Here is a 117,979-nt window from a genome sequence, read left to right on the forward strand (position 1 = left end):
CACTTTCTGCCATAAGGGTGGTCATCTGAATATCCAAGGTTATTGATATTTCTCCCAGCAATCTTGGTTCCAGCTTGTGCTTCTTCCAGCCCAGAGTTTCTCATGATGTACTGTGCATATAAGTTAAATAAGCAGGGTGACAATATACAGCCTTGACATACTCCTTTTCCTATTTGGAACCAGTCTGTTGTTCCATGTCCAGTTCTAACTGTTGCTTCCTGACCTGCATACAGATTTCTCAAGAGGCAGGTCAGGTGGTCTGGTATTCCCATCTCTTTCAGATTTTTCCACAGTTTGTTGTGCTCCACACAAAGGCTTTGGCATAGTCAATAAAGCAGAAGTAGATGTTTTTCTGGAACTCTCTTGCTTTTTCCATGATCCAGCGGATGTTGGCAATTTGATCTCTGGTTCCTCTGCCTTTTCTAAATCCAGCTTGAATATCTGGAAGTTCACGGTTCATGCTTTGTTGAAGCCTGACTTGGAGAATTTTGAGCATTACTTTGCTAGTGTGTGAGATGAGTGCAATTGTGCAGTAGTTTGAACATTTTTTGGCATTGCCTGTCTTTGGGATTGGAATGGAAACTGACCTTTTCCAGTACTGTGGCCACTGCTGAGTTTTCCAGATTTGCTGGCATATTGAGTGCAGCACTTTCACAGCATCATCTTCCAAGATTTGAAATAGCTCAACTGGAATTCCATCACCTCCACTAGCTTTGTTCGTAGAAACACTTCCTAAGGCCCACTTGACTTCACATTCCAGGATCTCTGGCTCTAGGTGAGTGATCACACCACCATGGTTATCTGGGTCATGAAGATATTTTTTGTATAGTTCTTCTGTGTATTCTTGCCACTTCTTAATATCTTCTGCTTCTGTTAGGTCCATACAATTTCTGTCCTTTATTGAGCCCATCTTTGCATGAAATATTCCCTTGGTATCTCTAATTTTCTTGAAGAGATCTCTAGTTTTTCCCATCCTATTATTTTCCTCTGTTTCTTTGCATTGATCACTGAGGAAGGCTTTCTTATCTCTCCTTGCTATTCTTTGAAACTCTGCATTCAAATGGGTATATCTTTCCTTTTCTCCTTTGCCTTTAGCTTCTCTTCTTTTCTCAGCTATTTGTAAGGCCTTGTCAGACAACCATTTTGCCTTTTCGCATTTCTTTTCCTTGGGGATGGTCTTGATCACTGCCTCCTATATAATGTCATGAACCTCCGTCCTGGGAGGCTCTGAGTAAATAAAAGCTGGTCCCCACATGCCTAGGTTTCAGTGATGTACTCCATTGTGGAGGGGGGGAGGAGGATAAAGATGAAGAAGAAATCCACTACTCCCCCCCCTCCGACCCCACTCTCGTTATTCCACCACACACCGCCCCCCACATCCCCTGCCCTGGTCAATTAGAACTCCTGGTCCAGTTCTGAGTCTCACAGGAGGCACACAGCCCTGCCCTTTGGGTTTGAGGAGGAAGATAAAGCATCAGGTCTCCTGAATCCCTCTCAGGGACACTTCACGGTCCTTGACCCATAGGGAACTCTTTAACTTTCCAGGATGCTCCTTCCCTCTGGACAATTCTCCTGAAAAATTCTTCCTTGGGCTAAAGAGAAATCTGCTTAGGAAAAAGACCAACTATTTCCGGTGACCACAGAGAGATGGATAAGGATTTTCCATCTCCCTGTCTCTCAGCAGTTAGACCAGCTAAGATTCAAATCCAAGCTCCTTCTCTTGCTTGTTGTATCATTTTAGGCAAATCACTTTGATTTTGAGTTTTCATTTCCTTACATGTAAAATGGAAGAAAGAATCTTTTCTGAGCTGGTTGTGAGAATTAAGTGAGATAATATAGATACTGTGCAAAATGCTTTGTTTCAGTTTTTGTCACTATGAGAGTAACAGAAGACTTCTAATCAGAAATCATAACCAAAGTTTAAAATAAAAATAAAAAGATATTTGACAAATAAAAAGAGGACATTCTTTTCTCGCTACCCAAATATAACTAACATTTTGCAGTGTTCTTTCTACTCTTTATGCTGCTTGGGAGTGTATGTGGTGGTTTGTTTATTTGTTTTTAATTTTTGATTTACTATAAAGTTGCAAAAATAATAGAGATTTCCCATATATCCCTCAGCTAATTTCAAATTCCCCTGTTGGTAGCATCTCACGTTACCAGGGTGCATTTGTCAAAACTTAGAAACCAACATTGCTGCATTGCTGTAAACTGAACTACAGACTTTATTTGAATTTTATCTATTTTCTCACTGATGTCCTTTTTCTGGTCCAGGATCCCAACAAAGATTCCCTGTTGGATTTAGTCATAACGATTCCTGTCTGTGACACTTTCTCAGCGTTTCTCTGACCCTGTTTTTATAACCTTGATTGTCTTGAAGAGTACTCGTCAGATATTGTCCCTCAATTTGTTGTTATTGTTGTTGCTGTTTTCTGATGTCTTCCTATGGCTAGACTGGGGTTATGAATTTTAGGGGAGGTTACTTCCCAGGTGAGGTGCCCTTCTCATCACATCCTCTGGGGCGTACATGACATATCCACATGACTTCTCACTGTGATGCTAACCTTAACCGCTGGGGTGCAGCATCCAAATAAATTATTTGGAATTCTTCTATAAGAAAGATTTGTCTTGGGCTTCCCTGGTGGTCCAGTGGTTAAGGACCTGCCTGCGCCAATGCAGGGGACATGGGTTCGGTCCCTGGTCCGGGAAGATTCCACATGATGCAGAGCAACTAAGCCCACGTGCCACAACTACTAAGCCTGAGCTCTAGAGCCCCTGCTCTGCAACAAGAGAAGATACCGCAGTGAAAAGCCTGTGCACCGCAACTAGAGAAAACCCTGGCTCAGCAAGAGAGACCCAGGGCAGCCAAAAATAAATAAATAAATGAAGTTATTATTATTTTTAAAAATTGTCCCTCCCCCTCATTTAATTATTTATTTTATTTCATTTATTTTGGTTGTGCTGAGTCTTTGTTGCTGCACCAGGGCTTTCTCTAGTTGCAGTGGCTGGTGGCGACTCTGTTGCAGTGTGCGGGCTTCTCATTGCGGTGGCTTCTCTCGTTACAGAACACGGGCTCTAGAATGCGGGCTCAGTAGGTGTGGTGCGTGGGCTTAGGTGCTCCCTAGCATGTGGAGTCTTCCTAGATCAGGGATCAAACTTGTGTCATCTGCATTGCCAGGCAAATTCTTAACCACTGGACCACCAGGGAAGACCCTCCCCCATTTATTTATTCAATTATTTATGTCAGTATAGACTCTTGTATATTTATTTTATACTTTGACTATAATCTAATACTACATTATTTAGTTGCTCAAATTCTTCCAGCTTTGGGAGCTCCTCCAGTCTGCCTCCTGGGACCCTTTGCCATAGCCCCATTGTTCCTTTCTCTGAGCACTTCCTTACTGCCTGGTGCTATCAGACGCTCCCGGGTCATCTTGTCTTCTCCCTGCCCTCACCATACAATCAGCCATTTCTCCCAGAAGCCAGTATTTCCTTTTATCGGAGAATGGTGTTTAGAAACCACACTGTGGTTGCTGGGAGTCTCCTTGCTACTGCATTGCCTGTTTTTTTGTCTTTTATTTTTTTCCCCTTGCATTGACATTTACAGACACCACTTCCTGCCCTATGACCCAGCTGATGTCAGGTCCACCCCTAAGTTCCAAGAAGAAGCTCCTCTTGAGTCACAAGAAAGAAATACACAGTGTGGGGAATAGTCAACAATTATGTAATATCTTAGTATGGTGACAGATCATAACTAGAATCACCGTGGGGATCATCTTGAAATGTATAGAGATATTGAATCACTGTGCTGTGTGTCAGGAACTAACATAGTGTCATAGGTCCATTAAACCTCAAAAGGCAAACAAACTCATAGGAAAAGATATCAGACTTATGCTACTAGAAGTGGGGGTGGGGGAAGGGGAAATTGGATGAAGACAGGCAAAAGGTACAAAATTCCTTATAACTACGACTGAGCGACTTCACTTTCACTTTTCACTTTCATGCATTGGAGAAGGAAATGGCAACCCACTCCAGTATTCTTGCCTGGAGAATCCCAGGGACAGAGGAGCCTAGTGGGCTGCTGTCTATGGGGTTGCACAGAGTTGGACACGACTGAACCGACTTAGAAAAAAAAAGTATTAGGGATATAATGTAGAACATGATAAATGCTATTAACAATGCTATATGTTACATATGAAAGTGGTTAAGAGCAAATTGTAGAGTTCTCATCACAAGGAGAAACATTTTTTCTGTTCCTTTACTTTTGTATCTATATAAGCTGATGGATGTTCACTAATCTTCATGATGTGTGTAAGTCAAACCATTATGCTGGCACCTTAAATGTATACGGTGCTGTACATCAGTTATTAATATATGTCCATAAAACTAGAAGACAGTAAATAAGTAGATGAATAAATACAGCTGCTGAAGAAGGAGAAAAAGGAGGAGCAGAAGTTGTTCCTGAGTAATAATTCTCAACAGAAGTTTTCAAATCCTCCCTTTTCACTTGGTGTTTATCTTGTGAGCATTTTCCTGGATTCCTGGGCACAGAAGTGGGATTACCAAAACTGACCAGGCAAAGCGTACTGCTATTGACATATAGAAACCATCTCCTTGCCAGTACAACTTGCAGTTGTGTATTTATCTGTGTAATTATTGGGTTGGCCAAAACATTTGTCTAGTTTTTTCTGTAAGATGGCTCGAGTAGCACTGAGTTGCCTTTAACCTCATTCGAAGCACGTTGTTAGTTTGTATTGTGACAGCTGTCAGGTCAGTGTGTGTTTTTTAAAAAAAAAAATTGGTGAATTTTTGTGTAGTCATTTAAATATTGAAGATGGAAGAAAAAAAGCAACATTTTTAGCATATTATGTTTTATTATTTCAAAAAAGGTAAAAATGCAAAAAACAAACCCACAAAGATTTGTGCAGCGTATGGAGAAAGTGCTGTGACTAATCAAATGTGTCAAAAGTGGTTTGCAAAGTTTCGTGCTGGAGCTTTCTCTCTGGACCAGGCTCCAAGGTCAGGTAGACCGGTTGAAGTTATAGTGATCGAATCAAGACAGAAATTGAAAACAATCAGTGTTATACCATGCAGCAGATAGCCGACATACTCAAAATATTCCAATCAAGCATTGACAATCATTTACACTAGCTTGGTTACGTTAATCATTTTGAGGTTTGGGTTCCACAGAAGTTAAGTGAAAAAAAAACCCCTTGACCATATTTGTGTATGCCATCTCTACTTAAGTGTAACGAAAACGTTCCATTTTTAAAACAAATTGTGACAGGTGACGAAAAGTGGATGTGCTAAGTGACTTCAGTTGTGTCAGACTCTTTGCAACCCTATGGACTGCAGCCCGCCAGTCACCTCTTTCCATAGGATTCTTCAGGCAAGAATACTGGAGTGGGTTGCCTTTCCCTCTTCCAGGGGATCTCCCTGACCCAGAGACTGAACCATCATCTCTTGTGTCTCCTGCATTGGAAGACAGGTTCTTTATCACTAGCACCACCTGAGAAGCCCAACATGTTTACATACTGATAGTTTTTGCATAAAAAGGACTTAATTCTCACTACCTTCATGTTGAATTCCAGTACTATTAAATTGAAATAATGTGGAATGAAGACATCATGGGGCAATTGAAGTGAACCACCGCCAACCACACCAAAGGCCAGTCTTCATCCAAAGATGGTGATGTTATGTATATGGTGAGATTGGAAGGGAGTCCTCTATTTAGAGCTCCTTCCAGAAAACCAAACAATTAGCTTCAACAAGTACTGCTCCGGATTAGAACAATTGAAAACGGCACTCAGTGAAACACATCCAGAATTAGTCAACAGAAAACGTAATCTTCCATCAGGGTACTGCAAGACCACATATCTCTTTGAAGACCAGGCAAAAACTGTTAACAGTGTGACTAGAAAGTTCTAATTCATTCACCATCGCACCTTTGGATTTCTATTTATTTCAGTCTTTACAACATTCGCTTAATGGACCAAGTTTCAGTTCCCTGTGTATATGCTCAGTCGTCCAGGTGTGTCCGACTCTTTGTGACTCCATGGACTGTAGCCCACCAGGCTCCTCTCTCCATGGAAATTTCCAGGCAAGAATACTGGAGCGGGTTCCCAATTCCTCCTCCAGGGGATTTTCCCAACCCAGGGATCCAACCTGTGTCTCTGAAAGACTGTAAAATGTACCTGGAACAGTTCTTTGCTCAAAAAGATTCAAAATTTGGGGAAGATGGGATTATGAAGTTGCCCAAGAAATGGCAGAATGTAGTGGAATAAAATGGTGAATATTTTGTTGAATAAAGTTCTTAATGAAAATGAAAAATGTGTCTTTTGTTTTTACTTAGAAACTGAAGGAAATTTTTGGCCAACCCATTATTTACTTAATTGCTTTTAAGCAATTAGGTAGCTTCTGAGGGGGCAGAGACCACGGTACCAGTCTGTCTTATCCCCTCCCATTGTACCTCCAGCATATTGAACTGGGCCTGGCACACAGTAGGTGCTCAAGATCAGCATTGTTATTGATGGGTGGAAACTACTTTCTTAGGATAGATTCCTGAGGTGGAATTTCTGGGTCAAATGATGTGCTTGTTTTTACAGCCTCCAATGGTGTATTTTAGTCCTGGTGACAGGCTGCCATACCTCTGCTGGATGCAGTGAGGCAATGAAGGAGAGAGACATTTTCAAGAGCTGAGGCACCCAAGAGGGCTCCAGACCCAGGAGGAGGCTCTGCTAAGCAGAGGAGATGGGATGGAGGGGACATTTCCACGTGTTTCCAGAAACACCATCAAGGATGTTTGCTGAGCCCCTATTCCGGGCAGGCCCATACAACGGTTCACTCAGTTAATCCTCCCTATTCATAAACAAGACAAAACTAGTAAGCAAGACAAAACACAGTCCCACTTTACAGATGAGGAAGCTGAGGTTCAGAAAAGTGAAAGGACTGGCCTAAGACCGGGCAATGAAAAAGGGGAGATGCTTGGATTTTAGCCCAGCTCTGCTGCTCCTTCAGCAGGCCAGAGAAAATGGCAATTCTTTTTTTTTTTAATATATATTTTTACTTATTTTATTATTTATTTTTCTATTTGACAGCACTGGGTCTTAATTGCAGCATATGGGGTCTAGTTCCCTAACCAGGGATTGAACCTGGGTCCCCTGCATTTGGAGCACAGAGTCTCAGCTACTAAACCACCAGAGAAGTCCCTAAAACAGCAATTCATCTCTCTGCCGTTCGTTCAGGGGATCACATAACATAAGTCTGACAGATTTCTGCACAGCCCACTCTTGCCTAGTATTACAGGAGAGGTCAGTGAATAAAAAGATAGGCTTTGGAGATAGAGCTGGGCTTGAATCCTAGCTCCATCGCTTAGCTGTGTGATCTTGGGCAAGTTCCTAACCTCTCAGAGTCAGTCCCTTCTGTACAGTGGGGACTGGCAAGGGGAGTATTGGTGAAAATGAGGGTGGAACATAGGCAAATGGGCGCCTGCCAACTGCTTGCTGTTATCACTCTCGTTTCCCAAGGGCCTATTGTATCTGAGACATTTCTCAGAGACCTCAGCTCTCATTTCCTTCTCCCAACCTCCTGCTTTCTATTTTTGAAAATGAGATTCTGACTGGAAAACTGTTCTTTGCTGTTACACAATATGCAAATGGAGGATCTGGAATCTGAAGCCAGGCCTGTGGTTGCCATCATCTGAGCCCTTTCCAGATGGGAACACCCATCTGGACCTCCCCTGGTCCCTCAAGACCTGGGTGGGTTGTGGAGGGGGAAGCTCAGGCTCGCAGAGAGGCTGGGGAGGTGCTGTGGGAAGGAGCCCTCAAGGAGGGTGCCTGCCAGGACCCAGGGCTGGAGTTTTCTCCATGGCCTCTCTGTCAGGTTTTTGGAGTCCGAAAGTGACAGCCTGCTGTGGGCCGCCGCTGGTCAGAGTGATTTGGGGTGACCGGGGCCCTTGCTGCTGCGTTTGCACCGTCTACTCTGGCATGTGATGTCCTGTGGCCTGGGGTTATCGGGCCACATTCAAGGGGGTGGGGTGGTCCTTTCCAGGAAGGGAAGGGCATGCTGAGGCAGTGCTGGACATGGTGGGTCCAGGGTCTCGCTGTCTGCTTCAATGGCCGCCAGCGTGGCGAGTGGGCCCAAGGTGACGGAAAACACACCAGCCGTCAGGAGGGTCCAGGCCGGTGTGGACAGAGCAGGAGGATGCCTCTGCTCAAGGGTGAGCCAGCTGGCAGAGGCTGGAAGCCCTCCGCACACTGGTTGCTAGGTTAGAAGGCTAGGTTAGAAGGCTTCTGTCCTGCAGCCTGAAGGGCTCCTGTGGACTTCCTCCTCGAGCACCAGCCCTGACGGTCGTGAGAGGTGTGTGTCGAGGAGGAGCCATGTCTGGTGGTGACGTTTCGAAGGTCTGATTCTGCTGCTCCATCTTGTGTGCAGCTCCGAAAGTTAGCTGCAAGCCCTCTTCAAGTCCCAGGACCTTGGGGAAGGCATGGGGGATACTGGCCCTGGGGGTGGGGATAGTGGGGGTCCCAGGACCCAGATCAGTAGGGGCGGCAGCTGAGGAGGCCTGTTCAGGCCTCAGAACAAGTCAGGTTCCAAAAGGAGAAGCTGGGGTGGAGCAGAACGGGAACAGAGAAAGTAGAAGCAGGGGCCCTGGGCCTGGGGAAGTGGGTGTGAGCCCAAGAGTATTTCCCCCGCACGTCCTAGCTGGGAGGGGATAGAAGCCGAAACTCCCTGCTCTCTGTGGCATTTACTTCTGTCCCAGAAGGGACTGCAGTGCCTGCATGGCTAGCAAGCAGAGGGAAGGAAATGGGCTCAGTTCTGGGAGCAGGGGTCAGGCTTTGGGCTCCGAACACCACAAAAACCTCTGTGTAGTTTCTGGGTTTGGGGAAACAGCTGGGTCTGCAGTCTCCTCTCAGCAAAGATAAAACGAAGTTCTCTGTCTCAAAATACCAAAAATACAGTTATCATGTAATCCAGCAGTCGTACTTCTAGGTATAACCCAAAAGAACAGAAAGCAGAGACTCAGACAGAAATTCGTACACCCTCGTGTTTATAGTAGTGTTATTCACCATATCCAGAACGTCGAAGAATCCGTGTCCAGCAACCGACGAATAAACAAAACGTGGTGTGTATGTAAAATGGAATATTATTCAGTCTAAAAAGGAAGGATATCCTGACACGTGCTACAACATGGATGAACCTTGAGGATATTATACTCAGTGAGATAAGCCAGTGACAAAAGGACAAATACCCTGTGGTTCCGCTTACGTAAGCTTTCTAGGGGCTTCCCTCATAGATCAGTCAGCAAATCATCTGCCTGCAATGCAGGAGACTCGGGTTCAATTCCTGTGTCGGAAAAATCCCCTGGAGAAGGAAACGCCAACCCACTCCAGTATTCTTGTCTGGAGAATCCCATGGACAGAGGAGCCTGGCGGGCTACAGTCCACGGAGTCACAAGAGTCGGACACGACTTAGCAACTAAAACCAAACCAAGGTATCTAGAGTAGTCAAAACCATAGAGATGCAGAGTAGACCGGTGGTTGCCAGGGCCTGGAGAGAGGGAAAATTAAGAGTTATTACTTAGTAGGGATCAAGTTTCAGTTTCGTAAGATGAAAAATTTCTGGAGATAGGTATTACAACAATATGAACATACATTTAAAAAAATTAAATATTTCTCTTTAGCTGCACTGGGTCTTCATTGCTGCGCACGGGTTTTCTCTAGTTGCCAAGAGCAGGGCCTTGCAGGCTTTTCACTATGGTGGCGTCTCTTGTTGTGGAGCACAGGCTCTAGGGCATGCGGGCTTCAGTAGTCGCAGGGCAAGGGCTCAGTCGTTACAGCTCATGGGCTCACTCGTTGCGGCGCATGGGCTCAGTCGTTACAGCTCAAGGGCTCAGTAGTTGTGGCACATGGGCTTCGTTGCCCTGCAGCATGTGGAATTTTCACAACCCCAGGATCAAACCCATGTCCCCTGCATTGGCAGGCAGATTCCTAACCACTGGACCACCAGGGAAGTACAATGTGAATATACTTAACACTCCTGAACTATGCCCTTAATGGTACATTTTGTTATATGTGTTTTATTATGATCTTTTTTAAAAAGTTACTTCATAAAAAACAAAAAGTTATCTCAGACTGTTTCTAAGCCTAAATCTAATGTACAACGTTGTTTATTCTTCAGAAACAATCTGCCTGGCTTTGAGGTCCAGGTTGTATACAGTATTCCCTCAACCTTGGAACATGGCTCCATAGTCTTGGAGCAACATGTTTGCTGTTGGGAGTCCCGTGCCACTCTCATCTCAGACCCCTTGCATCTGAAGGTTGAGAGCCTTCTCTGTCCCTGGTGCTCTGATTTTTCATGTGCTCAACCCTCTGCAGGGCTTTCCTTCTTGCTTCTGGGCACTTGTGAATCTCGTTAATACAGAGACTCTCATTCTCAGTTCTAGAAACTTTCTTGTTTTGGTTTTTTGTTGTTGTCTGTTTTTTTCTTTTTCTCCCTTTTGGGAGTGACTTTTAGTCATATACTGTAGCTTCTGGACCAGTTCTCATCTCCTTGAGCTTCTTTCCTACTTTCCAGATTTCATAGACTTCATCTTCTAACTATTCCACCACTTTTTAAATTTTTCTGCTTTTATATATTTTTAATTTCCAGGAAGGACCTTATGGTGCCTTCTTGAGACAGAAAACACCCTACCCAAGTCCTCCACCTACCACTTGTTTGTGGAAAAGCTTTATCCTCCTAGGCCTTCCTCAAGTTCCAAAGGATAAATTTAATCAGAGAAGTGAAAAAATGGAGAAACAAAGGAGAATAGTCAAGCAAGACAAAATAGTAACAGTTTAACCATTAAGCAAACTCAAGGACATTTAGTTACTCCTCAAGGACTAGGGATAATATGCTGAGCCATATTCTTTGAGCTGCTTTTCAAATACTGAAACATTCATTATTGGAAAAAGTTAATTGTATGATGTCCACAAGCACATAGATCCCCAAAAGGCTGGAACCAGAATGTTGATGTTGACTCCTGATTTTCTCATCACCGTCCAGTCAAGAGAAAGTCCACATGCTAATCATATACCCCACAACCCCCCTCCCCTGTCTTTAAAACTTTTCCCCTGAAAGTCATCAGGAAGTTTGGGCTTTTTGAGCCCTAACCCCTTGGCCTCCTTGCTCGGTGCCCTGCAATAAACGTTGTGCTTTCCTTCCCCATAACCCAGCATCAGTAGATTGGCTTTATTGCACACAGCGCGTGAACCCAAGTTTGCTTTGGTAACACTTCTTTAAAATTCTGCTTTTAATTCATCCTGTTCTTATTTCATGGATATTACATATCACGAGGAAGAGAGGGAGATGTCAAAAAATTGTCTTCTGCTTTGACTCACTCTTCCAGAGAAAAAACCTTAGAAGTAATTAAGAGATGACTGTTGGAGGATGGAGGAAATGAAAAGTTCCCACCAAACTGAGGCAGTCTCTGGAGACTGAAAATCGAGGCAGGCAGCTCCATAAATAGATCAGTTTATTAGAGAGTAACTCACAGGGTGGGATCTGGTGGGCAATGATCCAGAAGCACGGAAGCTGCACTCTGCACCACTGAGGGGACACTGGGCAATTTAATAGTTAACCAAAGGGGTGGGGGTAGGTGCTTGTAAACAGGAAGTGCATTCCCAGATCAAGATTTATGAATGGGCAACTGGTCTGGTGGGCACTGGGAATACATCATGGACGGCCCTCATCAGTGTTTGGAGACTAATAGACCATAGAGGCTACCTGGTCATTAAACAGGATCTATAATGAGGCTAAGGATTGTTAAACAGTATCTATTACTACAAACCTCTTGATGACAGAGAAGTTATTTACTGCACCGTCCAGTCCTGAGTAGGGTCAGTGGAAAGACAGCAGGAGCTGAATGGGCACAAGATGGTGTCAGTTATGCCAGAAGCCATAGACTCCAATCCTGACATCTTGATAATGTCTTGATGGCCATCCAGCCTTATCCATCATTGTTCCACAGCAGCCACACTAGGGTCAGATCTTGGAAGGTGGCTTTCGTTTCTCATTGGCAGCAAGAACAAAGGATTCCTACTAAACATAAAAACATACTAAGGACATACGGTTCCCCATTTACTCAGGAGAGAAGTAAGCCAGTGAGTAAAAGCATCAGCAAAGGAAACTTTGATTAATGACTGTTTTCATATGAGAAATCAGTTATGTTGGATTCAGATGAAATTATATAAATGGACAGCATCCCTGCCCAGTAAAGGCACAAGCTCCTCCCTGCCCAGCTGTCAAACATGTCTAAAACTGTATAGTTTGCATCACCCCTTTTCTCTTTTGAACAGTTTCCTGGTTTAATAAACAGATGCTCTGGAGGGGGTTATTCAAAGCTGATGTGGGGAACTGTGCTTATGCCTGGATTACCAGAATGGCATTTACACCTGTGTATTGGGGAAGGAAAATAGATTTGGCCATTCCCAGCATGACACACTATGATGGACGTGCCACTTGGACTTCATAGTAGGAAATTATGGGGAACTTCCAGTAAGAACATGTGTATATACACATGGCCCGAGCGGGAAGGAAACCCCAAGGTGCATTACGTCATTCTCCCACAGGGCAGATAAGCCACAAATAGGCTCCACATATCCAGATCCCTTGTGTGGGTGTCATAAAGGGGCCCCCTGTAGGAAGCTGCTTCTTTTCCTATCTATTCAGTATTTCATGCCTATGGGTCACCTGGCAGACTTCCTTAGGAAGCCGCCTATAATATGTCTGTGATTTGTTTGGCATGGTTGGTCCTTTCTACGCACATGTGAAACTATTCACTTCTCACTAGGACTTGAGCCCATGTGCCAGGACTCAAACCCAGCCAAAACCCACAGTCTCCCAACTGAGATCATAGACCTGCTTTCAGGACCTAATGAAGCTCAGGTTCCTGGTGTCTCATTGCAGAAGAATTCAGTGAAAGAAAAAGTAATAGGTAAGAGGTGGATTTATTTAGAGAGAAACACACTCCACAGACAGAGTGCGGGCCAGCTCAGAGGGCAAGAGAGGGCTTGGGAGAAACATATTGCACAGAGTGTGGGCCATTGCAGAAGGCAAGTGTGGCCTCAAAATGTGGTGCAGCTAGCTTTTTGTTGTTGTTCGGTTGCTAAGTCGAGTCCGACTCTTTGCAACCCACCCCATGGACTGCAGCATGCCAGGCTTCCATGTCCTTCACCATCTCCCAGAGCTTACTCAAAGTCATGTCCATTGAGTCGGTGATGCCATCCAACCATCTCATCCTTTGTCTCCCTCTTCCCCTCCGGCCCTCAATCTTTCCCAGCATCAGGGTCTTTTCCAATGAATCGTTTCTTCACATCAGGTAGCTAAAGTATTGGAGCTTCAGCTTCAGGATCAGTCCTTCCAATGAACATTCAGGGTTGATTTCCTCTAGGATTGACTGGTTTGATCTCCTTGCTATCCAAGGGACTCAAAAGAGTCTTCTCCAGCACCAAAAATTCAAAAGATTTTTGGGCTGAGTAATTTCATAGGCTAATAAGTAGGAGGGTTATTCCAAGTATTTTGGGGAAGGGGTAGAAATTTCCAGAATTGGGCCACCTCCCACTTTTTGATCTTGATGGTTGGTCTTGGAACTGTCATGGTACCTCTGGGTGTGTGTGGCCAGTCGCTCAGTCATGTTCGATTCTTTGTGACCCCATGACTATAGGCTGCCAGGCTCTTCTGTCCTTGAAGTTTTTCAGGCAAGAATACTGGAGTGGGTTGCCATTTCCTTCTGCAGAGGATCTTGGACTGCAAGAAGATCAAACAAGTCAATCTAAAGGAATTCAATCCTGAATATTCATTGGAAGGACTGATGCTGAAGCTGAAGCTCCAATACTTTGGCCACCTGATGTGGAGAACTGACTCATTGGAAAAGACCCTGATGCTGGGAAAGATTGAAGGCAGGGGAAGGGGACAACAGAAGACGAGATGGTTGGATGGCATCACTGACTCAATGGACAGGACTTTGAGCAACCTCTGGGAGATGGTGATGGACAGGAAAGCCTGGTGTGCTGCAGTCCATGGGGTCGCAAAGAGTCAGACACGACTGAGCAACTGATCTACAATAGTGGATCTAAACAATATGTTAGTTTCCCTGGTGCAAAACTGGTCAAATGATTCTTAGATTCCCATAGCTTAGCATATGGGATGGTTTCGGGTAGTTGGGAGCTGAACATGGACTACTGAGGTCAGTAGCCCCCATCCGAAACAGGAGGAAAGGGGGCAGAGCACAGCCTTTGAAAGAATGACATAGCCTGAGGACACAATGTAAACTGATTAGAATTAAATGGGTCCAAGATGGCAGACAAGCCACCTTGGACTAGACCTGATCCTCAGTATATATGCTCAGCTGTAACAGTGCAAAAGCAAGACCTACAAGACCTTTTAGAACTAACACCCCAAAAAGATGTCCTTTTCATTATAGGGGACTGGAATGCAAAAGTAGGAAGTCAAGAAACACCTGGAGTAACAGGCAAATTTGGCCTTGGAGTACGGAATGAAGCAGGGCAAAGACTAATAGAGTTTTGCCAAGAAAATGCACTGGTCATAACAAACACCCTCTTCCAACAACACAAGAGAAGACACTATACATGGACATCACCAGATGGTCAACACCGAAGTCAGATTGATCATATTCTTTGCAGCCAAAGATGGAGAAGCTCTATACAGTCAGCAAAAACAAGACCAGAAGCTGACTGTGGCTCAGACCATGAACTCCTTATTGCCAAATTCAGACTTAAATTGAAGAAAGTAGGGAAAACCACTAGACCATTCAGGTATGACCTAAATCAAATTCCTTATGATTATACAGTGGAAGTGAGAAATAGATTTAAGGGCCTAGATCTGATAGATAGAGTGCCTGATGAACTATGGAATGAGATTGGTGACATTGTACAGGAGACAGGGATCAAGACCATCCCCATGGAAAAGAAATGCAAAAAAGCAAAATGGCTGTCTGGGGAGGCCTTACAAATAGCTGTGAAAAGAAGAGAAGTGAAAAGCAAAGGCGAAAAGGAAAGATATAAGCATCTGAATGCAGAGTTCCAAAGAATAGCAAGGAGAGATAAGAAAGCCTTCTTCAGTGATCAATGCAAAGAAATAGAGGGAAACAACAGAATGGAAAAGACTAGAGATCTCTTCAAGAAAATCAGAGATACCAAAGGAATATTTCATGCAAAGATGAGCTCGATAAAGGACAGAAATGTTATAGATCTAACACAAGCAGAAGATATTAAGAAGAGATGGCAAGAATACACAGAAGAACTGTACAAAAAAGATCTTCACGACCCAGATAATCACGATGGTGTGATCACTGACCTAGAGCCAGACATCCTGGAATGCGAAGTCAAGTGGACCTTAGAAAGCATCACTATGAACAAAGCTAGTGGAGGTAATGGAATTCCAGTTGAGCTATTCCAAATCCTGAAAGATGATGCTGTGAAAGTGCTGCACTCAATATGCCAGCAAAGTTGGAAAATTCAGCAGTGGCCACAGGACTGGAAAAGGTCCGTTTTCATTCCAATCCCAAAGAAAGGCAATGCCAAAGAATGCTCAAACTACCACACAATTGCACTCATCTCACACGCTAGTAAAGTAATGCTCAAAATTCTCCAAACCAGGCTTCAGCAATATGTGAACCGTGAACTTCCTGATGTTCAAGCTGGTTTTAGAAAAGGCAGAGGAACCGGAGATCAAATTGCCAACATCCGCTGAATCATGGAAAAAGCAAGAGAGTTCTAGAAAAACATCTATTTCTGCTTTATTGACTATGCCAAAGCCTTTGACTGTGTGGATCACAATAAACTGTAGAAAACTCTGAAAGAGATGGGAATACCAGACCACCTGATCTGCCTGTTGAGAAATTTGTATGCAGATCAGGAAGCAACAGTTAGAACTGGACATGGAACAACAGACTGGTTCCAAATAGGAAAAGGAGTACATCAAGGCTGTATATTGTCACCCTGCTTATTTAACTTCTATGCAGAGTACATCATGAGAAACGCTGGACTGGAAGAAACACAAGCTGGAATCAAGATTGCTGGGAGAAATATCAATAACCTCAGATATGCAGATGACACCACCCTTATGGCAGAAAGTGAAGAGGAACTCAAAAGCCTCTTGATGAAAGTGAAAGCGGAGAGTGAAAAAGTTGGCTTAAAGCTCAACATTCAGAAAACAAAGATCATGGCATCTGGTCCCATCACTTCCTGGGAAATAGATGGGGAAACAGTGAAAACAGTGTCAGACTTTATTTTTCTGGGCTCCAAAATCACTGCAGATGGTGACTGCAGCCATGAGATTAAAAGACGCTTACTCCTTGGAAGGAAAGTTATGACCTACCTAGATAGCATATTCAAAAGCAGAGACGTTACTTTGCCCACAAAGGTCCGTCTAGTCAAGGCTATGGTTTTTCCTGTGGTCATGTATGGATGTGAGAGTTGGACTGTGAAGAAGGCTGAGCACCTAAGAATTGATGCTTTTGAACTGTGGTGTTGGAGAAGACTCTTGAGAGGCCCTTGGACTGCAAGGAGATCCAACCAGTCCATTCTGAAGGAGATCAGCCCTGGGATTTCTTTGGAAGGAATGATGCTAAAGCTGAAACTTCAGTGCTTTGGCCACCTCATGCGATGAGTTGACTCATTGGAAAAACTCTGATGCTGGGAGGGATTGGGGCAGGAGAAGGGGACGACAGAGGATGAAATGGCTGGATAGCATCACTGACTCAATGGACGTGAGTCTGAGTGAACTCCGGGAGTTGGTGATGGACAGGGAGGCCTGGCAACATGACTGAGCGACTGATCTGATCTGATCTGATCTGATGATCAAACATAAAACTTTCATCAATAGGAATCAGATTACCAAGGGGATTTGGGGTCACCAACCCAAGTCATTATCCCCATTAGGTTCGGATGAACAGATGCTCTGTCCACCACTTCCTCTGGGCTCTGGAGAGCAACAGGTTGTGGACCCAGCAGACAAAACTACTGTGGACTTCGCATGTTTGGGGGGCCAGGGAAGGGAGACATTTCCTGTAGCTGGAGTCAGGAAGATCATGAGGCAAACACCAGGTGGTGAAGCAGATGCCATAAGGGAAGAAGATAAGGCAGATCCTCACTCACAAGTAACACTGTAGCCATTTGATCTCTGCTGGCTAAGACCACCCCTGGTTTCGGCATTTTTCGCCATGGTGCCATGATGCCACATGTTTTGTCCTTTAATGTCTTCAGTAGGTAAACTGAAATTACACAGGGGCCTCAGTGGGAACCCGCATGGCTAACCCCACTTCAACTCCTGGGCTATTTTTTCAGAAGAGATGATCTGGGTCTGTGTGGGACCCATTCCCGTATAAAATCTCAGAATGAAGGCAATACCAAGACAAGTCCCATCACCCAAGGGCTTAGGATAAAAGTCACTCACGAGGTGGGACCAATTTAAATACCAGTGAACTAAGTAACACCAGGTGGGAAGTCCAGGAACAGCTGCAAAGCAAACAAACAAAAACAAGACCTTCCTCCCAGTGGACAGGCAAAGACCTCCCTTTTTTCCTGCTTTCTCAGCGCCCTGGTTGTCCAAGCCGTTCACATGCAGATTGGGAGATCCAAGGGGATCAACCTTGCAATATGCTGTCGAAGATATGCCTGTTAAGGTGGCTTTTAACATCCAGTTAGGGGCAACCCACTCCAGTATTCTTGCCTGGGAAATCCCATGGACAGAGGAGCCTGGCGGGCTACAGTCCAGGGGGGTCACAAAGAGTCGGGCACGACTGAGCACAAGCAAGATAGGGACTTCCCTGCTGTTCCAGTGGCTAAGACTCTTCACTCGCGATGCAGGGGGCTGGGTTCCATCACTGGTCAGGGAACTAGATCCCACATGCAGCAGCTAGATCCCATATATCACAGCTAAGACTCAATGCAGCCAAATAAATAAATACTTAAAGAAAAATCCAATTAACCAGTCTAGGTGTAGTGGGATTGTAAAGAAAATGAAAAGTCCAAAAACTTCCTCAGGCTTCTGCCCACTCTTGTATTTCATGTCCACTGAAATGAGTTCCTTGATCACCATCAATATGGGCCAGTGTTCCTTATCTTAACTTCCCGATTGGCTCTTACTGGCAAAGGTCTCCACTGATCTAGTGGCTGTGTGGGTACAGATTTAAAGCACGGGGACACCCTTCCAACACCCACCAAAACCCTATGTAATCCACTCGCCATCTGGGAACCAGATGGTCAGAGCGTCTGATGTTACCTGCTGGGGTGTCTCGAGGGTCAGCACCTCAAATGATCTACAGCTTGGGAATCCATATATTTGAGGATAAACAGAGCCTTTTTTCTTTCAGTGGAGCCATTCTGCCACATCAGAGGGGGTCTATAATTCCTCCAGTAACAGGGCTCTTGATCTGGTTAATGCACCAGCTACATGACCGCCAGGTAGAGTGAAGGGTGAATGGGCTGAAATGAGCCACATGGGCACATTGACACCTGGTTGCCTGCAGGCAGTCCAAATACCAGCCCATAATTCAGTCCCTGAAGAGGTTTACTGGATGTTTTCCAGTTATCTCGATGCCACTGAGACATCCACATTGTCAAGCCTTTCCACACTGCCTAATTGCCCGTGGCAAGGTTGAGGGGCACTGGACTGGTGAGTGGTCACCACCTTGAGTTCTGCCCACCGACTGCCTTGTCTAGTCCCTTCCTGAACCAGATGACGTCAGAATCCAAACGAGTTGTCCAGTACGGAGGTGGGTTGCCCCTACAGCTGCCTTCCATGTGCCATGCACGAGCAGGGGGCGTTCCACACCTTCTCATACCTGTGCTTTACAGAGGGCGCCGCAGAGGAGAGGCAGAGCGGCTCTGGTGGCCACTGGGCCTAATGAAACCGGAACACCTGAGAGAGGGGATCGGTGTAAAAGGTGCTTCTCTGTTGAAGGTATGAATGCACTTGTGTAAAGTACTCAGCTGTGCACGGGCACACTTAGGTTTTGAAAGCAGGTCCTTAATCCATCGGCCCACAGGCAGAGGAGTCAGTAAGCTGAAGGGTAAGCTGGCAGTCAGATCCTCGATTTGTTGTAAAGCTAGGGAAACTGCTATGAATTGAAAATACCTCCTGCCATATCGGGGCTTCCCTGGTGGCTCAGTTGGTAAGGAATCCACCCGCAATGCAGGAGACCTGGGTTCGATCCCTGGGTTGGGAAGATCCCCTGGAGAAGGGAACGGCTACCCACTCCAGTATTCTGGCCTGGAGAATTCCACGGGCATAGGAGCCTGGCAGGCGACAATCCATGGGGTCACCATATCAGTAAGAAATGACACAGCCATCAGCAATTTCTGCCATCCAGCAGATGCTGCCACTCCCTACGGTGATGGCTGGGGAGCTGGGGGAATGCAAGAAGCAGCCATCTGCCATTCCTTTAGATGAACAAGGAAACAGGATTGGCCCCAGATAGCTGAGGTGCATATGAAGGAATGAGGAATGAATTCAGTGAGCCCAGAGACGTGCATCTTCCCATACATAGAATACCCAATTCTTTAACTTGATACCTGATATTTGTTGTTCAGACTGCCTGCTCCCTTTGTTGCAAACTTGTATATAGCCTGCCTCCTCACCCCCCAGCCCCCACCTCCTTGGAGCAGAGCTACTGAGATGCTGTCTCAGAGCTACTGAGCTACTGAGAGTTACCAAGATGCTGTCTCCCGGGTTCAGAGTCTTAAACATTCCCACCAGATAAAATGACTCTCCACTTTCAGTTTGTGACCATATCTTTTAGTTAACACTACTATGGATTGTTTTTCTATAGGACTAGACCAGTTCTCTGGGCATCACCGAGGCATCTCTGACGCAATGGACATGAGTTTGAGCAAGCTCTGGGAGTTGGCGATAGCACTTCTGGCGTGCTGCAGTTCATGGGGTCACAAAGAGTCAGATACGACTGAACGAGTGAACTGAGCTGAACTGAAACCAGTTCTCTGCCCCTTTCTGTAACTAAGACCAGAATCCCAGCAGAGCTCTTTTCCCATTTTGTTGCTGTCAAACAGTTCCCATTCAAACCCTTCCAGATGTACTGCTGTTGCTGCTGCTAAGTCGCTTTAGTCGTATCCAACTCTGTGCGACCCCATGACGGCAGCCCATCAGGCTCCGCCATCCCTGGGATTCTCCAGGCAAGAACACTGGAGTGGGTTGCCATTTCCTTCTCCAATGCATGAAAGTGAAAAGTGAAAGTGAAGTCGCTCAGTCGTGTCCGACTCTTAGCGACCCCATGGACTGGAGCCTATCAGGCTCCTCCGTCCATGGGATTCTCCAGGCAGGAGTACTGGAGTGGGGTGCCATTGCCTTCTCCTGATGTACACTTATGTCCAATTCACTCTTTGTGTTCAGCATTAACATGCCCTGTCCTTGGACATGTTTGACAACCCATTTGGTCTTTTAAAAAGGCTCTTGTTGTGGGATATTCCAGTCCCAGATTGTCACTTTTTTACTAAAGCATATAGGGTCTTAATATCTGGGCAAGTGGGGATGGAGAAAAAAAGGCCCCCTCAGCCCTATAAAGGCTGGTAACTCTTACATTACAGGATGTGGATACGCCTGTGTTTTTTTATCAAAGACAGTCTCAGGCATCCCGTTAGTCTCACCAAACCAGAGAACACCCAAGAACTTGACCAACTGTCCCGGTCTTTGCATTTACTTGTCAGCGTTTACTTCTCATCTTCAAGATTTTAAATGTTCCTGAAAAGATGCAGTGGCTTGGGAAAGACAGCAAGTCATCACAGGTTATCATGATATCACCAGTGTAATAACAGAGAACAAAAGAGGGAGAAAGTCCTGGGCCACCATCCCATATAGCAGGACTGTGCTGATAACCAGGAGTCAAGACAGTAAAAGCCCATTGTCTCCCTTCCCATGGGAAGGCACATTGGTCCCAGGACTCCCCGTCTAAGGGTAAGCTGAGAAAGGCATTAGAAGAATCCAAGACACAACATTATGTCTTGAGAGACAAGATCGTATCCAAGCCTCTGGCTGTGTTTGGAACTCTCACACAGATGTGGGGTGTTAGCTGTTAAAGTCTCTGTAGTCTCCGTCATGGACCAGGTGCTGTTTGGTTTTTCATCCAGCCACGTGGGGCTACTGAATGGGCTTTGTGCCAGTCTTATAAAGCCTGTGTGCAGGCGTGTTAGGGGAAGCACACTGACTGAAACATCCACCCTGGCCAGGCACCATAGCAACCATTTGCATGAGCTGTTTTATGACAGGAGGTCCTGGTAAGGAACACGGACCTAATAAGCCACCACCAACCGGAAGAGTTCAGGAAAGGTCAAGAGGAGACACCACCACCTCCCAGAATCCTTCTCGCTGGCATCCATCTTGGCTGAACAAGGTGTGCACCACCAGGAAGGACTCTGAGTCAGAATGATTGGCTAAAGACAACCTGGAAACTAATCCCATCACCATAAAACCTGAGACTGCAAGCCATGAGCCACGAGGCAGAGCTCTTCTCCTGGGTTCCCTTACCCTGCTGATCTCCACTTGGGCGCCCTTTCCCAATAAAATCTCTTACCTTGTCAGCACGTGTCTCCTCAGACAAGTCATTTCCGAGTGTTAGACAAGAGCCCAGTTTCGGGCCCTGGTAGAGGTCCCCCTTCCTGCAACAGGCGTGCTAAGTCGCTTCAGTCATGTCCGACTCTTTTGTGGCCCCATGGACTGTAGCCCTCCAGGCTCCTCTGTCCATGGGATTTCCCAGGCAAGAATGCTGGAACAGGTTGCCATTTCCTACTCCAGGGGATCTTCCCAACCCAAGGATCAAACTCGCATCTCTTACATCTCCTGCATTGGCAGATGGATTCTTTACCACTAGCACCACCTGGGAAGCCCCTTATAACCCCCACCTTCTCAAATTCCTTGATGGTAGCCTGTTCCTCCTGTCCCCCAGACAGGCGATATTATTTTATTGTCACCACTCTCCAAAGGACAGGCAGTGTTACAGGGTCCCCTTTAGCTTGATCGTTGGCATCTGTAAACGGAACTCACCCATGGTGGTTGCAAGGCCCAGGCCCTGTAGGTCACCCACATGCACCTTATTGGGTATGGACGAAGTAGAAACCAGAAAGGGACAGGGAGGCAGCCTTCTGCTCTGTAAATACGAGTGCATTTGTTTCACTGTTTGGCCTTCATGTCCGTCAGTGGTTCGTATTTCCCTTTGGAACTTGGATGGATTCCCATGAATAAGGGTACATTCAACACCAGTATCAGCTAAAGCCAGAAGAATCTGTTTATTGATGTGGGATAAAGAAATAGTTCAACAGGTGGCCTCCACTTGCCTCCTGTAGCTGGCACCAAGGACCAAGCTTGACCCCACACCGATGTCTAGAAATCGGGGTACCCACCCCTGTTCTTCATGTTCCCACAGCAATGGGACACAGGGGTGTGCTTCTTCCCCTTTTACTCATGCTATTAGGGGAGTAAACTAGTTTTGTTTGGGTAATGCTTCTCATAGGGTGAAAAGGACTGAATTAGGGTGTTTATCCATATTCTCCTTAGAGGGTCCCAGCTAATACAGTTACTGAACCACACTTGGGTCCACTTGCCCAAGGGCAGTAAAGCCAGTCTTCTGACACCAGGATGTGGTAAAGGCAAGTGCAGTGTTTACAGCGGGGTGCCAAGCAAGAAATCCAGGGCAGCTGATGCTCAAGAGACCCAAACTCCCCAACGGCTATTAAGGAAAGATTTTTAAAGACCGGGTGAGGGAGAGGGTTGTGATCAGTGCATGGACATTCTTCTGACTGGTTGGTGGTAAGGTAATCAAGAGTTAACATCAGCTTTCTGGTTCCAACTGATCTGGGGTCTATGTGCTTATGGGCAACATACAGAACTTCTTCCACCCTGTGGGCTTTCAGTATCTGCAAAACAGCTCAAAAGATGGGGCTCAGTATATTATCTCTAGCCCTAGAGGATGAGCTAAAGGCCCTTGACTTTGTTTTATGGATAAACGATTATTGTTTTGTCTTGCTTGACTCTTTTCCTTTGTTTCTGCATTTTCTCAACTTTCCTGATTAAATTTATCCTTTGGAACTTGGGAAAGCGTAGGAGGCTAAAGTTTTTCTACAAACAAGAGGCAGGGGAAGTGCATGCTGGGGTTCTTCTGTCCTGGGAAGGCCCCATAGCGTCCTGCTCACTTACGATACTAAGTGTTGTCATAATTGTGTGCGAGAAATTCTAGTTGGGCCCCTCTCTCAGTTGCCTCACTTTTTGCTTTTTTCTCTTTGGCTTTATCTACCCACCTACTTCCCTTATGTCAGACCTTTTCAGATTCACTCAGATCAGCTGCCACAGCTGCTGCCATCTGAATGTGTTGATTAACCATGGGGCCAAAGCTGAAACCACGGTCCAGTACCAAGTTCCTGCAGCGGACTGCAGGATACGATCCTTCATGCTTGCTGTAGATAACTTGGAAATTAGGAGCATAGATGGCACATTTCACTTCCAACCCCCTCACTATTTCCTGTGTGTCTTCCATAGAGACCCATCTTAAAGGTGAAGGTTACACATCCCCCTCATGTGGCCAAGCCAGGTGTATACCTGCAGGTACCCCTTCAATCCAGTTGGCGAGGCAACCCTGGCTTTCTCTCAGCCCAGCTGCACACGAACGTTGCCAGAGGGCAGCCTGCACCGCTGTTGTTCAGTCGCTCAGTCATGTCCGACTCTCTGTGACCCAAGGGACTGCAGCACGCCGGGCTTGCCTGTCCTTCACTATCTTCTGGAGTTTGCTCAAACTCATGTCCATTGAGTCAGTAATGCCATCCAAACATTTCATCCTCAGTCGCCCCTTTCTCCTCCTGCCCTCAATCTTTCCCAGAATCAGGGTCTTTTCCAATGAGTCAGTTCTTCGCATCAGGTGGCCAAAGTATTGGAGCTTCAGCTTCAGGATCAGCCCTTCCAATGAATATTCAGGGCTGATTTCCTTTAGGATTGACTGGTTTGATCTCTTGCTGTCCAAAGGACTCTCAAGAGTCTTCTCCAGCACCACAGTTCGAAAGCATCAGTTCTTCAGTGCTCAGTCTTCTTGATGGCCCAGCTCTCACATCCATACATGACTACTGGAAAAACCACAGCTTTGACTAGATGGACCTTTGTAGGCAAAATGATGTCTCTGCTTTTAAATTCGCTCTCTAGGTTTGCCATAGCTTTCCTTCCAAGAAACAAGCATCTTTTAATTTCATGGCTGCAGTCACCATCTGCTATGATTTTGGAGTTCAGAAAAATAAAATCTGCCACTGTTTCCATTTTTCTCCCTTCTATTTGCCATGAAGTGGTCTTTATTTTTCAGCCACACGTCACAGCTTGTGGGGTCTCATTTCCCCAACCAAGGATTGAACTCAGTGAAAATGCTGAATCCTAAGCAGTAGACCATCAGGGAACTCCTGCTTGGGTTTTAGTTTGAATCAGAGGTCATTGTCAGGTCTCCTTCCTATATAATTATGTCCTCATCTTCTGATGAGTGTTTATCCCAAGAATCCCACCTCTTGGGGTTCCAGTTCTCTCTTTCACTTCTGTGTGCTTCCCTTGTTGTATTTTCTTTGGTAAAACATCTGAGGTGGGGAAACAGTGAGGTGTCTGGACGTCCCTCTCTAAAGCCTGCGCCTCTTTCATCGTCTCTCGTACCCTGCTGAGCTGCAGTGCCTCTTCTGTGCTAATCCTCAGGGCACACAGTAAAAGCCATGCAAAGCTGATAGCTAGCTCACTTTCCTTTTTCCACTTTTGCTTTCCCACCGCTTGGGTTAATACTCCTCGTAAGCCCTCTGGCATTTTCCTGGCACCCTGTGCTCACTCACTGGCCTGGAAGCATTCCACAAACCTCACCAGGTCACCCTGTGTGGGAGTAGCTTGCCAGCCTGGGATTCCCCCACCAACAACAGGCTCCCTCACCCCAGCACCCCTACACTACCCCTTTGCCCATTTCTGTGTCGTTTTCAGTCTCCTAGCTGGTTTGCCAATTGTTGGCTACAGGAGGTAACAAAAACCAAACTGAGAAGTATCTTTTTTTTTTTTTTGGCCCTGCCTCAAGGCTTGCAGAATCTTAGCTCCCCGACCAGGAGTCAAACCCAGGGCTATGGCATTGAAAGTGTCGAGTCCTAACCACTGGACCTCCAGGGAAGTCCCTGAGAATCAGGTATCCTGAGATCAAAAAAACAAGGCAGGCCGCTGCATATAATCGGTAGATCGGTTTATTCTAGGGTCTCTTCCTCACAGGGTGGGGACAGACAATGAAACAGAAACATTTGCAGCCGCAGTATTCACTGCTGAGGGCCCACTGGGGACAGCTTTCTGGTTAACCTAGGGTGTGGGGTAGATGCTTGGAAACAGGAACTTTTTCTAAAAGTTACCCATGTATAAACCCAAGTCAAGGTTTATAAGTGGGTAGCTAGTCTCATGGGTACCAGGAATAGTCAGCAAAGGTTTCATCACTGTTTGGAGACTAACAGAGCATAGAACCACACGAGCCTAACAATTATTAAACAGCATCTATTACTACAAAGCCTTTGATGACAGAGAAGTGATGCGCCACACAGTACATTCCTGGCTAGGGTCAGTGGAAGGAAGGACAGGAGAAGCTGAATGGGCCCAAGATGGTGTCAGTTATGCTAACAGTCATACAGTTATACCATGACAATTATCATGTTACCGAAAGAGTGCGGGATCTGGCTGCTCGCTGCTCAAAAGCCAATAAACAAGCCGAGTTGGCGGAAAGGAAAGTTTGTTTTATTTCAGATGCTGGCAACTGGGACCAGGGGTGAGAGGCGGAAGTCTATTCAAAGGCCGACTCCCACCACTGGCAGCCAGTGGCAAGAGGTTTATAGACAGAAGTATAAGTGAAGTCATTCAGTCGTGTCAGACTCTTTGCAACCCCATGGACTGTGGCCTACCAGGCTCCTCCATCTATGGGATTTTCCAGGCAAGAGTACTTTATAGACAGAAGGAAGGGGCTACCTGCAGAAACAGCACAGTCAGCTCTGACAGTCACCTTCATATCGGTCATCAGTGGTCTGACCAGTGAGGTCTTGATTGTTTTAGGGACAGTTAATCTTCAGTTCCAGGGTTGGTTTGTTTCCCTTTCTTTGAGGCCATTCTCGGAATTGTGGCCGCTCATGTGGTGGGTAAAGTGGTACATTCTGGTCATCATGTAGTTAACTTCTCCACCTGGGGTTTCAGTATCTATAAGACAGCTCACAGGATATGACTCAGAATATTACGTATAGCCACTGAGCAGGAACTAAAGATTCTTGACTATGCTTAATGACTACATTATTACTGTTTGGTCTCCTTTGTTTTTCACATGTTCTCATTTCTTTGATTGAATTTTTTCTTTTTTTTTTTCCCAAATCACCACCAATGCATTTATTTGAGGGAGAAAGGGTCAGATCTTATTAGGTACTTTAAACTGGATACGACTAGAGACATTGATCTGCCTAACATCTGAGTGTTCACGATTGCACAGGTAACCATATCCTGCACGTGAGGCATCACCATGGGACATCACCCAACCTTGGCCAGGATTGGGTGGGGGCGAGGGAGGGAATACATTCTGAGCAGTCATACAATTTCCCATTTAGAATGTGCTGTCTTCTCAGACAAGTAGTGTTGAGAAAAACAAAGATAGGCTCCTAGCCAAGGCCTAGACGTGATGGCCCTGGTGAAAGGGGATCACATCCTATTTACAAAGCAAGAGGGTGAAGCTCCCAGCTGAGCTGCACAATGAGAGCAGGGGGTGACTTGAAGGGTGTGAGTTGGGGCTGGGACCTGAACTCAGAGCCTCTGCCCATGCAACGTGGGCCTCCACAAGCCTGTCTCTGGCCCCCTGCACGAGGCAGACTCGGGAAATCTGCAGAGTAAGAGTAATGGGGGAAATCTGCCCCCATTCCCCAGCTCCACCCCACCTTCCCTGGGTCTAAGAGTGCCCAGTCCACTGGACACAGCCTCACCCCCACCCAGTCCCTGCTTCTGGACAGACGCATGGGAAATATGGAAACTGACGCCCAGCCGTGCTAGAGCACCTGTAGGTGATTCTGGGGTGGTCGTCTGACAGGTGCCCCAAGATGATCAGACCTCACCCGCGGTAGCCACGCTGAGACAGTGTGGTTTTGCTTTTTTAGGTGATTCAGCTTACTCCAGGGCAACCCACGCTCCTGATGACACCTGGAGGAAAAGCAGGCTGGAGCCTCGGAAGAGCTGGCCCAGCACACTCAGGTACTTCCAGAGGTGGATCCAAGATTTGAATACTGGGGACTAAGGAGGGAGCCCAGCCTGCAGCCCGCAGTCCTTCCTGGCCAAGAAATCACCAACCAGCAGGAAGGAGGAGGTCAGCAGGCTCACTGCAATCCCCATCACAAATTTGGTGTCAGCCCAGATGGCCAGCGCCTGGCTGAACTGGGAACCTAGATTCTGGTTGTTCCCCAGCCCCCCGCCCCCCCAGGGTGTCACTCACGCTGTCATCCACTAGGTAGGCACTGATAAAGTGGGCCAGCAGGTTACAGCCCCACAAGAAAATCTCCCAGGAGGTGGGGGTTTAAGCACATAAAGAATCCCAGCAGGCCCTCTTCTTTAAAAATCTTCCCAGTGGAGGTCAGCACACCACTGGACTTGGCCTCCCATCCCACAAACTGGACTATGCAGCGCGCCGAGACGACTTGCAGGGGGAGGGCCAGCATGCGCAACCACCCATGGCATCATCATAGCGTAGGAGGTCTCCTTCACCACCTTCTTCAGAGACATCTTCATGTCATCCTTGTTGGAAACCTGCTGGATCTCATCTGGTACCTTCTTCCTGCTGCCCTGGGTCACTGTGGAGAGGGCATTGGACGTCAGCCTGGGGGTTCAGGCTAGGAGCAGCCCTGTCTTTCCATCCACTCACACAATGTGCTTGGCGTGCGAGGTAGACGACCTTCCTCCCCAGCACATTGGTACCAGTGGTGGGGGGCCTTGTCTCATGACCCACCTGGATGAGCAGCAGTCACGCCCAATGGTGACTGAGCGCCATCACTTCTGCACCCAGCACCATGAAAAGAGCCCCAGTGGGCAGGGCGTTGTCCCCAGAGCCCAAGTCCCCAGATGCGCCGTCCATCCTGTGGGTGGAGGGCTGCGCTGCAGGCTGAGGTGGGCACAGAGGTGCAGGCTGTGGATCCCTGAGCCCAGGCCTCGGCTCCCGCCGCCCCATGGCGAGCTCGGGCTCCAGCTCTGGCTCTTGCCGTCCCCGCGGCACCGCCGGGAGCCTAAACTTATTCTTTGAACAAGTTGTCCACAGACAAAAGGCAGGCAGAGGACCTGGGGGGTAAGGACCATAGCACCCTATTCCCTTTCAGTGATTCAGTCCAGTTCAGTTCAGTTCAGTTGCTCAGTCGTGTCTGACTCTTTGCGACCCCATGAATTGCAGCACGCCAGGCCTCCCTATCCATCACCAACTCCCGGAGTTCACTCAAGCTCACATCCATCAAGTCGGTGATGCCATCCAGCCATCTCATCCTCTGTCATCCCCTTCTCCTCCTGCCCCCAATCCCTCCCAGCATCAGGGTCTTTTCCAATGAGTCAACTCTTTGCATCAGGTGGCCAAAGTATTGGAGTTTCAGCTTCAGCATCAGTCCTTCCAATGAACACCCAGGACTGATCTCCTTTAGAATGGACTTGTTGGATCTCCTTGCAGTCCAAGGGACTCTCAAGAGTCTTCTCCAACACCACAGTTCAAAAGCATCAATTCTTTGGCGCTCAGCTTTCTTCCCAGTCCAACTCTCACATCCATACATGACCACTGGAAAAACATAGCCTTGACTAGATGGACCTTTGTTGGCAAAGTAATGTCTCTGCTTTTTAATATGCTATCTAGGTTGGTCATAACTTTCCTTCCAAGGAGTAAGCATCTTTTAATTTCATGGCTGCAATCACCATCTGCAGTGATTTTGGAGCCCAAGAAATAAAGTCTGACACTGTTTCTACTGTTTCCCCATCTATTTCCCATGAAGTGATGGGACCAGATGCCATGATCTTAGACTTTCAGTGATCATCCCAGCTCAAATGATCAGTTAAAGTAGCCAGTTGCCATCCCAATCTTAAGTCTGAAATTTAAAACTTACTTGAATACAGTGTTGAACAATCTGAAGCCTGGCTGTCTCTCAAGACTGTGAGAAGAACCCTTCCCAGGATTGATGTGCATTAACAGAGCTAACTCATTTCTCATGCATAGCCCCACAGTCTCTACAGTTCAGTTCAGTCGCTCAGTTGTGTCCGAATCTTTGCGACCCCATGGACCACAGCACGCCAGGCTTCCCTGTCCATCACCAACTTCCAGAGCTTGCTCAAACTTATGTCCATCGAGTCAGTGATGCCATCCAAGCATCTCATCCTCTGTCCTCCCCTTCTCCTCCTGCCTTCAATCCTTCTAAGACATTGGACAGGAAAACAAGTTGGACATGCTCATGAAATTTCTTGCTCTCACCTCTATCATGTCTGATCCTTAAATTCATTTTTATGATGGAGTATAGTAAGTATTTCTGTTTCTACAGCTTCAGGGGAGAAAAGACAGGTCCTCCCCATCTTTCTGAGGCTTGTTTTTATAGAAGTTGAGATTTTCATTCTTAGGGCCAGGCACTGGAATTTTGTTAGTTAATGCAGTGAGAAAGAGAAGGGTTGAGGAGGCCAAGTTCTAGAGCAAGAGAAGAAAAAAAAATTGTCTAATTACCATCATTTAACCGTACTGGAATCTAGAGTATTGGTTGTTTTCTACAATATTTTAGTTTGAGGTCAGAAATATCTTCTTAGAAAATGGAGTTCTTATTTCTTGCTCTCCTCAGTGTGCGTGCGTGCGTGTGTATGTGTGTGTGTGAGCGTGTGTGTGTGTGTGTGTGTGTGTGTGTGTGTGTGACGGGGCAGGGTGATTTTCAAGAAGAAAAGAGGAAGAAGATGCCTTCAACCCACTGTCTTGAAAAGACAAACTTGGAGTACTTCCTCCCACCACAGGACTTTGCATATGCATTCCCTCTGCCTGGAATACACTCCACCCTCATGCCTGGGTAACCATGTCAGGAAAACCCCTATCTTCCCAGGGAATTTCCTCCATGCCAAGTAATTCTCTGTGATACCAACTAGAATTATGCCCTAGAATTCAACTGCATTCTGACACTATCACCCCAGAGATATATTCTACAGGCTAAAGGCTCAGTCCCATAAGACTGCCACTCTCCACACACTTCAGAGGCTAGTCTGACCAGCCGTCTACACATCAACAGTTCCAATGACCCCCTCCTAGGGTTCGATCCATTTGTTAGAGTGGCTCACAGAACTCAGGGAAGCACTTACTTACCTTTAGCAGTTTATTAAAGGTTATGACAAAGGATACAGATGAACAGCCGGATGAAGAGACACATAGTATGAGGTCTGGAAAGGTCTCCAGCACGGGAGCCTCTGCCCTGTGGCACTGGGGAGTGCCACCCTCCCACAACATGGATGTGTTGGCTCATCTAGAAGCCCCCCAAAACCCATGCTCTGGGGATCTTTATGTGGACATAATCAATTACTAACCTCCATCTCAAGCCCTCTCCCCTGGAGAAGTTGGCATGGGGTGTGTGTGTGTGTGTGTGTGTGTGAAAATTCCAAGCTTATAATCATGGTTGGTCTTCCTGGTGACCAGCCCCCAGCCAGGATCCCAGCCCCCCACCCCCACAAGTGACTACAATAAAATGAAAGATGCTCCTAGTGTTCAGTCAGGAAACTACAAGCTTATATAGGAACTCTGTGCCAGGAGCCAGGGGTGGATATCAATATCGATATATAATTATTATCTCACAATGACCTTTTTCATCCTGAGTTTCAACTTAAGCATCACATCCTCAAAAGACCTTCCTGATCCCACAGATGGAGCATCCTCTCTAGCTACCCCCCTGCACAGTTCCATGAACCCCTTCTCCACAGCCCCCTTTACAGTCATATTCTAATATTTACTTGTGATTTCTTAGCATCTCTTCCTTAGTTGGCTATATGCTCCCTGAGAGCTGGCTGTGTCTCTTTTTCTCCTATTTTCACAGAACGTGGTGTTTGTTGAGCAGATGATGGGAAGATGCTAGAAGGTGGGATCTACCCTCACTCCCTGACCTCCTTGGGGTAGAGAGAAGGGTCCCAGGGAGTTGGCAGCCCTGAGTCCCTGGCTTGTCACAATCTTTCTTGTGACCTTTGCTTTATTTGTTTATTTTGGGCCATGCTGGGTCTTTGTTGCTGCTCTGGGCTTTCTCTAGTGCCAGTGAGCCGGCTGTGGTGTGCGGGCTTCGTTGTGGTGTGCGGGCTTCGTTGTGGTGTGCGGGCTTCTCATTGCGGTGGCTTCTCTTTGCGAGCACAGGCTCTGGGGTACATGGGCTTCAGCAGGTGTGGACAAATGGGCTTAGTTGCTCTGCAGCATGTGGAATCTTTGTGGATCAGGGATCAAACCCGTGTCTCCTACATTAGCAGATGGATCCTTAGCCTTCCTTGTGATCTTGAGCTAAATAATTGTCTGTGTCTAAAGCATGTGCCCTCAAAGCCTACATTCTGTTTGGTAGGTTCAGGAGAACTGCAGTACCAACCTTGGCTCCAGGCAACATTCCGACAGCAACTCCTGCCACCTCTCAGCCTCAGTTTCCCCAGATGCAATGACAAGGTGTTGAAGGAGGCCACAGGTCCCCCCGCTTCCTCCTGTTAGGACTTTCTGGTCTTCCTTAGCCCCGGGGCCCTCTCCCACAGCCCCTAGTCAGCACATCTACCCTGATGTCCTCTGTCCCCTCTGCTGGGTCTGGCCCAGCCATCCTCAGCCAGGATGTGGCACACACTTGAATTTTCACATGCAGGAAGGTGATGGGAAGGCCTGGGAAGAACTTGGCTTCCCACGCACCAGGCGCTGGCTCTTGGTGCATGGCTTCGCTCAGCTCACCATACCCGAGATGGGGTTATCTGGTGCTTTCTGTTTTGCAGGGGAAAGGTAAAGAGTGTGCCCAAGGTCTGCTGCTAGGAAGGGACGGAACCAGGGTCCCAGGATCCAGCAGCCCCTCTGCTGCTCACTGTCCGAGGCAGGACACCCCGGGCAAGTTCCCTTTCTCAGGGGCCCTCTGGAGCTCTCCCACAGAAACTCTCGATCTATCTCATTACCCTTACTTCCCCTAAGGGGACTGGGAACTTGGATGAAACGCGACTTCAGTTGCTGGTGTCTCCTCCCAACACCCTGCCAGGTCACAAGGTTCCGGGCCAAGACCCTCCAGGTGGCATTGGAGGGGTGGCAGTGTCTGGAATCAGCTGCCGCTTGTTGCTGGGATGGAGGGTAACACCACCTGCTGACCCGATCTAGTGGGGAAGGACCCAAGGATCTCAGGAGGGGAGAAAGTGAAAGCGCTTCATGATACATTTCAGTTCAATGCCATCCCTATTGGCTGGCCCACTGTGGGTTTACTGGGAAACTGTGGTCAACACCACAGACCCAGACTTTGCCTTCCAGAAACCCTGGTAGAAAAAACCCAGTGAGGTTTATTCAAGCTGACCTTCCTCCAGCAACCTGGGGACCAAGGAAGGTCATTCAGAGGAAGTGATGTGAGCCAAGGGTGAGTGGGAAACGAAGTGGGAGGGCACGAAGGAGGATGCACACTGAGGAACTGACAATAAAAAAAAAAAAGTGTCGAGTGGCAGCCTGGGAGGCCCCAGGAGAGTTTGGCTTCTGATCCAAAAGCTTTGGGGACAAGTCCCTGCTTGAGGGACAATGGAATGAGGAGTGATGCGCTGTGAACTGTATTTTAAGATCACAGAGGAGGTGTGGGACATGGCTTGGTAGGCAGGGAGGGACACTCAGGGGGCTGCAGATGCTGGTGCTCCAAGGAGGCAGGAGGGAAGCCCTGCCCTGCTGGTCGGCAGATGGCAGGGGGAGGCAGAAGGAAGCGGGACGGAGCCCAGGGAGCCTGGGTTAAGCCTTCCCATCTGAACAGGGTTGCCTTCAGCTCTAGTCAGTCTCAGGGGCAGGGGGCTGGGGCCGTTGGGGTGGGAAGGGAGTGTGCCAGCCTGTGCCAGACTTGCCTCCCAGCCCTGCTGTCTGGGAGCTGCTGATGGTGCCGTTGTGCCCAGACTGCCTCTGGTTGACCCCTGATGTGGCCCCACTTCTGAACTTTCCAGAATAATGAGGGCTTGAGTCCCAGGGCGGTCCGGGCTGCCATCTCTGCCCCCAGGTGGGGCTTTGGTTCCAGAGCATGTGTGCTGTGTGCAACACAGAGCCTCTTCCACTTCCTTCTGAACAAGCCAGGGGCGGTGAATTATTAGGAGAGAGGATTCTTCTGTCCTAGCACGTGATTCCAGGCATGGGGGCCAGGGGGCTCCAGAGAGCAAAGTGAGACCTAGAGACCCCAGAGAGAGTGGAAAAGGGGTGGTGGGTCTCCTTCCATCTTTCCTGACACCCTGCCTGCCCTGAGCTCCCGGGGCTGTGGCTCCTCAGGCAGAAGTCTTCAGAAATCTCCGCCAAGGCTTCATTCCCACTGCGGCTGTCTTCTGAGCCTGAATCTCCAGTCTGACCTTGAGCTCCAGGTATATGTACAGCCCACCTGACATCTCCCCTGATGTTCCCCTGAAGGTCCTCACACTCAGCGCCTTCCCGAAACCCGTTCCTCCATGCCCCTCCCCCTCCGCAGTGAATGGCACCTCTGAACGGCGGGGTGCCCAGGCCAGGGGTCTTCCTTCTCCCAGGACTCCGCCCCCTCTCTGCAGCTGCCACTTCGACCCAGGTGCCTTCAGTCTTGCCGCTGCCTCCAGCCTCACCTCTTCCTCAGCACTGTCCTGCCATCTGCCCTTTAAATGCTACCTTCTGGACTTCTTTGGTGGTCCAGAGTAAGAATCCACTTGCCAATTCAGGGGACATGGGTTTGATCCCTGGTTCAGGAAGATTCCACCTGCTGCAGAGCAACTATCCTCATGGCCCTTTGGGTGAAGTCTGAACTCCCAATGACCCAGCTCTTCTGGGCCCTGACAACTCTGCAACCTCATCTCTTGCCCTCCCTTTCCAGAACTCCCCCTTCAGCCACTTCGAAGCGCTTGCACTCCATCAATCCTGAAATACCCCCTAGCTTCCCCAGGCCTTTTGCACCTGCTGGGAAAGCTCCTCCCCATGTTCACGCAGGATCACCTCTATTCCCCCATCAGATCCCAGCCTTCACACTCCATTTCTAGGGAGGCCTTCCTGATGACCAAGTTGGTTAGGAGTGCCTGTCCTAGCAACGGTTCTTTCATTCAGCAAAGATTTACTGCTTGTTTAGATGAGCTAATCCCTGTCCCAGTCGTTTTGAATACATCCAGAAACAATCCCAACCACCATCCATGCCTTTAGTAGAGCTCACATTCAAATGGGGTTGGGGATGGGTGAGACAGACCATAAACAATACAAAGTGAATAAGCAATTGATCCAGTGTGGGTGAAGGCAATGGGTGCCATGAAGAAAATGGAGTAAGGGAAGCGGGAGGTAGAAGGGAGGTGGGGTGACTGCAGTCCTCACTGGAGATGGTAACCTTTGAGTGAAGACTTTGTCAACAACCTCCAGCCAAAGACCACCAGGAAGACAGGAAAATTATCACCTTGGGTTTCTGACTCGTAGTGAGGGACAGCACCCTCCATGGGGAGCATGGGGACCATGGGGCCACTCACAGAGTGTTAGAAAGGCCTTACTCTAGGATTTGGACTTCAGTTAGATGATTTAGGAGGGCTCCAGGAAGCAGGACTTTCCTATGGATTGGATGCTGTCAAGAGCGGGGGCAATTCTATGACTGGGGATCTTATGAACCTTAATGAGGAGGGAAGACCAGCCCCAGGATACTGCTATCATTAGCATGACACAGTTTTCCTTATGAACTGTAGGGGGATGGCCGTAACAGATTACCACAAACTTGGTGGCTTAACAGAAATTTACTCTCACAGTTCCAGAGGCCAGAAGTTTGCTATCAAGATGTTGGCAGGGTTGGTTCTTCTGGAGGCTCTGTTTCATGCCTCACTCCTTACTTCTGGTGGCTGATGGCAGCCCTTGGTGTTCCTGGGCTTCCAGATGCATCATTCCAGTCTCTGCCTTCTTCTTCACAAGTTTCCCCTCTGTGTCTCAATGTCTTTCCCTGTCTTTTACAAGGACATTTACCATTGGACCTAGGCCCACTCTTATCTAAGATGATTGCATATCAAGATGCTTACCGTAATTACATCTGCAAAGACTCTTATTCCAAATAAGGTCACATTCTGAGTTCCAAGTGGACGTACCTTTTGGGATCACGAGTCAACCCACTACAGGGATGGCTGGTCCTTTTAGTGGTTTGGATGTAATGTCCTGAAAATACCAATTAAGTCTAACCGTTCCATTGTATCATTTAGGATCTCTATTGCCTTATTTTCTGTCCAGAAGATCTGTCCATTGATGTGAGGTGTTAAAGTCTCCTCCTATCACTGTTTTCCCATCAGTTTCAACCTTTATGTCTTAGTATTTTAGATATTTGGGTGCTTCTGTATTAGGTACCTATATGTTGAGTGTAAAATCCTTTTCTTGTATTGATCCTTTTACCATTATGCACTGTCCTTCCTTATCTTTCCTTAGCAGCCTTTGCTTTAAAGTCTGTTTTGTCTGACTTGAGTATTGCAACCCCAGCTTTCATTTGTTTGCATGGAATATCCTTTTCCATCCCTTCACTTTCAGTCTGTGTGGGCCCTAAGGTGGGTCTCCTGTAGGTAGCATTATTCCTAGGCTCCTGTTTTTTCATCCTGTCTGCCACTCTGTCCTTTGATTGGAGCATTCAGTCCACTGACATTTAAGGTAATTATTCCTTTTTGTAGTTTGGATAACGTTCAGGTTTTGTGTGTTCAGACATGATGGTCTTGACCCATCATGGTCACAGAGTGGTCTTGTCTGGACACTGATGTTCCATGAACTGTTTATGTGCAGGAGGAGAATACCAAGGCCCAGCTCTGGGAGCCAGGTCAGCCACTGGAGGCCAGGGCCTGCTGTCCTCTTGTTCAACTTGAAGGCAATGAAGGAGGGAGCCATCTGGGGGCAGAGTTCCAGACACAAGGGCAGGATGGGAGTGTGCCTTGAAGGGCCAGTCAGTCCCTGGGGTGGCTGCGGCAGAGGGAGCACGGGGGAGAAACGTAGGGGGACAGAGAGGCAACGGGAGGGGCTGCAGAGCAGTGTGCACAGTGGCTCTTAACACTGCAGGAAATAAGGGGCCTCGGGAATGCTCTGAGCAGTGATGGAGTCCAGTCAACACCAGGACTGGAGTCATCAGCAGGCATGGTTTTGATGGAGCGTTAGGACAAAAGCCTGACTGAAGTGGATTTGAGTGCGAGTGGAGGAGAGTGAAGACACAAGACAAGACAATTCTTTCCAGAAGTTGTACTGAAAAGTGGAGTAGAGAAACAGGAAGTCGCTGGTGAGAAAGTGGAATCAAGAGGTTTTTTGCTTTGTTTCTCTTTAAGAGCAGTGACGGTGCATTTGAACGCTGCTGGGAAAAGTCTGGCGGAGACACCGTCTTGACGGTGTCAGTTGGAGAGGGCATAACCGGAGGGGAGGGAAGACGGGCTCCAAGTGCAGGCAGTGGCCTGGCTGTGGAGGAAGACCACGGTAACGAGGAGAGGGCTGGGCTGCGGTGGCTGAGGCCGGCCGGCCGGCTGGGAGACTTCATCAGCAGAGGCTCTCTGTGGAAAGCCTCCCTCCACATGTCAGCGGCACTTCCTGTCAGTAACCTTGCCCCCAGGCCACGAGTGCAGTAACAGTGTCTGCAGGGGCCTTTAGACACCCCGCCTGGCCCAGGCGTGGAGACAGCACTTGAAGCTCCACAGACCCCAAAGGGGACAAGAGATGGAGACATAAGGGTAGGAAATTGACAAAGAGAAAAACCAGAAAGGGATCAAAATTCAACCCAGTCTCCCACAGACTTTAGGCACAGGCAGGGGCCGCAACCTGAGTCAGGAGCTACCCTGTGCTGTTCACAGCCCGAAGCATCAGGGCCAGGTCTGAACTGCTAAGAAATTCACTTGTCAAGCTGAGCACTCTCTGCGAGCCTCAAGTTCCCAGCTATAAAGGGGGGAACACCACCAACCTCCTCTTGGGTCTTCTGGGAGAATTTAGGGGTTATAAAACACATAAGAGTACCATTAGGGTGCCCGACAAGGAGCCAGATTTGTTTTCCTTCTCCCCGCTCACCTCCCACCCTGAGGGACCATCCTACATCTTCACACCGGTTCCTACAGGAGCTCCGAGAATGGGAGCAGGGCCCCGCCTGCTGGCTGACTCTGGAACTGCTCCTCTGCCCCGGTTCAGAGGTAGAAGACTGCACATCCAATTCTTCCAGCAATCTCTTTCCATGGCAGCAGACACCATGCAAATTCGGTAGGTGAGCACTCAGGCCTTCTTACCACCTCCACCATCACGGGGCAGGGGCTTTAATCCACCCTGACCCCCTTTATTCCTGCAGCTGCCCCTGCCTGGAGTGCCCCCACCTCCATCTGGAAATGTCAGAGGTCCGAAGATTTCTACGACCCTCACCTCTTAGCGCCCCCTCACTCTCACAGAGAGAACTACTGGGGAACTTTCCCCACATTCTCTCAACATTTGGACTTAACCTCTAGATTGGCTCAACTGTGTGGACAGAACTGAAACACCTGTCTCCCCTGCTTTGAGACTCACCTGAGGGCAGGAACTGCCTCATTCATCTGTTATTTTCTAACACCACAATCCCATCAATCACTGCCCTTCCTGAAACCTCCCCAAGGAAGTCTCCCCACTCTGGGTGGGGAGGGTGTGTGTCTGTGATATCTCTAGATTTTTCCCGTATTTATGTCTTCACACATTTTTTTTCTTACGGGAAAAAAAGTCCTTCACTGGCTTCCTTACACCTTCAAATTCCCCAGCAAAGCTCACAGCATGCGACCTGGCCTCTGTCTTCCTGATTCCTCCCTCCTGCTGAGTAGTCATCCCCTCATCCATCTTCCATGCATCTCTCACTGGTTCCTCTCCCTGGAGAACCACAGCTCACACTCCTCCATGCAGCAAATCCCTACTTATCATCAATGCTCAGCGCAAATGTCATCTCCCGAGAGGCCTCCCTGACACCCCAGTCTCGCTCATCTCTGCTGTCCTCACCCCGTCTATCCCTCAGTTGAAGCTCTCAGCACCTGAGCAGCAGCACCGTAAGTGTGCCTGTTTCCCTCTAGAAGGCAGGCCTCTAGCAGGCAGGGGTAGTGCCCTGCCGTATGCCCAACTCACACGTGTTCAATCCATGTTAGCTGAAGTCTCCACTGCCATCGTTTGCTCACAAGCAAAATGAGGGATCCAGCCAGGATCTCACAAACCCTTCTGACTAAAAATTCTGAGTTGATAACGACAAGCATATCTTAGGCATGCAGTTACCAAGCAGTTGCTCTTGAGCTGTGATCAACCTGTTGTTTTCTGCCAAAAGGTCCTTCTCCATGGGGTTCACCACCCTCTCCCATCCTGGGGAGGTAAACAGGAGTCATCCCCTCCCTTCTCAGCAGAGGGCCCATTAGGGGCATAGGACGCTGGGGAACCAACAGTCAGTCGCTTCTCATCTCTGCATCCCTCACCAGCGCAGTGCTCACCCAAGCAATTGAGACCATCTGCCGATCCTGGTGGTGAACAGGAGATTTACCCCCCCAGTCATCGGCTAGAGCTGTTAGGGGCGAGAGGCAGCTAAGCCCCTTCCTGCAGTATTCCCCTTAGAGGGGCACTAAAACAGGATTGGAATAATCAGAAATCTGGGTGCCAGGGAAGCCAGGTTTCCATACCATGCTTCTATTTGCTGTGTAACCACCAAATTCAGCCATTCCTGCTTCCACTAAAGTCAAACGGACCTTGGAAAAGAAAGACAGAGCTTCACAGGCTTGGATATTCTCTACTGAGCCTTCTTTGAGACACAAATTGAAGTTTTACTCTGCAACTCAAATTCTGAAACCAAATAACACATGGCATAATCTCTTACCAGAAGGATTTTATTACCTAAAATACATCTAAATCCTTCATTATACCTTCTAGTAAGTTGTCCAGTTTGGGAAAAACTTTTCAATTTCCAAACATCTGCTGCTGCTGCTGTTAAGTCACTTCAGTCGTGTCCAACTCTGTGCGACCCCATAGACGGCAGCCCACCAGGCTCCCCCGTTCCTGGGGTTCTCCAGGCAAGAACACTGGAGTGGGTTGCCATTTCCTTCTCCAATGCGTGAAAGTGAAAAGTGAAGTCGCCCAGTCGTCTAGCTCCAGTCTATAGAGCCCGGTGGCAAGCTGACTATGGCTCGTATACCCTTCCCCTTACCTCATCCCAGAGGCCGTGTTAACCTGTGCTCAGGCTCTGGAGTCAGAATCCAGTTCCAATCCTGACTTCACTACATGAAATCAGAAGGAAGTTTATCTCTGAGCCTGTTTTCTCATCTGTAAAACAGGGATAAAAACAGTATTCCTTAGGGCTATTAAAATTAAATAAATGCTGCAGATGGTTGCTTAACAGTAGGCAGGTGCTCAACAACTGATTTTTAACCAGCACTAATAGTAACCTTTGCTATGATGACAGGAAGGTGTCCTCATAAGATGAGGACAGTCATCGTTACGGAAGCCGGCAGAGAAGTTAAACTTCTGCCTAGCTGTGATTTTATAGATCTCTGTTCCTTTTACCAGGCTGCTCCTGCTGTTGAGTTCACACTCTCAACCTAAGGGATTTGGAACCTCGTTGGCATTTTCATCACAAAGTCACATACGTTGTCTCACCATACACAAAGTCCACTTCCTGCACAGTGTTCTAGTATGCAAGACACATCCATCCAGTTCAAACTCCAGGTGAAATCCCCTCTAAACATCCTCAACTTCGCTTGCTTTCACTCCTGTGCTTCCTGAGCTGTAGCACAAATGCACGCAGCTGCAGAGGGTGCTGGTTACACTGGCACAAGGGCGCCCGTCTCTGTCTTAACCCACTTTGCCCAGTGAGGCTTCATCAGGGGACTGGAATCTCTAATTAGAATTTCCAGCTCATCAGGGGGCACCTTTATTTGTGGTAATAAAATGGGGACACAGCGTCACCTCCCAAGCCTGACAGCTGTACCTCTGACAAATACTCCCTCATGGCAGTGGAAGTAGGTGATGGCAACTGAATCACAAACTGCACCAGAATGACAAAAGTTACATTTAATTTACAATGTAATAAAGGTTACAGGTAAAAAGCTACACATAAAGCGTGAAAAGGCCTATTACACAAATGTACAAATCTCTGTACAAAGCTCTTATCAATGTGTCCTACCTTCGTCTCCTATGTTTGTTAGCCAGGTCTTCTAGTCTTGGAGCTCTGGGTCGAGTGGGGGAAAGAGCCTCCGAACCATCATCTAAAAATGTCCTCTTAGAGACATCCATTACTTCAAAGTAAAAATCTTTTCCTTTTTAATTAGAATTGCTCTAACTGGTCATATCCTTTAAAAATTGCCTTCATAACACACTCAAAAAGGAAAGTAATACCTCAGAGAGTAGAGGACAGTACCCTGAAATCAAGTGAGAAACTTCCGCAAGTACTCAGATTTGACAAGAAAAACAGGTAAAGTTCAAACAATACTGTAAGTTTAAAACTATCAACCTGTGTCTATGGCACTGGTCAGATGAAAAATCAAAATGTTCTCATTCGAACAGAAAGGACAAAAGAGAAAGAAAAGCCTAACTGCTGGACCTCAAAACCACTGACCCAGGAAAACACTTTTGAGTTTAAATCTTAGCTTAACTGGAGAATTTTAAACCCTCTTGTTAAGCAACCTGGAATCCGTGGCAACCCTTCTGCTACCTGGACTTGCAGGGATAGTAGGTATAAATTAGGCTACTGGACCCACAAGGCTGGCGGGGCTTCTGTCACCCCCACAGCTCTGGATTCAACCTGAGGGCCTAGAGTCTCTCCCTGGGGTACGTGACCTTAAAGAAAAATGACCCTAGAAAGAGGGAGAAAAGAAAAAAGGAGAAAAGGAAAGCCTGGGGAAAAGCCAGGGCAATCTATTTAAAAGGATATATGAAACATTTCTCTGCAATGAAAGTGTTTGAAGACAGGTCTTTCTGGGATATTTCAACCTCACCCCCCGTTTTAATATTACATGGTTAGGACCCCAGGAGACATTCTGAAAGACGATACTGCACACATGAAAAGTTTTTCTCCCTAGTTCATTAGCTCCCCCCATCACCCTTCCACCCCATTCCCACCCAATCCCACCCTCCTCCATGACCAAAAATATCAAATCAGTAAGGAAGGTGTGGGCTTCTTGCCCGGCCACGCCTCTTTTGCGTATTTCTTCTTCTTGGGTTCGTTGACAGCTTCGGGGTTATAGACGGCAGGGTTTGGTGCAGGGTTCATGTTCACTGCTGATGGCACAACAGGGGTCAAGTCCACATCAGGAGCGAGGTTCGGGTATGGCATGGGCAAGCCACCAATGAGTGCTGTCCCATGGATGCCGTGCGGCTGGGAGCCAGCTTCACTGTGCGTGGGGGGCAGGCCCCCGTAGAGTCCTCCACTGAAGGCAAAGTTCTGCATGCGCCTGCTCCCGGATTCCTCCAGGCCCAGGGAGCCAGGGCCCTCCACCCGCTTCTTCTGTGGTTTACAGAGGAGACAGAGGTGAGACAGAAGAGTGCTGTTAGGTTCTTCTACTGCAGTCCTAGATAAACTGGGACAGGCCCCTGAACCTCTAACTCGGTTGTTTCCCAAACAACCCTTCTCACTGTCCTCAAAATCTCAGGGCCTGAGGAGACCTTACAGTGGTCATCTAACATGTGGCTCCCAAACACTGCTCCACACAAAGTGTTCACCATCCTATGTCAAACCAAGAAAAATGAGGCCAGTGTGTGAACTTTTCATAAAGTAAGACTTATCCAGTTTAAGTGACTATTCTTTACCCTAAGGTCATGCCTCTCTCTCTGTCTGTTTTTGATGTTAAAATGCCCTTTTAAGAAACAAAGGTGATTAACAGATGGTTGCAAGTATTCTAATTTTTATTTTCTGGGGGGAAATAGACAGCAGAAAATTCCAAAGGAAGAAGAAAGAAGAGAAAGGTGCTCAAGGGGAAATGTGGCACAAATTCTATGGAGTTGTATGAAAAAATTTCATCTTGGAGTTTTTCACATTGGACTAAATTTCAACACAAGATCTTCCTGAAACAAAGACTAACCAGAAACTTGACTCATTTCTTGATCTAATATATTCTGAAGATTAGAAAAAAACCAACTCTCTCTAGCAGCTCTGACCAGCATCTTCCAATCACCATTTGAACACCTCTGCCAACAGGGATCTGCTTCCAGGGGCCACTTGTTCCCTTTTGGAGCCCTCGCTGTCAGGTAGTTCTCCATGCGTTGAGCACTCAGAACATCTCTGTAGCTTCCACTTCTTGGTTCTTCAATAGAGCTATCTTTAAACCTAACCCAACATGAGCTGGCTTTCCTATCTGTGTCCTTCTTGTTCACAAAATAAAGCCATGGCAAAAGCCAGAGGTGCCATGCAGAAGGCAACTATGCCTCCTCTTTGCCTAACAGCGTACTCTGAGTTAAGAAGGGAAGGCTAAAGAAAGGTGGGTCTCTCTGCACCCTACCCCACTGAGAGGTAAATTTACAGACTTGCATCACATCATAATTTACATGCAGCATTAAGCTGGCTCGTCACCTGTAGTTTCTCTATGGCACTCCAGGATCCCGACACACAGATGGGGTAAAAGTATTCCCACAGTATGAAAAATAAGAAAGGAGCAAAGAATGTGTTTTAAAATTAAGCCTACACATGGAAGAGTGGGTTTTTAACCCAGACGATAAAACATTTCAAACATGCTTCCTACCTTGACTGGGACCACTGCAGTCTGCACCATGTTCCGAAAGCGACCAACCGAGGGATCCACATCCTCTGCAAAAAGACATGAGGGCAGGTTAACTCAGTAATCAACCGGGAGGATTAACGTCACACGGCTCAGTGTGAACCGTCATCACAATAACTCATATTAAAACAGTAAAATACAGCCAACACTTCAAGTGTTTGCTGGGTATGTGTTCAATCCTCACAACAACCCTTTGAGCTAAGTACCACTAGAGTGAGCATGTTACAGATGAGAAAACAATCTCAGGCTTGGAGGAGGAAAATGACAGGCCCAGTCACCTCACCGGAGAGGAGCCAGGATATAAATCTCAGCAGCCAGAAACAGGCCTGTGCTCCAGACCACTTTCCCATTCCACATACTTCCCTCTTTTGAGGGGAGATTAAAAAAAAAGCAGACATCATCAATCTCATGTTAGTAATAAAAGAGGGACACCTCAAGAGGTCACACACCACATACTTTGCTAACACCTGCTCATAAGCGAAAAACAAAATCAGGATTCACACCCAGGGCTTCCAGCTTAACTTTGTCTTGCAAGCTGAACACCTGTACACAGGCATACCTCGCTTCACTGTGTTTCACTTTACTGTGCTTTGCAGATATTGCAGGGTTTTTTTTTTAAATTGAAGGTTGGTGGCAACCCTGCATTGTCAGATGATAGTTTGCATTTTTTAGCAATAAAGTATTTAAAGCATTGTAAAGAAACAAAGACATGGGGGTTTTTTTTAGATATAATGTTACTTTTTAGACATAATGCTATTGTACACTTGTAAATGTAACTTATATATGCACTGGCAAACCAAACAAATCTGCGTGACTTGCTTTGACATTTGCTTTTTTGAAGTGGTCTGGAACGGAACCCATAATATCTCCAATGCATGTCTGTACAAGGAAGACTCACTAAAAGATCTGAAGCCCCTGCCCAGGCAGGGTGGGAGAGCTTTTCACGGCTTACACACACACTCCTGCACCCTACAAAGCTTCTAGCTTCATTCATTCACTCTGCCAGAAGAAAGCACTGAGATCAAGTAACATGCTTGCAATCAGTCTCTCATTTATTGGACAGAAGGCATGGAGATAAAGAGCAAGACACGGTCCTGCCTTTAAGGAGCTCACAGCTGTAAAGCCAGATAGGTCACAATACAATGGAGGTGCTTCAAGAGAAGTATGAAAGTAGTGATCTTGGAGCACAGACGGGAGACTGGGTTGGATGACCTAGAATGAACAGCTTCCTCACTGAAGACGAAGTGTGGGGAAACAGGCAAGCACAGACTTACTATCATTACTAGAAAAAACAACTCCCTGGCCCTTTTATCTTAATACAGTGGTAGGAAAGGAGTTGTTTCCCTAGCAGACATTGTACACCTTATTTTAATGCATTGAAGGTGTTTGCTATTTAAAGAAACACTCCTGTGAGTCCCTTTGGGATATAAAGTATTCCTTGTTTAACTGAAGAGCCCCTGGTTTATTTAAGTTTGGCTTTTCACATATTAGGATGCCTCTAAAGAATATATCCTGGAATTACATACACAAACAATTGTTGTTCAATGAACAAATGAATGAACAGCTTCTATACGGAAAAAGAAAGAGGAAAAGGTACCCAGGCTCATCAGGAAGGAGACAAGGTCTCTAAAAAAAAGGCACTCTTATTTTCTCTCATTACCATAGGAGCCCTGTTCCAATCAGCCCTTCAGGAAAGTTAAACGAAATGCAAGAGCAACTGGAGCCCAAGAGGCATGGCTAACAGGGTATGTGCCCCACGAACACAACAGGCCTGTGGAAGTGAGGACGAGGCCATCGAGGAGACCCTGTCCTGTGCTGGCTGAACAGTGTTCGGTCCTCTCACCCTTTCCTCATTCTCGAGCCATGCAACTCCTGAAGAGGGAGTCTATCCACTGCAGGAAATCTCTGCTCCTGGAAGATCTACCAAGAAGTTCCTTGCCAGGTCTACTTCTGGTATAGGAAAGTCTGCACAGGTAAATGCAAAAGGGCTGGCAGATGATGACTGGGATAATGGCTAACATTTATCAAGACCTACTGAGTGCCTGGATGAAGCACAAGCTGGAATCAAGATTGCTGGGAGAAATATCAATAACCTCAGATGTGCAGATGACACGACCTTATGGCAGAAAGCAAAGAGGAACAGCCTCTTGATGAAAGTGAGAGTGAAAAAGCTGGATTTAAAACTCTACATTCAAAAAAGGAAGATCATGGCATCCAGTCCCATCACTTTATGGCAAATAGACGGGGAAACAATGGAAACAGTGACAGACTTTATTTTCTTGGGCTCCAAAAATCACTGCAGATGGTGACTGCAGCCATGAAATTAAAAGACACTTGCTCCTTGGAAGAAAAGCTATGACAAACCTAGAGAGCATATTAAAATGCAGAGACATTTACTTTACCAACAAATCAAAGCTATGGTTTTTCCAGTAGTCAGGTATGGATGTGGGAGTTGGACTATAAAGAAAGCTGAGCGCCAAAGAATTGATGCTTTTGAACTGTGGTGTTGGAAAAGACTCTTGAGAGTCCCTTTGAGTGCAAGACCAAACCAGTCCATCCTAAAGGAAATCAGTCCTGAATATTCACTGGAAGGACTGATGTTGAAGCCGAAGCTCCAATACTTCAGCTACCTGATGTGAAGAACTGACTCATTGGAAAAGATCCTGATGCTGGGAAAGATTGAGGCAGGAGGAGAAGGGGATGCCAGAGGATGAGATGGTTGGATGGCATCATCAACTCGATGGACCTAAATTTGAGCAATCTCTGGGAGTTGGTAACGGACAGGAAAGCCTGGTATGCTGCAGTCCATGGGATCGCAGAGTCAGACACGACTGAGTGACTGACCTGAACTGAGTGCCAAGCACATATTTGAGGTATTTTCACTTAATCATTTAATCTCCCCATCAATCCTGTGGGGCCAGAACTCTGATATGTCACTTGGCCAGAGGGTCACAGAGCTACCAAGCAGAGATGTGAATTTCATACCCAGGCCCTCTGATCTGAGCCCACACTCTTAAACACTCTGCCACACTCTCCCTGAACATACTGCCTTCATAAAGTTCCAGGACAATAACTTTCTTCTTTTTCTTTTTAGCTGCACCATGTGTCATGTGAGATCTTAGTTTCCTGACCAGATACTGAACCCATGCCCCCTGCATTAGGAGCAGAGAGTCTTAACCACTGGACCACCAGAGAAGTTCCACAATAATTTTCAAGAGAAAAAACAGAACATATCAGACCCCAGGTCTTGAAGGGAGACTTAATGAATTATCTAGTTCAGTCCTTCCCATACTGTAGGCTGTTTATCAGTACAAATAAGAGCTTATTAAAACTACAGATTTCTAAGTCCAACCCCTAGAAACTCTTATCTGGCATCCAGAAATAAACTTTCTAGATCAGTCATTCAGCTCCTGACTGGCCATTTCCCTTGGGCATTCACTACTTTGACAAGTTATTCATTCCACTTCACACATCATCAGAAAGTGAACAAAAGTCACTAGAACGAATGCTCCAATCTCTTTCACAGGAATTCTTTTAATTCTTCTTCTAAATATAAGGATTTGTTGTTGCTTTTAATGCCGAGCCAAATACTTGCTACTCACAGGCTCTGGTTTCACCCACTCCTTCCTCCCGAAGGTCAGCCTTGCAAACACCCACCCTCAGGGTGCCTCCCCCCAATCTGCTCTCCTTCACGCACATTTCCCAGCATTCAGGGACCACTGTCTATAGGTGGGAGTCTCCTTCTCCCTTAAGACTACAAAACACATTTAGTATTTTAGTAGAAATTATAGCCTTAAACAGGCAAGTCTTCAGTGCAGTTAATAGTGGCAGAAAGTTGTCCAATTTTAAGAGTTACCAGTCATACACAGATCCCCATGAAGACAACAGTGTCTGCTCTAACCTATACTCAAACTCTACTATGATACAGACATACTGCATCAGCAAAGCGGAACTACAGCCATGCTCTATATACTGAATTGTATGGGGCCTTGCTCTAGCTACTTCTTTCACACTGCAACTGGATAATGCTTGAGTGTTCAGGGCACTCCATCAATGAAAAAGCATAGTTTGTTTTATTGTACTTCACAGACACTGAGTTTTTTATATCAAGAAATTTGAAGGTTTGTGGCAACCCTGCATCGAGTAAGTATTTCAGTGCAATTTTCCCAACAGCATTCACTCACTTCCTAGCTCTGTGTTACATTTTGGTAATTCTCACATGTTTCAAACTTTTCCATTATTATTACAGTTGTTATAGTCGGAGAAGGCGATGGCACCCCACTCTAGTACTCTTGCCTGGAAAATCCCATGGACGGAAGAGCCTGGTAGGCTGCAGTCCATGGGGCTGCGAACAGTCAGACACGACTGAGCGACTTCCCTACAGTGAACTATGACCAGTGATCCTTGTCACTACTGTAAAAAGATTACAACTCGCTGAAGGTTCAGATGATGGCTGGTGTTTTTTAGTAACAAAGGATTTTTTAATTAAGGTATGTACATTGTCTTTTTAGACATGATGCTACCACATACTTAACAGACTACAGTGTAGTGTAAACATAACTTTCACATGTACTGGGAAACCAAAAACTGTGTGTGACTTGCTTTACTGAAATTCTTGAACCAAACCCACAATATTTCCAAAGTATGCCTGTACTGTATAAAAATATCTCCCCTGAATATAGCACCTGTTATTCTAAACCTTGTTGAGAAACAACTGACCTACAGGTTGTGTAAACTACTCTCTAGGATCACAGCCTTTTCATCAGAAAAAACCAGGAAGACACCTCACCTGGGTTGATGATCTCATCATCCTCACTAAAGGTCACCCGTGAGTTCTTCCTCTTCCTCTTTGGTCTCTGAATGTCCAGATTCCCCTCCTCAATGGTAAGAGTGGAAATCCGCTTGTTGTGGGCAGTGTTGAATTCTGTCAGGTTCTGGGCCAGAGTTCACACAGGAAAGACAGGAATGAGTACACAAGGAATTTGAAGGAGAATATTACCAAACAAAGAGCAGGAAAGGATTAGGAGCTAACCTTGACCTCTTCACATAGATGAAATTCTCTTTTGCATCCAGAAAAGATTACTGTCCCTAAATAGCTAATGCCAGCAAGACTCATTTGACAGAATGCAGAACATCTTCAGTGACCAGTGAGGCAGTGATATTCAAAAGGGGCTGAAGGACCTTGAGCTGAAAACAAGTCATCTGTGCAAAAACCCTTGAGTTGAGGTTTGGGGGTTTTTTGAAGAAGGTTATTGTGTCTTCATGCTGAGAATTAAAAGAATGCGACTGGGAAAAAATTCAAGAACTGTTTTAAGTAACAAAACACATGAGAAAGAAAAACTGACAGTTTCTTTCCCAGTAGCTCTCTTCTTTAAAACTAGCTAGGACGCTGCCAGTGCACTGAATATTTGGCATTAATATTTTGTCACTCCCATCCCTGTCTGGCCCCATTTCTATTCATAACTATCCATCCATCTCAGTGATTAACCTGGCCTCAGCACTGCTGCCTGCCTCTTTTCAATCCCTTGGACTTATTCCAACCTGCGCTGCAGTTTGAGACATCCCAAATGTCTTGAGAACAAGACCTAGAGATACAGGAGGAGGCATGGAAGCAGCCTGGAAAAGAATGGGCAAGAGGGACTGCCAGCCAGGCCCCTGGCCATAAGGCTACTTATTTACAACCAAGTAACTTCTGAGTTGTAAGATTTCTACTGTGCTTTTTTCTTCCTAAGATCTGGGAAATTGCCTCTGTATACAAGAAGAGTAAATGTACGTGGGTGGTTACGGACAGGCAGGCATTTGATCTACCTGGATAGACCAGTCACACCAATACAGTGACAGGCATGTGAAGACAAAAGCTACACCACCAACTACTGGGGTCAACTCTAGACAAGGAAAACCTTAACACATCGAAGTCAAATCTTGTACAATTCAGGGCAGCCAGGTCCAGAGCAAAAGCAGTCCAGTTCTACTCAGAAGATTCTTGGGCTGACTGGACGGTATCAAAAAAAGCTACATAAATGAATGAAAGCTTCAATCTCTGTAAGCCAGTGCTGTTCAAACAAACTTTCTGGATGATAGAAATGTTTTCTATCAGAGCTATTTAGTATTGTTAGTCACTAGCTACATGTGACTACTGAGTACTTGGAATGTGGTTAGTGGCTACTGCATTGGATAGTATAGCTCTTAAGAAATGTAACTCCCAGCCTGGCTTCTAACATGCAGCAAAGGTGCACAAGACAACCATAAGTCAGGGCTAGTCAGCCCTGGATATATATAACCAAACCCACACAATGCAGATTTCCAAGGGCCACACCACACTGCCAAAGTGGCAAAGGCTTATCACTCTGTTCAAGAAAACCTCCAGCTGCTAAGTCATTGGCATTTCAAGCTACACAGAATAGCTACATACTGCAAAAACCAGAGTCTCCAAGACATAACAATGACATAGACAATAGAATTACATCAAGTTCTGTTTCCTCCTCTGGAAGCCCCAGTAAGCCCTTGAGTTCATCATCCTCTCCACCCATCTTCTCATCTCCTTTCACAGCTGATGGCAATGTCTGAGGCTTCTCACGGAGAGTGTACGCCCGTGTGGATGCACCAAATGAGACCGTGGAGTCGATGGGAATTTGCTGAGGCTTGTGAGGCTCCAACCGAATGTGACCCAAGAAAGTGCCGTGTGCTGGGAATAACCAAATCAGAAACGTAAGAGAGGAAAAGAAAAAAACAAACAAAAAACAAACCTGAGTTGCAGAAGAGAAGCTTCTGCCAGCACATCAGTTTTGCTTTTTAAAACAGAAATGGCATTGGGTCCACTTTGCATCCCTTGTCATGAGTCACACTGAAAAGGAAACTCCTTCACTGAATCCTGAATCACTACAGTGGATTTCTTACACATCTACAGAGCTGCTGTTACCCCACATAACAAGTTCCTCTGCTGCCAGACTGACTCCATTCTGGGTCCAGCAGGAAAGGCTCCAACCCAGCAAAAGCCATTCCCCGCAAGGAGGAGGACAGGAACTGCTGCGGTCTGACCTCTCCAGCCCCAAGCCTAAGGAATACAGGAACTGCTGGACTGGTAGCAGTCATACTTGGGGTTTCCCCAGGATAAGAAATGAGGCTGGCTGAAACATGTGCAATACCAATGGCAAGGTAGGCCAAAAATCCTACTGGAGAGTCTGGATATTTTTCCATGTCTACATTCTGCATATTATGAAATGGAGAGAAAAGATGACATAAATTTTCAAGTAAGTGAGTCTGAGTGAACTCCGGGAGTTGGTGACGGACAGGGAGGCCTGGCGTACTGTGATTCATGGGGTCGCAAAGAGTTGGACAAGACTGAGCGACTGAACTGAACTGAACTTATGAGACAAGGCTCTCCAAAACCATCATAACCATACTGGGGTAATGTGTGCATGTGTACGGGGAGGGGGAAAAGGAGTAAAACACAATCAACCCAGGAAGGAGATCCTTTACGTTCCATGCTGCAATTAATTATACACAGGTGAAGATGAACAAACTTCAAGGCCCCATGTAATCAAGTTTCAATTGCATTTCTGAGATTATCTCTGACAAACTTGAAAATCTTATAGTTGGAGTGTGCTCAGAGAATTAAAATTGATATTAGTAGTAATAGTCAAAGCAAAATGTAGCTGAGATAAAGAACCTATTATAAAAAATGAACTTGCTCAAAATAAGGATGTTTTTTAATGTCCTGTACCCACAACTCTGCTACATTAATGGAGCTAACCACAGCTTCTGCTTAAACTGGATCACAATCTCTCAGGGGCCTATAAACACATTCCCTAGTTTCTAGGTGTTTTTTTGTTCTCTCTATACCTATTACTCTCTTCAAGAAAGCACTCCCTAAAATCTTCTCTCTCCACTCATCAATTACTTCAGTAAAATAGGAAATACCACAGGAATGGAGAAGGACTGATTCAAAAACCAAACATAAACTTCCTTGATGAACAATAAAACACAATTTCAAATCTGAAGAACCCAAAGAGCATCTCCACACTGCCCAAAAGGGAATGTGTAAAACAGGATGGGATATGAGTTACTTACTACTGTTGAGATCTATCAGGAAAACTCTCTTCAGATGCTTGTGGTAGACCAAGGCAGCATGGACCCGAGAGCAAGACTGGTGGTCAATTGTGAAGTCGCACAAATCAGGGTTTCGCCCAAATAAGTAATACTTCTTCTCATCGATAATCAGTTTCTAAATAAATATAAAATACTACTTAAAGCTGGTTTCAACAGGGTTTAGCAAAGTCTTCCAATAAAAGTAGAGCATATTAACATAAAATTCCTTGTCAAAGTAAAAAAAATATATGTGTGTATATGTATATATATTTCCTATTATTCTTCAAGATAAAGAGCTCAGAAAAATTTACTAACATTTTTGGGGGTTGGCAATGATTATTCCCAAATATAACGGTCAAATGTTGAGTGCCGATATGAAAAGAACTTTCCCTAATCCTATTAGATGTAAATGGCCTGCAAGAGAGGCTGTCTTCTTTTCATTGTAAATTTAAGATTTCACTTAACTTTAGGTTGAGCAGGAAATAAAAACATAAGGCATGCCTATAAAGGAATAAGACCTCTTTTCAGAAAAATACATATTCAAATGAAGTTTATCAACTGGTTCGCAAAGGAAGGGAGGTATAAACACTTACCTATATTCTAATCATGCTGCTAGAGCCCCAAATTATTTCTGGAACCCCCTTGAAATCAGAATTACATTAGACATCACTGTATGAGCCTCTAGATCTAACTTTATGGTCCCATTTCATTTTGGCCACAAAAAAGCATTACTCAGAGTTAACTCTAAATGAGTACTTGCTTTGTCCAAATATGGTATGACTTCACAGGGCAAAGATTTTCCAGGTTTGAGGGAAGAGAATGTACAGATTTACATTTATTGAAGGGCTATTTTTTGCTAGGCATTTTAAGCATTATCTCATCTAATTCTCAAAACAAGTCTGTGAACTAAGTATCACATTTATTATAGAAAGTCCAAGTGTTAGTTGCTCAGTCGTGTCCGACTCTTTGCAACCCCATGGACTGTAACCTGCCAGGCTCCTCTGTCCATGGAATTCTCCAGGCAAGAATACTGGAGTGGATTGCCATTACCTGCTCCAGGGAATCTTCCCGACCCAGGGGTCTCCTGCATTGCAGGCAGATTCTTTACCGTCTGAGCCACCAGGGAAGCCTATCACCTTTATTATTAAACATAAAATAAATTCAGAAAGATGAATCTAGTCATTCAAGGCAGTCAGGCTGGTTAACTAGCAGATGTGGGATTTAAATTCAGGTATGAATAACTTGCAATGCTAATATTCTAAATAACAGTGCCATGGGTCTGAAATAATTCTGAGAAGAACTCCAAAATGTTTCTAACCACTCCTGTGGAACTGGAAAAAATAGAACTATATAATGTCTCAATATAATAGCAGAAAAGAGGATTTTGCAGAGCAGCAAACTGTTATTTTAAAAATTGCAGGGGCTGACGTAGCACTGTTAACTTTTATTTTGCCAAAAAAGAACTTTCTTTTAAAACTGTCACCAATCATTTTATAAAAGAAAGGTCATTTTAACAAAAAAGCAGGGAGGACAAGGATAAAGGGTCACTCTTTGAGTTGAATTTAGCTTTATGAAAATCACTCACTACACTGTCTTTTTCTTTTAATCCTGGATCAGTAAAGCTTTTCCAACATATTGGTTGTGGACTGGGCTGTCACAGAATAAGGACCGTAGGTTAAATTTTTGCTAACACTTCATTCAGTTCTTAAGGTCTACAATTTGAGCCTTTGAAAAATAACCCTCATTCATATATATTATGTTGTTCCTTTACAGTTTTTATTTTTATCTGCACCACGCAGCTTATAGGATCTTAGTTTCCAGACCAGTGACTGAACCCGTGCCCTTGGCAGTGAAAGCGCCGATCCCTAACCAGGAATGCCAGGGAATTCCCTGTTTTTTTCCTTTAAACAGAATGTCTCACTAAGCTCTAGTTCACATTTCACACTATGCTCCTTCTAAAATCCCTGAGAGAAGACAGCACAAAGCTGAGCAAGGAAGTACAGTCAAATTAGGATGGTACCAGGCTGGGAATCAAGAGGCTTATTTTTCGTTCCTGGCTATGTCACTGAAGTCACGGTGGGCTGCTATTCTCCCGTGCTTCAGTGTTCTTACAAAACCAGAAGTGCACCTCACGTGCTGGGAACAGCTAACAACCGCTGAGTACTGAAGTGCACACACTGTGCTATGAGTTTTATGCTATGTCATTTCATCTTTACAGCCACTCTGTGAGGTAAGGGGGTACTGTTATTCCTATATTTATAGATAGAACAGTGAGGCATAAAGAAATTAATTAATATATGCAAGTTCACACTGCTAGATATTTATAAACTGGATTAGAAATTCAGGTCTGATTTCACACAGTCTAAGCTTTTATAACCACTATATATTTTCTTCACTCTTCCTGCATCAAAAAATCCACCATATGGCAAAAAACATTTAAGGAGTGAACAAGTAGTATAGGTCATAATCTTAATTTTTTTTTAAACACTTACCAGTTACTTGCCGGCTTATACATTAAGGCTCAAAGGGATGGGGGTCACCTTTGGGAAACTCTGTCCAGCAGAGCCCACTTACTGCTGGGAGAGCTTGTCCCAGGCCCCTAGTGCTAGGGGGCATCAAGATTTAACAACAGTCTGACAGCTCAATCCCACAATCATCCCATGCCTGCTCAGACCCAAATATTAAGACTTGGGTTAAATATAAGATATTGCTTTAGAATTGTGAGAGCCCTAAAATGTCAACATGTTATTTTCTCTAGGTAATATCTATGCAAGTTGAATCTCATAGATGCATTTCCCATTCGTATCTATATGCACATACATGATGTCCTCACAAACTTAAATTTGCTAACCACAGAACTCACAGGCTGGACTTAAACAGTCATAAGACCACCAGCTCTTGGGTTCTAATACAAAATTGATCACCTTTCTATGATTCCCGGCTTCTCTGGTGGCTCAGTGGTAAAGAATCCATCTACCAATGCAGGAGACACAAGTTTGATCCCTGGGTTGGGAAGATCGCGGGAGAAGGAAATGGCAACCCACTCCAGTATTCTTGCCTGTGAAATGCCAAGGACACAGGAGCCTGGTGGGCTACAATCCATGGGGTCACAAAAGAGTTGGACACAACTTAGCAACTAAACACCACCACCACAAGATGTCAATACCAGAGATTTAGGTGTTTAGAGAAGAAAGAGAAAAAGCCTCCAAATTAAATATGCACATTCACAATTAAAGGTATCTCAATTATAGAAGTGTGAAAGTGTAGAGGAAAAAAACAGTATGCCTCAGAAGCAAGAAAATGAGTGAATTCTTAGACAATTTGCTTCTTCTGTCCAGGTGAATGAAATAATGCACTGGCCCTTCAGTAGTCACTAAACCACAACTGCTTAACTAGCTATGGCTAATACCATTATCCAGTTGTGCCTCTGAGTTATAACTCAGAGTGTATCTTTACACCCTGGGCTTAAAAGACTCATGGCTTTTGTTTTAATATTGCACTTCTTAAACCCAGCTATCACAACACATCACAGGCCTCTGACATAAGGCTTGGACATAGATAGCTCGGTTAGTATCAAGTGCTGCCTAAATCCTTAAATAATAAGCAGATCTGGAGTCTATTTCTCTCAGAAACAACGCAGTGATGCCTATGGACTGTAACATGACACCTCTGTGGCAACTCAGCACACCTAAGAGCACTGAAAGACAACATTACCAGTTAATGGAAACCAGTAATCAGAGAGATGTTTGACAAGTTGAGAGTGCTTTGAAAATATATACTATTTCTCAAAAGAATTATATTATCTTTAGAGCTAGGCTCCTTACTGTTTCTCCCTATTGCAAATTAAAGATTTATTATATTCTGGTTAAAAAAATAGATTTCTGTATGTCTATTCAGCAACATTTTATATGTGTGGAACAGTTTATAGTTTTAAAAAAAAAAGAAGACATTTTAGCTAAATTATTCCCTTGAATAATCCTGATATTTTGTAACCTTTAAGACAGAAGAACCCATGACAAAGTGGTTCTAACTGACTGGCTAAGGGCTTGATGAATTCATCACAACTTCCGCCTTAATGTTTTCCAAAATACATGTATCATACATGTATCATACAACATCCTGAAAGTGAAAACAATGTATTTATACAACATCCTTCAGGAGATCTCACAGACAGTTTTCATTACGGAGTGCAATGTTTTTACTATATACACCAAAGAAAAATAACTGCACTCAACAATAGGGCCTTGAACTTAAAATGTTATCTGAGCAAGCAAACCTAAAATTGGTTGAAGACATGGAGACTCACAACTCGATGGCCACAGTGGGCTTAATCCCCATTTCTTGGTAAATAAATGGCAACAAAAGAATTAAAAAAAAAATCCACACAACCTAATAGATAAACAAAACTCGTGTTCTCTTGCAGTTCTATGTGGTTTTCATTCTAGAAACTTGGAGAAAAGCTAGAATTCTGCTACACTTGTTCTTTATAGTACTTACTTCGATTATAATCATGTAAATTTTTGTTTGGTTCTGTCTTTCCCACCAGATGATTTCTTTGAAGACAGGAACCATGTTCATTTTGTTCACTGCTGTATTCCCTATGCCGAGCACAAAGACTGGCACATAATAAGCACTCAGTAAATGTTTAAATGAATGAATGAATTTCATCACCATTTCCATTCTCTTTTTTGAACATGTGTCTTAGTTTATTATCTTCTAGCTTAAATGTCATAAAAGCAACTTAAAAGCTGAATTCAATCTGTATCATTCACTTTCTTCTTTAATTATTGCAGATCTTGCACCTTCCACACAACTCCACATACTCAGAGAGAAGGAATTCACCAAGTTATAGGGCATCCAGTTTCACTGAGGCCTACAGGCCCACAATCTATTAAAACCCTTCATTTGGAAGGTAAGAGAAGTCACAAAAAAACTGAGTATCTGTGAAGATACACATTGGCATGTGCTTTTAATAGAAAAAAAATCAGGATGAACAAAAGTAGCATTGCTGGAAAACAAAGCACAGGAGAGGGGGTGGAAAAGTGAGTCACTGGCAAGAATCTTTAGTGTGGTGGGGAGAAAGGGGAAGACGTGTATTTCCATACCTCAATTAGCTTGTCTCCTTTGACTACATCCAGATGTAAACCAGGAGGGGGTTTACCTGCCCTGAAAAGTAACAGTGAAAAAATATTTTCAGGATGAGTTTGTAAATGCCATTTACAATCATTATCCCATTCAACACTGGAGCTCTCTTACCAGCCTATAATTAGTTCATGTTCAAGCAGAAATGTCATCTACTTTACTGTTATTATAGCTCCTTTCTGCATTTGACACTTACCTCCCCAGTGATTCAACTGCTCTAAAACATATTTCAGGGGATCTGTATTTAGAGCAGCACCAAAGAAACCTGTATTTTAACACTGAATTATCTACCTTGGAGAGAAAGCAGCACAGAGAATGCAAGTACTATAGTCGGAGTTGTCTGGTCACTTTGAGTTTGAGTCTAAGATTTGCCACTACCAATAATTACCATACAATGGTAGAATAAATCAGTTGGTGTCTGGGGCTAATCAAGGTAGACTCATCACAGAAGAAACAGAGGGTATTGTCCTGAACGCTGAGGTCAAACCAGATATGTAATTTAGGCAGTTAGGGCAATCCAAAACTATGCTATGAAACCAGGTACCAATAAATACAAGAGATATTTGTTAACTTTGAACAGGTCATTCTACAGTGGCATGTATAAGGGAACTTTTCTCTATACTCCTATAATCATACCATCCAAGGGAGACAAATATATGTCAAAGCACCTAACACAATGTCTGGTGCACACCAGACGTTAAGGAAATGATAAGTGATCTTATACAGTCTCTTCTAACTATAAATTTACTATCCTGGCCCAGTAAACTTAGTTAGAAGACATAAGTAAATATTCTGAAATCAATGTGGCAAGGAACCGAAATGGACACAATTTGCAGACTGGAGCAACTCTGTGTTACAGAAGTGCAGAAGGACCCAGAAAATAGCTACACATTCACTTGTTTCCTGTGTTTGCTCCTCTCAAGTTTGAAGAACAATCTTACCAGAGTCCCAACATCTACACACGCGCACGTGCACACACAAACAAACACAAATGCATCCATTTACATCTAGCTGAAGATACAACATAGTCATCTCACAAGCTTGACCCAACTCCTATATGGTGGTTGCTGGGAGGGCAGTGCATTGGACAAAAGCCCATTTTGTCTGGAAACCAGGGAAAGCCAAGTTACATCCAAAATATGCTTTCTGAACTCCTACTATGTGTCTGGCTCAGGCCTAGGAACTGTGACTCTAGAGATACATTAGGCAGCCCTTGAGGGGTTCAATATAACGGAGCCAGAGAGTAACACACACAAACAATACACTGTGATGAGCAGACACAGCTCTAACTCGGATGGGTCGCCTTACCAGGCAATTTATATAATTCATCGTGTACTCCACTCAAAGACTAAAATTATTCCATTATTCCCAAGAACTTGAGAAGGGAGGAAAGGGGTTCATCCTAACAAGCAAGGATGCCCTCTGGTGCCCGACTTCGCGCTGGTGGCTAAGAGCACAGGAGTAGGTCAGAGCCGTTCCTGCCCTCAGGGAGCTCCCAGTCAGCGAGAGATAGGCAAGGGCCGCACCAGGCTGCAGTAACAACCGCGGGATGCGAGGCTCTGAGAGGGGATCGGGACCAGGAAGCTAGCTCGCGCGCGCTCGGGACAGAGAGCGGGGGGCAGGTACCGGGCTCCACAAGAGCACCAGGCACTCAGGCAGGAGTTGGGGTAAGTTCGAGGCCAAGGCCCCGAAGGGCCCCGGCAGCCGGCTGACTTCCCGAGGGGCTGCCTAAGCCAGCGCCTCAGAGCCCCCAACTCTGGGTTTCCTCGGTTTCTGGGCCCGGGCTCCAAGCTCCAGGTTCCTCCACACGCCGCCCGGCCCGACGGACACTTCTCCCTCTGTCAGTCCCAAGATGTTTGGGCCGTTCGGCTCGCTGCGAGAAATCAGCCGCCCGGCCGGCACAGGCCAGCGCAGGCCTGGCCACTCCAGCGCTGGTCGCCCCGCCACTCACCAGGTCGGGCAGTCGAACAGCGGGAGGCTGGAGCCGGAGTTCGCGGCTGCCGCCATCTTGCGTCTCCCCCTCCCATTTGGCGGGCCCAAAGCACGCTGGGAAACTGGAAGACCCAGAGGGGGAGCGGCGGCTTCCCAGCGACCTGTGCGTCTGCGCGCGCGCACACACACACCCACGCACGCACGCACGCACCGACGCACAGGGCGCTGTAGTAGCGGTGGAGACTGGGATCCCGTTTAGAGGTGTTTTTCAGGGTTTGAGAGAGTTGACCTTCCCCGAAGGCCAGGGCTTCTCTCGGCCGGCAGTTGTCTGAGGAAAATGGGCTCGTAGGGAGGGGTTCGGTTTCCCTCTACGTTCTTTTTGCAAAGACGCTCCCACTCTCTGAAGTCTTGTGATGCCACCCTTGCCCTGGGCTCGCACCGTCAGCCTTTTGACTCCCAAGATGGAGAGAAGCTAGAGGGTATAGGGCTTAAGGATTGGAAAAACACCGGTCTGTTGTGTCTCCTCTAATGGTCCTGAGAAGCTACCTTTCGGGGTCGTGTAAACTCTAGACAAACAGCCAGGGACGGATCCAACCAGATGGCAGGCGTCCAGATCATCAAAACGCATGACTGAAGAAGGTTATTTAATCAAGTGGAGGCCTCTTTGGATTTTAAAATTTTGGTCATAGTGACTAGATTGTATAACGAAGACAGGATTCAGGTCTGCTTTTGTCCAACAGCTGGGTGAAAGATCATCAGCAGGGCTTCTGGTTGTAATGGCTTATGTCTGCTGCTGCTGCTAAGTCGCTTCAGTCGTGTCCGACTCTGTGTGACCCCATAGACAGTAGCCCACCAGGCTCCCCGGTCCCTGGGATTCTCCAGGCAACAACCCTGGAGTGGGTTGCCATTTCCTTCTCCAATGCATGAAAATGAAAAGTGAAAGGGAAGTCGCTCAGTCGTTTCCAACTCTTAGCGACCCCATGGACTGTAGCCCACCAGGCTCCTCCATACATGGGATTTTCCAGGCAAGAGTACTAGCATATGTCTACTGAGTGCTTATTTGGGCAAGAATTTAGTTTATATGGATCATCTCATTTAATCCTTAAAACTCGCTTTGAAATAGGTATTATGATCCCTGAGGGGAGGCTCAGAGAGACTGAATTGCCCAGAATCACGGTAGAACGAGTGGGATTCAAACCTAAATCTGTATGAGGCCAAAACCCATGCTCTTTAATCATCTCTCTCTCACACTTTGATGTTGATATGATCATATTTATTATTAGCATGCAACTGAAGCCCAGCACTTTTTCAGTTTTGTAGAAAACATGAGAGGATTATCCAACCTGTTTTTTTCTTTTAAGGAAACCAAATGCAAAATTACTGTTCACCTATAAAGAGGCATTGCACAGCAGATTATCTCTTTCTATGATGGAGTTCTTGTCCTGATACCCTACTACTGATCCTCTAGATTTTAAATCGAACATCAACCTCTTCAAAAGATTTTGCCCTGGGTGACATCTCCAGGCATCAAGATTTAACTGTAGCATATTAACTTAGAATTTAAAATTATCAACTGTTAGGAGAATCACATGTTCCACTGGTCTTCAAAAGCACAATAAACTCATCCAGCAAGGATGTTAACTGGTCAGATCACTTCTTTTTTGGGGGGGGGAGTGGGGGGGCTGCATGTGTGGCTTTCAGGATCTTAGTTTCCTCACCAGGGATTGAACCCGGGGCCACAGCAGTGAAAGCACCAAGTCCTAACCACTGGACTGCTAGGGAATTCCCTCAGATCACTTATCTAATGAACGGGTTAATATACCCCCTTTTCCAGCCCTGTGATTCCAAAGATAGACTAGGCCAATAGTTCTAAACTTGGTTTCAGGGAAGCAGGCTATAGCTTCCTTCTTTGAGCACAAGGACTTGATTCTTAAAAAGAATTAAATCATCTCAAGTGTTTTGAGTATAATAGAAAAGAGAAGGTACTTTTATCTGGAGAGATTGTGTGGGCCTTTGAGGTCCTATGCCCTTTTCAGGCATGAGGTGGTACTGAAGGCATTTCTAGCTGTCAGTGACCTTAATAACATGTCAGCTTTGTCTTTCAATTTCTCAGCTTCCATGGGTGGTCCATTATTTAATCCCTTATAATGCTGAATATACACCCAAGAAAACTAAAACTATATTCTTACCCTTATAATTCTTTATTCCTTGGCCATTTCCCCTGTTTTCAGCACAGCTAATATTCACACTGACAGCTGATGTAATGTAATGGCACACTTACCTAGGCCTTATAAAGCAAAATGCTCTTTGTTTGGGTACCAATGATGTCAGTACAGATGCAAACTAGAGGACCGCAGTCTAGGAGGTGAACCTTTTGAAATGTAAAGACTGATAGACTAGCTGCCAATGGGTTTTGGTATCTCAAAAAAGATTAGTTTCTTAGACTTTGAGACTTCCTTAGAATAGAATCTAAAGACATAAGGAATATACTGAAATAAAAAAAAAACTTCCTTAGAACATCTTTGATATGAATGATCAGATGGAGACACTGAAAAAGAAATTGTTTGTATAGAAATGGTACATCAGGAAACTTCATTTAGCCGGATGGTGAACAAAAAATTTACAAGGTGCTAAGAAAAGAAAAGATGTTCATGAAAAGTGAATAGAAATTGCCATTGCTCCGGATTGTTAAAGCTTTGTGAAAGAGGTGGTGGAAGGACAGTTTGTATTAATGATGAACAGAGACAGTGTATAGGTCTAAAGGTATGGTTTTGAAGTCTGTGTGCTTGAGATCAAATCCTGGCTCCACTGCTCCTAAACTGTGTGCCCTTGGCCAGGTCACTTACTATGCCTCAGTTTCCTAATCCATAAAAATAGGACAAGAAAAATACATCTCTTCAATGGTTTTGTGGCTATAAGATGATAAATGTAAAATGTTTAGCATAGTGAATTGTTCGTAGTAAGGGCTTCAATATCACCCCACAAATGACCAAGGAGAGCACCTCCACGAGCCTTTAAATTCCTACAGCAGACCACTATCCTTGGCCTCAGCTTCTTCAGCTGTAAAGCGATGGGGCTAGTCTAGATGAGTGATTCAGACATTAGAAATGTCATGGACTAGGGGAAAAAGAAAATACTACAGCAGCATCAACTTTTATTTTGCCAACTAAGGAGATTTTTAAATGAAGACTGTGACCTAACATCACCACCTTTTCATTTTCATAATCTTTTTAAAAAGTGAGGATGCCATTAGCTCAAAGATGGCACTTTAAAAAGCCCACTAAAATTATTTTTCTCATTTCTCCATGGACTGTAAAAATTTGGTCCTCAATCAGAGTCCCACATTTAAAAATCCTATCCAAGTTTATCTCTTTTAAAAATTAAGTACTATTTTGTCAATCAAATTTCATTTTGGATAAGGATTCAAATGAACTCCTCAGCTGACCTAAAAGCAGATCAAGGGTTAGAATCAAAATCTTTCAAGCTATTCCCTAGCAAGGTGGAGATTCTGAAGTAGTTGTAATTCATAGTGCTGGAAAGCAATACTGAAAAATTCTTTGAAACCTTGGGATACCCTAAACATGCTTAGAAAAGCAGGGAGGAAGCAGGTGATTCCTACTCCTAGAAACATAATAGAATTGAGTTCTATCTAACACTGAGTTGGGTTCTGGTCTGCATTTAGTGACCAAAAGTAAGTTTCATTCCCATGACTGAGAACTGCCTCTGAACAGAAGAAGGGGGGGAAAAAAACCCAAAAAAACAAAAACTGAAGGGAGAAGGCTCAAGGTGTTTTAATTTGCACTGACTGAAGCATAATTTCATTTTTATATTTTTGCTAGTGGTACAAGGGAGTGTATCTCCACTCCTTAACAAAACAAAACCTGTTCAGGGAGCACAGATCTAGCAGCTAACAAGTTCCTGTTCTCGAATATTGACAGAGGAAGTGGCCCGCATGACACTTCTACTCTACCCTATACTACAGTACTACAGTTCTAATTCACTTGAAGAGAAAACTTTCCATAAAGAAAGGAGAAAGGGAGAAAGAGAAAAGGAAAGGAATACAGACACAAACAGAATTTGTATGTTCAGACTAAACCCTTGTGATCCTTATAATCAGAGAATTTAAAGCTATAAAACAGCAACTGAGGATACTTGGGGCCTATGGGTTAAGTAACTTGTTCAAATATCTATAGTGAGTAAATGAGAGAATTAAGATTCTCCAGGCCTTCTGTACCCGTCTAGTTTTTGACCTCCAAACCAATGGTTTTCAACCATGGTTATACCTGAGAATTATCTGGAGCTTTAAAAGCCCCTATATCCAAGCTATAACCCCCACTAACTAAATTAGAATCTTGTGGCAGGGGTACTGAGATATCAGTATTTTTTTGTTTCTAATGTGAAGACATAGTTAAGAACATCACTGCCCTAAACCATGGTGCCCTCAAGGTGGACGAAGCACAGATAAGGATGATTCTGTGAACAGGTATGTTAGGCCCATTTAGCAGAACCTCTTGGTAGCAAGTTCCAGGCCATTGTAATTCTAGGCCAAGGTCATATTTGAGACCCATGATTACTATTACCACACCACCATGGAATTACATAGTATTATAGAACAGAACTATGGTGGCTTCATTTAACCCAAACTGAAAAGTGTTTTGTTTTGTTTTTTACAATCAAGCCTTTTTTTTCTTGCCTGGAGTGTTATAAATGATGTATTCAGGTCCAAGTATAATTTAGAGCTGAAGGGGCAGTGATTGTAGAACCAATGAATTAGCTCCGAAGCTGCTGCCTGGGCCTCTGTGACACCCCAACAGCTCTATTCTGTTCTTCAAGGAAAGGGCCTCTTCCACCCCCAAACCAATCCTCACCTGATCTCCAGTTTTCTTGCAGGTCTCAGTTTTTCTCTGGACAGCACATCATCCGATATCTACTGCATTAGGATGTTAACACATAGAAACTTATAATAGAAGCTTTTAAAATGTTTATTGGTATTATGAGGGTGAAATGATGCAAGAGTGCAAAGAAACTTAAGTATTTAGCCCTTGTTTCCCTGCTGTTCACATTATTTTAGGAAAAGAAGATTAAGTAACATTAAAAGGAATGGAAGAAGTAAATATAAATATACCCAGCCAAATCCTCTAATTCACTAAAGGATGAACTGAAATTGTTGGCCCAATTCACATTTATTGAGAACCTAAAAAAACTACTTCCCCTGTAACTTCCCTAGACCTGTGAAAAAGGGGAGTGGACAACATTTATATTACAAGACAGCAATCTTTTATTGAAACATTTTTTTTGGTCTAAAACTATGCATGGAGAGATTAACCTCTTGTTCATAAATTAGGGTAATTCTAACATCACTATTCCAAACCAATATTATTTACAAAAAAAGAACCTTTTCTTTGCTTTCTTGCCAGTTCACAGGACTAAATTTTAAACCAACTTCAGTCTAGCTTTTAAAATTTCCCTGCCACCAAATGCCCAGCAAACCTTATTAGGGTAGGGGGCAGCCTTTTGATGGCAACAGTCATCATTTACCAGGAATGTACAACCACAGCTGAGCAACAACAACAAAAGATTAAATCATTCCAAACAATTCCTATTTGCTTTCCAAAAGCATGCTTTGTCTAGTTCTCCCATTCTATACAGACAGGTGGGAGAGGAACGCCACAGAGCATCGTAATGTTAATTAAATTAACCTCTTCAAAAGGGGACAAGATGGTTTAGCGTATATATGGATGAACTGCAGTCAATGATACTAACAAGTAATAAACTTTAAACCCAGATTAACACATATCCCCAATAGCTGGCCAGCTCAAATCATTACTTCTCATTTAATCTGGATCACATGTGCAATTTTTTACTCTCTAGTTAAATACATTGCCAAAATTTTTCAAAGCATATAGGGAACAGGCTTCTTAGAAATTCAAATTAAAATGTTAAATAATAAAAATTGCTGGCTTATCATACAGTTTCTGACAAACTCCAATGTGCTGGGTGACCGAAAGTAATTCTATCTCAGTTGCTAGTAAAAAGGTAAATCTTGTATATACATAAAAAGACAATATTACAAGACTGTAGTGTTAACCTACCAAAACAAGAATATCTAGAATGGAATTTTAAGTAAACACTTGGGATGATGAGCAATCAGAATACAAGAGAAAAGAAAATCCACATAAATTAATTCTTAATTTGAGAAATCAATAAAATGTATACACAAATTGATAAATACTGTCTCCATAGGTCACTAATTCCAAGGACTAGTTAGTAGTTAGTTTCTAACTAAATTATTACAAGACATTCTGGTGTATTCTCTCTTCTTATGATCAGTTTGTTCTGGCAAGACTCCAACAAGCACTTGCCCTTGAAAACAGCTCAGCGGGAGAAGGCGGGAGGCAATCACTTCATTTATTAACTAGCCACAAAATAAATCCCAAGATTACAATAATCACTGACAGGACAAGCACCAGGATACAGATCTTCTTGCGAGATTTTTTCTGAGGAGAGAAATATGTAAAGAAGACACTCATGAAACAAGTAAAAAATGTTTATAAGACTCCAAGAGTGCTTCATCAACTGGCCTCCTGGTAATGCAAAATTAAACTCTGTGTATGATTATGCAGACACCTTCTCAAAAATCTCAAGGTACCAGTGCTAGACAGCAGTGCAAGTCCTCATTCAATGCTCCCAAATACAATTTGCAAAGGCACTGTTTATATCTATGTTGCAAGGTGTTATTTGCCATAAAATAAGTTATTTGTACATGTGTATTTGAATAAAGGTTTTATACCTATTATAAAATTTTATGTTCACTGTAAAAAACAGACAAGGAGAAGAGAAAATAATTACCCACAGATAAAACAGCTGACATTTTAATTGTATTTCCTTCTGATCTTTTATCCAGGCACATTTATCTGAAATAATTGGGACCATACTGTATCATGTCTGATGGTGTTCTCACTCAATATTTTAGAATAAAATTTGTGATATTATAAACTCTTCATAAACATCTCTTTTACTTCCCACATAAAATAACATGAAGTGGATGTATATAATTTATTTGACTGTTCTTTACTGTTGGATATTAAAGTCATCACTCACTTTTTAAAAGGAAACTATTGTTAAATACAATTTCTTTAAGAACAGTCCCAGGGGAAATAAAATTGTCTTAGGAACATGGTAAATGACTAAATGCTATTTGTTTCTAAAAAGCCATGCAACAGCAGGTTGAGGAGAAATGAGAAGGACCTCATTCACAACATGTGTAAACTGAGGTGAAGACCCAGATGAAGTTTGTAAAACCAGAGTTTCAGATAATATGTAGAAAAATACCACTTTACAGAAAGTAGAACAATTAACCCCTATGTGTTCACAGCAAAATAACCCCCATATGATAAGCCCCAATTAAGTCATACATAAACAGCAGTCCAAGTTGAGTCTCTGTCTATTTTCTGTGGCAACAGTCAACATACATTATCTGCAAAGTCCTACTTTGTAACTATTACTATCCTAACTGAAACAAATTTCAGCTGTGTAGGTTAGAAAATTAGCCTTACCCCAAACTAGGTATCATGCTAGCTTATGGGGATACCTTTGTAGCTAAGAGGCTTCTATGTCAGTTTATTCAAAGTTTGATGCCTTTTTTGTAGATCTCTCTGCAAAGGAAAATACTAAAAATGGAGCTGGGATGGCAATTATGACTACCTGCCTCCAGCTTAAGACTGAACAAACGGCTGCAGCTGCTCAGTGTCGGTGACTCTGACGGCCCCTAGAGACTACAGCACAGAGTGACTTTTTTTTGTACCTGCTTTTACCTGATAGTAAGCAGCTCGCTGTAACTGGTCAGTGGCTCTTTCTACATGCACCTCTGAGCTTTCCACGTTGGCTTCTATGCTGTCTGCAAAAAAGAAGGGCAGTGGACGTTTTAGCACAGTCGGATGTTTCAAGACTGCAAACTGAAGAGAATTCTGATGCTAAGGATCCTGTTCACCACCATCACTCCAACTATCCAGCCATGAGATCAAAAGTTACCAGCCCCATAAGAGAACAGCCCTCTTCTTTGGAAATAAACACTGAAGAATTATTTAGAGGTAGAGGGTTATGAAGTATGCAAATCATCCACAAACAGTTCAGAAAAAAATCAGGTAAATATATAGAGCGCAAATAAAAAGCAAATGGGGTAGAATGTTAACAAGAAGTAAATCTAAGTAAAGCTTATAAAGGAGTTCCTTGTTATTTTCATTTTTGCAACTTTTTGTGAACTTGAGATTATTTCCAAATAAAAAGTTTTTTTAAAAAAGGGTTTCGAATCCCATAGTTGTGCAAATTTCTGGAGATAAAAACTGAGAAGCTGACAGCTATTTCCCTAAACAGCCAAAGACTTACCATGAGGCTACGGCAAGTGAATGGACTATTCATGGAAGCTTCATTTTAACTTCCACATTTGACAATGTAAGAAAATTTCTAAGAAAATGAATTTAGTGATTTTTTTAATGGTATTCCTAGATTTCTAAGACACAGCTTACCGACTTCTTTGCATACAAAAACTATCCACTCACCTTTATGTTAAAGGTATCAATAATACATACCAATGAGATCACCTTGGTCGTGGATCATCATGGCCAAATCTTTAAATATCTGATTGACATCCAAAATATCAGCCTAAGGAACACACACACACACAAATTAACCAACATTAAGTAACATGTTGGAAGATTCATTTCCTCTACTTACCTAAAGTTCTGGCTATTAACATAACAAGTGTGTTTTTAAAGCTTATAAATCATGCTTTCTCTATAAACAGAAAATGAAAATAAAGTTAATTATTAACACTTACTAAGTGACTTCTGTATGCAGAGTACTATGCCAGGTAGGTAATTAGAAGCACAGTCTCTTGGAGCCTATCAGTTACAGAGGACTGTTAACCCTCCACAGTCTTGTTCAACCTTAAATTAAGAACTTCTTTGGACCTCCCTACTAAAATATGGACAATTACAGTACCCATCTCATAGGATTTTCAGAAGTACTAAATAAAAAATTCTTAGAACTATGCAATAACCACTTCATAAGTGTTAGCTATTAGTAACTATTACTTAACTGGTCTTTTGGAGAAGGAAATGGCAACCCACTCCAGGATTCTTGCCTGGAGAATCCTGTGGACAGAGGAGCCTGGTGGGCTGCTGTCCATGGGGTCGCAGAGTCGGACACAACTGAAGCGACTTAGCGTGCGTGTGTAACTGGTCCTCATGACAACCCAGTAAGACATGTATTATCTCCATTCTACAGAAGAGGAAAGTGAAGGCTCAAAGAGGTTTAATGACTTGTCCTAAGGTCTCACAGCTAGCATGTGGCAAAACTGAGAATTAAAAGTTCGTGATGGGCTTCCCTGGTGGTCCAGTGATAAAGACTCCATCTGCCAAGGCAGGGGACACACGTCTGATCCTTGGCCTGCACTCTAGAGCCTGTGCTCTGCAACAAGAGAAGCCACCACAATGAGAAGCCTGCGCACCACAACAAAGAACAGCCCCAGCTCTCTGCACCTAGAGAAAGCTCTCGGGTAGCAATAAAGACCCAGCACAGTCATAAGTAAATAAATAAATAATCTTTTTAAAAGTTCATGATGTTTGAATTAATCATTCAGTAACTCTATGAAGTTCGTATCTTCTTTGAGGATAATGAGGCTCAGAGAGGTTATGTAACTTGTCTAGTCACACAGCTCATCAGTGAGGAAACTAAGCACTGCAGCCAGGATTATATTCCTAAAGCCCACGCTCTTTCAATAAGCAATGCGCTGCCTCTCAGATGCTACAATAAAAAAATGACACCTTCAAAGAAATCACTTCCTGATCACAACTTGGCAAGAACAGTTCTAGTCAGCACCTCAGTTACTTGTTAAGAGTCTACTATAGTTAGGACAGTTGGCTAGTTGCTGTCAATATAAAAGGGCTTAATAATAGTTATCTGCGGGTGGAGGTGGGGTGGAGGGATCAGTATACAATAAGGTAAGAAGAAAGGGTATTATATGGTAAATGACTAATAAATGGTATAGCATTTACCTCAAGCAGAGAAGGAAGACTACGGCAGAAGAGGCAGGACTTAAGAAGCCATATACATAGAAAGGTAACTTGGTTAAAGAACAAACAGCCCAGTTTGGCTATAACATGGGTGTGATATTATGATATAAGAAATAAATATTTGATCTTTGTCCCAATCCCAGCATAGAGCTCCTAAAATTTTTTTCTAACTGATAAAAGAGATAAAGATGTCCTTTTTTATTCAAAACAAACCCTTTCAACCACTCCTGAGTTTATGTTAATAGGTTGGCTTTTGGAAAACCCCTAAGGATGGGGGCTATTTGCCCGGGGAACCAACCTGGTGTTTAGTTGGTTGGAACTTTCAGCCCCAATTCCAACCTCTGGGGAGGGGAGGAGGGCTCAAGGTTAGATCAATCACCAAAGGCCAATTATTTAATCAATCATGCTCATGTAACCAGAAGTTCAGACAGCGTCTTGGTTAGTGAACACATGGAGATATGGGGAGTGTAGTGGGCCTGGAGAGGGCATGGAAGCCATGCACACGTGTGTGCTCAGTCACTTCAGTCGTGTCTGACTCTTTGTGACCCCATGGACTATAGCCCACCAGGCTCTTCCGTCCATGGGATTCTCCAGGCAAGAATACTGGAGTGGGTTGCCATGTCCTCCTCCAGGGGATCTTCCTGACCCAGGGATCGAACCCACGTCTCCTGAATCTCCCGCACTGCAGGTGGATTCTTCGCCACTGAGCCACTGGGGAAGCGCCATGGAAGCCATGTACCCCTGGCCACATACTTTGCTCTATGCATCTCTTCCATCTGGCTCTTCCTGAGCTGTATCCTTTTATAATAAACAAGTAACCTAATGAGTAAACTGTTTTCTTGAGTTCTGTGAGCTGCTCCAGCTAATTAATCAAACCCAAGGAAGGGGTCGTGAGAACTTCCAATTTCCAACCTGCTGGTCAGAAGCACAGGTGATAACCTGGATTTGCGACTGGCACCTGAAGTCTCGGAAAGGGGGGGGTCAGTCTTGTGGGATTGAACTTTCAATCTGTGGGATCTGAGGCTAACTCCAGGAAGACAGTATTAGAACTAAGTTGCACTGTAGCACATTGTGATAATGTGGCAGAATTGCCTGATGTGGGGAAAAAAACACATATTTGGTGACCAGAGTGTGGGAAGGATAGAGTGGGAGTGTGTTGCTGCACTGTTAGAGCAGGGTTTGCATGTTAGATGCAGGAAATAACTGGACACGCAAGTGCAACGGCTAAGGAATTAGACCTTGATTCTGTTGAATGTGAAGTGCCCATGACACTCCTCTCCTCAGCTCCACGCATCTCATTCTACTCTCAGCTGGACGGGATTTCTCATGTTAAAGAATCAATTAGATGATTAGTAGAAATAGATGAAAAAGAAAATACATGACATCTTTGAAGTCAAACTTCAGGCTTTCCCTGATGGCTCAGCCGGTAAAGAATCCACCCGTAATGCAGGAGACAAAGGAGATATGTGTTCGATCCCTAGGTTGGGAAGATCCCCTGGAGTAGGAAATGGCAACCCACTCCAGTATTCATGCCTGGAGAATCCCATGGACGGAGGAGCCTGGTGGGCTACAGTCCACGGGGTCGAAAAGAGTCGGACACGACTGAGTGACTTTACTTTCACTTTCTTCAATAAAAAAATAAATTAAAAAAAAAAAGAAGTATCAAGAATAAAAAAACAGAGGGCTCTAGGGCAGTGTGTCTCAACCTTGACTGCACTTTGTAATCACCTGGGAAGTTTGTAAGATAAAAAATGGCCTCACCCAGGGCTTCCTGTGGATGTTTGTCTATTTTTAACCTACAAAAAAATAAGAAAATCACACGCAGTTCAAACTAGTAATTGGTGGGTGGATAAGAAGAGCTGGGGCATTTAAAAAAAAAAATCTCCAAGTGATTCTAAAAGTGCAGTCAGGTTCAGAACCACTGCCACAGACGAAGGTCAAGGAGGAGATCAAAGTTTCTCCTCTCTACAACCCTCCTCCCCACACTGCCCCCAAGATGGCAGTCTTCCATCTCCATGGAGAAAACTACTCAGGTTTAAGGATATTTTACTGGTCATCATGCAAAAAATTAAAGTTGGAAACTCAGGTAAGAAAGGCCTTGAGACCTCTCTCTCAACCCTCACCTCAAAAATTGTTCCATTTCTCTGACGCACTGTTGGGATACCCACAATTTGGGATTGGACTTTTGGATGCACAAAAATGGAGGAAACTTGTTGGCCTGTCTTTATTCTGGGTTATTCAGACTAAGCAAAGGGCTCTTCGTAGAGGCCCACTGAACCTAGAGATTGGCATTGAGGTTTGGGGACAATGTCTTAATAAAATATTTGTTGGCCTTGCTCTGTTCTCTATGGGTATTCCCATGGAGACCATATAAAATATGGTGACTGAGGAGGGGGTCCAGGTATCCTCAGGCACCATGACCAATACCATCCTAGTGAAGTGTGAAAGTTGCTCAGTCATGTCCGACTCTTTGTGACCCTGAATCCTCTTTGTGGCCTGAATTCTCCAGGGCAGAATACTAGAATGGGTAGCCGTTCCCTTCTTCTCCAAGGGGGTCTTCCCAACTCAGGGATTGAACCTAGGTCTCCCGCATTGCAGACGGATTCTTTACCAGCTGAGCCACCAGCGAAGCCCAAGAGTACTGGAATGGGTAGCCTATCCCTTCTCCAGTGGATCTTCCTGACCCAGGAATCAAACCAGGGTCTCCTACATTGCAGGTGGATTCTTTACCAGCTGAGGTACCAGGGAATCCTGATACGATCATAAGAGTAGTTCAAAGTCACCATGATTACACTGAGACATAATATGCAAACTGTACAACTCATTTCATCCTTTCTCATAATCACTGAGAGAAAAACCAGATTGCAGATACACTGAGTCAAACAAAAAACATGACCTGGCCCTCACCTCCAGCTGCCGAATTGCCGTCTCCCTCTCCTTAATAAGCTCCAGGTCCTGTTCGGTGATGGCCACTTCATCCTCCTGTCTCTGCATCTGGTTCCACTCCTCATGGCTGCAGGGAGACAAGCACATGGGCTGATTCCTCCCCGCAAAAGTGGACCTAAGACATATCATCTCTGCTGTCAGCAGAGCCTGTCCAAAGACAGCACCAGGCCTCCAAGTCCTCTGGTAACAATACGAGTCCCTGGGGGTTACATTCTTCACATCCAGAGGGAAAGAACTGGTAACACCAAGAAAACCAAGTCTCAGCTTTCATGGGCAAAACTAAGAGGAAGCAGAATTACAAGGGATGGGACTCCTTGCTGTTTCCATTCAGGGATATACTCTATAATCTTGCTAGACAAGAAGCGGGCAGAGATTTGAAATCTCTGGCCCATTCTCTCCCAGGACACTCTCAAAGTGCAAAATGTGTTGCCATCTCAGGTACTAAATGGGTAGAGAAGAGCAGGTTAAGTGACCTGTCAGTGCCTCACCAATTAGTCTGACAGAATCATATCTCCTGGTTGTCAAGGATTTCTTTGAGGCTGTTAAATGTCTCATAACAGAAAACCAAAGTGAAAAAGCTAATGAAATATTACAACTCTTCTTTTCTGGTACCATATTTAGAAGAAAGGCATATGACTTACGAGACATGCACTTTGAAAATTCAGTATTAAGCACCTTTCCAGTAGTACACATAAATCACATGCCATCTCCACAATACTTAGAGAATTTTCTCCATGTGCTGGAGATACAAAACTGAGTGAGAGAGCACTCCAGGCCTCTGAGGTGCTCATAGTATAGTGACAGCAAGACAGATGCATACCTGTGACAAAATACTTTATGTTCTGAACTAATACCATCAATACATTTCTATGGAATTAATTAATTCAGTTTGGAGGAGAAAGGAGATGTCTTGTAGATAAAAAATCATTTGCTTTTTCCAGGGTTGCCTCCATTTTAGCGATGAGTAAACAGAAACCCAGGAACTTTGAAGAACTTATATCTGAATTACAGGCAAAATCTCAGCCCTCCTAAATTGTAGGTTTTGGGGGTCTCTATTTATTCCTCTTGAGCCAAACCCTCTCCTCAACACACAGACATCAGAGATTTCTTGAAAATTTTTTATTCACTTTGAAATTATCCCTTTCATAATTCAAAGATCATGGAAAAGCCCATTGTTTTGACTTTTTTAATTTGATGGATTATAAATTACCTACCCCAGGGCTCTTGAGAGTCCCTTGAACTGCAAGGAGATCAAACCAGTCAATCTTAAAGGACATCAGTCCTGAATATTCATTGGAAGGACTGATGCTGAAGCTGAAGCTCCAATACTTTGGCCATCTGATGCGAAGAACTGACTCACTGGAAAAGACCCTGATGCTGGGAAAGATTGAAGGCAGGAGGAGAAGGGGACGACAGAGGATGAGATGGTTGGATGGCATCATCAACTCGATGGACATGAGTCTGAGCAAGCTCCGGGAGTTGGTGATGGACAGGGAAGCCAGGTGTGCTGCAGTCCATCGGGTCGCAAAAGAGTCAGACACGACTGAGCGACTGAACTGAACTGACCCCGGGGTCCCTTTATTTTTCCTCCTTTTTTCTCACTCATTTTTAAAATTGAAAGTAAGTATAAAGTATAAAATCCCATCTCAACTATCTACCTTAGAATAATTCCTTTACCTGTCAAAGGAGACGAGCTGTTCCTCTCTCTGCCTCTCCTCCGCCTAGAAAGTAGATGGCATTATTGCTGCTGTTATTCACAAACATGTCACAGACACAGACACACACACACACACACACACACACACTCACATACACACAATGGCCTCCTTTAGCTACAGTATAAAGAAGCAACATCCTTTGGCTCTGATAGGATCTATAAGATGACACAGGGCTCTGGCAATCTGTCTTGACTGAGAAATAGGTGTGAAGTAGTCAAAAGCCAATCTGCACTCCACTTTGGGTTCAGAATCAAAACTATACTAAGTAGGATGGAGAGAACATGGTAAGAGATAGGAATAAAAATTAATAACAGTGATAACTTATTTTAAAATTTGGAGAGAGGTGGATTAAGGGGAAGAATTGAAAACATGCAAGCGAACAAATTTTCAGAACTTGTAAAGATTTTTTTAAAAAAATAGACCTTTAAAGCATATCAGGTTCTAAAGTGACAAAGTGACTTCAAAAATCAGTCTAATGATACATTATTTTTGTAATTTAACAACCAAGAAAAAAAGTTAAAAGAGCAATCTATTTTTAAAAAAAACCTTCCCTTTTTTTATGATAACAGTAATCAAAAAGTTAAGCAAAATAAAGAAAATTTCAAAATTCTACCCACCCAGAGGAATATAGTGGGGTTTTTAAAATTATTATTAGTTTTCCCTCTCTCCCCAGATCAAGAAACGAAACACTGCTAGTGTCCTAAAGCCTACCTCTGTGCCCTTCTCCAATAACCACCACCTCCCTCTCCTCCATAGTCACCATTATCCTGACTTTTTGGCCACCATTGTATTTTTAAAATACTGATACATATCAATATTTAATATTTTATCTGATTTTGAATTTTACATGAATGGAATTATACTGTTTGTATTCTTTCATGTTTTGATTGGATCACATTAGATCACGCCAGATCCATCCCTGATGCTAAATATAACTATGGTTCATTTTCTCTGTTGTAATATATTATAGTACCACCACGTATTTATCTCTTCTATTGTTAATTGACATTGGAGTGTTTCTGATTTTTGACTACTACAAATAATGTTGCTATGAACACTCCTGTACTTATATCCTGGTACAAACATACAGAGTTCTCTGGGGTAGAACAGCTGGGTCATAAGGTGTTCTGAAGTTACAGTCAAATGTTTTCCAGTGGTTGTTTCAACTCATACTACCATTGGTCAGGTAGGAAAGTTCCTGTTACATTACATCCTTTGTGTACCCTGGGCTGTTCATTACACTGCAAAAATTATTTGCCGGTATTCTTTGGGGGCTAGAATAAAGGTGTCTGAACAGAGATGATTTTGTCTGGCACGAAGGTACTCGACCAGACCAGGACTACTGGAAGCTTCAGGCTTTTGGACCATTCAGGTGGTATGAATTTGGACAGCAAATCTGCCTGAAGGTTACTCTGTGGTACAATTTACTGTCTGGATTTCCCCTCCCTCTTGCCGTCCTCAGTGCTAATGCAATCTTTTTAGCAGTCTGCTAGGGGAAAGGAGGGCTTACTTTTCATTTCTTTTAGGGTCCAGTTTAATTTGAGCAGCACCTTCTTTTACAATATCCACCTTGCATGACCCATTACTTTGACTTCATGCCATAAGGACATCAAAACTGAATTCACGTTTGCCCTCAGTAAATGTACTCAATGGAAAAGTAGTTTTTTTCGGTGCTCTGCTTATCTCTATGGGTTCACACCTTCTCTTAGGCTTTGATCTTAATATTTTCATGGCTCTTCAATATTTTTGAGACATTGGGTTGTTAAAATCTAGTATCTGTTAATTCTTTTCAAAGAGAAGGCTAGTCCAAATAACCTAGCCTGCTACATTCTAGGAAACGGATTTATCCTTTCTTTTTAAAAAGCTTTTAACATAAGATCAATATGACAATGAGAAAGGAAAAAGAAAATTACACATAATTCTACCTGTCATTTTTGTAAATCTTTGTGCATATTCCTTTCCAGTCTTTGACCATATGTACACTTTTTTAACAAAGGTTATACCAATCTGACATTTTCATAGCAGCTAATGTCCATGTTTATTATTTGGAGGGATAGAAAGTAAAGACAAATGGTCAAATTTTTTTTTTAAACTTAGGAAAGAACATCCTGAAATTTACAGAGGTCTTCTTTTGGAAATAAACTCACAGAAAGACGAGATCCAGCTCTTGCTCGGGCAATGCTCTCCTTCTCCTTTTCAGACACCCTTCTCTGCACAGCCTGGAAACTGTTTAAGGCTGCAGAGAAGTCATTCATGAGACGTTCCTTCTGAAGTTTCTGCTGGCGCTGGGAAATTAAACAAGAGCTTAAAATTTCATATTAACCCAGAATCATTTGGTTTTAATTCCCTTTAAAAGCAAAAGTACACCCCCTAAAAATTCCCAACTAGGAAAAGAACTATGAAATAGGCTCTTCCTTAAATGAATGAACTTGCTCTTTTCTAACTCAAATCTCTGGTTAATACTAAAGGCCAAGTCAGAGTTTTCCTTCTTTCATTCTGACAAACCTGTGAACTAGGTGTCTTTTACCTTGTAAGGGAATCTCAGAGGGAACCACAGTTCAGAATTTTGGTTCCCAGGAGAATCTAAAAGCAGAATAAACACCTATGGATTTAGACTGGACTCAAATAGAGACTGTTTCCTTGCCAACATGTTAAAAACTGTATTCATCTATAGTTAGTTCACAGCTTACCTGAACACCATAGAATCATTTGCCTTCACACTATAGTGAGGTTCAAAATCTTTGAGAACCTAAAAGCTTATTCTGCAGAGTTACAGGCTATGTTTACTTAGCTGACTGATATTATGTCTCAAAAAGCACATCCTGAGAGCACCTGCTGTAGTCAATTGGTACTACAGGTTATACAGAGGCAAGTATAATCAGTAAGAATCCAAGTGGTCAAGGCCTCAAGAGGTAGTGGACACTAAGGGAAGAGTAAGGCATGAATGGCAGAGAGAAGGGGAAAGGCAAAGCCATGCAAGGTAACTGTGCGAGCAAAGGCATGGTGGCAGAAATTTGCAGAGGATTTATAAAAAGGTAGTTTGACTGGAACCAAAGGTTTTTTTCATGAGAATAGCTAAAAGATAAAATTGAAAAAATAGGGAAGGGGCTGGCCACTGCAGGTTTTATTTTTATCTTTTAAAGATTTGCTTACTTGGCCATACCAGGTCTTAGTGGCACACACAGGATTTTTGATTTTCGTTGTGGCATGCAGGGCTTCCCAGGTGGCGCTAGTGATGAAGAACTCGTGTGCCAATGCAGGAGACTAAGAGATGGGGTTCCACTCCTAGTCTGGAAGATCCCCTGGAGTAGGGCACAACAATCCACTCCATATTCTTGCCTGGAGAATCCCACGAACAGAGAAGCCTGGCAGTCTAGTGCATAGGTCACAAAGAGTCAGATATGATGGGAGCAACTTACCAGGCATGCACGCAGGCATGCGGGTTCTTTAGTTGTGGCCTGTGGAGTTTTTAGTCGTGGCATGTGAACTATTAGCTGTGGCATGCAGGATCTAGTTTCCTAAGGATCGAACTTGGGCCCCCTGCATCGGGAGGGCGGAGTCTTGGCCACTGGACCACCAGGGAAGTCCCCACAGCAGGTTTCATTTTATTTTTTAAATTTATTTTTGGCTGTCCAAGTCTTTGCTGCTTCACATAGGCCTTCTCTAGAGCGGGGGTTACTCTTTGTAGCAGTGCGAAGGCTTCTCAATGCACTGACTTCTCTCATTGCACAACACAGGCTCGGTATTTGTGGCTCACAGACTTGGTTGCTCTGTGGCATGCGGGATCTTCCCAGATGAGGGACTGAATCCGTGTCCTCTGCATTGGCAGGCGGACTCTTAAACACTGGACCACCAAGGAAGCCCAGCCGCTGCAGGTTTTAAATGCCAAGCTAATGAGTTTGGGATTCAACCTCTAAATAACAAAGAGCAATGAAGATTTCTATGAGGGGAACATGATGTGTACAAAATGATAACTTAGAAAGATGAGTCCACGATGGTGAACACAATGGAATGGGAAAATGAAATAAGTCAAAAAGATGACCACAATAATCAAGGTTTAGGGTTAGGAAGACATGGTATCAGTAATGAGAACACAAAGAAATGAGTCTAAAAAACATGCGACTGGCTGTGGGGAAAGGAGGATAAAGTCAAAGGATCACTCACATTTCACACCTGGGAGAGAGATGGTAACACTGAAAGCAAATTTAGATGAGGGACTTTTTATCCCATTCCTGAGATTTTAATTTTTACATAAACATTAAATAACAGAGGGGAAAAAACATCATTCCCCAATCTCACTATCCAAAAATATTATCATTTAAGTGTATCATAAACATTTTCCATGTTAACATACTTTTCACAATTTGGTCTTCGCTACATCAGTTCAGTTCAGTCGCTCAGTTGTGTCCGACTCTTTGCGACCCCATGAATCGCAGCACGCCAGGCCTCCCTCTCCATCACCAACTCCCGGAGATCACTCAGGCTCACATCCATTGAGTGAGTGATGCCATCCAGCCATCTCATCCTCTGTTGTCCCCTTCTCCTCCTGCCCCCAATCCCTCCCAGCATCAGAGTCTTCTCCAATGACTCAACTCTTCACATGAGGTGGCCAAAGTACTGGAGTTTCAGCTTCAGCATCATTCCTCCAAAGAAATCCCAGGGCTGATCTCCTTCAGAATGGACTGGTTGGATCTCTTTGTAGTCCAAGGGACTCTCAAGAGTCTTCTCCAACACCACAGTTCAAAAGCATCAATTCTTCAGCGATCAGTCTTCTTCACAGTCCAACTCTCACATCCATACATGACCACAGGAAAAACCATAGCCTTGACTAGACGGACCTTTGTTGGCAAAGTAATGTCTCTACTTTTGAATATGCTATCTAGGTTGGTCATAACTTTCCTTCCAAGGAGTAAGCGTCTTTTAATCTCATGGCTGCAATCACCATCTGCAGTGATTTTGGAGCCCCAAAAAATAAAGTCTGACACTGTTTCCCCTGTTTCCCCATCTATTTCCCAGGAAGTGATGGGACCGGATGCCATGATCTTCGTTTTCTGAATGCTGAGCTTTAAGCCAACTTTTTCACTCTCCACTTTCACTTTCATCAAGAGGCTTTTTAGTTCCTCTTCACTTTCTGCCATAAGGGTGGTGTCATCTGCATATCTGAGGTTATTGATATTTCTCCTGGCAATCTTGATTCCAGCTTGTGTTTCTTCCAGTCCAGCGTTTCTCATGATGTACTCTGCATAGAAGTTAAATAAGCAGGGTGATAATATACACCCTTGACGTACTCCTTTTCCTATTTGGAACCAGTCTGTTGTTCCATGTCCAGTTCTAACTGTTGCTTCCTGACCTGCATACAGATTTCTCAAGAAGCAGGACAGGTGGTCTGGTATTCCCATCTCTTTCAGAGTTTTCCACAGTTTATTGTGATCCACACAGTCAAAGGCTTTGGCATAGTCAATAAAGCAGAAATAGATGTTTTTCTGGAACTCTCTTGCTTTTTCCATGATCCAGCGGATGTTGGCAATTTGATCTCTGGTTCCTCTGCCTTTTCTAAAACCAGCTTGAACATCAGGAAGTTCACGGTTCACATATTGCTGAAGCCTGGCTTGGAGAATTTTGAGCATGACTTCACTAGCATGTGAGATGAGTGCAACTGTGCGGTAGCTTGAGCATTCTTTGGCATTGCCTTTCTTTGGAATTGGAATGAAAACTGACCTTTTCCAGTCCTGTGGCCACTGCTGAGTTTTCCAAATTTGCTGGCATATTGAGGGCAGCACTTTCACAAGGATTTGAAATAGCTCAACTGGAATTCCATCACCTTCACTAGCTTTGTTCGTAGTGATGCTTTCTAAGGCCCACTTGACTTCACATTCCAGGATGTCTGGCTCTAGCTGAGTGATCACACCATTGTGATTATCTGGGTCATGAAGATCTTTTTTGTACAGTTCTTCTGTGTATTCTTGCCACCTTTTCTTAATATCTTCTGCTTCTGTTGGGTCCATACCATTTCTGTCCTTTATTGAGCCCATCTTTGCATGAAATGTTCCCTTGGTATCTCTAATTTTCTTGAAGAGATCTCTAGTCTTTCCCATTCTGTTGTTTTCCTCGATTTCTTTGCATTGATTGCTGAGGAAAGCTTTGCTACATAATACTCCATTAAGTTGATCTAGTAAATTGTATGTAAGCATTCCTTCTAGATTGTTCTATCTTTAACTATTACAAATAAAGCTAAAGTAAGCCCTATTGTAACAGCTAATATTTATACAGTGCTTATCACATATCATATTGTTATAACTACTTTATATAATAACTCATTTAATCCATATATCAACTTATACTATTAAAGTACCTATTTGACAGATCTGGAAAATGAGGCACACAGAGGTTAAGCAATTTGCCTAGGATCATATAGTAAATGGCAGGGGTAGAATTTAAATCCAGGAAACCTGGCTCCAGAGTGCATAGCTGTTTTTTTTTCCCTTAGAACTTGGAACATTTGCATGAGTGGAAATATTAGGTCAAAAGGCACAAACTTTTTTTATGACAGTAAGTACTGTCAGTCAGCTTAGTGAGGGTTTGGGTGAAACAGAAGGGATTTATTAGCATATCAAAGAGGAGATGTCAGAGCAGGAATTAGCAATATGGGCCAAGTACTCAGAGGTGCAGGGGTGAGGGATTGAAAAAGATTTGGGGACCACAGTCATAAAAGTCACAGGAAGCTCAAAAAAGTAGAAAAGACTCCTGGGGGAGAAAGCATAAAATAACAAAATTAGAGGATCACTGGTTGTGCCTTGGGGCACAGCCACTTCTAGGAAGACACAGAGTCAGAGAAGCTGAGACTCAACCTGGGGTAAGAGAGACAAAAGGCCAGAAAGGGGTCACCAGAATCGGGAGACATGAAAACTACTTTGTCGTCTTTACTATGGAAATCATGGGAAGAAAAAGGAAGTTTCAGTAAAGACAGGATGAATAGGAGGATCAAATAAAACAAAGAGAAATGAATAAAAACGCAGAAAAACCCCCACAGGATTTGGCAATTAGAAGATCACTGATAATAGTGCATAAGTATGAAAGAAATGTGAAAGTACAATGTATGTTTTGATAGTCCAGTAGCAAAAAGATGAGTGACAGGGCTAAGATTAATTAGATAAAGAAACAATTGAAAAGGAAAAGAATATTCAGCACAATAGGAGGAAGGGAATCCAGGATTTATATTTCACCAGAAATAATACCTCTGTGGATTTATGTTCTTGATGATCCAAACTTTGCCAACAAAGGTCCATCTATGGTTTTTCCAGTGGTCATGTATGGATGTGAGAGGTGGACTATAAAGAAAGCTGAGCGCCGAAGAATTGATTCTTTTGCTCTATGGTGTTGGAGAAGACTCTTTAGAGTCCCTTGGACTGCAAGGAGATCCAACCAGTCCATCCTAAAGGAAATCAGTCCTGAATATTCATTGGAAGGACTGATGCTGAAGCTGCAACTCCAATACTTTGGCCACCTGATGCGAACAGCTGACTCACTGGGAAAGACCCTGAGGCTGGGAGAGACTAAAGGCGGGAGAAGGGGACCACAGAGGATGAGATGGTTGGATGGCATTACTGACTCAATGGACATGAGTTTCAGTAAACTCTGGGAGTTGATGATGGACAGGGAGGCCTGGCAAGCTGCAGTCCATGGGGTCACAAAGAGCTGGACACGACTGAGCAACTGAACTGAACTGAATGATCCAAGATAATGGAAGGAAACAAGAAGATGCATAATCCAAAAATAATTTCTATTTGATTTTGGAATACATTAGATTTTTTTTTTAAAGCAGATTGAACTTTCTATGTTGCTTAGGCTACTATTTAACACTTTGCTGTTGTTCAGTTGCTCAGTTGTGTCTGACTCTTTGAGACCCCGTGGACTGCAGCACATTCTGTTGACATCAGACTCTTAGATTCCCTTTTTTTTTTTACTGCTAAAACTATCTACAAGTGTGTATTCCCTATGTGTACAGCTGGGAGAGGAAAGGGGTGATTTGGGAACAATTTGAAAGAATGAATGGCAAGGGGAACTGGTCCAGTATGAGAAACAACCAACACAAACAGCACACAGGCAAAGTCAAAGGGTGGCTATGCTAAGGTTACTACTTTGCAGCGTGATGACAAAGCACCTAGTTTCGGTTCTTTTCTTTTGTGCAAGGGGATGCCAAGAATCCAAAGACTGAACACATACTTCATTAAACGCCTTGCCAGGAATGAGTTAAACTGATGATTTTCAAACTTTTTTAATGGCGATCCAGAATAAAAATGTGACATCTTGACCTAGCATCATATATACACATATGTGTGAAACAAAAGTTTCATGTAACAGTATTTCCCTTAATTACATGGTTACACACTCTGATATTTCTATTCTTTCATTTCTTTTAAATGGCGATCAATCAAAATTACATTATGTTCCAACAGTTACAATTCACAGACAACCCAGGAAGGGGAAGTGGTAGGCTTCATCTTTACAGCCATCAGAGACGAAATATCATCATTTAAAGAATTCACTAATAAAAAACAATGTAAGTTAAGTGCTCCCATGAATAGTATAGAAACTAAAGCAAAATAAAATCACAATAGTCTAAGATAGAGAAGATTTTTGTTCTGGAAGAGACAGGATGTGAGGCAGACCACGAACAGTAGGTTAAAAAGTCAAACTACAATGGAGGGGACACATTTGACTTCAAGAACAAGTGAAGGAAAGGCATGGCATATCAAGGGAACAATGAATTCCAATAGAAACTGTGTCTCTAAAGGATTTAAATGGCCACTGAAGAAAACGACTTGAGCAGAGAAATCTATTTCTCAGAGCATTTCCTTAACTGGAAACCTAGAAAAATGTGACATGAAAGTGACTGCAAAGTTAAAAAAGACGTTTGCTTGAAATTTATAGACACTGGATACAAGCAAACTAGAATCAAGCCAGAAAGCATAAAGCTGCTAATCAAATCCCAACAAGATGCAAACACTGAGATTCTTCTTCAGCTAAACTCATTTTACTAATATATTATTGCTAATTATCACAGCAGCTACCCATATTGAGTACCTACTAATACCTTCCAAGATCTGGTACCTGCATTCTTTCTATTGTCACAGTAGACACTTATCTATTTTATGGATAAGGAAACTGAGGTTCAGTTTGAAGGCCAAGTTTGTTTCACATACCGCCTCTCCAAAAAAACCAATATTTTTCTTATTCAAAATAAATAAATCAAAACCCCAGAAAATACCAACCTGTTCTGAAGTAGATAAAGGAAGGGGCAAGGACCCCAGTTCCTTCAGTAATTCATTTGTTTCCTTGGCAAGCTGATTTGTAGAGTGTTGTAACTGTTGCCTAAGAGAGAAAAGATGTGTTTTAGGATATTCTCACTTCTTGAGAGCTGTTAGCATCAGTCTGTTCTCAGAGTGTCTCATGATGCAGGGAATGAAAGGGCACCTGAAGGAATGGGTTCCCAGATGCTCAGGTTCACAACAGAATTCCAAAAGTACCACCTAGTCAAACTCACTTCAAGTTGTCTTCATGTTACCAAGTAGAAAGAACCTACCTCAATGAAAACTGCTGATTAGGTATTTTAATTCTTTGGGGAGAAAAGAAAAGCATTCTCAGCAGTTCTGATAGAAATACAAAAGCAGCTGCCCCCACACCTCAATCTAATAGTTTTAACACGTTGAACTCTCTCTGAAAATCTCAGGCTGATTTGCCCAAGAGTTCCGCATGGTTACTGTCTGTCACAGGCCACTGACTAGTGACAGAATCCACGCCCTGGGGGTTGGATGAAATGTGCATTAGAAGCAGAGCTTCTACCCTAGGAAACAACCTCCAAAGATCAACTCCCACGTTTGTGCTTAAAGCTGGTGCTTTTTCAGCTTTACCCTTGGCTCCCTACCTATGCTTTATGCTTGACTTTCTGGCTCTTTTCTCCAAAACAAAGAAGCCCTATACTGTGTTTTAAAAAAAAAAAAAAAAAAAGTAAGGAGCAGAGGGGAAAGGAAATTAAAGAGGGAAAAATGTGTGGGATTGAAAGGTACTGGAAATACAAAAAAGATTCCTTTCAGTCATGGTTTCTTCTACTATCTGGCCATTTCTGCAACGGTTTTAAGGGAGGACAGAGAAACCACACTACTGATTACTAATATTTTTTCACTGCAAAGGGGTCTCCAAGATAGAAGGGAAAAAAAAAAGCAAAACCAAAAAAATCTAAAAAACCATGAGAGTCAAAACCAAGAGGGAATCAAAAAAACAAAAAACAAAAATGGGAATTTCCTGGTGGTTCAGTGGTCCCCTCTTCCACCGAAGAGGGCACTGGTTCAATCCCTGCTTGGTGAACTAAGATCCAACCAGCCATATGGTACAGCAAAAAAAATAACAATAACAAAATAAAAAACAAAAGCCCCCAAAAAGAGTCAATCCGAAGCTTGAGCATCATGGACAGTACTAACATACCCACAGCTACCTCATGTCTCCCTCAAAAAAGCTCAAAGTACAAACAGTAAGTCATTCTCTCAGTTCCCAATGTCTAGGACAGGAAACAAAAATAGTGTTAAAGATGAAAACTAGAACTTCTAACAGCAGAGATAGAGTCAAGAAGGACATAATCAAAAGAATTTATTCCACTCTTCTCTCCTCGGGCCATTCCGAATACACTTCTTTAATATTATATACAGTTGGAAATCCAACAGATTAGACAAGCACTGTAGATCATCAGGAGGCCTGTGCCAACAAGGAAGCTCCTGTAGGGAGAATGCAATTTAAGAGTCGTAGGGATTCCCCCTCTACTTCCCTAAATTGTTCTGCTAAGCTGTCCAAGGGAGGAAGAAAAGCAGAGTCCAAGGACTCTGAGAGGCAAGGGAGATCACAACCCATTAATGTATTTTGTTGCTCCTCTTCTAGATCCAGCTATGACCTCATGTCCCACTGCCTCTTGTGCTGACTTCACAGGCCTGAAACCTAAGCCGCCAAGCAGCAAGAGCATTAAGTGTGTCCCCAAAAGGCCCTCACAAATCCCAAACTTATTAGGAAGCTACTCACAGATTTTCCTGTAGCTTGCTTGAATCCTGCTTAGTTCCTAGTTGGCTCATCAAGTTCTTTATCTGAGCGGCTGGGGAGAGGAGGAAATAAAAATTTATTAAAAAGAAAAATACATTCATCACAAGCACCCTGGGGAGAGGGGAAGGGATAAATTGGGAGACTTGAGATTGATATATACATACTACTATATATAAAGTAGATACCTAATAAGGACCTATTGTATAGCACAGGGAACTCTACTCAATACCCTGCAATGGTCTATAAGGGAAAATCTGACTCACTGTGCTGTACACCTAAAACTAACACAACATTGTAAATCAATTATACTCCAATAAAATTTTTTTAAAAAAACAAGCACACTAATTCTCAGATCACTGGTCTCTCCCCATATCCTGAATAAGAATGTACAACTAATAGAAAGCATGCTATGATCAAGACCCTGGTCTTGATCTTCTAAACTATTCTCTTCTAAATCTACCTGTGAGATCTACCTTTCTCCTAGAGAGTAACTATGCCACTAAGCAGAAGGTGGTGGTTTTCGTCACTCCCAAAGAACTTCCGCATTCTACCAGATTTCCAGTGGCATTGGTTAAAATGTTTGTCTCTTTTGGAATGGCCTTGATACCAAGTATCAATTCACAACAATAAAAATTTAAATTCATGAATACAAAATAATTTTCTACAGCAAACATTTTTGGAAAAACAATGTACATTTATTATTGATAATAAGTTACCACTAATTGAGCACCCTTCTATGTGCCAAGTACTATATTAGGAGCTTTGTATACATAATCTTATTCATTTTCATAGCAACAGTCTGAAGTAGATGTATGTTCATTTTGCAGATGAGGAAATAGATTTAGAGAAGTTAAATATCTTATGTAAGCACACACACAAAAAGAAGTAGGGCAAAAAATTCAACCCCAGGGACATCATACTCCAATGCCTATGTTCTTTTAACTATGCTGTCTGTAGACAAATAGTACATCACTTTGTTCAGATTACTCTACCAAGATATTGTGCTAAGATCAGGAATGGTCATATTTGAATCCTAGATGTTTAAGGCCCTAGCCCTGGACTAGGAAAGCAGAGTTCCGGAAGAACTGATAGTCAGAAATAGTCTGGCTGGGAATCTGAACGCCCTTGTCGCTCACTGACTTCTACAACAGGAATAGAGCCCCTGATTTCCTATGTCCTACTTTCTATTTTCTTTTTCTGTTGGCAGAGAAGATGGGGGAGCTTCATTCATTTATAGAGCTTGAAATTTTATTGTATGTTTGTTTTTTGTTTGCATGCTTGCATTTTAAAAGCATTCACTGTCTTCTATAGGGCTTCCCTGGTGGCTCAGAGGGTAAAGCGTCTGCCCACAATCCGGAAGGCCTGGGTTTGATCCCCAGGTCAGGAAGATCCCCTGGAGAAGGAAATGGCAACCCACTTCAGTACTCTTGCTTGGAAAATTCCACGGACGGAAGAGCCTGGTAGGCTATAGTCCATGGGATCGCAAAGAGTCGCACATGACTGAGCAACTTCACAACTGTCTTCTATTGCAAGAAACTGGAATACAGAACACAATGACAAAGTACTTTGTGTCCAGTGAAACATAATTATCTCCAAGTTTCACCAGGACTTCAAGAGATAATATATCACAATAGGTACAGGGCTCCTCTGGCCAAAAGACAGTTCCTTTATGAGGGCTCTCCTACCCTCTCAGGTTTAATCCAGTTCCACTTGTGAAACACCAGACTGCTAAATGACTGGCTTAGGGGAAGAAGATGAGGAAACCAATGCTTACTGTAACAATTTGTATCTATTATAGGAACAGATTATATACAAGGCTTCAATGTCCAATAAAAATGAAACTTCACTTATTAGAATTTTAAATTCTAAAAATTAATTGTTCCTTATGATAGGGTGCTTCTTAAATAAAAAATTTGGGGGTCACAGTCATAATACTGACCTTAATTTGGTCACCAAGAGCAGTAAAAAGGCAAGCTTAGTAAGGACCAGTTACCTTACAGAAACACAGATATGTTAATAGCTTCTAAGTCTGTTAAGAAATAATAATTAGCCAAAATCGTCTAGGTGATTGCTGAGTGACTCTACACCTAAGGGAAACTGAACAACCTAGCCCTTAACAGCGTCTAGGAGTTATTTCTCCTGCAAAAAATTAACAAATGGAAACCTCAATTAAATGGAGTTGGGAGATACCAAGGGGGAGCTCTCACATCTACCAGACAGCAGAGCCCAGCAGGAAGATACCTCTAAGCCAATGAGAAGCCATGGACTCTGGGTTTGCTGTATTCTTCCCAACTTTCTTTTACCTTCCCTTGCTAGGAGGGGGCTTGCACTTGGCCTGCCCTGATTGCAGACCCCAAACTGCAACTCTCTGGTAACTCTGAATAAACCTGTCTTTGCTGGAGAAATATCTGGCAGTCTCTGTTTTAGGTCAACATCCTTAGCTCAGATCACGGTGCCATAACGGGTGTTACAAAGCAAAACTTTCCACAGTCAAGAATATATATGTGTGTAACACTTCAAATCATGATTTTATCTTATTTTAAGACCATCTTTTAAGCAAAATATAACTCCAATTTTATAACAGAAATATAGATTTCACATGATTAAAAAGTTGCCTTTTGACAAACTTTCCTAAAATATAACTATTCTATTAAATGAGGGTTTTTTAGCTTAATGGTTCCATAGGAAAATGTAAAGCACTATAAAAGATTGCATTCTGCTAAAAAAGCATTATGTAAGATATAAATAACCATTTTTCATCACTAAGATGTATAATGTCCTTCTTACTTAAGTCTAATGGGAATCAGAATCAAAGCTATCAACTGACTGGCCAAACAAATAATTTAAGAAAGAGGACAGACATTAGCATCTACAGAGCGTTCACCATGTGCCAGACACTGGGCTATGTACTTGATGTGGTATGCTGCTGCTAAGTCACTTCAGTCATGTCCAACTCTGTGCGACCCCATAGACGGCAGCCCACCAGGCTCCCCCGTCCCTGGGATTCTCCAGGCAAGAACACTGGAGTGGGTTGCCATTTCCTTCTCCAATGCATGAAAGTGAAAAGTCAAAGTGAAGTCGCTCAGTCGTGTTCGACTCTTAGTGACCCCATGGACTGCAGCCTTCCAGGCTCCTCCATCCATGGGAGTTTCCAGGCAAGAGTACTGGAGTGGGGTGCCAGGGTCTTCTCCGTTGATGTGATATAATAAAAAGTATATTTGGTCTTTGTCCTCAGTTCCTGGCAGAGTTCCTAAAAGCCTTGGAATTTCCTGAGTGATAGGAGTGTCTTTTGTTATTCATAAAGGGCTCCTTTGGAGCATACAGAGTTTACCTATTGAGGTGACCTAAGCCCTGATAGCCTTAGGGTGGGTAGGGTTTGTCACCGTAAAGACCAAGTAATTAGCAGGTTGGAAATTTCAGTTCCACCCACCAACCTCTGAGAAGGGAAACTGGGGGTAGAGAGGAAGTACAGATTAAACTCTATAAATTCTTGAACTAGATTTGATGAGCTTCCAGATTGGTGGACTCCCCAGGTGGTTCAGCGGTAAAGAACTCACCTGCCAATGCAGGAGACTCAGGAGACACGGGTCCGATCCCTAGGTCAGGAAGATCCCCTGGAGGAGGGCATGTCAACCCACTCCAGTATTCTTGCCTGAGAAATCCCATGGACAGAGGAGCCTGGCACAGTCCATGGGGTCACAAAGAATCAGACACGACTGAGTGACCACACACACACAAGCATAGACTGGTGACCACACACAGATGCAGGGAGGGTGTAAGTGCCCATAGAGAGTATAGAAATTTTGAGCTCTTCCTACATACCTTGTTCTAGGAATCTCTTCTATCTGGCTGCTCCTGAATTATATCCTTTTATAATAAACCAGTCCCTGGTGGGTCAGGGGGTAAAGCGTCTGCCTGCAATGCGGGAGACCCAGGTTCAATCCCTGGGTCGGGAAGATCCCCTGGAGAAGGCAATGGCAACCCACTCCAGTATTCTTGCCTGGAGAATCCCATGAACAGAGGAGCCTGGCAGGCTACAGTCCACGGGGTTGCAAAGAGTCAGACACGACTGAACGACTTCACTTTCTTTCACTATAATAAACCAGTAAGTGAATGTTTTCCTGAGTTATGTGAGCTGGACCAGCAAACGAGCTGAACCTGAAGAGGGGCTCATGGGAACACCTCCAATACAGCTCACTGGTCAGAAAGACAGATAAGAACCTACACTTACAATTGGCATCTGAAGAGGGTGGGGTCGGGGGAGCCTTGTAGGACTAAGCCCTTAATTTGTGGAATCCGATGCTAACTCCAGGTAGTATCAGAAATAAATAAAATGCCATGAAAAAAAAAAAGAATTGAATTAAATTGTAGGACACCCAACTTAAGTCCAGAGAAACTGACCACTGGTGTGTGGTAAACCCACACACCTGGTGTCAGAAGTATTGAGAGTGGAGGAAACATCAGAAGAGTGCTTTTCCTTCACTCCTGGAAAGCATTATCTTACTGTGGTTGTGCTAGTTGCTCAGTCGTGTCCAACTCTTTGCGACCCCATGGACCATAGCCTGCTAGGTTCCTCTGTCCATGGGATTCTCCAGGCAAGAATACTGGAGTGGGTTACCATTCCCCTCTCCAGGGGATCTTCCCAACCCAGGGATTGAATCCTGGTCTCCCACATTGCAGGCAGATTCTTTACCTTCTGTCCCACCAGGGAAGCCCCTTAATCTAATTAGATAAGCATTATTGCAGGTGGGTACACTGAGGCTCACGCTGTTGCAAAACTCATTCCTTCATTTAGAATACCTATTCTACAGTTATGTGCTCTAGAAGATATTGTTCTAAAGAAGCTTTCCTTTTTAGGAGAAGAGATAATAAGCATGTATCAGGTAGTGGTAAGTGCTATAAAGAAAAATAAAATCAGGTAAGGGCCAGAATAACAGGGTAGGGAGAGGGTAGTAGTTTACAGGAGGTAGTCAAAGATGACCTCTCTGATAAGGTGACACAGAGTAGAGACCTAAAGGAAGTGAAAGATCAAACCATGAAAATATCTGGGGGAGAAGCTTTCGAGCAGAGAGCATGAAGCACAAAGTCCCCAAGGCAAGAGCACTGGCTGTGATGGAGAAACAGGGGGCCAATGTGACTAGAGAGAGATGAGAGAGGGGGGCAGCCAGAATACATAGGACCCTGTAAATCAGAGCAAGGGCTTCCAATTTGAATGAAATGGGAAGCCACCAATGGTTTTAAGCAGTGTCATAAAAGTGAAAGCGAAGTCGCTCAGTCGTGTCTTTGTGACCCCATGGACTGTAGCCTAACAGGCTCCTCTGTCCATGGGATTTTCCAGGCAATAGTACTGGAGTGGATTGCCATTTCCTTCTCCAGGGGAATCTTCCCAAGCCAGGGATCGAACCCAGGTCTCCCGCATTGTAGACAGACGCTTTACCGCCTGAGCCACCAGGGAAGTCCATAAAAACCAGAATTCAAATCCAGGGCTAATTCCAATAACTATATTTTTTTATGTCACATTAGACTCTCTCAGTTTTCATTCCAATCCCAAAGAAAGGCAATGCCAAAGAATACTCAAACTATCGCACAATTGCACTCATCTCACACGCTAGTTAAGTAATGCTCAAAATTCTCCAAACCAGGCTTCAACCATACGTGAACCGTGAACTTCCTGATGTTCAAGCTGGTTTTAGAAAAGGAAGAGGAACCAGAGATCAAATTGCCAACATCTGCTGGATCATGGAAAAAGCAAGAGAGTTCCAGAAAAACATCTATTTCTGCTTTATTGACTATGCCAAAGCCTTTGACTGTGTGGATCACAATAAACTGTGGACAATTCTCAAAGAGATGGGAATACCAGACCACCTGACCTGCCTCTTGAGAAATCTGTATGCAAGTCAGGAAGCAACAGTTAGAACTGGACATGGAACAACAGACTGGTTCCAAATAGGAAAAGGAGTACGTCAAGGCTGTATATTGTCACCCTGCTTATTTAACTTCTATGCAGAGTACATCATGAGAAACGCTGGACTGGAAGAAACACAAGCTGGAATCAAGATTGCCGGGAGAAATATCAATAACTTCAGACATGCAGATGACACCACCCTTATGGCAGAAAGTGAAGAAGAACTAAAAAGCCTCTTGATGAACGTGAAAGTGGAGAGTGAAAAAGTTGGCTTAAAGCTCAACATTCAGAAAACTAGTAAGATCATGGCATCCGGTCCCATCTCTTCATGGGAAATAGATGGGGAAACAGTGGAAACAGTGTCAGACTTTATTTTTTGGGGCTCCAAAATCACTGCAGATGGTGACTGCAGCCATGAAATTAAAAGACGCTTACTCCTTGGAAGGAAAGTTATGACCAACCTAAATAGCATATTCAAAAGCAGAGACATTACTTTGCCAACAAAGGCCCGTCTAGTCAAGGCTATGGTTTTTCCTGTGGTCATGTATGGATGTGAGAGTTGGACTGTGAAGAAGGCTGAGCGCCAAAGAATCGATGCTTTTGAACTGTGGTGTTGGAGAAGACTCTTGAGAGTCCCTTGGACTGCAAGGAGATGCAACCAATCCATTCTGAAGGAGATCAGCCCTGGGATTTCTTTGGAGGGAATGATGCTGAAGCTGAAACTCCAGTACTTTGGCCACCTCATGTGAAGAGCTGACTCATTGGAAAAGACTCTGATGCTGGGAGGGATTGAGGGCAGGAGGAAAAGGGGACGCCAGAGGACGAAATGGCTGGATGACATCACTGACTTGATGGACTTGAGTCTGAGTGAACTCCGGGAGTTTGTAATGGACAGGGAGGCCTGGCATGCTGAGATTCATGGGGTCGCAAAGAGTCAGACACGACTGAGCAACTGAACTGAACTGAACTGAGACTCTCTCACAGGCAGACTACATTTCCTCCTTTAGAGGAAATACACAGAATGTAGTGACTTAGGGCAGGCTTCCATTTGCCAGTGTTGCACTTTGCCCCACCCTGCTTATCTGACAGCTCCCTAACTTAACAGCTCTCTCCTCCAGATAGGCTGATGCCCTTGCTCTAACCCGCTCCCTTCCCTATGGCCCTGCCACCTTTGGGAAGGTTCCTGCATATTTACCAGAGTCCAGCATAGTGCCAGCACCCAGGGAGCAGGAAGCAATTGCTGATTAATTCAGTTAGCCTCAGTTTTGAGACTTCCCTGGTGGCTCAGACGGTAAAGCATCTGCCTACAATGCAGGAGACCCGGGTTCGATCCCTGGATGGGGAAGATCCTCTGAAGAAGGAAATGGCAACTCACTCCAGTACTCTTGACTGGAAAATCCCATGGGAGGAACCTGGTAGGCTACAGTCCATGGGGTTGCAAAAGTCGGACACGACTGAGCGACTTTACTTCCTCAGTTTTATGTCATGCCACTTTCAAGGCAGCAGATATGAACGAACATGAGCTAGGAATAATGAGACCTAAATTCTAAGCCAAACAGGACCATAACTACATGTATGGCACCAAATAAATCATTTCATGCTGCTGGGTCTCTTTCACCAATTGTATATGATATTCAGGTTTAACTAACACATATTGAGTACTTATTGTCTGTCACAGTACTTACTATTTGTGTGGGTGGGGCTTTTTTCCTCATTCAATTATTATGACTTCATAAGGACTAAATGACCCTTAAGTACTCCCACCACTGCTCAATGATAAAAGTCAACAATAATGAAGCAGCTCTAGTTCCAGAATGATGCTGTGTAACCAAGCAGTTTTTTTGCAAGACTGAGTTTGGCTGAGAGAGACTCTGCCTCTCTGTACAAATGGGACTGGACTGACTATACACCTCTGGAGAGGAGGGACCACATTCTACTCATTTTTGTATTTGCATAACCACACACGCACGCATACCACTCCTCCAGAAAATAATTGGTTACAGGGTGACACATAGAGGTAAATGTTACTAGTATGGCGGTTCAAGGAAACAGATCTCATCTTATTGACTGTCTTTACATACAGCATTCTCTTTAGAAACTCTAGAGATTTCAAAATTTCAAGTTGTTAATCATCAATCAAAATGTATTAAGTGCCCTAGACAGCAAAAGGGATTTTATAGATTATGGGGGAAAAGTCAATTTAAAATCAGCTGTTCTTGGTTTAAACTCAGCTGAGAACTTTTTTTACCTAGTCTTTTCTGACTTCTTTTGTTTGCTGAGATACGTAAATTGGGATGGGGGGATTGGGTGGAGGGAGGAGGACTTTATAGCATCACTTGTTAGCTAAGCACCAGAATGAATCCAAGCTTTCATTAATTCTATTCAAATTCCTGAATATTGATATTTTCCTAAAAGTTTCCAGCAAGATGCCCCAAAACTCAAATGATAAGGACAGTAACGTCTTTGTTTACTGGAAGTAGAATTCTTTGTATAATGCCCTCCATAACCACCAACATCAGAGTTTATTTGAAAATAGTGACTCAATGACCCATCTGTTTCATAACCAAGAACTGTATCACTTGAGACTTCCCTGGTGGTCGAGTGGTTAAGAAATCACCTGCCATTGCAGGGGACATGGGTTTGATCCCTAGTCCAGGAAGATGCCACATGGTGGGGAACAACTCAGCCTGTGTGCCACAACTATTGAGCCTGAGAGCCTAGAACCTGAGCTCTACAACAAGAGAAGCCACCGCAAGGAGAAGCCCACACACCACAACTAGAGAATAGCCCCCACTCCCTACAACTAGAGAAAGCTCAGGGCAGCAACAAAGACCTAGCCCAGCTACAAAAATAAACAAATAACTCTTTTTAAAAAAAGAAAAGAACTGTATCCCTTAAACCTAAAGCACAAAAAGAAACAGTTACATACACACTTATTTTTCCCTTGAATGCACTTAAGATGTTAAAAAGTAAAAGTGATACTTTTTGGAATAATTTTTATCAAAATGGGTTAAATCTAGAAGAGTTTTCTGGTCAGCTTAGTTAATGAGAAAACTCCTTTTCTAAGCATTCTAGTAAATGAAAGTTTTACTTTTAGACTGATTTGTTACATTTTGGATGAAAATCACTGGGTATCTATCCTCTATGAAATGCTACATAATCTGGAAACCAGATGACTAGGCCAAATGTAAAGAAAAGTTCTTCAGTTCTGTGTAAGCAATCTTGTTATTTTTAAAACTAGGCCTCAATTTCTCCTATCACTGACCTCTCATGTTTAAAAGCATGTCCTGGCTAAAACTTTTATAAGACTATAAAGCAAACTAATTTATTGTACATTACAGCTAACATGCACACTAGGAACTGCTCTAAACTGAACATTCTTCGTGGACTTTTAGCTGATATCAGCTTTTACCCAAATCTGAATCTCCAAATGAACCTTAGTCCATATCAAAGTCTAGACACATTGAAAGCAACTACCATAAAGGTAAACAAGCAAACATATATTCAAGGAAAGAATCGTATTTACATAAAATGAGAACATGATAGCTTACGTTACAACATAAGTCATGACAATGAAGGCATCTCAGCGTCTTACTCTGAAAATTAGGTTTGCATAGTTTTTGCAAAGCTATCATGAAAATGACCTGACTTTTTTTTTTTTTTGGATTTTTTTAAATTTTATTTTATTTTTAAACCTGAAACACTGTATTAGTTTTGCCAATGACCTGACTTTTTAGCCACTATGATAGGAAAGCTCTAAACTAAACTGAACTCGAACACTGAATATCGAAGGTATAATCTTCTATTTACCACACCCATGACAGAACACACAGCGGGTTAAGAACACAGACTCTGAACTGAGACTGCCTGTGTGTTATTCCCAGTTCCACAATTCCTAGTAAAAGGCTCCACTCCTTCGCGCCTCAGTTTCCTCACCTAAAAAATGGGAATAATAAGGGAATCCTCCTGTGGCTGCTGTGAGGCTGACATTAAGACAATATGAAGCTAAATTCAGAACAGTGTCTGGCACTTAAAAGAACTCAATCAAGGATAGCTATTATTATCAAACTCGAGACCAAGAAAAATGTACTTAGTGATGATAAAAATCAATTAAGTACATACTGAATGCCAACTATTAACACATATCCACTGCAGTGCCAGGCCCTGTAGTTAAAAGAGAGCTGTACAATGCACGGTTGCTATCCCCATAACACTAACAGTGATCTCTCAGTTGGAATAACAAGGTCAAAAAGCATGAATTAATTACAGAATACAGAATAAAGTAAGTGCTAAGCTTGCGAATTCAGAAAGAAAAACAAAATGACAGTTAACATTTCTTAAACAATGCTGCAAGCCTGCTTCAAGCACTTTACATAAATTTCCTCATTTAATTCTCATGATCCTATGAAGTAAAGACTGTTATTAACTCCATCTTACAGATGAGGAAACTGAAACGGAGAAGTACAGCAATATGCTTACACAGCTAGTCAGAAGCAGATCTAGGACTCAAACCCAGACCGTCTGACTCCTGAGCCCGCTCACTTAACTACTAAACTATGGTGGAGCAGGGGACTCAACCAATGCTATTCCAGCCGGGCACTATACTAGGCACTTTCAAAGAACGCATTTTACCAATAGCATTCATTTTACAGATGGGGTAACAGACAGAAAGGGGAACTGCTCCAGGCTAACGGTACAACATAGAGGAGCAAGAACTCTGTCACAGATCTGCTGAGCCTAACTCCCGGGCTCCTGTTGACTTCATTCTTTGAAAAGCAAGGGAAAGCTCAGTTACAAGGGGCAGGATTTAAGCACAACTCAAAGGATTTGTATAATTTAGGTGGTTTGCGAGGTAGGGAACGATTGAAGAAAGGAGGAATAGAATGAGCAAAAACTTGCTGCAGAAATCAATGCTTAGGGATGTTAAGAAAAATAGCCTGCCCGGAGCAAAGGGTGATGAATAGGAGAAAATATGGCTAATTTGGATTAAGATGACAAAGACAATGGAAGCAAAGCGGAATGCTAAGACCTGATGCAGCAACAACAGCCAGCCACTGTAGGCTCTTGAGGAGGTAAGAGGGATTTTAGACATACTGCTGATTGCATTATTGGGGTGAACTAGAAAGGGAACAGAAACACTGAGACTATGCTGCTGGATACAGATGTTGAGATCATGAAGACTTCACAAAGTGGGTAACAAAATAAACAGCAAAGGGAAACAATTTTAAAAGAACAGCCAACAGGACTTCACACAACAGTCAATTTTAAAAGTTTAGCTGCTTTTAAGTTTTTAGTATTTATGATTTTATAAACAAAATCATATCAATAAATTAGCAACATTAAAGAACAGACATGCTGTTCTTTAATCTCTTCAGAGATAACTTGGAGCCTGTTAGGTTATTGCCCTCTATCTGCCCAGACCCTTCGTTTCACAACAGGCGGAGTCAAACATTTTTCTTCTGTTGCCCACACATACTGATAACAACCGTTTGTGCCAGGCAGTCAACCTTAGCTGTACCTATAACAACCCACACAGTGGCCTGCCGTATTTCAGCCTGAAAGGCTCAGCAATTCCAAACCCACAAATGCAGCTGAAAAGTTGAGAAAAAAGAATAAGCTATTCTCTCATATTTTCAATAAATACAGGTCCTTGCAGGACTATATGGACGTGGGCATATGTCTGAAGCAGGGGGCGGAGGGGGGCGGTGTCACATCCAGACTGTATACTTATGTACACTGGCCAAGTTTGGGGAATGGGTACCAGCCTGGTAAATGGGTAGAGACAATGTCACCCTACCCATTTCCAACTCCCAGAGCCTCACTAAACAATCCCAAAGGGAAAATTCCAACTCACACTGCCTAGGGTCATAAGATGTGGTAGGAATCACATAGCACAAGGTAAATGAGGCAGGGAGAGTTTCAAGATGGTGGAAAAAATCTCATTCATTCAAATCTACTAAATACAATTTACTGAGCATCAAGACCCTAAATAATATGATCCCTGGCTATCTCCACGGCCTCTTTTCCTACTATGCTTCCTTCTCTAACTGCAGTCCAGACACATTAGTCTCCCTGCCATTCTTGAAGGCACTGAGGTCTTTGTCTTGCAATTTCCTCTGCCTAGAATGCCTTCCCTCAGCTACCCACATGGCTCCCTCACTTCATTCAGGGGTCTACTCAGAGAGGCCCTCCTTGACCATCTGATGTAAGAATAAATAGCACTTCTTTCTCTGGTTACTTTGTGTCTCCTTATCCTGCTTTATTTTTCCTTCATAGCACTTACTATTTCTCAACATTAGTTATATATGTGTATGTATGCATATGTATGTATATACACACATTCATACATATATATATATATATATATATACACACACACACACACACACACTATCAGGGCAGGGTTTTGTCTATCTTGCTCATCACTCCATCCCCTATGCATAGCAAGTGCTCAAAGAATATTTGTTGAACAGCGAATAAGTGAATCTATCATATGGGTAGATCTTAGGTAAGTACTAGAAATATAAAGATGAATAAGTCATGTCTCATTTCTTCAAAGGAACTAACAATCTAGCAGGAGAGGTAGACCAACCACAAGAGGAGAAAGTTCCACAGCTCAGGTATTCCCCATAGCTTCCTATGAAGAGTAAAAAAAAAAGTCACTTCTAACCTGCTGAAGTGTTAGCTGCTACAAAACTGTAATATTAATTAAAAATTATAAAAAGGCTAAATGTTGGTCCTAAGAGACAGATCTGGTTTCAAGTTTCTTATCCTGTTTCCTAACCCATAAAAAGAAATAATACTGGTAATCACTTCAAAGGGTTGTTACAAAATCAAGTTAGATAATGCCTGTAAAGCACTTACATCGCCTGGCACACAGTATGTACCAAAAATGTTAGCTATTAATGTTATTAATGGCTGAATCCAACTATTACTTGAGCCTGATGCCTAACCAAGAGCTAAATCTTATGAATTCTATCGCCAAAGACACCTCTCCTATCCTTTCTTTCTTTTCATTTTCAGTTCCTAACTGGTATCTCTGATTCCAGTCTCTCCCTTCCAACTCGATTTACACATTTCTACAGAATTAAATCCAAACCCATTAGGTTAGCACTTAAAGCTCTTCATATCTGGGTCCCAACTTAACCTTTTCAAGCCTACTTTGCACTCCATTCTAGAATTCACCACACTAGCCAAATTAAACCACTCTACTTTTTTATACACAGCACATGCTTTCCCCCTACCATGCCTTGTTCATTTAATTCCCTCCTTAAATGCCCTTCTCTTATTTATTGTAAAAAGTTCAAATCCTTTCCACCATTTTTCCAGCCAGACCTAACTCAAATGCCATAATGCCTTCCTTGGTCCCTCCCAAGTGAAAAAGATGTCTCTCCTGACTACCTATAATTTTATTATATCTCTTCTATAGCACCAAATCCTTTCAGCTGCTATGTACGCCAAAGGCTCCCTGCCAGTTCTTATACACAGTACATGCATGATACTCAAATGCATACAAAATGAACATTTCACACATAGACATTAAAATTAGAATTGGTCTCAACAATAAATTTTTGGCTTTGAATCAGAATTTTCTGATCTAGCCTGTGTTACAGCTCCCTCACAAAAGGAAACTGGAACACAAAGTACTATACTTCTGAACCAATGGTCATATATTTTTAAAATATTTTTTGGCTGCACCATGCAGCATATGGGATCTTAGTTCCCCAACCATGGTTTGAACCTGCGCCCCATGCAGTAGAGAAGCATGGAGTCTTAACTTCCCTGGACCACCAGGAAAATCCCACCAGTGGTCATATAAATTTTTGTTTCAAATTTCTGGATTTCACAGATCACATAGTCTTCTTTCCACTCCCAAGGCGCCAAGACTCAAATGATTTCCATCAGAAACTGTCCCTCTCTCAAATTCTACATTACATATTAAATTTAAAAGCTAAGTGGTATTTTTCTTTAAAATATAGAACATAATTGTGATTCAGGACCAACTAGTTCTACCTATTAACAAGGCACAGCCAAGCTCACAAAAACACAATAATAAACAACAAGGATGATGATACCATTCCTTCCAAATAGTTGCTGCTGCTGCTGACCTCCTGTTTATAAGGCTCTGAGATGATCTTCAGGCACAAGATTTAACTCATTCATCTACAGTCTCATTTAGACCCTAACAGTGGGGAGGCAGTTTTAAGACAAGCAATGACATTCTGAAATCCACCACCGATTCTACCATGTCTTACTTGCTACGTGATTGTGGCCATGTCCCTGAGCGTCTCTGTGTACCATGCTTGTTCAAAAGAGTAACTAGATGGGGAAGGAAAACAAAAGACTCATCAGCTTGAAATCCAAAAACACGCAAATCTTCTGCTACAAAAGACAAAATACTGTAAACTGAAGTGTCTTTGGTGAATTCTCTTTATTAAAGTAGAAGTCATCTGACCCCTTGAATACAAGTCATTGTAACTGACTTTCAAACGTTACAGGAAGAACTGTATTAAAGTCACCAAAACACATGCATTCTCCACTCTGCTTAATTGAAAGCAGCTGACTTTCAAGAAGCCAGAAGCTGAGCAGAATGTAAAGTCTAAACCAGTAAACAACTCCCGATCCAAACTGGTCAAAGAGAAGTGGGTGGAGGGAAGCAGATGACAGGAAAAACTCGGCTGACCGCTGCATCAGGTCGACTCACTCACTGCTCTGGGGCAGACAAACACACCCTCCCACCCTGGGGCTGTCAGGACTGCTGTCTTAGCCCCAAAACACCTTAAGGGCAGAACTCCTGAGAAGAAACTCGAGCTTCAGTTGAGGCGCCGGACCCTCAGGGTGCCTGGGCCTGGCAGATTCGCGGATGGCAGCCCACCGTATCCAGAGCGGAGCGCCCGAGACGGCCTCAGGTGTGGCTTTGGCCGTAGCCCCGGCCGGGCTCCGCCGTCCCGGCAGCCTCGTCAGGACGGCCCCCGCCCCCCCAGCCGCCGCGGTACCCCGGCTCACTGGCTTGGCTGATCCGCTGGATGTTGCCGCTGCATGTCTGGATGATGCTGTTGAAGTCCCGGAGCGGAGGCCCGGAGCCCCCCGGGTTCCGGTACATGTCTAAGGGACCGTAGGACATGACGAGGAGCAGACAGCGACTAGCCCTGCACCGCGCTCCTACCGGAAACAGCCGCCAGACCCGACCCGCAGGCTGACAGGGAAACCGGGAAGAGAAAGGGCGGGGACGGGATGAAGCTGCGTGCGCACTAGCCCCGCCCCCTCGCGGCGCACTCGCTACCGCCCCGGCTCGACCCGCCCCGCATTTGCGCAGGCGCTGCCGGACCTGGCGGCTGAAAGGTAGCTTAGAGACGCGACGCCCTGGAGTTTGCGGGGAGGAGCGATGACGTCATGCCGTTGGGACTCGGATGGGAGAGTCTGGGGTGGTGGTGTTGTTTATTGTCAGGGCACGGCGACAGAAGGCAAGAATTTTTTGATTAGCATAAAATTGTACCAGATGATCTCAGCCCTAACATCCTATCCTGTTCTATTCTGAGAACTCAGGCCCAAATATGGAGAATTCGACAACCTTGAAACCCAGATCCATAACCAAACTCTTGAGATTCCTCAACTGTTTTCATCCCCTAGGGCTTTGGGAGGATTTTTGAAGCACTTTTACGGTTTACAAATCACTTTCATTTCTCTCTCCACCCCTCTTCTAGTCTGCGTGCTTAGTCGCTCAGTCGTGTTCGACTCTTTGCAACCCTATGGGCTGTAGCCCGCCAGGTTCCTCTGTCTATGGAAGTTTCCAGGCAGGAATATGGGGGTGGGTTGTCATTTCCTTCTCCAGGGGATCTTTCCCCACCTAGGGATCGAACCAGAGTCTCTTGTGTCTCCTGGATTGGCAGACGGATACTTGATCAGTGCGCCACCTGGGAAGCCTAACAATAAAATAATAATGAAAAGATTTTTAAAGCACGTATTATGTGTGACCCCCCCCCCCCCCCACGCCATTGCAGTTCAGTTATTCATAAGCTGTTTCACGCCAAGGGACGATGTCCTAACTATTCTTACCTTCAGACTAGATAACAGACCCCATGGACTGTAGACTACCACGCCCCTCCATCCGTGGGATTCTCCAGGCAAGAGTACTGGGGTGGGTTGCCATTTCCTTCTCCAGAGGATCTTCCCAACCCGGCTCTCCCGCATTGTACGCAGATGCTGTACCATCTGAGCCACCAAGGAAGACATGGATAACGGACAATCGATCTTTAAATGTTGCAGTAAAGTAACAACAGAACAAGCATGATCATTTCCCCTATTTCAGGTGAGAAAGTTAATGCCACAGAGGTTAATTTGCTTTTCTGAGATTTGACTGCAAAACCCAAGCACTAAGCTAATTGTATTGTCATCTTGCTATGTCCTTAAAATGCATTCTCATATTACCAAATTCATTCTCCATCTAAATCCCTCCAAATAGCTTCTTCATCTATATCCCAAACCAGGATTTCTTGGAGAACTAGATTCTCAATTTTTTAAAGTCATTCCCTTAAGTAACTTGTAATGTAGGACCTCAGTGTTTCCATAGAAGACTGCATTTTGTGAACTTATGGTAAATGGAAAGACAAGGGTAGATTTTGCTTTGGGGGGAGATCAAGATAGACAGAAGTGAGGGGAAACTGGCAGTGTTTGTTTTCCATTTTCTCCACCCCACTTCACCCCAGTCTGCTTTGCAATCTCTGGGGAATGACCAAGAGAGGAAGCTGCTTGTCTGTGTGGGAGGGGGCCCTTAATGGGTGAATGAGCCTGCGTGCAGCCTTAGAGCTTTTATAAGCAAATCCGTCTCTATTTTTTTTGTTGTTGTTGGAGCATTTATAAGAGCTTTTTTTTCTCTCTCTCTCTTTAGAAAAGGACAGATGACATTTGGGGGCTCTCATTCTGGTTTTTAAAACCATATATATATATATATTTTTAGAATCCATAGTTTTATATGTTTGCCAGCTAAGTCACTTCAGTTGTGTCTGACTCTTTGCAACCCCGCGTCTCTTCTGTCTCCTGCATTGGCAAATGGGTTCTTTACCACTAGCGCCAACTGGGAAGTCCATAGTTTTTTATATCTTGCCAGCAAAGGTCCGTATAGTCAAAGCTATGGTTTTTCCAGTAGTCAGGTATGGATGTGAAAGTTGGACCATAAAGAAGGCTGAGCTGAAGAATTGATGGTTTTGAGTTGTGGTGCTGGAGAAGACTCTTCAGAATCCCTTGGACCGCAAGGAGATCAAACCAGTAACTCCTAAAGGAAATCAACCCTGAATATTCATTGGAAGGACTGATGCTGAAGCTGAGGCTCCAATACTTTGGCCACCTGACATGAGAGCCAACTCATTGGAAAAGACCCTGATGCTGGGAAAGATTGAGGACAGGAGGAGAAGGGGGTGACAGAGGATGAGATGGTTGGATGGCATCACCTACTCAATGAACATGAGTTTGAGCAAACCCCGGGAGATAGTGAAGGACAAGGAAGCCTAGTGTGCTGCAGTCCATGGGATCACAGAGTTGGACACAACTTAGCACCTAAACAACAATGGTAGTATTGTATGGACTTCCCAGGTGGCACTAGTGGTAAAGAATCCCCCTGCCAATGCAGGAGACCTAAGAGATGCCGGTTCGATCCCTGGGTGGGGAAGATCCCCTGGAGGATGGCATGGCAACCCACTCCAGTATTCTTGCCTGGAGAATCCCATGGACAGAAGAACCTGGCAAGCTACAGTCCATAGGGTCACAAGAAGTTGGACATGACTGAAGCGACTTAGCACACAGCATACATAGTAGAGTAAATCAGTATTCTTGTCTGGGAAATTCCATAGACAGAGGAGCCTGGCTGGCTACAGCCCATGCCAAGAGTTGTACATGACTTAGCAACTAAAGCACCACCATAGTTGGAGAAGGAAATGGCAATCCACTCCAGTACTCTTGCCTGGGAAATCGCATGGACGGAGGAGCCTGGTATGCTACAGTCCATGGGGTCGCGAGAGTTCAACACAACTGAGCAACTTCACTTTCACTTTTCACTTTCATGCATTGAAGAAGGAAGTGGCAACCCACTCCAGTGTTCTTGCCTGGAGAATCCCAGAGACAGAGGAGCCTGGTGGGCTGCCGTCTCTGGAGTCGCACAGAGTCGGACACGACTGAAGCAACTTAGCAGCAGCAGCAGCACCACCACCATAGTAAATAATGTACATTGTACTTTTTACTTAGAAAGTAGCCTTGGGAATGTTTTTATTTACATTTGACTCTGTTCAACGAAGTGAAGTTCAGTAAAGGTTTTCATCCTGGTTTGAAGTGGTGGTTGTTATTGTTGGTTTTTCTCCAACTAAAATAAAAAGTGGTTTTCCATCTGTGCCATGGCTATCTTATGCTGTCACTTGTAGCAATACATCTGTGCCTTGCAAATACTAAATGTCAAATGAGTATATATTGAATTTATACATGAATAATAAATAATAAGTATCATTTCTTAAATGCCCATCCAGGCAATGTGAACACATTTTACAAAGTTATTGGTAATTCCTAAGATGAAACCCATCTGATAGAGACCACCTATGGTCTGACAGATTTATTAACTTAATGCTGCAAAAGGAACAGTTATGGGGTGTCTTACCAAGCACAGGGAGAGAGAGAATTATTCTAGAATTTTTAAGGATGGACTGTAGGTAAAATTTAAAAGAAGCAGTGTTTTTGATAGCCTCAAAGCATACCAGGCTATGTGTAAAGGGATTATCATTGGGCCTGAGCTAACAGGAGGGCTCAGAATCCTGTTTCCTTGGAAACTAACAAAGTGAAGATAAATGTGGAATGCTGTATCTAGAAACCCCTTATCTGAAGCTCTGCACCTGGGTTGGAAATTGAGGCTGCTTCTCTGTGTCAAAGTCACTCAGATGCTCCAGGCAAGTGTGGAATGTTCTGGTCTTACTGATATTTCAAATAGCAGATTTTCTGAAAAAGCACTGCTTTTAGAAAATGAGATTTCTCAGCATTATGTCTTTTTTGCTAATTGTCAAAAACAGTTTTTCATGGTTTGAACCCATCAAGGTGAGATTAGCTCCTTGGTAACAGATGAAGAAACTGGTGTTCTCTAGAGGTCTGGATGCTTGCCCACCATCATGCAGCTATTAAATTGCAGAGCCATGATTCATGCATATTCTATGACCCAGTAATTCTACTAACTATATACTCAACAGGTGTGCATAATATGTGTTCCAAAAACCAAGTATTAGGAAGTTCATACCAGCATTTTTTATGACTAAGCAGATTTCATCTGTATTAATTTTTATTGTGTTATGATTAACATACAATATACAGATATTACATGTTCATTTCATTGAATTTTGACATTTGTATATACCCACATACTGTGTTAGTTGCTCAGTCATGTCCAACTCTTTGTGACCCAGTGGACTGTAACCCGCCAGGCTCCTCTGTTCATGGAATTTTCCAGGCAAGAATAATGAGTGGGTTGCCATTTCCTTCTCCAGGGAATCTTCCCAACCCAGGGATTGAATCGGTGTCTCCTGCATTGCAGGTAGATTCTTTTTCATCTGAGCCACCAGCCACCAGGGAAGCCCATACACCCACATAACCACCACCCAAACTGAGAAACACAACATTTTCATTGTCATCAAAGAAAGTTTCTTCAAACTGTGGTCCTTTTTTTGCGGGAGGGGCTACACTGGATCTTCGTTGCTGCACTTGGGCTTTCTCTAGTTGTGAGCAGGAGCTGTCTCTAGTTGAGGTGCTTGGGCTTCTCAATGTGGTGGTTTCTCTTGTTGCAGAACATGGGCTCTAGGGCACATGGACTTCAGTCATTAGTTAGGGTTGGGGACTCAGTAGTTTTGGTACACGGGTTTGCCCCTGGGCATGTGGGATTTTAGTTCCTGGACCAGGAGACCAGGGACTGAACCTGTGTCCCCTGTATTGCCAGGTGGATTCTTAAACACTGGACCATCAGGGAAGTCCCAGCTGTGCTCCATTCTAGTCAATTCCCCTCATCCCCAGAAATCATTTTCTGATTTTTATCATTACAGGTTGGTTTTGTCTATTCTCAGGCTTCACCAAGAAGGGATCGTACTTTATCCTTTTGTCTTCTGATCATACTTTAAATATTCTTTCAGTTCAGTTCAGTCGCTCAGTCATGTCCGACTCTTCGCGACCCCATGAATCACAGCATGCCAGGCCTCCCTGTCCATCACCAACTCCCGGAGTTCACTCAGACTCACATCCATCGAGTCAGTGATGCCATCCAGCCATCTCATCCTCTGTCGTCCCCTTCTCCTCCTGCCCCCAATCCTTCCCAGCATCCGAGTCTTTTCCAATGAGTCAACTCTTCGCATGAGGTGGCCAAAGTACTGGAGTTTCAGCTTCAGCATCATTCCCTCCAAAGAAATCCCAGGGCTGATCTCCTTCAGAATGGACTGGTTGGATCTCCTTGCTGTCCAAAGAACTCTCAAGAGTCTTCTCCAGCACCACAGTTCAAAAGCATCAATTCTTCCACACTCAGCCTTCTTCATAGTCCAACTCTCACATCCATACATGACCACAGGAAAAACCATAGCCTTGACTAGACGGACCTTTGTTGGCAAAGTAATGTCTCTGCTTTTGAATATGCTATCTAGGTTGGTTATAACTTTCCTTCCAAGGAGTAAGCGTCTTTTAATGTCATGGCTGCAGTCACCATCTGCAGTGATTTTGGAGCCTAAAAAAATAAAGTCTGACACTGTTTCCCCTGTTTCCCCATCTATTTCCCAGGAAGTGATGGGACCGGATGCCATGATCTTCATTTTCTGAATGCTGAGCTTTAAGCCAACTTTTTCACTCTCCACTTTCACGTTCATCAAGAGGCTTTTTAGTTCCTCTTCACTTTCTGCCATAAGGGTGGTGTCATCTGCATATCTGAGGTTATTGATATTCCTCCTGGAAAACTTGATTCCAGCTTATGTTTCTTCCAGTCCAGCATTTCTCATGATGTACTCTGCATATAAGTTAAATAAACAGGGTGATAATATACAGCCTTGACGTACTCCTTTTCCTATTTGTAACCAGTCTGTTGTTCCATGTCCAGTTCTAACTGTTGCTTCCTGACCTGCATACAGATTTCTCAAGAGGCAGATCAGGTGGTCTGGTATTCCCATCTCTTGAAGAATTGTCCACAGTTTATTGTGATCCACACAGTCAAAGGCTTTGGCATAGTCAATAAAGCAGAAATAGATGTTTTTCTGGAACTCTCTTGCTTTTTCCATGATCCAGCGGATGTTGGCAATTTGATCTCTGGTTCCTCTTCCTTTTCTAAAACCAGCTTGAACATCAGGAAGTTCACGGTTCACGTATTGCTGAAGCCTGGCTTGGAGAATTTTGAGCATTACTTTACTAGCATGTGAGATGAGTGCAATTGTGTGGTAGTTTGAGCATTCTTTGGCATTGCCTTTCTTTGGGATTGGAATGAAAACTGACCTTTTCCAGTCCTGTGGCCACTGCTGAGTTTTCCAAATTTGCTGGCATATTGAGTGCAGCACTTTCACAGCATCATCTTTCAGGATTTGAAATAGCTCCACTGGAATTCTATCACCTCCACTAGCTTTGTTCGTAGTGATGCTTTCTAAGGCCCACTTGACTTCACATTCCAGGATGTCTGGCTCTAGCTGAGTGATCACACCATTGTGATTATCTGGGTCATGAAGATCTTTTTTGTACAGTTCTTCTGTGTATTCTTGCCACCTCTTCTTAATATCTTCTGCTTCTGTTAGGTCCATACCATTTCTGTCCTTTATTGAGCCCATCTTTGTATGAAATGTTCCCTTGGTATCTCTAATTTTCTTAAAGAGATCTCTAGTCTTTTCCATTCTGTTGTTTTCCTCGATTTCTTTGCATTGATCGCTGAGGAAGGCTTTCTTATCTCTTCTTGCTGTTCTTTGGAACTCTACATTCAGATGCTTATATCTTTCCTTTTCTCCTTTGCTTTTTGCTTCTCTTCTTTTCACAGCTATTTGTAAGGCCTCCCCAGACAGCCATTTTGCTTTTTTGCATTTCTTTTCCATGGGGATGGTCTTGATCCCTGTCTCGTGTACAATGTCACGAACCTCCGTCCATAGTTCATCAGGCACTCTATCTATCAGATCTAGGCCCTTAAATCTATTTCTCACTTCCACTGTATAATCATAAGGGATTTGATTTAGGTCATACTTGAATGGTCTAGTGATTTTCCCTACTTTCTTCAATTTAAGTCTGAATTTGGCAATAAGGAGTTCATGATCTGAGCCACAGTCAGCTCCTGGTCTTGTTTTTGTTGACTGTATTGAGCTTCTCCATCTTTGGCTGCAAAGAATATAATCAATCTGATTTCAGTGTTGACCATCGGGTGATGTCCCTGTGTAGAGTGTTCTCTTGTGTTGTTGGAAGAGGGTGTTTGCTATGACCAGTGCATTTTCTTGGCAAAACTCTATTAGTCTTTGCCCTGCTTCATTCCGTATTCCAAGGCCAAATTTGCCTGTTACTCCAGGTGTTTCTTGACTTCCTACTTTTGCATTCCAGTCCCCTATAATGAAAAGGACATCTTTTTGGGGTGTTAATTCTAAAAGGTCTTGTAGGTCTTCATAGAACCATTCAACTTCAGCTTCTTCAGCGTTACTGGTTGGGGCATAGACTTGGATTACTGTGATATTGAATGGTTTGCCTTGGAAATGAACAGATCATTCTATCGTTTTTGAGATTGCATCCAAGTACTGCATTTCGGACTCTTTTGTTGACCATGATGGCTACTCCATTTCTTCTGAGGGATTCCTGCCCGTAGTAGTAGATATAATGGTCATCTGAGTTAAATTCACCCATTCCAGTCCATTTTAGTTCGCTGATTCCTAGAATGTCTACATTCACTCTTGCCGTCTCTTGTTTGACCACTTCCAATTTGCCTTGATTCATGGAATTGACATTCCAGGTTCCTATGCAATATTGCTCTTTACAGCATCAGACCTTGCTTCTATCACCAGTCACATCCACAGCTGGGTACTGTTTTTGCTTTGGCTCCATCCCTTCATTCTTTCTGGAGTTATTTCTCCACTGATCTCCAGTAGCATATTGGGCCCCTACTGACCTGGGGAGTTCCTCTTTCAGTATCCTATCATTTTGCCCTTTCATACGGTTCATGGGGTTCTCAAGGCAAGAATACCGAAGTGGTTTGCCATTCCCTTCTCCAGTGGACCACATTCTGTCAGACCTCTCCACCAAGACCCGCCTGTCTTGGTTTGCCCCATGGGCATGGCTTAGTTTCACTGAGTTAGACACGGCTGTGCTTCAGCAGTGGCCACAGGACTGGCAAAGGTCAATTTTCATTCCAATCCCAAAGAAAGGCAATGCCAAAGAATGCTCAAACTACCACACAATTGCACTCATCTCACACGCTAGTAAAGTAATGCTCAAAATTCTCCAAGCCAGGCTTCAGCAATACGTGAACTGTGAACTTCCTGATGTTCAAGCTGGTTTTAGAAAAGGAAGAGGAACCAGAGATCAAATTGCCAACATCTGCTGGATCATGGAAAAAGCAAGAGAGTTCCAGAAAAACATCTATTTCTGCTTTATTGACTATGCCAAAGCCTTTGACTGTGTGGATCACAATAAACTGGAAAATTCTGAAAGAGATGAGAATACCAGACCACCTGATCTGCCTCTTGAGAAATCTGTATGCAGGTCAGGAAGCAACAGTTAGAACTGGACATGGAACAACAGACTGGTTCCAAATAGGAAAAGGAGTACGTCAAGGCTGTATATTATCACCCTGTTTATTTAACTTATATGCAGAGTACATCATGAGAAATGCTGGACTGGAAGAAACACAAGCTGGAATCAAGATTGCCAGGAGAAATATCAATAACCTCGGTTATGCAGATGACACCACCCTTATGGCAGAAAGTGAAGAGGAACTCAAAAGCCTCTTGATGAACGTGAAAGTGGAGAGTGAAAAAGTTGGCTTAAAGCTCAACATTCAGAAAACTAATAAGATCATGGCATCCGGTCTCATCTCTTCCTGGGAAATAGATGGGGAAACAGGGGAAACAGTGTCAGACTTTATTTTTTTAGGCTCCAAAATCACTGCAGATGGTGACTGCAGCCATGACATTAAAAGACGCTTCTCTTTGGAAGGAAAGTTATGACCAACCTAGATAGCATATTCAAAAGCAGAGACATTACTTTGCCAACAAAGGTCCGTCTAGTCAAGGCTATGGTTTTTCCTGTGGTCATGTATGGATGTGAGAGTTGAACTATGAAGAAGGCTGAGTGTGGAAGAATTGATGCTTTTGAACTGTGGTGCTGGAGAAGACTCTTGAGAGTCCCTTGGACTGCAAGGAGATCCAACCAGTCCATTCTGAGGGAGATCAGTCCTGGGTGTTCTTTGGAAGGAATGATGCTAAAGCTGAAACTCCAGTACTTTGGCCACCTCATGCGAAGAGTTGACTCATTGGAAAAGACTCTGATGCTGGGAAGGATTGGGGGCAAGAGGAGAAGGGGACGACAGAGGATGAGATGGCTGGATGGCATCACTGACTCGATGGACGTGAGTCTGAGTGAACTCCGGGAGCTGGTGATGGACAGGGAGGCCTGGCGTGCTGTGATTCATGGGGTCGCAAAGAGTCGGACATGACTGAGCAACTGATCTGTGGTCCTAGTGTGATTAGATTGACTCGTTTTCTGTGAGTATGGTTTCAGGTGTGTCTGCCCTCTGATGCCCTCTTGCAACACCTACCATCTTACTTGGGTTTCTCTTACTTTGGGCGTGGGGTATCTCTTCACAGCTGCTCCAGCGAAGCGCAGCCGCTGCTCCTTACCTTGGACGAGGGGTATCTCCAGTAGACGCTGCTTTATCAGGCAGTTTCAGGGATGTGGTCAAGGAAATTTCAAACTTGTAGGCCTTCCTCCTCTTCCTTTAGCAGCTGGGAAACTGGGAGCGTTTGTAGCACCCCTGGAAGAAGACTTGCAGGCTGAGAGAATGTCACCTCTGAGGCACCCTTCTCTCTCCCTCTCTCCCCTCACAAATGCACACCTTGAGCCCCTCGCCAGTTGTCACAGCCCAGCTGCTGACCCCTCCGTCCACCTAGCTGTGGGATTCCGACATCCAAAGCCCCCTCTTTCTCCTAAACATATTCTTTAGTGTTGGTTTACTTCAATTAATATGCTTTTGAGATATTTCCATGATGTTGCATGTGTCAGTGGGTTAGTCTTTCTTACTGCTGAGTAGTATTTTATCACTTGATTTTACTACAATTTGATTATCCATTCCCTTATTGATGGGCATTGGAGTTGTTTCCAGTTCAAAGCTATTATGAAGAAGGCCAGAGAAGCTTTTATTTTTTTAGATCTATTTCTTTTTTATTTTTTAAATTATGAAAATATGATAACAATTTACAGGAGACTTGGAAAATACATAACAAGGTTACATATAGTTCTATTATATATTAGTTATTTTTTAAGTAGATAAGATTTTTGGTTGGAGCTTCAATATCAAACTCTCAAAAATTAATAGAATGAATATACAGAGAAGTTGAAGGATATAGTAGACCTGAAAAGTACTATGAACCAATTCAACATAATTAAGATTTATACAATTTTCATGCAATGATAGGATACAAATTTTATTCAAGTTCTATAAACTAGGAGACCCTGGAACATATCTAGGGACATAAAACAAGGTACAAAAATTTCATGGTCAAAAGGTATTGAAATCATATAGATTCTGTTCTCTTATCACTGTGGAATTATGTTAGAAATCAATATCAAAAGACATTTGAAAATAATTTTCAAGTGCAATGTGACATTTACCAAGAGAGATCTTGGACTTAGCCTTTGAAAGCCTCACTAAAGTTAGAAGACTGAAAAAATGTAGAGGGTGATTGCAGAGAAGAGAGCATTTAAAGGAGAAATTAATATCAAAGATACTTTTAAAATCTCATGTATTTGGAAATTAAATGTCCATTTTTAAATGATGGGTGTATCTAAGTCATAACAAGGAAAATTAGAAAATATGTGCAAAGAATAAAAATGAAGGGAGAATTTACCAGTTTGTTGTATGGAGCTGAAGCTGCTCAATACAATACAATGTGGACTCTTGAATAAGATATGAAAACAAATAATGGACACTAGCGTAACATTTTATGAAATTTGAACAAAATCAATACTTTAGTTAATAATACTGTTCAGTTCAGTCGCTCAGTCGTGTCTGACTCTTTGCAACCCCATGAACCACAACATGCTAGGCCTCCCTGTCCATCACCAACTCCCGGAGTCCACCCAAACCCATGTCCATTGTGTCGGTGATGCCATCCAACCATCTCATCCTCCGTCGTCCCCTTCTCCTCCTGCCTTCAACCTTTCCCAGCATCAGGGTCTTTTCAAATGAGTCAGCTCTTCGCATCAGGTGGCCAAAGGATTGGAGTTTCAGCTTCAACATCAGTCCTTCCAATGAATATTCAAGACTGATTTCCTTCAGGATGGACTGGTTGGATCTCCTTGCAGTCCAAAGGACTCTCAAGAGTCTTCTCCAACACCACAGTTCAAAAGCATTAATTCTTCAGTGCTCAGCTTTCTTTATAGTCCAACTCTCACATCCATACATGACCACAGGAAAAACCATAGCCTTGACTTGATGGACCTTTGTTGGCAAAGTAATGTCTCTGCTTTTGAATGTGCTATCTAGGTTGGTCGTAACTTTCCTTCCAAGGAGTAAGCGTTTTTAATTTCATGGCTGCAATCACCATCTGCAGTGATTTTGGAGCCCCCAAAAAATAAAGCCAGCCACTGTTTCCCCATCTATTTGCCATGAAGTGATGGGGCCAGATGCCATGATCTTAATTTTCTGAATGTTGAGCTTTAAGCCAACTTTTTCACTCTCCTCTTTCACTTTCATCAAGAGGCTTTTTAGTTCCTCTTCATTTTCTGCCATAAGGGTTTTGTCATCTGCATATCTGAGGTTACTGATATTTCTCCCGGCAATCTTGATTCCAGCTTGTGCTTCTTCCAGCCCAGTGTTTCTCATTATGTACTCTGCATAGAAGTTAAATAAGCAGGGTGACAATATACAGCCTTGACGTACTCCTTTTCCTATTTGGAACCAGTCTGTTGTTCAATGTCCAGTTCTAACTGTTGCTTCCTGACCTGCAAATAATACTGTACTACATGTTAATTTCCTATTTTTTTAAACAACATAGTATTTCTTTATATTCTCAGAACTGGATTAGAAGTTTCAAGTTTCAAGCCTCATTCAAAAATTTTTTTTAAAAATCACTAAGATAATAAATTTTCTAGACTTTTAGCAGTAATACTAGATACCAAAATACATGAAACTATATCAAAGTTTTGAGTGAATATAAATTAGAAATGTAGTATTTCTATTCATAGTAAGTCAAACAAGTGGAATCAAATGGCAAAAATTCATAAGTTTTCTAAAATATATATATTACACATGACTATTTATATATGTATACATATTATACATACTAGTTATGTGTATATTATACATATGCATACAGAAGTTTTTCTACTATGCTTAATAAAATCTTGAGAAAGAACAATGGTAACCAAAAAAGAGGGTCAGGAAGCAACAGTTAGAACTGGACATGGAACAACAGACTGGTTCCAAATAGGAAAAGGAGTATGTCAAGGCTGTATATTGTCACCCTGCTTATTTAACTTCTATGCAAAGTACATCATGAGAAACACTGGGCTGGAAGAAGCACAAGCTGGAATCAAGATTGCCAGGAGAAATATCAATAACCTCAGATATGCAGATGACACCACTCTTATGGCAGAAAGTAAAGAGGAACTAAAAAGCCTCTTGATGAAAGTGAAAGAGGAGAGTGAAAAAGTTGGCTTAAAGCTCAACATTCAGAAAACTAATAAGATCATGGCATCTGGCCCCATCACTTCATGGGAAATAGATGGGGAAACAGTGGAAACAGTGTCAGACTTTATTTTGGGGGGCTCTATAATCACTGCAGATGGTGACTGCAGCCATGAGATTAAAAGATGCTTACTCCTTGGAAGGAAAGTTTTGACCAACCTAGATAGCATATTCAAAAGCAGAGACATTACTTTGCCAACAAAGGTCCGTCTAGTCAAAGCTATGGTTTTTCCAGTAGTCATGTATGGATGTGAGAGTTGGACTGTGAAAAAAGCTGAGCGCCAAAGAATTGATGCTTTTGAACTGTGGTGTTGGAGAAGACTCTTGAGAGTCCCTTGGACTGCAAGGAGATCCAACCAGTCCATTCTGAGGGAGATCAGTCCTGGGTGTTCATTGGACGGACTGATACTAAAGCTGAAACTTCAATACTTTGGCCCACCTCATGCGAAGAGTTGACCCCTTGGAAAAGACCCTGATGCTGGGAGGGATTGGGGGCAGAAGGAGAAGGGGATGACAGAGGGTGAAATGGCTGGATGGCATCACCGACTCGATGGACATGAGTTTGAGTAAACTCCAGGAGTTGGTGATGGACAGGGAGGCCTGTCGTGCTGCAATTCATGGGGTCGCAAAGAGTCAGACATGACTGAGCAACTGAACTGAACTAAACTAAACCAAAAAAGAGGTGGAGAAATTGGAAAACATAAACTAAATGAAATGGGAGCACTGAATATGAAATAGGAAAAGTGAAGCAACCAGATAAAAGCAAAAGATCATTATATAGTCCAGTTGTTTTTAAACGTGGTTGCTCATTAGAAACACTTCTGGAGCTTTGGAGAAAAAAAAGCAATACCTGGGCATTTGTATTTTTGAAATAATTGCAAGATAATTCTGATATGCATCTGGATTTTAAAAAGTAATTACAGGTTTTTCTATTAAATGGTAGTGTTAATGATGTAGAATTCTATTGTTTTCTGTTGCAGAGCAGCATTTATTTCTACAGGTTCCAAACTGGAGACAACCTAAATGTCCATCAGCAGTCAGATGGATAAATTGTAGTATCACAGAGCATGAAAATTAATGGCCTATACTATGTGAACAACATGGGTGATTTTGTCCAAACATAATGTCTGGCAAAAGAAGCAGACAAAAGTGAGTACATTCTGTATTATCATCCTCTGCTGTCCCCTACTTGTTTTGCCTTCAATCTTTCCCAGCATCAAGGTCTTTTCCAATGAATTGCCTCTCCACATTAGACGGCCAAAGTATTGGAGCTTCAGCTTCAGCATCAGTCCTTCCAGTGAATATTCAGGGTTGATTTCCTTAAGGATTGACTGATTTGATCTCCTTGAAATCCAAGGGACTGTCAAGAGTCTTCTCCAGCACCACAGTTCAAAAGCACCTGTTCTTTGGTGCTCAGCCTTCTTTTATTGGACCATAAGAAATAGTGAAGGACAGAGAAACCTGGTGTGCTCCAATTCATGGGGTCGCAAATAGTCACATACAACTTAGCGACTGAACAACAACAGCCTTCTTTATGGTCCAACTCTCACATCCATACATGACTACTGGAAAAACCATAACTTTGACTATATGAACATTTGTCAGCAAAGTAATGTCTCTGCTTTCTAATATGCTATTTAGGTTTGTCATAGCTTTCCTCCCAAGGACCAAGTGTCTTTTAATTTTGTGGCTGCAGTCACCATCTGCAGTGATTTTGGAGCCCAAGGAAATAACATCTGTCATAGCTTCCATTTTTTCCCTTTCAATTTGCCTTGAAGTGCTGGGACCAGATGCCACGATCTTAGTTTTTTGTTGAGTTTCAAGCCAGCTTTCTCACTCTCCTCTTTCCTCATCAAGAGGCTCTTTAGTTCCTCTTTACTTTCTGCCATTAAAGTGGTATATCTGCATTTCTGAGGTTGATGATATTTCTCCCAGCAATCTTGATTCCAGTTTGTGATTCTTCCAGTGCAACATTTTGCATGAGGTACTCTGCATATAAGTTAAATAAGCAGGATGACAATATACAACCTTGTCATACTCCTTTCCCAATTTGGACCAGTCAGTTGTTCCATGTCCTGTTCTAACTTGCTTCTTGATCTGCCTACAGGTTTCTCAAGAGACAGGGAAGGTGATCTGTTACTCTTATCTCTAATAATTTTCCACCGTTTGTTGTGATCCACACAGTCAAAGGCTTTAACACGGTCAATAAACCAGATGTTTTTCTGAAACTCTGTTGCTTTCTACATGATCCAACAAATGTTGGCGATTTGATCACACAACTTCAGGTGTGTATGCGCTAAGCTGTTTCAGTCATGTTCAACTCTTTGTGACCCTATGGACTATAACCCACCAGGCTCCTCTGTGCATGGGATTCTCCAGGCAAGAATACTGGAATGGGTTGCCATGTCCTCCTCCAGGGGATCTTCCCAACCCAGAGATTGAACCTGGATCTCCTGCATTGCAGGTGGGTTCTTTACCCACTGAGTCACCTGGGAAGCCCTCACAGCTTCATACATCCATAAAATCCTTTGATATATACACTAAGAAGGATAAATTTTACTATATATAAATTATATCTTATTAAAGTTAAAAATAGCACTCTAAAGATCAGTGAAATGAAGTTGCACACATGAGGTGGGTAATATGGAGTTGGAAAAAAAAAAGACATATTAATTGTGGTTTTGGTGAACGTTCTGGTGACCTAAAAGTGATCTTGGAACCAAGTAATTTTGGAAACAAAAAACAAGTGAACATACATGTTCATTCTATTTTGTCACTGTTGTTTTCCCTCTCAAGAAACAGAAAATATAGATTCTGTGGGAGTCTTGCATAATAATAACTTATCAAATCTATTGCATACTATGTGTCAAGCACTGTTCTAGAGACTTCTCAGTTCAGTTCAGCTGCCCAGTTGTGTCCGACTCTATGCAACCCCATGGACTGCAGCCCACCAAGCTTCCCTGTCCATCTCCAACTCCCAGAGCTTGCTCAAACTCATGTCCATGAGTTGATGATGCCATCCAACCATCTCATCCTCTGGTGTCTCCTTTTCCTCCTGCCTTTAATCTTCTCCAGCATCGGGGTCTTTTCCAATGAGTCAGTTTTTCGCATCAGGTGGCCAAAATATTGGAATTTCAGCTTCAGCATCAGTCCTTCCAATGAATATTCAGGACTGATTTCTTTTGGGATTGACTGGTTGGATTTCCTTGCAATGCAAGGGACTCTGAAGAGTCTTCTCCAACACCACAGTTCAAAAGTATCAATTCTTCAGCACTCGGCTTTCTTTATGGTTCTACATATATTATTTAATGTATGTAGGATCATACATACACTGTGTAGAAGGAGACTTCCGTATACATTGTTTAATCCTCACAGCAACCCTAAGGTAAGTAGAGATAGAACTCAAACACAGACAGTCCAACTTCAGAGCTAACCACAGCCTGACACAATCTCACTTTTCAAGTAGAGTCTTCTTCAATTCCAGTCTGACAAGCACTACCAGGCTAAGTAGTTATTGGTTTCAGTCATAAGTAAGAAATATGAACTCTTTCCCCGCAAAAGGCAACTTTTATTCCTGCCTTCAAAACCCAGAGATTCACATAGCTGTTACTCCGTCTCATAGATCAAAGGTCAATGTAGTAGCCAGCCTCCCAGGTGGAACCCAGTGGTCTGCCTGCTGATGTGAACGCACCTGGGTAGTCTCATTCCACACTGAATAGTGTCAGTGATTTGTCCTCTGTAAGCAATAGGGTATTGTGGAAACGTTGAGGTGTGACACTCAGTGATAGGCTACGAGAGCCATCGCAGCTTCTGCCTTGCTCTGTTGAATTTGGTTTGGTTCTAAAATCCATTCCCTATGTGGGAGTTTATACTTTTAAAAATTGCCACCACAGTGGTTTCCATCCCACATGCTCTTCTACTTGGTCACCCTCTCATCAAGAGAAGGGATCTATGTCCCTTCCCCTTGAGTCTGGGTGGACTTCTGCTTTGACTAATAAAAGCTGCAGAAGTGAGGTACTGTGACCTCAGAGGACAGGTCAGAAGATGAAACACAGCTTCAGATTTGTTCATGGGATCACTTGTGTGATGGAGTCTTGAGCCACCATGGAAGAAGTCTGATTACCTAAAGGCTGGGGAAGGCCAAGCTATATATGGAGGGACCCATTACATAGGTGCTTCAGTCAGCATTACTAGACTTTATCATCTCAGTCCCAGCACTAGATACACAAACAGAGCCTTCAGAGAGATGATTCCAGCTCCAATAAGTGTCCTTCGTCTCTTCAATCTGCCCAGCTGAGGACCCAGAACTTAAGCAACAAAGACAAGTCATCCCCATAGTGCCCTGTCCAAATTCTTGATCAACTGGGTCTGTGGGCATATTAAAATGGGTGTTTTAAAAAACTAAATTTTGGGAAGTTCTCTGGTGATCCAGTGGTTAGGACTCACTGCTCTCATTGTCATGGCCCAGGTTCAATCCCTGGTCAGAAAAAAAAAGACCCACTAAATTTTGGGGTAATTTGTTGTGTAGGAATAATAACCGCAACATTCTACAGCTCCTGACAGTTTGGGCTTTCCCAAAAATGCCCCCTCCTCCAAGAATCTGGATGACTTGTTAGCTGAGGATAGTTATACTGCCAGTAACATATGGTCTTAAACTGCAAAGGACGGGACCAAAATTCTTGTAAGTTACTTTAAGGTCTTTTGTTGAAGAGCTTCACTTTCACTTTCCTGAAAAACTAGATGATGTCTTTCTCTCTTTATATTCTTCCCCTCTAGTGGTTTTTAAGGCTGAGTAAATGAGTAAATTAAAAAGCAGAGACACCACTTTGCCGACAAAGGCAAGTATAGTCAAAGCTATGGTTTTTCCAGTAGTCAGGTATGGATGTGAGAGTTGGACCATGAAGAAGGCTGAGCGCCAAAGAATTGATGCTTTCGAACAATGGTGCTGGAGAAGATTCTTGAGAGTCCCTTGGACAGCAAGGAGATCAACCCAGTCCATCCTAAAGGAAATCAACCCTGAATATTCATTGGAAGGACTGATGCTGAAGCTGAGGCTCCAATACTTTGGCCACTGACATGAAGAGCTGACTCACTGAAAAAGACCCTGATGCTGGTAAAGACTGAGGGCCAAGAGAAGGGGTGACAGAGGATGAGACAGTTGGTTGGCATCACCAATTCAGTAAACAAGTTTGAGCCAACTCCAGGAGATAGTGAAGGACAGGGAAGCCTAGTGTGCTGCATTCCGTGGGGTCACAAAGAGTCAGACACAACTTAGTATCTAAACAACAAATGGGTAAATTAAGAGAATTCACACAATAAAGATGGTCATAAACACAGTCTACTGTCTTAGCCTGTTTGGACTTCTGTAACAAAGTATCACAGACTGGGTAGCTTATTAAACAACAGAAATTTATTTTTCACATTTCTAGTGGCTAGGAAGTCCCAGATCGAGGCCAGCTTGGTTGCACTCTAGTGAGGGCCCTCTTCCAGATTCATAGCGGGCACCTTCTGGCTCCGTCCTCAAATGGTAGAAGGGGTAAGGGATATCTTTGACGCCTCCATTATGAGGACACTAAGCCCATTCACGAGGGCAGAACCAAAGTATCTCTCAAAGCCCCCACCTTCTAATACTACCATCTCTAGGCATTAAGATCTCAACACATGAATTTGGCAGGGTGCATGTGTTAGTCACTCAGTCCTGAGTCTTTGCAACACCATGGACTGTAGCCTGCCAGGCTCCTCTGTCCATGGAATTCTCCAGGCAAGAATACTGGAGTGGGTAGCCATTCCCTTCCCCAGAGGATCTTACCCACCCAGGCATCAAACACGGGGCTCCTGCACTGCAAGCAGATTCTTTACCAGCTGAGCCACCGGGAAAGCCCCTGGCAAGGAGGGAGAGCATTAATAAACATTCAGACCATAGCACCTATAAAGCTATCTCTATTTAGAGGAAATACGCTGTCATTGAGCCTACAGAAGAGAATGAGCAGGATGTGACAATGATGTTTGAAAGGCACTTACTGATTTAGAAACCTACTAGCGCCAGGGTTTCAAACCAACACATTCCTGTCCTTGAGATGGCATATCAAAAACATTTCATTCATACCGTATGAAGATTCATCCTGTATTAATTATGAATAATAATGGTAAATATAAAATCAAGGAACAATGGCATTCTATTGTTCTATTAATTTCTATATTCATATTCTATATTCATATATTCTATATTCATTCAATATTCTATTAA

The 117,979-nt window shown here is 43.6% G+C and overlaps 2 protein-coding genes, 1 non-coding gene and 1 pseudogene across 4 annotated transcripts; all 4 read right to left on the minus strand.

Annotated features, from left to right (window-relative positions):
• Positions 1-26,807: 26,807 nt before the first annotated feature.
• Positions 26,808-29,518, minus strand: LOC129647357 (mitochondrial carrier homolog 1-like; annotated as a pseudogene).
• Positions 29,519-40,209: 10,691 nt separating this feature from the next.
• Positions 40,210-58,248, minus strand: PPP1R8 (protein phosphatase 1 regulatory subunit 8). The gene is made up of 7 exons (XM_055573982.1): positions 58,106-58,248; positions 56,118-56,178; positions 50,995-51,148; positions 49,389-49,609; positions 47,714-47,858; positions 42,889-42,953; positions 40,210-41,657 (listed from the first exon to the last, which is right to left on the minus strand). Exons 1-7 carry the CDS (start codon positions 58,159-58,161, stop codon positions 41,304-41,306), a joined length of 1,056 nt encoding a protein of 351 aa, XP_055429957.1. The 5' UTR covers positions 58,162-58,248; the 3' UTR covers positions 40,210-41,303.
• On the minus strand, positions 54,430-54,595 carry LOC129648117 (small Cajal body-specific RNA 1). Its single transcript, XR_008712700.1, has one exon. It is a non-coding gene; the product is annotated as a small Cajal body-specific RNA 1 (non-coding RNA).
• Positions 58,249-63,049: 4,801 nt separating the features above from the next.
• On the minus strand, positions 63,050-99,092 carry STX12 (syntaxin 12). 2 transcript variants are annotated; one of them, XM_055573984.1, is made up of 10 exons: positions 98,820-98,930; positions 98,069-98,132; positions 83,891-83,960; positions 82,096-82,195; positions 74,971-75,108; positions 72,783-72,826; positions 71,067-71,172; positions 66,675-66,747; positions 65,901-65,983; positions 63,050-64,583 (listed from the first exon to the last, which is right to left on the minus strand). In XM_055573984.1, the coding sequence occupies exons 2-10, from the start codon at positions 98,112-98,114 to the stop codon at positions 64,491-64,493; spliced, it is 753 nt and encodes a 250-aa protein (XP_055429959.1). In that variant the 5' UTR covers positions 98,115-98,132; positions 98,820-98,930; the 3' UTR covers positions 63,050-64,490. The 2 variants fall into 2 exon arrangements, with proteins under 2 accessions (XP_055429959.1, XP_055429958.1); XM_055573983.1 differs by lacking the exon at positions 98,069-98,132 and having other exon boundaries at positions 98,820-99,092.
• Between the last annotated feature and the right edge of the window lie 18,887 nt (positions 99,093-117,979).

This window comes from Bubalus kerabau, chromosome 3 (genome assembly GCF_029407905.1).
Source record: "Bubalus kerabau isolate K-KA32 ecotype Philippines breed swamp buffalo chromosome 3, PCC_UOA_SB_1v2, whole genome shotgun sequence".
NCBI classification, from domain to species: Eukaryota; Metazoa; Chordata; class Mammalia; order Artiodactyla; family Bovidae; genus Bubalus; species Bubalus kerabau.

Bases quoted from the DNA above. Each gene is read 5' to 3' on its own strand.
- PPP1R8 (XM_055573982.1), bottom strand. From the start codon at position 58,161: ATGGCGGCAGCCGCGAACTCCGGCTCCAGCCTCCCGCTGTTCGACTGC. The intron at 56,179-58,105 runs GTGAGTGGCGGG...GTTACTTTTCAG, and splicing joins CTGTTCGACTGCCCGACCTG to GGCAGGTAAACCCCCTCCTG. The intron at 49,610-50,994 runs GTAAGTAACTCA...GGTTATTCCCAG, and splicing joins CCTGATAGATCTCAACAGTA to CACACGGCACTTTCTTGGGT.
- STX12 (XM_055573983.1), bottom strand. From the start codon at position 98,937: ATGTCCTACGGTCCCTTAGACATGTACCGGAACCCGGGGGGCTCCGGG. The intron at 71,173-72,782 runs GTAAAGGAATTA...GTCTCCCTGCAG, and splicing joins CAGCTCGTCTCCTTTGACAG to CCATGAGGAGTGGAACCAGA. The intron at 65,984-66,674 runs GTATGTATTATT...TCTTTTTTGCAG, and splicing joins CGACCAAGGTGATCTCATTG to ACAGCATAGAAGCCAACGTG.